The sequence below is a fragment of the Diplotaxodon limnothrissa genome, linkage group LG23 (genome assembly GCF_057381915.1).
Source record: "Diplotaxodon limnothrissa isolate DT_005_m linkage group LG23, D_limnothrissa_male_GT1.1, whole genome shotgun sequence".
Taxonomy (NCBI): domain Eukaryota; kingdom Metazoa; phylum Chordata; class Actinopteri; order Cichliformes; family Cichlidae; genus Diplotaxodon; species Diplotaxodon limnothrissa.
Genome location: NC_140617.1, coordinates 6,229,416 through 6,368,951, shown reverse-complemented (window position 1 = coordinate 6,368,951; position 139,536 = coordinate 6,229,416). Strand labels below are relative to the sequence as shown.

The 139,536-nt window shown below is 39.8% G+C and overlaps 10 protein-coding genes and 1 pseudogene across 22 annotated transcripts; 6 read left to right on the top strand and 5 right to left on the bottom strand.

The window, feature by feature from the left end:
• Nucleotides 1-3,770: 3,770 nt before the first annotated feature.
• Nucleotides 3,771-8,276, top strand: LOC146607393 (uncharacterized). The gene is made up of 5 exons (XM_085347865.1): nucleotides 3,771-4,165; nucleotides 4,248-4,403; nucleotides 5,426-5,518; nucleotides 6,527-6,747; nucleotides 8,267-8,276. Exons 1-5 carry the CDS (start codon nucleotides 3,824-3,826, stop codon nucleotides 8,274-8,276), a joined length of 822 nt encoding a protein of 273 aa, XP_085203991.1. The 5' UTR covers nucleotides 3,771-3,823.
• Nucleotides 8,277-9,877: 1,601 nt separating this feature from the next.
• On the top strand, nucleotides 9,878-15,393 carry LOC146607392 (cytochrome P450 2J2-like; annotated as a pseudogene). The gene is made up of 9 exons (XR_014905139.1): nucleotides 9,878-10,112; nucleotides 11,450-11,627; nucleotides 11,772-11,921; nucleotides 12,313-12,473; nucleotides 13,363-13,539; nucleotides 13,634-13,772; nucleotides 14,031-14,218; nucleotides 14,664-14,805; nucleotides 15,083-15,393. The product of XR_014905139.1 is annotated as a cytochrome P450 2J2-like (transcript).
• Nucleotides 15,394-18,908: 3,515 nt separating this feature from the next.
• LOC146607391 (cytochrome P450 2J4-like) lies at nucleotides 18,909-26,676 on the top strand. 2 transcript variants are annotated; one of them, XM_085348607.1, is made up of 9 exons: nucleotides 18,909-19,170; nucleotides 19,665-19,801; nucleotides 19,918-20,048; nucleotides 20,303-20,463; nucleotides 22,404-22,580; nucleotides 22,677-22,815; nucleotides 23,004-23,191; nucleotides 25,463-25,604; nucleotides 26,079-26,676. In XM_085348607.1, exons 1-9 carry the CDS (start codon nucleotides 18,970-18,972, stop codon nucleotides 26,252-26,254), a joined length of 1,452 nt encoding a protein of 483 aa, XP_085204733.1. In that variant the 5' UTR covers nucleotides 18,909-18,969; the 3' UTR covers nucleotides 26,255-26,676. The 2 variants fall into 2 exon arrangements, with proteins under 2 accessions (XP_085204733.1, XP_085204732.1); XM_085348606.1 differs by having other exon boundaries at nucleotides 19,665-19,824; nucleotides 19,918-20,067; nucleotides 26,079-26,672.
• A 1,165-nt stretch (nucleotides 26,677-27,841) lies between these two features.
• Nucleotides 27,842-38,698, top strand: il23r (interleukin 23 receptor). Of its 3 annotated transcripts, none has more exons than XM_085348605.1 (17): nucleotides 27,842-27,919; nucleotides 28,040-28,380; nucleotides 28,785-28,923; nucleotides 29,100-29,266; nucleotides 29,830-29,953; nucleotides 30,034-30,200; nucleotides 30,597-30,733; nucleotides 30,837-31,038; nucleotides 31,151-31,233; nucleotides 31,918-32,116; nucleotides 32,203-32,406; nucleotides 32,699-32,797; nucleotides 32,952-33,107; nucleotides 35,631-35,771; nucleotides 35,910-35,997; nucleotides 36,447-36,537; nucleotides 37,494-38,698. In XM_085348605.1, the coding sequence occupies exons 2-17, from the start codon at nucleotides 28,320-28,322 to the stop codon at nucleotides 38,142-38,144; spliced, it is 2,709 nt and encodes a 902-aa protein (XP_085204731.1). In that variant the 5' UTR covers nucleotides 27,842-27,919; nucleotides 28,040-28,319; the 3' UTR covers nucleotides 38,145-38,698. The 3 variants fall into 3 exon arrangements, with proteins under 3 accessions (XP_085204731.1, XP_085204730.1, XP_085204729.1); XM_085348604.1 differs by having other exon boundaries at nucleotides 27,842-28,141; nucleotides 28,279-28,380; XM_085348603.1 differs by having other exon boundaries at nucleotides 27,842-28,380.
• A 2,658-nt stretch (nucleotides 38,699-41,356) lies between these two features.
• On the top strand, nucleotides 41,357-51,461 carry il12rb2 (interleukin 12 receptor, beta 2a). Of its 3 annotated transcripts, none has more exons than XM_085348262.1 (15): nucleotides 41,357-41,420; nucleotides 42,081-42,341; nucleotides 42,848-42,971; nucleotides 43,073-43,263; nucleotides 43,774-43,916; nucleotides 44,262-44,403; nucleotides 46,134-46,198; nucleotides 46,824-47,022; nucleotides 48,180-48,389; nucleotides 48,515-48,613; nucleotides 48,715-48,861; nucleotides 49,648-49,779; nucleotides 50,669-50,765; nucleotides 50,847-50,934; nucleotides 51,021-51,461. In XM_085348262.1, the coding sequence occupies exons 1-15, from the start codon at nucleotides 41,360-41,362 to the stop codon at nucleotides 51,459-51,461; spliced, it is 2,400 nt and encodes a 799-aa protein (XP_085204388.1). In that variant the 5' UTR covers nucleotides 41,357-41,359. The 3 variants fall into 3 exon arrangements, with proteins under 3 accessions (XP_085204388.1, XP_085204386.1, XP_085204387.1); XM_085348260.1 differs by having other exon boundaries at nucleotides 41,360-41,420; nucleotides 48,207-48,389; nucleotides 48,715-48,857; nucleotides 49,638-49,779; XM_085348261.1 differs by having other exon boundaries at nucleotides 41,360-41,420; nucleotides 48,207-48,389.
• A 5,435-nt stretch (nucleotides 51,462-56,896) lies between these two features.
• serbp1a (SERPINE1 mRNA binding protein 1a) lies at nucleotides 56,897-63,001 on the bottom strand. Of its 4 annotated transcripts, none has more exons than XM_085347284.1 (9): nucleotides 62,634-63,001; nucleotides 61,138-61,321; nucleotides 60,379-60,519; nucleotides 60,160-60,231; nucleotides 59,867-59,941; nucleotides 59,525-59,696; nucleotides 58,854-58,898; nucleotides 58,537-58,725; nucleotides 56,897-58,227 (listed from the first exon to the last, which is right to left on the bottom strand). In XM_085347284.1, exons 1-9 carry the CDS (start codon nucleotides 62,887-62,889, stop codon nucleotides 58,171-58,173), a joined length of 1,191 nt encoding a protein of 396 aa, XP_085203410.1. In that variant the 5' UTR covers nucleotides 62,890-63,001; the 3' UTR covers nucleotides 56,897-58,170. The 4 variants fall into 4 exon arrangements, with proteins under 4 accessions (XP_085203410.1, XP_085203411.1, XP_085203412.1 ...); XM_085347285.1 differs by having other exon boundaries at nucleotides 59,525-59,693; XM_085347286.1 differs by having other exon boundaries at nucleotides 60,160-60,228.
• Nucleotides 63,002-66,271: 3,270 nt separating this feature from the next.
• On the bottom strand, nucleotides 66,272-69,330 carry hsd17b7 (hydroxysteroid (17-beta) dehydrogenase 7). Its single transcript, XM_085348002.1, has 9 exons — nucleotides 69,230-69,330; nucleotides 68,796-69,002; nucleotides 68,584-68,676; nucleotides 68,331-68,445; nucleotides 67,169-67,363; nucleotides 66,943-67,056; nucleotides 66,808-66,864; nucleotides 66,631-66,729; nucleotides 66,272-66,538 (listed from the first exon to the last, which is right to left on the bottom strand). The coding sequence occupies exons 1-9, from the start codon at nucleotides 69,262-69,264 to the stop codon at nucleotides 66,431-66,433; spliced, it is 1,023 nt and encodes a 340-aa protein (XP_085204128.1). The 5' UTR covers nucleotides 69,265-69,330; the 3' UTR covers nucleotides 66,272-66,430.
• A 1,187-nt stretch (nucleotides 69,331-70,517) lies between these two features.
• On the bottom strand, nucleotides 70,518-101,936 carry ddr2a (discoidin domain receptor tyrosine kinase 2a). 2 transcript variants are annotated; one of them, XM_085348948.1, is made up of 17 exons: nucleotides 101,819-101,936; nucleotides 87,093-87,206; nucleotides 79,094-79,196; nucleotides 78,317-78,548; nucleotides 77,917-78,064; nucleotides 76,618-76,720; nucleotides 75,540-75,723; nucleotides 75,215-75,455; nucleotides 74,730-74,789; nucleotides 74,168-74,304; nucleotides 73,848-74,079; nucleotides 73,549-73,736; nucleotides 73,328-73,455; nucleotides 73,024-73,221; nucleotides 72,704-72,938; nucleotides 72,058-72,207; nucleotides 70,518-71,232 (listed from the first exon to the last, which is right to left on the bottom strand). In XM_085348948.1, the coding sequence occupies exons 2-17, from the start codon at nucleotides 87,172-87,174 to the stop codon at nucleotides 71,101-71,103; spliced, it is 2,553 nt and encodes an 850-aa protein (XP_085205074.1). In that variant the 5' UTR covers nucleotides 87,175-87,206; nucleotides 101,819-101,936; the 3' UTR covers nucleotides 70,518-71,100. The 2 variants fall into 2 exon arrangements, with proteins under 2 accessions (XP_085205074.1, XP_085205073.1); XM_085348947.1 differs by having other exon boundaries at nucleotides 73,549-73,781; nucleotides 73,866-74,079.
• Nucleotides 101,937-104,733: 2,797 nt separating this feature from the next.
• Nucleotides 104,734-115,237, bottom strand: uap1 (UDP-N-acetylglucosamine pyrophosphorylase 1). Of its 2 annotated transcripts, XM_085347506.1 has the most exons (10): nucleotides 115,166-115,237; nucleotides 113,640-113,944; nucleotides 112,325-112,529; nucleotides 111,623-111,798; nucleotides 111,362-111,534; nucleotides 107,985-108,178; nucleotides 107,748-107,888; nucleotides 106,680-106,868; nucleotides 105,415-105,481; nucleotides 104,734-105,315 (listed from the first exon to the last, which is right to left on the bottom strand). In XM_085347506.1, the coding sequence occupies exons 2-10, from the start codon at nucleotides 113,920-113,922 to the stop codon at nucleotides 105,223-105,225; spliced, it is 1,521 nt and encodes a 506-aa protein (XP_085203632.1). In that variant the 5' UTR covers nucleotides 113,923-113,944; nucleotides 115,166-115,237; the 3' UTR covers nucleotides 104,734-105,222. The 2 variants fall into 2 exon arrangements, with proteins under 2 accessions (XP_085203632.1, XP_085203633.1); XM_085347507.1 differs by lacking the exon at nucleotides 115,166-115,237 and having other exon boundaries at nucleotides 113,640-114,134.
• A 1,531-nt stretch (nucleotides 115,238-116,768) lies between these two features.
• Nucleotides 116,769-122,291, top strand: ubxn6 (UBX domain protein 6). Its single transcript, XM_085347839.1, has 11 exons — nucleotides 116,769-116,932; nucleotides 117,405-117,562; nucleotides 118,237-118,301; nucleotides 118,912-119,040; nucleotides 119,140-119,237; nucleotides 119,359-119,434; nucleotides 119,546-119,630; nucleotides 119,750-119,969; nucleotides 120,862-120,992; nucleotides 121,130-121,278; nucleotides 121,630-122,291. Exons 1-11 carry the CDS (start codon nucleotides 116,850-116,852, stop codon nucleotides 121,753-121,755), a joined length of 1,320 nt encoding a protein of 439 aa, XP_085203965.1. The 5' UTR covers nucleotides 116,769-116,849; the 3' UTR covers nucleotides 121,756-122,291.
• A 3,505-nt stretch (nucleotides 122,292-125,796) lies between these two features.
• Nucleotides 125,797-137,169, bottom strand: chaf1a (chromatin assembly factor 1, subunit A (p150)). 2 transcript variants are annotated; one of them, XM_085348283.1, is made up of 17 exons: nucleotides 137,068-137,169; nucleotides 135,269-135,316; nucleotides 134,611-135,005; nucleotides 134,338-134,565; nucleotides 133,838-133,900; nucleotides 133,455-133,699; nucleotides 133,026-133,107; nucleotides 132,855-132,923; nucleotides 132,147-132,364; nucleotides 131,198-131,366; nucleotides 130,990-131,070; nucleotides 130,288-130,389; nucleotides 129,902-130,151; nucleotides 127,312-127,465; nucleotides 126,879-127,200; nucleotides 126,616-126,700; nucleotides 125,797-125,906 (listed from the first exon to the last, which is right to left on the bottom strand). In XM_085348283.1, the coding sequence occupies exons 1-17, from the start codon at nucleotides 137,129-137,131 to the stop codon at nucleotides 125,797-125,799; spliced, it is 2,685 nt and encodes an 894-aa protein (XP_085204409.1). In that variant the 5' UTR covers nucleotides 137,132-137,169. The 2 variants fall into 2 exon arrangements, with proteins under 2 accessions (XP_085204409.1, XP_085204408.1); XM_085348282.1 differs by having other exon boundaries at nucleotides 134,338-135,005.
• Nucleotides 137,170-139,536: the final 2,367 nt, after the last annotated feature.

Sequence of the window (139,536 nt, the reverse complement as noted above, 5' to 3'; positions counted from 1 at the left end):
TGTTGTAGTTAATGCGTCATTTTCATAACATAATTGGTGATATAGGTTACAAGCAAGTCTGGCGCTGAACAGAAATTGTCGCGCTACACTCAAAAAAATGAACTCAGCCTATCTCTGCTTTTACTAAAGTAGATTTTGTTGTTTGTTCTTAATAAACTCGATTTTGCAAAAATCCTTAAAGTGTTTGTGCAAATTTAATGAAATGTTGTTACTTTTTGTTGTTACACAAAGTCATTGAACTGTGTCAACGTAACATTGTTGAGTAAATTCACAGGTTTGTCCCTCTGCACATACTGCTGCGTGCAGAGCCCGCCTAAATAAGGGCCAATGCGCATGCGCACCACCCTCTTTCTCAAGCTTGCTATTTCTTCGCCATGTGGACTGGTTCAGCCGCATTTTTGTCCAAAAATCAGGTAAGAAGTCATTTTTCTTGTAAAGCCCGTCTACATATATATGTTCACACGTCAGTTAATGTCGCAAGTGCTACTAAGAAAAGAGTACAGGCAGGGTTTTGCCCGGTAAAGGTTTGCTAACGTGGACTTGCTGCACGTGAGTTTCCAAATGATTTTGGAGGGGACTCCATTGCAATAGCAAAGCTCTGTTTTCAGCCCAAATGTAGTGTAGCGCTAGCGTCGGTATGCGTCGGTACGCGTCGGTACAGGCAGCGCATTCGGTCCGGCACGCACTTTCGCGCCAAGTTTATACTCGGACGCCTGACTGCGTTGCACTTTAGCCAACAACAGTGGAGAAGCGCTCCTCGCTAGCAGACAGGTTAGGGTGTATTTTCTGTCTAATATTTCAGCTTACGTTTTGATGTAGCTTGCAGAAAGCATTTAGTAAGCTGGTGTAAGATGAACTGCATTAATGTTGTACAATGTCCATGGGATTTCTCACTCGACTTTTAATGTCAGATTACACACACATTTACACAATATGCAGTGGTGATGATGTAGATCAATAAATTCATTGTTGTAGCATACAATATTAAAAATAAAACTTGCCACTGCCTTCAAACGCAGACAGTATTACAGAAAACATTTTGAAGTAATTGATCCAATTGAATACATTCTCGACTCCCAAAGCAAGAGGACCTTTCAGTATATTCCTATTCTAAAATCATTACAGCAGATATTTAAACAAGAAAACATACTGAACAAATTTGTCACTAGCCACAATCAGAATCCTTTTGTAAATAAGGAAAAGTATACATCATATAAAGATGGTCTACATTTTCAAAATAATGAGTTTTTCTCAGGCGGTGAACTAAGAATCTCTATTTGTCTTTATGTTGATGATTTCGAAATTTGCAATCCATTGGGGACATCACGGAAAAAGCATAAACTTTGCTCAGTTTACTGGATTTTAGGTAACTTGCCACCAGGTAGTCATTCATCCCTCTCTTCTATTTATTTGGCTCTCTTGTGCAAAAGTGAGGACCTTAGGACCTTTGGCTATTCAAAAATATTTGAGCCACTTTTGCAAGACCTTGTCATTTTAGAGCAGCAGGGAGTGTTCATTGACAATTTAGGGGTCAACTTTAAAGGCACTGTCCAATATGTAGTGGCAGACAGCCTCGGAGCTCATGGATTGGCCGGTTTTGTGGAAAGTTTTTCTGGAGATTACTTTTGCAGGTTTTGTACTGCTACACGCTCAGAAATTGAATCAAAAGCTACAAATAGTGACTTTTCTCTGAGAACTGAGGAGCTCCATCGTGTACACATAGCAACTGCACGTGAGACAGGGGTAGCTTGTTGTGGTGTGAAAAGCTCGTGTGTCTTAGCAGACAGTCTGTCTTTCTTCAAGGTCACTACAGGATTCCCCCCTGATCTTGCACATGACCTTTTTGAAGGTATTGTGCCTTTTGAGATAGCTGAGTGCCTTCGAATACTAATAGGCAAGAAGTACATCACTTTTGAAAATCTAAATAGACTTGTTCAGTCATTTCCCTACAAAGGAGGGGATCAGACTAATCGCCCTCAGAAATTGCCTCACAATTTTCTTAGTAAAAAAACTGTTGGTGGCAATGCACATGAAAATTGGTGTTTACTAAGACTTCTGCCACTTATTATTGGACAACACATACCTGAAAACGAACCAGCTTGGGAACTTCTACTAGATTTGAAGGATATTGTTGAGCTTGTTGTGTGTCCTGTTCATAACAGTGACTCAGTTGCATACCTGGAGAGTAAGATTTTAGACCACCATCAAAGGTACAAAGAAGTATGCCCAGATAGAAGACCATTGCCAAAACATCACTTTCTGGCTCATTATCCCTCAATAATTCGCCATTTTGGTCCACTTGCCTTATTATGGACAATCAGATTCGAGGCAAAGCACACATTTTTTAAAAAAGTTGCTAGACACACAAACTGCTTCAAAAACATAACCCTGTCTTTGTCAACCAAACACCAGCTCATGATTGGCCATTACATTCATTCATCAGGCTGTAGCAAAGCCACTTTTGAGGTTTCACGAGTCTCGGCAGTCCCAGTAGAACTTCTCAAACGTGAAATTGCACATTGTCTTGCTGAAAAGTACCCTGACACAGCTGTAGTTAGCCTTGCCCAGAGTGTGTCTGTTGCAGGCATCTACTACAGGAAGGGCATGTTAATAGTACATGGATCACTGGGGGGGTCTGCCAGAGTTTGCTGAAATCCTGCAGATGTGTATTTTGGCAGATTCGTTGGTGTTTATAGTAAAAAAACTGAGCTCGTGGTACACTGAACACTATGGATCCTTCAAAATTGACCCATCTCCAAAGGAAATTTCTCTTGTTGCACATGAGGATCTGGTGGATTGTTATCCACTTTGTGACTACCAAGTCGGAGCTTCTCGCATGGTTACATTAAAGAGATACATACACTGTTCAGGTAATTTTAATGTCCATGTTGCCGATTTAATTTTTGTGCTGTATAGCAGTTCTTCTCAAAGTTTGGTTCTTAAAAATAGTTGGACCAGAACTTAAATCTACTCGGATATGTTTCAAGCCTTGTAAAAATACTAGAAAAAAAATTGTGCTGCAAAATTCTGAATACCACTAAAAAAATGTAACATGTACTGAAGTTTGGGAACCACCTGCTCATGTTCTTGCACTTATTTTTTAGAGTAACAGTTGGAGATTGGGACATCAGAAATGACAGCCCCAACAAAGCTTCTGATAATCCTGGGGGAGAACAACGCACTCAAGTTAACCCTTCCTTTGGGGATACCAAAGAATGTTAACGAGCTCAAAGCGGAGATTGAAAATCAGTGCGGAGTTTCTGAACAGTTCAGATTGCAGTACATGGACACAGATTTTAATCAGTTCCTTAACATGACATCCACATTTGATCTAAAAGACATGGACAAAATAAAAGTGATTAAAACAGGTGTTCCAGAAACATCCACTGGTAGTAATGAAAGCAGTGTGTCCTCATTTAACTTGGGTAGCCCCTGCTCTGGCCACAACCCTGATTATGACACAGATATACTGTCATCGCCAGAATCCAGGTCATCAAGCTCCTCGAGCTCAGCAAACTCCACGCTGCGATCAGAAGCCTGGCCACTGGACTTTCGCATACCTGAGTTTAGCTTCGATGTAGAGCTGCAATTGACAAAAGGCAACCAGGAATTCCAAGCCAATGGAACACTTTTAACCCTAAAACCAAAGCTCAAGTCTGACATTTTAGAGAGCTTGTCTTCAGAAATTATGAAGTACAAAGCTTACCCTTCAGACAGCAATCTTAGTGATGTTTGCCAAGCTTTGGTTGTAAAGCGTCCATGCTTGAAAGAGAAGGGTTCAGAAACTGGATTTTCTGCATGGAAGATCAGTTTGAAGTATAAAATGTCAAACTATCGTGGAAAACTGAAGAACTTAGGGTGTAGTGAGTTGGTCATCAATTCTCTCAAAAGAAGAGGGAACAGTAATGTGCATCCCAACCAAGTCAAGAAACCCAGGAGAGCAGAGGTGAATTTCTGCCCTGATTATCCAGCTGGAGAAACCCGAGAGAGTCAGGAAGAAGAAAGGTTGGTGCTGCTTTCAGAGTTCAAGAAGAAGAACAACAATGAAACCATCAAAGCAAAAATGGCCCAAACCTTTCCTCACCGGAGGCAAGAAATTCTTCAGGACATGCCCTTCGTAGCTGACTTTAAAAGCCGATGGCCAGCTCTTTTTTCTCCACGTGAGGTAACTGAATCAGTTGATCTGCAAATGCACTCCACATGCAATATTTTAAACCCATCACGCTAAACATTTGTTTATTTTACAGATAAATGCTGAATTCCAGCGCATCACTACGATCCCGCTAACATCCACATTTATGGCACAGCTGGACAACAACACAACCAAACTGACCAAAGTCTTCAGAAACAAGGGAGGAACATCTGGACGCAAGATCACAGAAATCATGGCTGCAATTGATGAGGTTTGGAATTAATTTTTTTCAATGCTTCATTCCCTCTTTTAATACATATGATTTTGTTGTCTCCTTCTATTGTAAGGTAAAGTTTAATGTTGGTATTATGGGATTGTTTATTCTTTGTCCTTTTCATGATAGTGTTGTCACAGTAATAAAGTTTTAAGTTGATTTGGATACTTTATAAAAAAAATTGCCAGAATTAAAAGCTGTTTTTACAGGACAGTAGCGTTTCCAAAACGGGATTTGCCGCGGCTCCCTGGGGAGAATTTTGGCATTTACAGTAGAAAAGCTGAAGCTAGAATAAACTGCCATCAGGCACCTTTCAAACCAAGACGGGATAAAGGGAGGTCTCTGAGCTTAGTACTACAACTGTTTTTTCATTTGTCCTTGCAAAACCTCCTGTTCAAGTCCTCCAAACACACCCACGTCACCCCGCTTCTCTTCCAGCGTCACTGGCTGCTGGTCAACTTCAAGGTTCATTTCAAGATCCTGGTTCTGGTCCTTAGGGCCTTACATGGACAAGCACCATCATACAATGGAGATCTTCTCAGTCCCAACACCCCCAGCAGGTCCCTGAGGTCCAGTGATCAAAGCCTGGTAGTGCACAACAGTCTAAAGACCAAAAGTGACAGATCATTGCTGCTGTGGCCCCCAAACTCTGGAACTCTCCTCCTAAGCCTTAGATCAGTGGACTCAGTGGTTTACTTTAAAAAAAAAAATCCTCTGTTCAGGCTGGCTTTGGTGTGACCTCTTGTTCATCCTCTTCCTCACTGGATTCTTCATGCTGCTGTTTTTGGTCGGGTTTCTGTTTTTTTTGGGATCCTGTGGTTACCTTTTTTTGCTCGTCACATTTTTTCAAATGATAATGTTCCTTCTTTCCTTAATTTTTTTTATTTTAAATTTTGTTGTTCTTCTGTAGTGTGTCATGGACTTTTTTTCTCAAAGCATTATATACATTTATTTTGCTGAAGTTAACTGAAAATGTCTTTAAAGTTTAGCTAAGTAAAATTTGCTTTTATGTTTTACAGAACGACACAGTTGCAATGAGAAGAGTGTGCACGCTGAAAGGACTTGCAGTCTACCTCAATGAAGATCCGAACAGCTTGATCAAAGAATATCAGGCAAGTAATCAAATAGAAACAATTTCCAGTAATAAAAATTTAACTGACGGTAATTTTTCCTCACACACATTCATTAGATTATAACAAAAAGTTAAAATTAGAACATTATTGGAGATATAAAAGCACAAGCTTATGCGGGAGTGACCCTTGCCATTACAGTTGGGGTGTAATGTGGGCTGAGTGTACTGTCTTTCTGCTTTGTTGTTCTGCCGTGTAATCTAGATGATGGACCAACACCTCTCATCTCGCTCTGAGCTGTCTACTGTTTTGCAGCTTAAAGGGATATTCCACCCCAAAGTGAAAATTGGTCTATTACCATATTACCCAGAGTAAGATAAGTGAGAAAAAATAATTTTGTAACCAGTGCAATAATTCTCCTGATCCGGCAGCAGTCTATTTGCTTTTGCCTAGCATTTAAAAAATGGAGTGAATGGGAACTATAAGCATTTTGGTTGCAAATGACTCTTTAATGGTACGAATTATTCCTGGTGAGCTCAATAATCATGTCGACTTTAAATGAAAAGTAATAAGTAACTTGAAGGATTTGGAGGAGTAGATTTAGACTTGGGAATACATTATGGTTACCACATACAACACTGCAAGCCGCCGCTGCATGGTGCATGGATATTCGAATATGTGTTTATTTATGGAAACCAGAGGCTTTTTCAACCACTGTTGTTGTATCCAAGTGCTATGCCATGGCAGGTTACAGGGTGCTTTGGCGTAACCGTAATGTAGGCCCAAGTCTAAATCGCCTCCTCCTGCAAATCCGTCGTGTTACTTTTTACTTTTCATTTGCAGTCGACATGATTATTGAGCTCACCAGGAACAATGGGTATAAGATCAGAAATGTACTGTGCTGGTTACAAAATGCTTTTTTCTCACTTATCTAACTCTTGGCAATTTATGGTAATAGACAAATTTCCACTTTGGGTGGAATATCCCTTTAATTGATATGAAACCCTGCAACTTGTATTATTATGTTTATTTACTTATTAATTTTTTTAGGATGTGGACTTCCATGAGGCCGAAAGTGAAATGGAGAAGACGCTCATTGGCATCTACGTCATCAAACCAGAAGGAGAGCGTGACCTTGACCCGGCAGAAGACATTGGTATCATAGTTGAGGGTGTCGCTGTGCTCAGAGATCTTCCTGGTGTTGCCACTGCTGTTGTGTTGTTGTTCGGCCTGATCTACACTTTAAACATGAGCTACCCATCCAACCTCAGGTACACTTTTGAGTTTTTTCAGAAAGTACTGATGGGACTTGATGCTAAGTCCCATCAGGGACTGCACACACCCAGGACACCGGGTGTTTAAGCTGCTGCCGTCTGGCAGGAGGTTCAGGCTGCTGAGGTCCCGAACAAATAGACTCAAGGACAGCTTTTACAACAGGGCAATAGCCCTGATCAATGTAAATAGCTGACCTGACTGGATACCTCCCTGGACTTTTTAGGGGGAGGTAACAATGTTTAAAACGATAACAATAATATTTATATTTATAACAAGGTGCAATAATAATTAATGTGCAATAATAACAGTGTGCAATACACATACACTTATTCTTCTTTTTTATACTAAGTTAATATACTGTGTTGTGTTGTTTGTTACGTTGTGATGTGTCACATCGTGTCGTGTTGTGTTATATGTAGTGCCGACGTAGGACAGTTTTTCCAATTTCATTGTACTACTGTACTATGTATGACTGTGCAATGACAATAAAGATCTATCTATCGATCTATCGATCTATCGATCTATCGATCTATCGATCTATCGATCTATCGATCGATCGCTCAGAAACAAACTCCTTGAATAAAGAGGAGGAAGCGGGAGGCCCTTATTGCTTAACTTAGTTTGAATGCTTTACGTTCAGGTATAGTTAAGTTGTTCATAAACACTTTTTTTCATTGTCAGTACTGTTTCTTGGGAACATTCACCAGTTTTAGAGAACAATAATGTTCATTTGCATTTTAGCAAAATACTGTTACTTAAAAAATTGGTGTTGCACTTCTTCTACTGCTACTTGACAACATACAGAAAATGACAGACATTTTAAAAAGTTCTAGCGGTTAGGCCGCTGTGATTTGATATTTCAAAGAATGTGACATTTGGCAGCTGTCTGCAACTTGGGATGTAACCATAACTTGAAAAACTGAGTAGCACTGTTTTACAGTACAGTTTTTGAACAAAACAGCCAATTTTCACTGTTTTAAATGAGTTTAGTTTGCTCTTTCATGCTTATCAGTGTTTGAAAATAATTCCTGAAACGTCCTGTAAAATGTAGGATTTTTTTTGATAATTTGGATGCTTTCTGGACCAGTTGAAAGACAAGTTGGTTAGCACTTCACTGATCTTTGAAGTAAAATATTGTTTTATGCACAAAGTATTTAGTTAAAGTTGTAACAAGTTGTCTGCATTGATTGCACTTTGTGTTAAGCTACGGCTCTACAGTCTTTTCGGTCTGTCAACAAGTATTTAATATGCACTGAATGTGCTTAGTAAAGACAGGACTTTTGTTGGATCATTTTTTTTAATCATTTTAGTTTGACGACAAGTTGGTTAGCACTTTATACTGATCTACATTTTCTGCACAAAATATTCACTTGGAATTTGTAACAAGTTGCATTGATTGCACTTTGTGTTAAGCTGTTGTGCTTGGAAAAAAGTATTTTATATGCACTGAATGTGCTTATTAAAGGCAGGATTGTGTTTGATAATTTGGGTGCTGTCTTCATTTCTTCCTAAAAGATCTCCCTAAGATTTACTTAAAAATGTTATGTCAAGTGGTTCCACATAACTGCTTTAAGTAACTTTTAAGAAACTTTGCTATTTTGTATGGAAGTAACCAGTGTAAATGATTTATTTGTAATTGTATTGAATAGAAATTACTTAACAATTTTATATAATTCAAAAGTAACAAAGTTATGTAGCAGCTACATAACAGTTTTACAAAGATACTACCTAACCAGGTTATGTCCTTCTAAAGCAGAAAAGTTATGTACCAGCTAAGTAACAGTATTACAAAGATATTGCCTAAACAAGTTATGTAGGCTTAAAGCAACAAAGATAAGTATCAGCTAAGCATTGCAATTAAGTTACATTTAGCCAATACACTTACGTAAATCTAACTTAACAGTATTGAGTTCAAACTAAGTAACAACATTTCTTAAAAGTTACTTAAAGCAGTTGTGTGGAACCACTTGACATAACTTTTTTAAGTAAATCTAATGTTTTATTTTTTTGAGTGTATGCTCCTTTATTTATTGTGCATAAATAGTGAATTGTCCTGACACAATATTGCGTTTCGCTTCTGTTATTATGGTACACTGACAAAAACATATACTTTTATTCACAGGGTAAAACAGTTGTTTTGTATCACTAATTGCCCAGTGCGATTACAACATACAATATTATTGTCACTGCTACATTTCTGTGATGCTACCAGAAATTATTTCCACTACTAATTAATTACCGTTGAGCTCAAAGGTCCTATTAATAAACGGTTAACGAATGTGTATTTATGATGACAATTTGTGAGACTGGTAAACTTATGATACGTACGATGGTCTTTACTTTCTACACGGTGCATTTCAAGGTCCTGTACCCATCCGTCGGTAAACTGTACCTGGGCTTGTTGCAGTGACCTGAAGTTACTAAACTTCATGAGTGTGTGCACTCACTCCAAGAAGCGTATAATTATAAATATGCATATAAATATGCTACGATGAGATAGCTGACTTCATCTAACTAGCAAATGTTTTCCAGGCTACGTTGGTGATGCAGTTTTTTTTAATATGTATGATATTTTTGTCATGCGATTTTAAAGCCGGTCCTACAACCGCATCCAAGAATAACATGCAGCTTATCTCAGAACTGTCGGTGAAAATTATTCTTGGAGCTAGGTTTAATTGAGCTGCATTTTAAAGAGGTGCAATTTCACAATTTGTGTATATTTTCTAAGTTCACTATTTTGTCATGTGTTGAGAAAAACACCGATTTAAAAATTACATGGTCTAATATTTACATTTAGCATATAACTGCAACATGCTTTTTTTCGTTTTTTTTTTAAAGACTCGAAAGGACTTGAAATTCAAAATTTCAGACTTGTGACTTGACTCGGACTTTTACACCAGTGACTTGAGACTCGACTCTGACTTGCCTGACATTACTTGAGACTTGACTTGAGACTTGAGGATAAAGACTTGAGACTTACTTGAGACTTGCAAAACAATGACTTGGTCCCACCTCTGCTTGTTATTGATTTCATGTTTTTATTAAATGCTTTTATTTTGACGGCCAGCTATCGAACCCACTTGGTTATATAATCACCCACCATTTTATCTAGTGGTGAAATCAAAGTTAAAACAGTAAAGTGACACGAATGAGCGGAACTATGGAGACATTATACAGCGCTCTCGGCTTGGAGTGGGTTGACGGCAGGAGCATTTTATCTTTTTCCTGTCTTTTTCTTCTGCTGGCTCATGTTCTGAAGAACCGAGTGCCGAAAAACTTTCCTCCCGGACCGTGGGCTCTCCCTTTTATTGGTGATCTTCATCGCCTGCAACCTAACAGATTCCATCTGCAGTTCGAAGAGGTGTGATACAAAGTAACGATTATTATTATCATTGTTGCTGTTAAGAAGAAGAATATATTCATATAGAAAATGGGGCGACTCGTTTACTGCAAATAGGTAGCTAAATGGTGCTATAGGTTCCCTTTATTCCTCCGTTATTGGTAATCATTTAGACTTAGATTGGGCTACATGGGGCAGAGCAGTTTTTTTTATTAGACTTTAAAACATTCGGTAACATAACCAGTGTTGCCAATTTAGCAACTTTGTCGCTATATTTAGCGAGTTTTCAGACCCCTTAGCGACTTTTTTTTTCTAAAAAGCGACTAGCGACAAATCTGGCGACTTTTTCTGGAATTATTGGAGACTTATTTATGACGACTTTTTGACGTGAAAGGGCGTGTTGCTCTTACTCTCAACAAGCAGCGGTGCTGCCGTGGGCACCTCACCCGTGCTAAAGCGCTCACGGGCGGAGGATAGTCCTCCCCCAGCTGCAGGAGATGTTCACACCTGTGCGTCCAAACTGCAAATGAATCGCGCATGAGCGAAGCCGCTGCTCCCGCACTGTCTGTAACACAGTCAGTTCTTCTTTTACTGTTATGCTGTTTTGTGGATCACAAGGTTTAAAACTACTTATAAACACACACTCTCACACACAAAGTAACTCCACCAGAGTGCCTATTTCGGGTCACTTTTGCCGGTCGAAGCCCGAATAAAGGAGCAGGGTTGGAATTGTGACATTAAAAAACAATAATTGCTAAAAGAAATTAAGTTTGTAGTTCTAAATAAACTCTAAATGCATTTAGGACGTTTTTTGCTAACTTTATGTCTCTTCCACGATGTTATTTCTCTCTCCAACAGCGTAGGTTATCATTATATTAGCATGACCAATTATGCAAATTAGGTGATGACGTCATCTAGCGACTTCTAGCGACTTTTAGGACAGCCAATAGCGATTTTCCTTACTGAGGAGTTGGCAACACTGAACATAACTAACAGCCTAGAAGCTTAGTGTGAGCTGCATTTCAAGTCGCTGCTATTGTCCTTTCAGCTTCTACTTTTTGCTGCCGAGTGTCCCGTAAAGAGACGTTAAATATTTGTAAGCAAGCATTTCTGTTTTATTTTATTAGCTGCTTTCAGTTCTTGTTTTTTGTTTTTATTTGCTTGTTTTGTGGTTGTTATATTTTTTGGGACATGGTATCACATGTCACACTTATCACAGCTGCTACAGTCTTAGTTTTCTTTTGGTAGAATAAAAATGTAAAAGTCAGCTGTATCAGAAAAGTTATTTCTTTTTAAATTATCCTAAAATATGCAAGTGTTGAATAACAAGCTAAATCTACTGTCGATTCAGTTTTCAGAGAAATATGGAAACGTTTTCAGAGAAATATGGAAACATTTTCAGCCTTCGAATCTTTGGTCATAGAGTTGTGATCATTAATGGCTACAAGTCTGTAAAGGAAGCCCTGGTCCAACGAGGAGAAGACTTTGCAGATCGTCCCATAATTCCTCTGGTTGACGATGTATTTGGAAATAAAGGTGATTTCATTTCTTTTAATTACACACTTAATATTGGAGTATCAGATGGGCACCAAGTTAGATTTATTAGCGTGACGATGGTGATCAACATGCCTAGTTTCTCTTCCAGTCAAAATATTTATATTTGTATATGTTTTTTCAAAGGTATTGTAGCTTCCAGTGGTTATCCATGGAAGCAGCGGAGGAGGTTTTCTCTTCAGACACTCAGAAACTTTGGTCTGGGCAAGATGACGTTGGCAGAATTCATCCAGCAGGAGTGCCAGTATCTCACAGAGGCTTTTGCAGACCAGCAAGGCATTTAAAAATCACACTGTTTGATAGTCTAAGGAACTTGGAAAGAAAAGTGTCTGGACTTCTTTAAGTTCCTTGAAGATGTTTCACCTCTAATCCGAGAAGCTTCTTCAGAATTGAAGAAGCTTCTCGGATTTCCAAGCTCCTTAGACTATGATGACCTGGATGACTGAGAACCTTCACAGACACACACTATTTGATGATAATTTTTACATTTTAAATGTTTGATAATTGCTTATGACCTTATCTAATTTTCTGCTAAACATATAAAATATACAATTGCTAATTTTTCTTATATAATACATGCTTTTTTGGTAAATATCAAGCAAGTTTGTCTTCTCTTTGGACATGGAGTCCATTTTCTGTCTCACCCACACTTTATTTTTATTTACAGGAAAGCCTTTTAATGCACAGCCATTGCTAAACAATGCCGTGTCAAACATCATCTGCTGTTTGGTGTTTTCAAATCGATTTGAGTACAGTGATGAGAAGCATCAGTCTATTCTTCAGGACTTCAATGAGCTTTTGTACTTGGAGGTAACCATGTGGGCACAGGTGAGCCTCCTTTAAACCAGGATTCAGTAATCTAATTAAAAGGATTTATGCAAATGCATGTGTCATATTTATTTGAATCACATTATTATAAAAGGCTCTCCTTGAATTGTTCCCTTCCTGAATTGTTCTGTGTCCCAGTGATTTGTATATTTGTAATTCATACATAGAGACCACTGATTTAAAGCATCTAAATCTTACTTGAGTCCAGCTTTGATTAGGTTGTTTTTTTGTTTTTGTTTTTTAATCAAGTTTGACTATTAGTATAATGTTCTTTTAGGAAATACTGTGTTAGCTTTATGCCATATGTTGTCTCATCTATATATTTTTCTAAAGGTCTTGAGGATCATCAAGATGTTGACAAATGTGAAACAAGCCTTTTGTGTTCTTTTTGGGCAGCAGTGGTTTTGACAGTGAAATTCCCCCATGCAGTTATTTAGGTGTTCTTCTGGGTTCTTTTGTGACCTCCTGGGTGATCAGTGGTGCACTCTTTAAGTCATTTTGGTAGGCCGACCACTCCTATGAAGGTTCACTACTGTTCCAAGTTTTCTTCATTTGTGGATAAGGGCTCTGATCTTTTTTGTGGAGTCCCAGCGACTTAGAAATGTTTTTATAAGCCGTTCTCAGGTGCTTTAAGATCTTTTAGCCTCCTTTACTTTGTCAGACAGGTTCTATTTAAGTGATTTAAAAGGTCTTTACAAAAAATGGGATTAATCATAGTCAATTCATGATTTTACAAGAGAGTTCTTTACTTTTTCGCATAGGGACATACAGTAATATGGATCTCTCTTTGAAAGCTAATTAATTTAGTACATTTTTATTAAATAAATAGAAATGTCATAGATATATCCATGCTGTCTGACAAGTTAGTGACTGTCCTCCTGCGCTGTAGATGTACAACGCAATGCCCTGGCTGATGAAGTGGGTGCCCGGACCTCATCAGAAGACATTTACTCTGGTCAAGAATATAAATAATTACATAGAAAACAGGATCAGTGAACACAAAGAAGACTTTAACCCATCATCTCCGAGAGACTACATCGACTCCTTTCTCATAGAAATGGAAAAGGTGAGTGTTGTCCTGCATCTCTGCTGTTTTTGTTCTTTTTACATTTTTAATGAAATGTCATCAGATTTTTTTTTTTCATCTTTGCCTCTAACAGAATGAAGGCAATGATTCAAGTTTTGATCTCAGTAGTTTGAATGCTTGCACCCTTGACCTCTTTGGTGCTGGAACTGAAACTACTACCACTACTTTATACTGGGGCCTTCTGTATACGATCCACTATCCTGTCATACAAGGTTTGTGACTGAGTAATAGTCACTATGACTACATATTCTGCAAGTATCTCAACTTTATAATGACAGCGGCCTCTTATAGGTCAGCCATTTATATAAAAATTGATTGTTTCTGATGTGACATTGTAATGTGTGTCTCTGTTTAATTTTGTCTCTGGATTGGGTTTTCTCTCAAGTCTATTTTATATATTTACTTAGATTTGAATTGTTTTCTCAACTTTAAAAATCTTGACGTAGACTCACATTATTAACTGTGTACAGAAAAAGTCCAGGCTGAGATCGATGCTGTGATTGGTTCATCCAGACAGCCCTCTATGAGTGACAGAGAAAACATGCCTTATACCAATGCGGTTATTCATGAGATCCAGAGAATGGGCAACATCCTCCCACTGAGTTTGTCACACATGACAAACAAGGATACAATATTGGATAAGTACACAATCCCAAAGGTACTCATGCTAAGAATTATTTTACCAAAGCCTTTTGCTTGTTTTTCTGGTTTCTGGTCATATAGCTACTGAATAACTCATTAAATTCAGCAATGTTTTTTTTTTCAGTCACTTTAAAGCATAGATAAACTCAGAAAGACAGTTTTTGCGCAATATTTATGATGGAAATATCTTAATTAATTGCAGTGGGCTAATGGTTAAACATAAAAAACAACCACTGCATTTTGGTGCATCTGTTGTTAAATAACAAGTGTTTTACAACTCATAATACGATACAACACATTTAGTAGCTCTTTTGGAATATCCAAATATTAATTGCTCAACATATGTAATGATAATTCGTTTCTCTATCAGCTGATTTTCCATCTAACCTGTTTAATTATTTTGTTCTTAAAAGTTGAGATAATTTTTAAACAAACACAAATTAACTTACCTGTTTCTTCAGGGCACCATGATCCTGCCTTTATTGCACTCTGTACTCAATGATGAGTCAATGTGGGAAACTCCACATTCCTTCAACCCTCAACACTTTTTGGACCAGGATGGTAACTTTAGGAAGAGAGAAGCCTTTATGCCTTTTTCTGCAGGTATGTCAAGAGGGCAGTTTATCTCAGTGAACGTATTCTGTTAATGAATATGTAGGCAAACAACAAGAGAGGTGTTTGAGCAAGATATGGTAAAAGAAGTGTTACATGTTTCTGCTTGCTGTTAACTGTTCGTGAGCACCGACTTATATCTACAAACAATTTCTTACATCACTGAGTTTGCAGGGGATCGGTGTCTCTTTTGTGTGTTTCAGAGCTGTAGTAATAACCTCTGTAAGATGAAAGCATAGTGACTGAAACTCTTATTGTGTATTATCAGGCAAGCGTGTGTGTCTCGGGGAGCAGCTTGCCCGAATGGAATTATTCCTGTTCTTTACCTCCCTCCTTCAGAGGTTTTCTCGGCACCTGCTGGAGAGCAGCCCAGTCTGGAGTTCACACTGGGAACCACCCGTTGTCCCAAACCTTACTGCCTTTGTGCCGCGGCACGTTAAATCATCAAGTATAAGCTAAACACGTCTATTTCTTACAGTGTACATTTGTCTTTCATTACATTTTATAATGTCAAGCAGTTTCTGTTTCATCATTATCTATTTCTATTATGTTATGAGCCAGAATGCTGTTTAATAAAACCTTTAGAAATTACATACATATATACTGAAATTACATATCTGCTGTATACAAACTGTATAAAATTCTGACATTATACTAAACACTTTTTAATGATTCATTGTTGAGTGATAATCTATGTGCCACTGTGAAGCAGTGGTTTTAAATGTGCTGAACAAATAAACATGACCTGACTTGAAAATGTGTGCGTGAGTAATATATATTCATCTTTCACTTAATCCAGTTTTGATTGACCTAATCCTTCTTATTCAGTCTGTTTTTTTATTGAAGTTCACACTGCTATCAGTTTGAGATGTCCATAGCATTTCTCAGTGTTTGTATTGTCCAATACAGTTTTGTATTCCTCAGCCATTACCTGGCAACAACACAGTTACAACACTATAAAATGCCCATGTGAATCTGATGTAGTAGTTCTACTCTTCGAGGATCAAGTTGCAGCATGATAATAGAGAATATCTGACTTCATAGTATGACTCGATTCATGCAGCTCAGCGTCATTTAGGGTTCATCGTTTTTTTGTGGTCTCTAACCTTTTCCAGTATCGACTGTATGATGTGTGTCATATGACAGTTTCCATTATCTAAAGGTCTCTGCATGGCTGAAAGGTGCCTTGAAAGTGTGTCAGCAAATTCAAGCAGTTTTCAAAGACATACTTTGCCTGTGCATTGAAGTTTGCTATTCTCATTAACAAAAAGCCATTGCAACAGTATCCTTTCAAGTGTGGAAACAATGGCTTGTGGTCTATTTGGGTAATGAAATGTACAGGCTAAAGTTATTTTGGGAGCGCTCTATATGCCTAAACCACAGCCAAGCACTCCTTTTTGATCTGTGCATGTCTGATTTTGGTACCTTTTAAGGTGGCAGCCTCCCTCGTTGTCCATCGTGGTCCTATAGGAGAATCCCTTCCCAGCTTATTGCACAGAAGACTTAATTATTATCACAAAGGCTAGTACGGGTGCATCAGTTAAGAAAAAGGACCTTTTAAATCAAAGGCTAGTACGGGTGCATCAGTTAAGAAAAAGGACCTTTTAAATCCTAGACCTTTGCCAGACATGCGTCACTGCCTGGTTGTGTGTTTTCTGCTAAGTCATTCAACTAGTGACCCAGATCATGTAGCACACCCTGAACAGCTCTGTGGTTTGTGGTAGCTAAATGTTTCTCATGCCACTATCTTTTGTGGCATCAGACCTGACACAGAAAAAGATGCGCATGCACATTCACACCAGTATTGTACTTTCACATCACGAGCATCCACGTGTCTCCTTGGGTCTGGGCATTGTAAATTTTGTCGTCAGAGGGTTAACGCAAGCCGTCGCTGTGCTTTCATGGGTATTGTGACCACAAAGTTGTCCACAGAAAAACTGCACTACATAGGTTAACAGAAGTCACCCAGGAATTCATGGTGTAAAAATCTGGAAGAATGGAAAGTCTTGTGAATTTGTGTGCTGATGACTTGCTTGTCTGAACCAACAGTGTTTGTCCCCTATCTCCTGGAATGTATCAAATCATTTAGCGTGCTGTCGGGAAATTCAGCTGTAGTAAAAGTGAATTTATGCCACTCATAGATGATTTGGGGGTACATTTCTGATTTTTCTGCTGTTCACATTCCTTGTTCTTAAAACTCCCTGTAAACCCAAACTCTTGAGGACTCTCTTATCTTATCTATTTTTCCACCAGTGTCATTTATTTAAAAAACAAAACAAAAAAACAACTGGTTTAATAGTTTGCATTTTCATCAGTCATATTTTTATCACTACCTTCAAATCAGACATTTTGGATGGAGCTCTGTTCCCAAATTCATGCTTTTTTTAAATAAGTCATGTTTTTTATGACCTCTTCTCAATGCCACAAACTCCCAAACATTTAGCTTCCAGTTTTCGTTATGGCAGTTAGCACAACCATGTTAGTGAAGCCTTCACCAATTAACTGAAGTGTGATTTCAGATGAACTTTCAAAAGAGAGCCTGTCCAGTATTCAAAGGTTTTTTGTCAATTCCAGGTTGATTGAATTTAAAGTCTTGCATAAGCTCCACTACGCCAAGACTTAACAAAACATTTGGCACTGTCTCCCCCATGTGTGACAAATGTGGTATTGCAAAAGTGTCAGTGTCACACATGTTGTGGTCCTGTCCAGATATATTTGGCTTACCCAAACAGTATGGTGTGTTCATTAACCTGGAGTGTAATCTGGAGATATTTGGCTCCTATGATGGGACAAGAGCACTCCCATTTAATCAAAGACAACTTCTGAGGGAAGGCATCATTGCTGCTAAAAATATTCATTTTGCTGACTCCATTATTTATCTCCTTGGTTGGGTTTTTGTATTTAAAAAAAAAAAAAGGATAATGAGCATAGACATCCGGTCACTGTATGACAAACCACAGTTCTGCTAATTTGAGTAGCAGAACTAGACGTTTCATTGCTGTTTATGGTGCCTTTTGGAAAGAGATTTTTGACATCTCTTTGTTTTTTTTGCTGCACATTTTGGCAGAACAACCCCAGGACACAACTTTGGGGTGTTTTCACCTCCCTCCTTCAGAGGTTTTCATTCTTGGCACCTGCTGGAGAGCAGCCCAGTCTGGGAACCACTTGTTGTCCCAAACCTTACATCCTCTGTGCCGTGGCACGTTAAACCATCAAGTATAAGCTAAACACATCTATTTCTTACAGTGTACATTTGTCTTTTATTACATTTTTCATGTCAAGCAGTTTCTGTTTCACCATTGTCTATTTGTATTATGTTGTGAGCCAGCATGCTGTTTGATTAAACCTTTAGACATTACATACACTATTATACTGTATACAAATATAAGATTCTGACATTAAACTACACACTTTTTAATGATTCATTGTTGAGCCCTGACTGTGAAGCAGTTTGAAAGACCTTCTGTGGTTTTAAATGTGCTGAACAAATAAACGTAGCCTGATATGAAAATGTGTGTGTGAGTAACATATATTCATCTTTCACTGAATCCAGTTTGGATTGATCTAATTCTTCTTAGCCTGATTTCTTTTAAGTTCACACTGCTATCAGTCGGAGGTGCCTGCCCTGGGCATTTCTCAATGTTTGTATTGTGCAATACGGTTTTGTGTTCCTCAGCCATTACCTGGCAACAACACAGTTACAGCACAATACAATGCCCATGTATGGTGTGTTCATTAACTTGGAGTGTAATCTGGCCATATGTGGCTATTATAATGGTGCAAGAGCACTCACATTTAATCAAAGACAACCTCCAAGGGAAGGCATCATCACTGCAAGAAATATTCATTTTACTGACTTCATTATTTATCTCCTTGATTGGGTTTTTGTATTTTAAAAAAAAAAAAAAGATATGGGCATAGACATCCGGTCACTGTATGACAAACCACAGTTCTGCTAATTTGAGTCACAGAACTAAATGTTTCACTGAACTTAGGGGAGAAAAACAAACCAAAACCTTGTTTCTAACAACTAGGAGTGTAATCAAGGCTTTATCTGGACTTTGGGCTGGGTTATGTACTCTCGGGCATTGGGTTATATAATATTCTGTCCCTGTAGCTGAACACTGAGTTACTTTTGCATAACAGAGTAAAGCTATGGAGAGAATATACAGCGTGCTCGGCCTGGAGTGGATTGACGGCGGGAGCATTTTACTATTTGTGTGTGTTTTCCTGCTTCTGACTGATTTTTTGAAGAACAGAGTGCCAAAAAACTTTCCTCCTGGACCGTGGGCTCTTGCTTTCATTGGTGATCTTTGGCGTATCCAACCTGCCAGGCTTCACTTGCAGTTCGCAGAGGTATAGAAATAGCTTTATTGCTGTGTAGTCGAAAATAAAGGGTCAGAAGCGTAAACAACACTCAGCTATATCACACTGCACTTTTTGCGTATTGATTTAAGTAAATCAGTAAATGTGAGGTTTTGTTTTTTAAAAAAAGTCCTAAACATGTCAGGTAAATAGTAAATTATTAACTTAAATGCAAGATAGCCAAACTGAACTCTATTCCAGATTCCCCTTTGTTCTCTTTACTGGGGGTCGGGGTGGGGGGCACAATATTGATACATGCTATTAATTTTATATTGTTGATTAAGTAATTTGTCCTCCAGATTTTAAAAAAGGGTAACTGAAAAATCCAACCAGCATTAGAAATTATACTTTTAAATAGATTTCAGCAGCTGATAAGAAACAGTTAAACTTGGGGGTTAAAACTGAAATGGGCAATCACATGACAGTGACTTCTTAAAAAATATGTCCACTCAGTGGTCAACCACAATGTCAATGCCTGTGTTCAGTTTGCAGAGAAGTATGGAAACGTTTTCAGCCTGCGACTATTTGGTGGAAGAATTGTGGTCGTGAATGGCTACAAGTCTGTGAAAGAGGCCTTGGTACAAAAAGGAGAAGACTTAATAGATCGTCCTGTCATACCCATATTTGAACTAGCAGGAAACAGAGGTGGAGTTGGTTGTATTTTCATATTTGAAGTTGAGCAAGATCAGGCTCAGTTTACACTATTTTGGAGTTAATGTTTCTGTATGTTCCTAAAAGGTCTTGTGATGTCAAATGGTTATCCATGGAAGCAACAGAGGAGATTTGCGCTTCACACTCTCAGAAACTTTGGTCTGGGCAAGAAGACCCTGGACTTATCCATCCAGCAGGAGTGCCAGTACCTCATAGAGGCTTTTGCAGATAAGCAAGGCACAAAAAAAATTAACTCACACTACCTTCAACTTTGAAGACAAACGCATGCACCAACAGCTACATACATTGTGTACTTAGGTATCATGACACCTGTTGCATGCGATTCATTTAACATGCGTTGTCCAGTGACTCATCATATTTGATGTTTTGTTTGTGATGTTTTGGGTCCCAATTTTCTTTATTATTTTGACATGATGCAAGGGTTCCTCAGTCTTTTTTATGTATTTTACAGGAAAGCCCTTTAATACCCAGTCACTGATAAACAACGCTGTGTCCAACATCATCTGCTGTTTGGTGTTTGGGAATCGATTCGACTACACTGACAAGGAGTTTCAGTCTATTCTCCAGAAATTCAACAAGATTATGCATTTACAGGGAAGTTTGTCAGTACAGGTGAGAATACATCCAATAATTGATAGGTTTGTAGCTTGAACCCATCCGCTGGAACGTTGAAGACAATATAATTACACTGCTAAGCAAGACACAAATAGGCAAAGTTCTTCATGTTACTCGTGCACGGGAGAGACCGGACAGAGCGCCGTCCCTTCGCTTGACCCCAGTTGCTCTCGTCCGTCCTCCCGTAACACTGTCCTTTTATTGAGGTTACATGAATATGCATAGGTTCATTAACATACGACGTCTACATACAAACAAAGAGTACCTTGCCTGTGTGTGTGTGTGTGTGTGTGTGTGTGTGTGTGTGTGTGTGTGTGTGTGTGTGTGTGTGTGTGTTGCTGATCAAAGGGTCAAACATCCTTGGTCAGGAAGAGGGTAGACTAGACCCCCCCCGGTGAGGAAGTCCAGCAGTTCATCTAAACAGAAAAGCACTTAGACTAGAACAGACGTAGCTACGTTAATCCTACCATAAAACAATTAAAACAAGATGCGACCTCTTCCCGTGCTCCCAGGATGTAGGTGTGCATTCTAGTGTGGAATGCACACCAAGCCTCTGTAGCCTGTTAAAGATCACACAACTTATCACTACACAATTGATTATACACCTCTAAGCATCTATGGTTAAATATTTCTAAGCATAAATAACAATCAACAATACAAACTCTAACAATAATTTTATTCATTATTTTATTCTGTAACTAAAATGTGTTTAATTTGAAACATTGCCGAAGAAATTTTATTGAAAACGAATACAGTAATGTCAGTCTACTAAAACTAAAAGGTGCGTATTCAAACTATGAGTCATGTAAATGTACACAAATATTATTGTGTGAAATCTATTTTATGAATCAAAGGTAAAAGTACTGATCTGGCACTAAAATTGTCCGTGTTGCTGATATTGTTAAAATTAACCAGTCGTATTTTTGCTGCAATTGTAGGATCCATAGTGTAAAAGTTTACACAGTCACCAAACAAGCAAAAGATTATTTTATGTTTGAAACATAAATCCCATTGAAGTTGCATAAATAAGGACATCCGACTTAAAAATCAGCTAAATCAGTCAACAAGCAGCCAACAGTAGCTTTATTTCCAATCCAAAAATTTCTGTATGACATGAAACTGTTGTTTCTAGTTAAGGGGAAGTTCTAACTACTTTATGTTTAGTTAGATTAGGCAATTGAATTCAGCTCTATTTACAACACTATATCAACAGTCGTCTCCAGGTGCTTTATGTTGTGAGGTAAAGACCCCTACAATAATACAGAGAAAACACCTAAAGGCAGATGATCCTCTATGAGCAAGCACTTGGTAACAGTGGGAAGGAAAAACTCCCTCTTTACAGAAACAAATCTCAGAAAGAACCAGGCCCAGAGAGGGGCCACCACCTGTTTACATTGCCTTACTCTAAACCTACTCACCCACCCCTGTTGCTTGTCACGTGTTTTCATGGTCTTACGATGTGAAGATTCATGTGCTTCTGTGATGAGGAGTTTTTGTTTTCTGTTCTCATACTGATCCCCTATCAGGAGCTCAGTCTGAGTACAGTCCTCTTTTTTCTCCTCCATTGCCCTTTTGTCTCGTACATTTCATTGTTTTTCTTTACGCTACCTGTTCTGACCTGTCTCCCCAATGTGATTTTTGTTTAATGTATGTATGGTTGAAAATCTCCCGTGACCGGTTGGGGGTGACTGGAGGGAGGACAAAATATACATTAAAGGACTAGTGTGGGGAATCTGAAAGGAGGTCAAGAAATTTATATCTTCACTTCTTAAGAGAAAAGAAAAACAACCTCAGTTCTTGTTTACATCTCCTTGTGTTTTGGGATCTAATATTTCATGACATTTGAAGGGGTTTCCAAATATCTGTAGTTCTTGAGTTATCTGGTGTAAAAGCCAGTAGTCAACAGGTGTACCTGAAACTGTCTTCGAACTCTGTAGATGTACAACACAATGCCCTGGCTGATGAAGTGGATTCCTGGATCTCACAAGGAAATATTATTTCTGGTACAACAGTTAATTGAGTTTGTAAAGGTAAAGGTCAATGAACACAAAGAAAATATTGACCCTTCATCACCAAGAGATTACATTGATGCTTTTCTCATAGAAATGGGAGAGGTGAGTAAAGTGCTCCTTGTCTGTTGTCTACATTTCTAATAAAATGTGTGATTTGTTGGCATGTAACACATTTTTGATCCTCTCTCACACTTATAGAAGGAGAACAAAGAATCTGGTTTTGATTTACAAAATCTGTGTTTTTGTGCTCTGGATCTTTTTGGTGCTGGAACTGAAACTACAACCACTACTTTACACTGGGGACTGCTTTACATGATCTACTACCCTGACATACAAGGTGTGTTTATGAATCACATCCACCTTTACTACATATTTTCTAATCAATTTGCCATCTCTTTATATTCTCAGGGGGTCCCTAAGAGATCATATGTATTGTGAGAGGATGCGTGTAAGATGTGTAAACTTTCCCTGTAAGTCATCTATGCTGCACACAGACTCACATTGTTTCCTGTTTTCACTGTGCAGAGAGAGTCCAGGCTGAGATAGATGCTGTGGTTGGTTCATCCAGACAGCCCTCTATGAGTGACAGAGAAAAAATGCCCTATACTGATGCTGTCGTTCATGAGATTCAGAGAATGGCCAACATCATCCCCCTCAATTTGGCTCACATGACAAGCAAAGACACCACACTGGATAACTATGCAATCCCAAAGGTATACAGTTCATATGTTATTTCCCAAGTGAGGTTTTTGTCATTTTTTGAAATGACCTATCCTTTTATCAGATAATTAAGAATGTTTTTAGACAGATTAAATGTAATAATAATAATCAAAACCAAAAACATGCTGGGAATTTGGGTATTTCACTTAAAGTACTAAAAATCCTCCTTTATACGCCAACTCTAGAGGCGTATAAATATATAAATACATTATCTCAGGAACTTCTTTAAGTTTCTTGAAGATTTTTCACCTCTCATCTGAGAAGCTTCTGGTGGAGAGTCCCGGATTTAAGCCATATTAGGAATGTCCCTTAAGAGGGTCACTGGCCCACTATTGATCATCTGCCTAATCACATGAGCCAAAGGTCTGAAGTACACTAGGATGAGGTGTTTGGAGAAGTCTCTCCTGAGTTTCTCTGATAAAGGGATGATAGGAGATGACAGTGCTGACAATGCTATTCTGTTTTCCTTCTGTTTCTCCCTAGTTGATGTCTGACCTTTTTTACAGTATCTTTGCTGATTCGATAACCACATGCTTTAAGAGCGTTCGTTACATCTGTGTGCTCCTTCTCTCTCTCTTGTGGCTTGGAGGGAACATTTTCTGCCCCGTGTTGCAGGATCCTTCAAGAAACTTAGAGAAGTCCAGTCGCTTTTCCTTCCAAGTGCACTAGATTACCATAACCTGGATGACTGACAACCTTCACAGACATAAATACATTATATTGTCAAAAGTAATTACTTACTCATCCAAATCACTAAATCAAGGTCTTCCTGGCACTTTAATGGCCACAGGTGTATAAAATCAAGCACCTTAGCATGCAGACTGCTACTACAAACATTTGTGAAAGACTGGGAGCTCTCAGGACCTCAGTGAATTCCAGCGTGGTACCGTGATAGGATGTCACCTGTGTAACAGGTCCAGTCATGAAATTTCCTCATTACTAAATATTCCACAGTCAACTGTTAGTGGTGTTATAACAAAGTGGAACCAATTGGGAACGACGGCAACACAGCCATGATCACATAGTGGGGGCCAGCAGATGCTGAGGCGCACAGAGCACAGAGGTCATCAAATTTCTGCAGAGTCAAACAATCAATCACTACAGACCTCCAAACTTCACGTGGTTTTCAGATTAGACCAAGAGCAGTGCACAGAGAACTTGATGGAATAGAGCTGCAGCTGCAATCTTGACATCACCAAGAGCAAAGGAAACCCAACAGATGCACGCTGCGAAAAGCACGCTGCCACTGGACTCCAAAGCAATGGATACGTGTTCTCTGGGTTTGTCAGGTGCCAGCATTGTGCCAAGTGTAAAGTTTGGTGGAGGGGGGATTATGGTGTGGAGCTGTTTTTCAGGAGTTGAGCTCTCCCCCTTAGTTCCATTCAAAGGAACTCTTAATGCTTTAGCATACAAAGAAATTTTAGACAATTTCATGCTTCCAACATTGTGAGAACAGTTTGAGGTTGGATCCTTCCTGTTCCAACATGACTGTGCACCAGTGCACAAAGCAAAGCCCATAAAGACACAGATGAGCAAGTTTGATGTGGAAGAACTTGATTGGCCTGCACACAGTCTGACCTATAGATAGAAAGCCTTTGGGATGAATTAGAGCAGAGATGGCAGGCCAGGCCTTCTCATCCAACATCAGTGTCTGACCTCACAAATGTGCTTGTAGAAGAATGGTCAATAATTCCCATGAACACACCTTTAAACCTTCTGGAAAGTCTTCTGAGAAGTGTCCAAGCTGTTATAGCTGCAAAGGTTGGGCCAACATCATATTAAACTTTATGGATTAAAGATGAGATGTCACTCTACTGTAGCACAGGACGGCAAGTTCCAACATTCGAGGAGGGCTCAGAGTAGATTGCTACTCCTACCTGTCAAAAGAAGCCAGTTTAGGTGGTTCGGGCATCTGTAGGATCTGTAGTACTGAGTGATGTGTCTTAGGCATGCCCTGTCAGGAGAAGGCCTCGGGGTAGACCCAGGACAGACTGTAGAGATTATGGATGGATGGATAATTGTGTAATGTAACACAATAATCCATTTAATAGCCCTGCTCTTTAGTTATAGGAATTAGCTTCTTCCATGAGCTGATTTTCCACCAACTAGCAAATTAACACAATTAACAATTGCACATTTTATTATTTTTGACATTTTTAAGTTTCTAAATTCTTGAGAATTCTTGATTCTGTCCAAAACTTTGTTTCAAAACTTGCATTGGAAACAAACTAGTAAAATCATTTACTTCAATTGTATTTTTTCAGGGTACCATAATCATAACTTTACTGCACTCGGTCCTGTGTGATGAATCGATGTGGGAAACTCCACACACCTTCAACCCTCAACATTTTCTGGACCAGGATGGTAAATTCAGGAAGAGAGAAGCCTTTATGCCTTTCGCTGCAGGTTAGTCAGTAGTTACTCCACATATCCTGTAACACAGTTGCATGTTTTTTATGGGTATGTGTTTACAGGGGCACTATAAAATGTTATAGCTTCGTGGAACACCAGAAAGGGTTCAGATAGGAAGCAAAACACCAGTTTTCCCACAAAGACTCTGATCTGTTGAAGACCTTCCCTGATTGAAGTGCATATGCATATGCAAATTTCATAGCATTAAACTTTAACCTGCCGGGTTCCTAGTACAAAAAGTGTGCATTTTTTTTTTTGTGCTGGCACCCTTCTTTTAAATAAAGAAGAGTATTTCCAGTAATGTGTCCCGTTGTGTGCTACACATGAGATATGGAAAGTTTAGCCAGTGTCCTGAAATGCTTTTCCCAACATTTTACAGACTTCATGTGTGAAGAACTACAAAAATATCTGTGAATTAAGGTGAATGTCCTTGTGAATGAAATCACTCAACTTCTGGTGTATTCGTAGGTAAGCGTGTGTGTCTTGGGGAACAGCTGGCCAGGATGGAGTTATTCCTGTTCTTTACCTCCCTCCTCCAGAGATTTTCATTCACTGCACCTGCTGGAGAGCAGCCCAGTCTGGAGTTCAAGTTGGGAGTAGCTCGGGCCCCCAAACCTTATCGCCTCTGTGCTGTACCACGATAAAGCAATAAATGGCACATAAAATGCCATGTTTCTTTGCATGTATCTTTATCTATCTCAAATTTGAGGGTATAGTTTATTCAGGAAGGAGGGCTTTCTGCAATCTAAAATATTCAAGTGTGCAAAAGTAAATAAAACAAACTCCTTAAAAGAAATCACTGGTATGCAATTTCCTGCAGTCGCTTCCTCTGCACATTGTCTTTGTAGTTAAAACGCGACGTCCTTGAATAAACTGTATGTTTCTCATTCAGACCGCTATTTGTTAAATTTCACACTGTGGTTTTATTCTGAGGTTTGAAAGTTGAAAAAAAACACAACGTGCCGCTCTTTACTGTCGCTCTCTTAAAATCACTGTAGTTTAAAGATTGATTATTTAAAAAAAAAAGTTCTGTGGAGCATAAAGTTTATGTGAAAGAAAATGAAATGTCAATAAAAGGTTGAATCATTTAAAAATTTGTGTATTTTTTATTTATAGTATTTGTGTTAAGAATACCAAATTTTGTCATGTCACTTGTGAAAAGTAACACTTTCAGAGAGTTTCTGAATTTGAACCATGAACATGAAGGAGTATTAATTCTGAAAACTGCCTTAAACCTCAAGCCACCTTTATCTCACGAACATGCACCCCGTCAAACTTCTGGGTTTTCCCTGTAAACCGTTTGAAGTTACAGATGGAAAATATCTTGTGAAAGAAAATCACAAAAGCCAAGATAGCTAGAGACTTTTAAACAGTTGAGGCTGAAGTACTTTGCGGGACTACAAACGCTAGCAAACGGGCTCAGTGAGAAAAGATGTTCGAGTGCAAATCGATTTCTCTAAAGAGTTCTCTGTAAGTTTCTTTTAAAATTTTTCTAAAACACATTTAAGATCCAGGATGTGTTTAATTTCCATGTCACTGAGCAGTTTTCTGTTATGTCATTTAAAAAAAAAATCTTTATAACCTTTATTATGTAAGTCTGTCCTTCAGCACATTTTGACTTATTGTGTCAAATAACCAAGTTGTCAGCGTGCTTTTCAAAGTAAAATGATTGATGTCACCGTGTCGCTTGCTCGGTTGACCACTGGATTATGTGCCAGCAGCAGCATGTTTAATGAGAGCAGATGCTGAGAACACTGATGTTTCAAGTCAACAGAATCGTTGTGGTGATGAAAAACAGGCAACAGAAGTAGGGCAACAAACTACTCAAAAAAAAAAATGATCAAAGTTTCTGCATTTGCCAGAATACCACAAAACTAGGTCACTGGCCTCTTTAAGACATTTCACTCCCATGAAAGAGATCACTTTAGTCAGGTGCTCCTCACACAGCAAGTCGTCTGACGATCGATTCACAGCAAAAGCCTTTTTGGATGGTATCTTGATAAGAAAACCCAGACATGATGGAGTTCTGGTGAGCGTTATCTCAATCTTTCGCCTATATGTCGAAAGTGATGGTATGTGCAGTCTTTGAGAGACAAAAACATACAGAGAAACACGTTACAGTCGTTGATCGCTAGGAGACTCTCCTTGTGGGATAATGCAGTTTTTTTTTCTCTCCCTATTCCTGTCCTGTCTTTCAGGTTCTGCGTGCCGCAGGTGAGTAGCGATAAGGCTCGTTAGCCACCGGACCAAAACCAACGTGTCCCAACAGGCTGCTGGCAGCGAAAGAATTGAAAGTTAACATGCTTGACGTGAGGAAATACTTAATCTCAGTTCATCTCAGTTGTGTCAGCAGGATAGAACATTGACAGGAACGTGTTTTCTCTTATCTGCCACGGTGTTGTGACGCTTGTACTTGTTAATGTTATCAGCTTCAAGCTTGCACTGGAAAGAATGAGACATTCAGTTAAAAGCTCTTCCTCCGCCTCATGTTAGGCAGCTCACTCCAGTGCTCCCGCACGCAGATGACTGAGGTAGGCTTTGAAGATAATTTTGTGAAAGGAAATTTCTTTTAAGTGATTCGTAAGAAGTAAGAAATTTGTCATTTTTCATTTTGTTTCCTAAAAAAACAACCTGTTTTTCTTCTCTTCTCATTTCTTTGTTCTTACAGCTGCTGAAGGGGTTCTTCGGGATTCAGAAAAATGAGCTGAGATGACCGTCTCCTCAGTCATTTCGAGATGTATTATTGTACTTCTTACTTTTTCTATCAATTGTGAGTGTTACAGGTTCCAGCTATTTAAAAAAACACACCGCCATTACTCTGTTTCTGCTTACTGAGATCCCTTATCACACTTTGGTAGCTCTTGTGGTTTTGAATTGTAACCCTTGCTTCGGCTTTTACCACAACTTCAACCCAAGTGTTTCAGTAATTAAATTAGCAGATACATAGTCATGGAAAACACTTTTACTTTGTCTGTTCTTGGCATTCCTTCTTGCACAAAGAGGATTTTTTGGGATCTCCCACTCACACATTACAGCCAATGAATGTAATGATCCACTTGGTTTTTATAGTAAATGGGTTTTGCTATACATAAGGTATTTATTGGAATGGTCTAAAATTCACTTTCTCGACTAATGCTGTGGGGAAAACTTCATGCATTTGTCTTTTCCGGACAGACTTCCCTCTTCTGCCTGTTGGCTGCCAACGAGCGATCACTACCCGGTATACTGGGTACCTGGTTGTAGAGCCAGCTCCACTCTTTCTCATGGGCTCAAATCTGACGGTGTACTGCCACACCCATAAATGTGATTGGAGGTGGGAATCAGAACAATGCTACACAGTATTCTGCCATGCATGAAAATCTCCCTGCTGTGTTTGTAGCTATCAGCTTTATTGGCTCATATTTGATAACAGAAAATTTGTTTTTAGACTTCTTGTCCCTCTCCACCAGTTAGGAAATGATAATTAAAAGTTTTCTTTTTTACATGCAGAGCCAAGATATACATGGTGCTAAATGGCAAGCCTGTGGATAAATGGGAGAGAATCAACTGCACTACAGTGAAATTCTATCTGCCCAGCATATGGATCCCACTGTCTGCAGCGATCTGCAGTAATTATATGCATAGCGTTGTGAATGGAGTGGATCTACGAGCTGGCCGTATGTACAGTTTACAGCAGCTGCAAAAGAAAATTTGTGTGCAAGTGCAAAAAATAGAAAGAGAGAGTAAGACACAAATTTACAACACTGCCTATAAAAGTGGCATAATAGTAAGAAAATGCAGTGGGGTTGTAGGTAAACTTGGTTTGCAGCAGGCTAAATAAATCACAATTGTTGTTTTTTTGTTTTTCACTGCTGTCTGTTACGGCTGATGTTGAGCAGAACTTGGAGGCTGGGTTATTGGAACATAGTTTCTTTTTTATTTATTAATTTTTCTTGTAGAAGCTAACCAAACAGTACAAAATAAAAAATAAAAAAAGCAAAGTGAAAGGTAAACCCATGGGTACCTTGTAGTAATGGGAGCAGATGTGCTCAAACTTTAATTACTAAAATATATATTTTTAGGAGAAAGTATAAAATTATTGAAAATATGCATTTGCTAATATTTTACACTTTGAAATTTGTTTATAGAAGTGACACAGAAAGCAAATGACTAGTTTTCATTTTCCAGCAAATGTAAAAACTAAGGTCTGTTTTTTTTTGTTTCAATCATGTGCTTTTAGTGCCTCCAGATAAACCTGACACTATAACATGTGAAACAGCAAAGAGCTCATCCTTAATAAACTGCTCGTGGACGAGGGGGCAGGAAACGTACCTCCCTACTCTCTACAACATTTCTGTAAACAGGTATGGTGTTATGTTTTTGTTTTGTATTTTCTTGTTTATCCAAATCTCATGGTTTGATTTTTTTAATGTTTTATTTTTAGGGAAAATGGGAGTCAGATACGTCTATTTCAAATCCAGGATGCTGACAAAATCACCATACCACGAAGCATGTTTGATGAAAACACTACATACCTGATCATTATCACTGCTTCCAACCACTTTGGAACATCACAATCCGATCCAGTTGTCCTACGTGTGAAGGACATAGGTAAACCTGTGCTTCTGCAATACTTACACAGATCTTGAATTTGAATACTTGAATACTATTGAATGTTTTTTTTTTCACTTGTTAATTTCAGTCTTTCTTTTTTTTTTATTAGAGTCATATGGTTTCTCGAGAAATGTGTCATCACCTGATGTATCATTTTTAGAAAGTTTTTTTTTTTATGGTCACAGTTTGACTAATTTGACCTTCTTATCAGCAAACTGTTTTTCTGTTTGTGTAATATTTATTTGAAGAGAAATTTACCTACGCCCTCGGATGAGCTCTGTCACTATTTCAGTAAACTTTAATTGCCCAGAATTTCTGTGCCATTACAGAATATGTAGCTGTTTCTGTCTCTATCATTTGTGAGCACTATATTTGGTTTCCTTTGTCTTGCAGTGATTCCCGATGCACCTATTATTATGCAGATACAGTTTCCGAGCAATTCCGTAGCAGCCACATTGCAATGGAAAAGCAATGAATCCTCAGTTTATCTCAGACCTCATGTCATGCTGCGCACAAACAACACTTCCTGGGTAAAGTTTTATTAACACTCCTCCAACGACACTGTGGGGGGTTTTTACAGCAAAAGCCTTTATCTGGCACCATGAAGTTGATCTAATCTCTCAATGTTTTTAGGAAATGAGAGCGGGCGTGGAACTCGGTAAGAATCTGATACGGGTAGATAATCTAACACATCTGACTGAGTATGAGTTCCAGATGAAAATATGCAACACAGCGCCTGTGCCGACACATACCAACGCAAGTAGTATTAGCGCCAGAAAAGCATTGCTTTGCAGCAAATGGAGCCCGTCTGTGAGGAAGAAAAGCCCTGGAAAAGGCAAGCTCACTGTTCTTGCTTATCATAAGACAGATGCAATGTAAATGTGATGATATAAGAATTTGTTGTTTCTAATTCATAGCCCACAACTTATTGTCTACCCTCCCCTCAGGTCCATCCCAGCAGTTGCAAGTTTGGAGGAAGGTGGAGAGGCAGGGGACAGACGGCCAGAGGAACGTGACTGTTTTGTGGAAGGTAATAAGTTATGGCCACTCATGAGCCCTGGCTTTTGTTGTTATGCTGACAATTATGAATCCCAAACATCCATCAAATACAAGAAATGCTTTTTATAATGCATCAGTTTGGTTATAACACAGAAAGCCTTCACTGCTGATTGGTTAAAAGGAATCATTTATCATTTTGTAAATTGCAACCACTTGATTTGCTGCGGAGACCTTTTTGTTGTGCATTTTACATGAAAGAAAAAACTTTCTCTTGACAGCGACTTCCTGCACAATACCTGACCACAGAATAATCTAACACAAAGCCTGTCTTCTGGCAGCAGTAATTTCAATTTATACAGTAAAATGAAAGTGGTGTCAGACCTCTAATCTAACTTTTGGATAATAAGCAAGTAACTGTATTTCAGACTGGCAAACTATATTACTATATTACTAAAAATGAGTAATATAGGAGTGCAGGTAGAATTTCAATTTCATTTCAGTTCTAATTTTTTATCCATCACAGCAAAGTGCAAAGAAATATAACAGCCTCTTGGCTGACGCTAAACAAGGGACAATTGCAAACAGGAAATGCCATCCTCTGATCAGAGGTTTTACAGACACCAGCTAAATTATTTTACATAACACGCAACCCTAAAGAACTTAATCTGCAAATGACAAATGTAAATATTAAGTGATGACTGGATTTCTTTCCCAGCCTCTACCACGAGAGGATTTCAGTGGCAAGGTGATTGAGTATGACATCTTTCTGGATAATGGTCAGAAGCTTAAAACCTGTGCTGCCGAGTGCATCCAGTGTTCAGTTCAGCTACCAGCAGAGGTTAGCAGCCTGAGCATCAGTGCGGTCACCACATATGGAAAGTCGCCACCAGCTGATGTAATTCTCAGACAATCAGGTATAGCAATACTGCACACAGAAGATTAAAACAAAAGTACGGTTAAATTATGGAGAAAATGAAAACTAAATGTCTTCACTGTTCAGGTGTCCCTGGATCTCTTCTGATCAAATTTAGCCCTGCTGCTGATGGCAGTGCTGTGTTTGTTTCCTGGTCGTGGACAACAGGAAACTACCCATTGACACAGGAGGAAGAACTGCGGTATTACGTGATAGAAAGGACAATTGTATCTGGAGAAGGGCTGTGGTGGCAAAAGTTGGCCAAAGATCTAAACAGCACATCAATCACAGGTAGACTCACCACTGAGCCACTAGGGAATCTGGCTGTCCACATACGAACAGCAAAAATATTGCATCACATAAATGCAAATTTAAATTTATGAAATGATATAAAGACACCAGGGCTTTAAATGAGAGAAAACAGTGGCCTCTTGTGGCCATTTGTTGTATTACACCAGCACAAGCACAGAATGCAGATATGGTCTTTATATACCTTAGCTCTGTAATTGTGAACTAATCTTCATATTTGCAAAATAAATAATATATTTTAATATAATGTAGTTTTTTTCTGGCTTTGCTTCAGGTTTGGCTCCAGGTGTGAGGTATAACATCTCTCTGTATGCTGTGACCACCAGAGGTGTCAGTGCTCCATCATCCATACTGCTCTACTCCAAAGAACAGAGTAACACTTCTTCAGATTCTTTTTTAAGAGAAGTTTATTTCTACATTTTTGAAGATTTTTTTAAGCATGTGCTAGATTTTGTGAATCTATACCTGGGCTTCAGGAAACACTTACCGTACCCAACACATAGTCTTTGCATCACTGTGTGTTTCAGAGCCACTTTCTGGTCCAAACCTCTCTGTGCTGGCCCACGAGGCCCGACGCATCCAGATCCAGTGGGAGGAGCTGCCCGTATACCAGCAGAGGGGTTTCATCACAAAGTACAACATCTATTGCAAAACACCGGAATCCAAAGACAAAGAATTAAATAGTGAGTATCAAACTGTATATGCCAATTGATGGGATGGGCATTTTTTCACAATCAGCTGTTCGACGAAAAAACATCATATTAACTGATAAATTGAGAAACCGAAACAGACATTTATTGTAGCGGTAAGTGAAAATTGGTAGGTTGTCTATAAACATTATCGGGTCACCTTATTTATCCTTTTAAGGCGGGTCCAAAATAAGTACCTGGCATGCTTTGGTGTGACAGAAAAGGTTTAGTTATATGAGCAGGCTGTTGCTTTAAAGAAAAAGTCTAACTTTTTTTTTTTTTAACACATGTTTTTCAGCTGCTTTTTCAGATCAGTATAAACACATGTTGATTTGCACTGAAGGTTTAGAGGAACCACAACTTTGCGCTGTTTCCTGTTCTTCTACATCACGAGCCCTGCCTTTTATGGGGCACATGTAGGCATACGTTTTGTGTCTGTATTCCACCTAGGTCAGACAAAGTCCTCCTGTGGGCGCACACATGTGGGAAATTTATGTATGCAATAGTAAATTTATGTAAGCACAAATTGTGTCTGAGCAGAAGACTTGTGTTACAAAATGGAAAGTGTGCAACCAGGATTCCATCGATACTCCCCTCCCACAAAGATGCAGTGCATCAGCAGGGTTTTTCACCTCTCGCTTCCAGTAATGTCATGAATTTGAAATGTTAAACTGCTGCATGTGGATTATGTAGCTATTATGTTAAAAATACTTTTTCAAAAAAAGCTAAAAGGAGGGGACAGCATCACTGTCTAACATGACAAGAGACCTTTTTGGTAGTTTTCTCTGAAGTCCTACGCATTTTGTATCTATCTTAGATCACCTTGGTGATTGATTGTGTATGCCGAGATCTCACCTAAGAAAAAACAGTTGTTTGTCGTCATTTTCACAGAGTCTTCAGAGTTTTCTAGAACTGGCTTTGACCACAAACAGGAAGCCATGTGGCTATGTGCACAAATGCATCCGTAAACACAGTTACAAACCAGCCTGCTTTGTGCACTATTTTTGGAATGTCAGCTTTAAAGCACCTGAGAGCGCACATTCTGCTCTCTCAAATGTGCTACGTGCAGATACTAACTATCAGTGTTCTTTGAGGTATTTCAGATAATTACTTCAGTGATCTACTTTTGTCTTATGCCATTTTGCTCCATTACTCATATACTGTGCCAAAATATAACCTGCAGCCAGATCATGCTAAAATCTTTTATTGGCAGTTAATCCTCTTACACTGCACTGAAAGTTGCAGCTTACAAGAGAAAGTCATGTGGAAACTGGTGAGATCTTTGCACTCAGAGACAGTCATGATCTGACTCAATGTTCACTATCTCTGTTTGGTAGAAACGTTTAACTGCAAATGATCTGCACAAACACACCAATACATGAGTGGAAAAATACTGGTTAGAAAACGTTTGATGGGATTGTGGCTTTAACAGAGGAAAAAGGATCAGACTGACGTTTGGCCAATGAAGTCCTTGACAAGTGAAAGAGTCTCTTTGTTACAGATTTATCTTGTTTTTCCTTCATTTTCTGTTTTGCAATAATGTGCAAAAGTCTTGAGCCAACCCTCATTTCTCTCTATTTTTCATGGAAAAATGAGAAATGGGTGCTGTGGCTTATTAATTCTTTATTCTTCAGCACAGCCTGAACTCTGTTAGAGAGCTTTATGGCAAGTAGTTTTCAGGTGCAGTTCTCGAAGCGTTTTGAAGGGCATTCAAAGCTCTTCTTTGAGTGTTTTCTGCCTTTTGTTCCGCTCTCTATCAAGATGATCCCGCACTGCTTCAGTAACGTTAAGGTTGGGGTTATTGGATGGCCAAATCATGACTGATAGTGTTGTTGTTTGTAAAAAAACTAAAACAAAAGCTCAAGCTGGGCAAATTAAGCTAGCCACAGGCCTACCAGTCAACTATGGACAAATGATGTAGTTATTGCTATTTATTTTTATGTGCAATCAACACTTATGGGGACGTCATCAGTGTAATACACAAGGTCTGGCTAGACCACTAATCAAAACTGGTGTTTCAACAGAACTGAAAGTACTAGGGTGGCAAATTCCCCATCAGTAATTGAACCTGAAAATAAACGTTTACTCATAAGAAGTGTATTTTTTCCCAAAAACCAGGAAATTATTTTCACCAGTATCCATTGTTACAAGTGTACAGTCAGCAATCCACAGACACCCACTTCCCAGAAAGCGTTGGTGCATCAGAACCATTTTTAACCTCAGTAGTTCAGCAGAGCCAAGCAGGTTTCAAGCAGCACATAGGCCACACATCCTATGATCATGCTTGTTGACAGTAGGCTGGAGGACGCTGACTAAAACCCCCAACTGATATGTTATCTTTACAAGAGGACGAGGCCAGGGAAGTAGTGAAGAAACAGAGGGATCGTCCATCTCATGCAAAAGAAGACATGTTGATGTTCAAATAGCAGCATTATGCCGGTCTTCTTCTTAAGGCTACCTTAAAAATATTGTGCTTGCTTAAAAAAAGAAATATCTCTCATTTGCTTCTCTACACAGAGACTGTGTCTGCACCTGGTCCAAGGCAGGAGTGGTTGAACTGTCCTGAAGGAAATGTGGTTCTGCAAATGACTGCATCCAACTCAGCAGGAGAAGGACCGCGAGGGCGCCGGATCTACTCTCAGCCTGCAGCTCCTCCAGGTCAATATTCTATTGCCACAAATACTAAAACATATTTAAGCTTTTAACTCTCCTTTTGTATTTTGAGGACAACTAACATCAAAATAATATTATTTTCATAACTCATAAGTGTTGTCTTTCTTTTCTTGTCTCCTGTAGTTGGCCTGGTGGTTGTGTGTGTTTTCATCGTTGCTATCTTCATTGCGATCATAGCCAACCTGATGTGCTGGAGATGCGTGAGGGAAAGGTATTAATCGTTTATGCTCGAAATGAACAATTAAGCTCGAAACAACTGTTGTCCGACAGACACAAAACAAAACCTAACAGCCAAAGTATTTCTAAGGATACCACATCAGGACCTTAAGTTTTGTTTTACTAGTAACAGCGATGGATGCCATTGTGGTCGGCTTTATTAAAATGCCACACCGCAACATGAACAGATGAACAAGAAGCCACAGATTTAACACGAAGAGAAACTTAAACCAACACGTGTAGCCTACTAAATGTGGTCAAAGCACTCTTTCCCAATCTGGTGGTTTTACCTGCGGAGAGACTGATTTTGATTTGCAGTAGTAGACAGCTGTAGTAATACACGCATGCATCAGTTATATTGTCTAGTACCTCAGAGGCACAATAAGGAGGTTTTGTTGTAGCGTTTTAATCAAAAACTGAAAATCTAACTGTTTTCTGTCTTAGGATCAAACAGAAATGTATATCCTGGGGACCTGCCTGGCTAGTTGAAAACTTGCCAAAACCTGGACACAGTAATGCCATCAGACTATTGGAGGTAAACAAAGCAAGCATGTCCACTGAGATGACATTCATGCTCATCAGCCATACACTGTACATAAAAGATGAATATAGCTACTATAACATGACATTTTGGTTTGTGAACTCTGCATTTTAAAGCATCGTGATACGCTTTAAAATATAACATTTCCAAAGTAGAATTACTGTGGCGATCACTTTAGTCTCTTTGTGCCGTTTTTCGTCTCTGCTTTGTGCTTTTGGCTTAGCTAAATGCTAAGAGAAAGATCATAGAAAGTTCATATCTTCATTAGGATAGGGATTTATAATAGTGTGTTGGACTATAGTAGGCAACCATCCCAACACTGATCACAACAAAAAGGGGAAATGCCTCCCACACACACAAACATTTCACACAGCGTGCAGTCAATTTGCATGAATGCATTTGATAGGCTGTTAGCATTTGTGGAGCCAATGAGAATCAACAAGTGATCAAATCGATAACTGATATCGATAATGGAATTAGAATCTCCACATTTTTCATTGTTCCCATTCCTAGTCCCAAGTAACGTAGCACTGGAGTCTAATAGTGTTAACTCACTTCTGATGCCAGCCTTAGCGGATGCTCCCAAGTCCAGGAACTGCAGTTGTTGACCCTTGGCACGTATTGGCTTCATTTTTCAGCCAAGGAGACTACATCTTACTGTCAGCATAATGACCAAAAGAGAAACAACTAGCAAATGAAACAACTCCACCAGTGCCAGCAAAACAAAGAAATCAATTTGCCAGTTTTGAGCTACACTAAAAATAGCCTACTATTAGTTTCTAGACATTGCTAGCCTGAACTATCGTAGGAAGTCAATGCTACTTCCTGCTTTCGTTCTGAGAGATTTAGATACTTTGTCTTGATGACACACATAACTCTGAAACAATTGCATTGTATTTATCTCTCTAGATCTAAGTATGGATTTGATTTGTTTGTTTTGTGGTCCACAGCACGATGGAGTCGAACCATTATTCTCGTGCACCCACAATGACCCTCCACTGTCCCCCATCACTGTCATCTCCCAGGAGGAGAGGGATGAAATCTACCCCAACATCCATGTTGAAGAGTCCCAGATTGGATCAGGACCACTCACAGTGAAAACACCTTTCCTGATGTCAGATACTGAGAAAATGCTTGTTGACAGAAGGCTCGAGCATGTTTGCTACAAACCCCAGATTGGCATGATGACTTCAGAAGAAGAGGAGGTGAATGAAGTGGAGGAGAAGCAGATGGACGCTCCATTAAATGGGGAGGACGGCAGTTGTTCAAGTGTGTTTGAAGGATTACTGAGTGGCTTGTTGTTGAGTGTGGATGTGAATTCCTCTTATTCATCTCGGGAACGTACTCACGGCTTTTTGAATGATCGTCTGAGGCCTAAACCTCCTGAACCAAGCACAATATCTAGAGGCTTTCAGTTCTTACAACAACATAGAGGGACTGTGGATGAAGTAGAAACAGACTCTCCATCTCTGGACTTGCCACAGGATGAGATTATGACTCCTGACACAGCAGACCCCAGCTTGTCTCAATGTACTGGTGAGATAATACTGTTTGGCGGTTACTTCCCTCAGATTGCTGCCGTCAGCAGTGATCAACTGTAGCATGGACGATGGGGACAACACAAAGAAAAAAAGATAAACCTGCACTACAAAGAAAGCATTATCAAACCACCTTATCGCTTGAAATGATGATTTCAGTAACTTTGTGCGATCAGAATGAAAATCTGCCTGAAATTGTTGTCAAAAACAAATTCATGAAATAAATTTAAAGCAAAAAAAAACTTTATCAAGTTTGCTGAATGTCAAACATCAGAGTGACCTGATGGCAGAATGGTTATGACCACATGAGGCCAAAACGTCTCCTGAATATATGAATAGATATAACACTAACCCTCCAAAAATGCTAACAGTGGAGCACACTCATACATAAACAACTTTCTTCCATGCAATTTGGACTCATGGGATCATCGGTCTGTTGCAGGACTCATGCATGGAGACGTGTTAGCCCAGGAGTCGATTTAAAATCACTACTGTGAAAGGAAGCCAGAGTACCTGGAGAGAAAACGCACATTCAGAAAGGCCCCAGCCTGGATTTGAAACTAAACTCTTCTTGCTATTTAAACAATGGTGCTAGCCACTGTACCGCTGTGCTTGTAAATAGCATCATAGAAAAATATTTTTAGTATTTAGTGATTCACATCTATCTAATTTGTTAAGAAAATGATTTATGTTTCCAAGAGAATTAAACCAGGTAACAAAAAAATAGCATCTCCTCTGTTTCCACCATCCATCTTTTAGTGATGTTGTCATCTCTTTTAATCTTTACATTTATCTGGTAGATTGTTGTCAACTTTGGTAAAACAGATTGAAGGTGTAGACAAGATGTTTCCCACTTACTTAAAGAATGAGTTAAAAACTCATCCACTCACTGGAAGATCTGTCACTATAGAGACATTCATGGTTTCTCTGGATTGAACTGTAATATTTTGTTGATCCTCCGATAAGCATCATGAATTTCATGTTCTTGTGCCTGCCATAACATCTATGAGGTGGAGATGGTGGAGGATTTGCAGGCTGACATTAGAATTTAGCATTAGCATTCAAAACACTGTAAGTAAAGTGTCACAGAGATGCTAGCGTAGCTTGTTTTTATTATTAAGCTTGTTAAAGAATACCCAAAGAAACTGTAATCTGGGTCCAGATTTTAGACTAGACTGAGAGACTAGTGTCTCAAAAGCATACGTGAAGCTTAGCGTACTGCAGTCTGTCGCCTGATCTTTTAGCTAACAGTGCCTGTAGTTATATTAACCTCATGATTTATTGATGTACAGAATTCAGTTTGAGGTATTTAGCAGTTAGACTCGACAGTCCATCACAGCAGGAAAGAATCCCAGCCGTGATAGGGATTCGGGTAGGACAACCCAGGAGTCTAGACAATGGTGGTGGAGATGAAGATGGAGGCTCGAGTGATGAGAGGCGGTATTGGGAAGAAGGTGGGTTGCACAAAGGTGGCTGCAAGGAAGAATGAGAGATGCGCATTTAAAGTATGCAGAGTGAAGGAATAAGATTCATTCGCAATATCAGTTCTCTATTGCATCACAAAGAGTCAAGAGGAAGAAAAACACTTCCTATGAGCAAGCTTTTAGTAATTTCTTGCTCATAGGCTCATACATTGACCTGATTAATTACATGGTCATCCACTATCAACAGTATGTGACAATCACAAAAAAAGAGCCTGGAAACCAAACTGTGCTTGCTAATAAGCTAAAGATGAAACCACATCCAATTAATCAAGCAAAAAACAAAGTAATGTTATCAACTTTGATAGTGCCTTTATCCAGAAAAATCCAAATGCTTGCATCAGGTCAAACTCACACATTAGGGCGCGACCCCTGCATGTTTCTAAGTGCTGGCACCACACTTGGTGAGTAGAAAAGCAATGAGTGTGAAATTATTCCAAAACACACCCAGGCTAAAGCCTTCTGGGGCTTTCCCTCTGCAGTCGGTGGCTCACTGTCGGGTTTTGTGAACCTTCATTTCTACTCATACATGCACCACCTGCAGTTCAATGCCATTTTTATCACTTCCTGAGAGCCGGCTCACTTCCTTAAAAGAAAATCAACATTTCACGACAGTCTCTCCTTTACTGACATACTACATTTTAGGAAGTCTCCAGGTTAGAGATATCTCGTTATTCTTGCTAATTTAACCACTACAGGCATATCCATTCATCTTGAGTCTTGTGTTGTATTTCCGAAGAATGCGATGCCACATTGGAAAGTCCCCCATTGCACCACATGGAGATGTAACAGAGGGACTGAAAGACTTTGGGCTGCATGGAAAATCTGATAATGTAACTCGTTCTGAGAGCTTGTTGTGCTTTTGCAGGTCCTTCTTTTCAGGAGGTTCCCAAGCATCATCTAAACAGCAGCTCGAAGAGACGCCCCCCATAAGATACTAATCAATATTTGCACCTTTTATCGCACAATAAAGTTTTGCTGATCATTTATGCAATCATTGTCACGTGTTGTTTGTCCGTCTGAATATGCTAAACACCACAAAATGCCCCACCCAAATCATTTATATATATATTTTTTACTTTACAGTTAGTACTTTTGGTAATAACTGCAATAAAATAAAAATCGTGATTGAATGATTCGCTAAATCTTGGATGCACGTATTAGTAAAACAGACAAGTAGGCAGTGCTGATGTGCAGCCTGGGTGCGCACAGAAGCCTCTGTGGTTATCTGGCTTCAGTGATAATTTCTAAAGTAAAGGTAGACCAGTTTCAGGAGTTAGTTACCTCACATCAGGGGCGGCAGCCAGCCAACACGGAGTCTCCGCTCTCACGTTACCACCGCAGTGTGGACGCGCTCTCTCTCTAAATGAAGATGTTTAGGATCCGATACGAAGACGGCTAGAGCTACGAACAGCTTAGACGGTAACTAAAAGTTAAATTTGATGTTGAGATGTGATATTTGGGTGACTTTCAGGATCGTTTCTCCTGTTTTTAAACTACTATTGACTATATACTGTCCTCTGCTGCACTTGAACCATGCGTGTGATTACACTGACACTGGTACATGCCTCACAATGTATACATTTTATAAGTTACGACCTTATTGGCTGTATGAAGTGAACATTTCTAATCAATAATGTTATTTTGATTCCTCCCACCTCTACAGTCGCTGCATCGAAAGCATAAGAGATCGCAGGCATTTTTTTTTTTACTTCTCCTTTTTAAGGCGAAGCAGCTCCCGTGGCAATGGAAGAGACACTTAGGCTGCTGTAAAGTTGCTGATGACTCGTGGCAACAATGTTGCAGTTACGGTCGGTCTTCGTCGCCGTTGCCGTGCTGGCCGTGCAGCTTTGCATTGGTAAGCTTAGATAAATGTGTGGATTCAGTTTTCTAACATATCTCTTATTTTCTCTTTATATATGTTGGTGATAAAAGTTCGATATCAGCAACACGATCAGTGGGTTTGTTTGGTGTGTTTTTTAAAGAAGTCTTAAAGGTAGTGATCTAGAATCTTTCCCATTGTCCGTCGTTTGTGAACCTTGTGGTTATGTGATAGTTTATATATGATAACTAATGTGATAACTGATATCCCGAAGAATATGCCTAGAAGAAGAACGTGTGGACAGTGTTTTTGTGTGCAAATGTGAAGATTGACATTTGAAATTATAGTTAAATCAGATTTTCACATAATCCAGATTAGCAGTTAATGTTTGGCTGTTTCTGCAGGTTCCTATGAGCCAAATTTGGCCTTGACTAAAGACATTGACTCAGACTGGCTCATCTTACATGAGCCAAGTGTCAGGCATAGCCCTGATTAACCCCAAATGTATCTGCCATCTGGGATATAACTTTTTTCACACACACACACACATGTATGTATGTATGTATGTATGTATATATATATATATATATATATATATATATATATATATATATATATATATATATATATATATATATATATATATATATATATGATCATGTTATTACAGTCTGTAAGCTGTTCTTTCTGTTTTAGGTGACAAATCCTGCGTCATCAGGTCGAGTACTGACTCTGTAGTGCAGCTAGGCTCCAGTTTTGAGGTGTTCTGCATCTTTAACCTGATGTGTACGGGTTCCATGTACAGTGGCCAAGGTCCCACAAAGCAGAAACACAAAGCACTGAATTCTACAACCATACATTTTAAGGTGGTGAACATAACAGAGAACAGAACATACAGCTGTCACTGTGAGAACCGTAAAGATCTGGACCCCTGTGGACTTGACATCTCAGCTGGATGTGAGTATTCAGTGAGCATGAAAGTCCCCTCTACTGAGACTTTTAGCCCAGGTTCATGGATTTTAGGCTCTCTATTTCTAATTAGAAAAAGCCAACAGATTGATGTTGAATAGACTGAAAAGTCCTGAGCGATGCTCTGCAGGGCAGGACTTGTCTTTCAGCTTGAGAACTTTTTATTTTAGGGTATGTTTAGCACTTCTAAGTTACAAAAGCTGTCAAAGGGTCATTTGGTTCTGCTTTTTTGTCTTTACATAATGTACACTCTGGTTGCATGTTAAGGAGTGAGCACAGCTAAGTGTCAAAGTTAGCTATGATAAGTTTCTTATTTAGTCTATATAGGATTTGCTAACTCAAGTGTGAAAATAAACTATTTTTGGTTGTTGTTGCTGTTTCTGATACATGCAGCTTGACATAAAAAGACAAATTACTACTTTTAGTATTGTTTATGCTTTAGCTCTCCGCTCAGTACTCAGTTGAGTATTTTCTCTGTCTTCTTTGATCTCCAGACCTACCAGATCACCCTAAAAACATTTCATGCATCTACAAAATCGTAAAGAATGAAAGTGGAGTTGTGGTCTGCATTTGGAACAGAGGACGGGACACTAATCTTCGAAACAGTTCAGCGCTTTGGTGAGTCACCACCATACTGCTATAAAAACAAATATTCTGCTTGTCAGTTTTGCCTTCAAAACACATCGATAACAGTTTTTTCTGTCAACTGAAACTTTCAGGGTGAAGGGGGTCTCTGGAAGTCACTCGGATGGATCAACGTCATACAAAGTCTCCGATAAGGGAACCGAGTTGCTGTCGGTGAATTTCACTGTCTCCAGATCAGTCGAGCTCATCTCAGTGTGGGTTCAAACTGAAAACCCACTGGGTTCTGCAAACTCGTCCATCATTAACTACACACTCAGTAAAATTGGTAAGACTCATATAAGTTACCATCAACTGGAGACCAATGACTCCAGAGATGAAACTTGTGGGAAAAAAAAAGAAAAAAAAGCAAGAAAAGATTTTCAGGTTGACTGAAGGGTATGACAACGTAATGATGCTGTGGGTAGAATTTCACGCCAACTCTGCAGTGGAAACTGTTCTATACTTCAATCTTGAAGTTTATGGTTACTGATGATCACCCATGCTCTTTTCCAAATCCTGCCAATAATAATCCAGAGGAATCCCAGAAAGATGATTCTGCTCACACCGATGTTACGTTTTTAGCTCGGGAAACGTTTCGTCACTCATTCAACGGATGAGGGATGAAACACCTTTCCCACTGAAAACGCAACATCCAGATGGATTTCCTTACACGCTGGATGGAGCATGCATCAAGACAATACATATATGGCAAATATTAGGAACCTGTTTTGTTTTAGTGCTGTACAAAATGTTTGTTTTTGTCATTTATGTGACCACTTTGCGTTGATCCGAACAGTGATGCCGTCGACTCCCGTTCTGGGCAAGCCAGAGTGCTACTCCCGGAAGTGCATCATGAAAGTGGAGCAGCCTGTGAGGACTCAGCACTTGGAGATCCAGTACAGGGCAGAAAAGCAGACATGGACAACTTATCAGGACTCAGTAAGACATTTTAACTCTTCAGAGTTTGAGAATTTAGGGACTTTCAGTGAGAAAAGTAGAAGTCAGAGATATCACATGAACCTTTGAAGATATACAGTTAGACCAAATAGGTCTGTTACTGATTCAGATCGAGAGGCATATATGAGTAGCAGGACTGATATGAGTATAAGTGAATTGACAATGATGCTCAAGTCGTAAAAACAAGCTGGAATTTGTCCTTTTATCTTCTCTCAGGTGTTCTTACAATGGGTTAATTCGCGGATCACTTCCACATGCAAAACTCGTATCTATATGGCAATCTGAGGTTATATAACTGAAAAATATGTATTTATTATTAACTTACAGGTTGTGCAGATGAATTCCTCCCACTGGTCCATCTCTTCTCTGGAGCCCTACAGGTTGTACCATTTCAGAGCCAGATCTAAATTCAGCACCGGCCTGTGGAGTGAGTGGAGCACAAACATTTACGCATGGACTCAAGAGGAATGTAAGTACTCATGTGTTAACCTGCAGCTCCGGAAGGCTGTTTTAAGGTCTGCCTTTGCGTATTATGAAGCACTTCCTGACACTACACATTCTGTCTAGAGACGGATAATAAGGTACAGATACAGTATATCTGTGGCACTTTATCTGTGCAGACCATCAGATAATACAATTGTGCTTCCTCTCGGTTTCTGAGGCACTTATCTGCTCACCACTGGCTGAGCCACTGAAATGGGTCTTACTGTGCTGAGAACAAAAGCAGCTACTTCCAATACGATGTATGCATGTTTTCTTAAATTGCTAATTTAATAAATATCTTCAGGAAATATTTATTGAGTGTAATTATAAACAAGTTCAATAGTGAGGCACAGGGAAGAAAGGTGAGGCTGTGAAGAAGACCATGATGCTTTATGGGAAGTATCGCTGCATTTTTTAATACTGATGGTGTGAAGATATGCAGGCCTCTGTACATATATGTAAAACTATGAATGTACAGCAGTGACAGATCATCATTTTCCATGAACGTCAGTTTGACAGAAAGGTGAAGCAACGTTTGTGAAGAGTGTCTTGCGCGCCTTCTTCGAGCGTGTGTGCATCAAACACATTAATTGCAGTTTGTCTTTCTTCCTCATTTTTCTGGACAGCAACGTGCTCTCTGGACCTCTGAAGAAGGCTATTTTGACTCCACACATTAAATGACCACAGATGATTATTATCATGACATCAAAGGCACAATGAAAATCAGCTTAGAGAGAAACATGACCCAATATGTTGCCTTTTCTTGTGAAAGTGGATCATTTCATAGGTGTTTTCATTTTTGCACTAGGCAGTGCTGTGATATCCTTTTTTGTGGTTGGTATCTGTATTTGAAAATATAAACACTCTGAATAGAAACAACTGAAACTGGCATTTAAAAAGTTGCAAGCGGCCAACCCTGAAATCTCATTTTACAACAGCACTTGAACTCATCAACAGGGAACCATTGTGACCATGTGACTGCTGTGTGTTCTCATTAATACTTAAATTTTCCTTCTTTTGAGAAATTACTGGAAGTGAAAGAAAGTAATAACTGGCAGTGCACTTTGGAATAGGGTTGACGCTAGCATACATGCGTCTTCTAGGAGGCAATGTACAAAGCACTCCCTCTAACCTCATTTACATTTATTTTACCACATCTTCCTACATTTGTACACAAATGACAGGGTGAAGTGACCTTTTCTTCCTCACTGGGTTACAACATCTCATGTACGGTCACACACTGCTGCCAGAGTTACTGTAGAGGAAACCACCCTCCCCTGTGTAAAACTTTAGCAAGTTTGGTTTAGACAGAACTTTCCAAAAGCATCACAGAGTTTGTGAATAAAGCCTCATAGAATTAATTTTAATAATGAATAACCACAGTTTGCACCAACAGACCTTTTAACCACACTGTTTGTGCATTATTTTCTTTTTTTAATTAGATAAGGACTTTGATTCAAATAACACGGGGTTTCTTGGAATTGCTACTCATTACTGTCAGAGTTAAGATGGAAAGTTTAACAGAGCTGAACAATGGATGTCTGTCACTTTTTAAAATATTTCAAAGCATTTCATCACTGATAAGGAACCATCACACCGTTGATGCAGATGCGCTCATTTACTGAAATGAAAACCCACCCAGTTCACTAGCTTCTCTTGCATGAATTGAGTTAATATGTCCTGGTGACTTACTGCAGTTTGTTTTGTTTTTTTTAGCCCCTGCCAAAGAGCTGGATGTGTGGCTTGCATCTGATTTTAAACACATGAAAGTTTACTGGAAGGTAAGTCTTATTAGAAAACTTATACAGTTTTCACTGTTTATTATCCTTAACATGTTTGCTGTAGAGCTGAATTACATGAAATTGCACTGCACTTGACACATAGCACATAGCGCTGCTGTGTGTGCTTGAGTCTGAGGGTTTGAGGTCTACATGTATTCCCCTCTCCCCGTTCTGTGTGTCTGTGTGGGCATGTGACATTGTAACCATAGTAACACTTTCTGATCTTTGTGCTTTACTACTACTACTTTATTCTGCAGACTAAATGTCAACAACTGACCACCTCTGAGGTGTGACATTCACACTCACACAATCACCACTCTGGACCACACACACACACACACACACACACACACACACACACACACACACACACACCTCGAAACTTTCAATGTCACATAAAGACACTGAGAGACAAGTGAAACCTGTCAGCAGATACCACAGTTTCAGTTTACAAGAAAGAGAGGAGCTGAACAGAAATGATGTGTCTTACATACTCATCTTGCTGTGATGTTGATTTTGAGCGGCATCTAAATCCCAGGCTTGTGTAATCATTTCCTTTGTCTGGTCTGCATCCTCCAGTCATCAAAAAAACTGATATGATGCTTTTTTATTTCTTTGATTTCAGGAGATGAACGTTTCCGTCTCTAGAGGGAAGATCCTAGGATATGAACTCAGCATTTCTAGCTTTAGTGTCATCACCAACGTCAGTGCCAATGAAAGGAGTTGTCTAGTTGAACTTTGTGCCAGCTGTGATGTGACAGTGAGGGCTCGCAACTCCAAAGGGCTGTCCCCTCCTGCCAGAGTAACAACCCGTCGTACTGAAGGTAAAAAAACAAAGACATTTGACATATGATTCAGTATCTCTTTTTCCATCGTCTGTTCTGCAACCAGAGCTTCTGTGCTGAAACACTGATATGTCTTTGTTTGTAGTTATCTGGTTCACCAAAAACATATTTGGAATATGCTCTTCAAGGACAGATCTGGTCTAAAATTAGACCAAATTCGACTACAGCAAAATCCCCCCTGCAGTTTGAGTGAATGGCACTGATGGTCTCGTTACAGTGCATTCAGGCCACAGTGTCCTCACCTCGCCACTGAAAAAGCTGCTCACGAACAGCTGGAGGAATGCAATAAAGAGTCTGTCATGTTGACCTAGCATTCAAACTCTCCAGATCCCAATCTTACTGAGCACCCATGCAACAAGTCCGGCCCAAGCAGTAACCCTAGAGTGTCCAGGTGCCTGTGGCTGTAAAGCATTTTTATTCCTCATCCCTTGTCTCACACAATAAAACAAAGTCCCAAATTTTCATTGCCTTTAGTTTTCAAAACTCAGCATGGACACAGAGACTTCTCTAAAGTCTGGCTTTAACTTAGCGGCTCTTTAAGATAGTAAAGAAAAGGTGTGATTTGGTGGGTGGGACCACAAGGAAATTAAATCCAGCTACACCAAAGACAACTTTTGACTTGGGGGAAGGGCGTAGAAGGTGACTCTCACTCCATTAGTTCCTTTTTCCCAGGAATTAATTTTCAGTTTCGCATAGGGAAGATATGACACAGTGTATGTTAATGTCACCCTATAGATTAGATATATGACAATTTTAGTGTTCCTGCGTGCATGTTTTCTGGGTCAGATCTGTGTTGATGGCATGCTCGATCTGCTCGTATCAGGCCAGGTGGTTGTAATGTTGTGCATTATCAGCGTACACCAACATGTTGAGGCCCTCCACAAAACAGGGGCAGTTATTTATGTAATAATTCAGGTTGCAGTTTACCTTACACGTCTATTTGTTGCAAAAAATAAAACAATTCCTAACTGCCCTCGTGAAAAACTTTTCCCAGATGGTAATTCTGCCTTGTTTCTTTGTCAGGAGAATTATAAAAATCCACAGTCTGGTTCCCTTTCTTTTAATTTTAAGTCTTCTCATTAAAATGTTACAAATGTATTAGTAACACTGGTCTATGCATTTGTGAATTACGTGACTACATGATTGCCTTGTTTTCGCTTCAGCCAAATCCCCTAACAACTTACAAGTAACAGCCAACAACTCCAATATCACCATCTCCTGGACAAAACCTGAAACTGCACCACCACCGACCACATATGTAGTGGAGTGGTACCCAGATGGCAACAAGTTGGAGGAGCTCAGATGGGTCAGGCTGGGCGAGAACAAAAACCACGCTGTCATTTCAGGTAGGAAGTGAAAAATGAAGCAGGAGAAAAGCAAAGCCTCTAATGAGTGATCTGTCACTTTTTTAAAACACACATTTTGCACATTTCTTTTTTCTCTTAAAGTGCTTCTGTCCTCCTTTCTGCAGATGTCCAGCCATATGAGTGCTATGACGGAGCGGTGTATGTGCTCTATAATGAGAGTTCCATTAGTTGGAAATTTAAAGGTGTTGCCACTTTGGAGTCAGGTAAGACATACAAAACAGTCAATATTCCTTATTAAATATTAAATATTTTGTTAATGGTCATCATATTAAGCAGTGTTTTGGGTTGTGCTTGTGGTTTGCAGCTCCAGAAGCCGCCCCACGTGTCCAAGAGAAGGTTGAGGGAAGAAACAACGTGAACATTACCTGGAGTGAGCTTGACAGGAGTCAGCGCAGGGGTTGCATTACCAAGTATACTATCTATTTGGAGACCATGGGGAACACTAAAATCTGTAAGGAAGAGTTAAACTGCAGTTGTTTTATTTTACTGACATTTTCAGAAAAGGCCAAGGTGAAGAAAATGAGAATGCTAAATCGAAGGGACCACATTAATATTTTATTCAAAAGCTTGTTATTTCAATATGGTTCCAGGCATTAAAGCATTTTTCTTGTGAAGCGATGTAACCAAATGAAACATAAGAGAACAGATGATTAAAAAAGCATACAGATCATACAGAGGATTCATCAGCCATTAGTTTGTGAAGTTCAGCATTTCTTCTGTTGCCAGCATGCCGTTTGGAAACCGGACACAATGAGTGAAGGGTGGGCCTCACAAAGAAACCACAGATTGCATGTGCATCTATAGAGTTGTGACTTATGAATCACAAGACAGCCACACCTTAAAGTGTAACATTTACCCAGTTTGTGCTACTTAAACGGGTCAGTGTAAGCATAGACAACCAGACCAACCTCACCCCGGCCGCCTCCTCCAGCTCTTCTGAAGAGGGATGCCAAGCTGTTCTCAAGCCAACTAAAATATATAATCTCTCCTGGGTCTACATCAGGGCCTCCTACAAGCTGGGAAGCCCCAAAACCTCACACCTGTGAGGCACCTTAGCCAGACTTCCAAACCACCCCAGCTGGATCGTTTCAGTGTGGAGGAAAAGCAACTTTATGCTGAGTCCCTCTCAAATGACCGAGCTCTTCTATATACAGTCAGTGACTGAAACATATTTAACAGAAACTATGCACACTGACAAAATGTTCTGCCTCTGCTGTATGTGTTTATACATTTTCAGACTCTACGCCAGCATCAGAGAGGACGTATATAATTAAAGACCTGCCTCCAGCAGAGTACAGACTGTGGATGAGTGCTTCAACAGCTGCAGGAGATGGTCCTGCAGGTCAAAAGATCAAGTTCTTCATTGCACGTAAGCAGCCTCTTTTTTACACTTAGTTTCTTTCAGGGAGGAGTTCAATCCCACTCTTGGGTTTGTAGAGTAAATCTGAAACTGCACTAGTGACACGGTAAAATAGGAGGTCTGCATGCCATGCAAGCTATTTCCAATGCAATCATTTTGCTAAGCTAAGCTAAGCTACCTGGTTGTTGAGTGTTGCCTTGAATTTAACAGGTCTGTAAGAAGTTCATGTCAATTATCACATCTGTAGTACTGTGTTAATATTAAATAAATAAAAAATAAAATATTAAATAACTTATTATCACTAAATTTATTATATACAAGTAATTGTAAAGTTTCACATTAAAGCTTTGTTTTAAGTGAAACTGTTTAAAAACACACTATTATACTAGTATATACTATACTATACTATACTCAGACTGTTTGCTTTTTGGTTTTCAATCCAAGTGATCTTCGTTAAAATAGTCCCTGATACTGATGTATAATTTTTTTTTAAATGTACATATACAGTAATGAGGAAAATAAATTAGTCACAGCCTTCTATGCAGTCCTGTGAGAAAATAAGTCCAAACAATGACTTAGTGTCTCATAACTATTATAAGCAGCAGTAAACCTATTTTCTGTATGACTCTTCTTTTTAAAGTTGCTTCAGTTCATTGAAACTTGGCATTTATTTATACTTAGCTTTCTTGAAGTACTTCCACCGCATCAGTTGGGTGGAGAACTGGACTGTGGGCCTTTGAAATACCTAATGCTTTTACTTTTCAGCCATTCTGTTGTAGATTTGCTGTCCTGTTGCAAGAACCTGCAAAGAGTTAAGCGTCCTAGACGCGCTGTAACAGAGGAAATAAAGGTGTATTCCGTGATCTTACATCTTTTTATTTTGTTGCCACTGTTGCAGATGACACCCAAGCGTTCCTCCTACCGGTGTGTATTATCAGCTCCGTGGCTGTGGTGATTCTTGTGTGTTTGTACCAGAACTCAACCGTAAAGCAAAGGTACATGTGCAACATAAACTCTATAACGCAGTTACACCTTATTATTTTGTTGCTATAAAAAGTTTTCTCCTTCTCCCTCAGGTCTTGGGAGCTTTTTCAGTGTTTCATGCTAGATGTTGTGCCAGATCCTGCAAACAGCAAGTGGGCCAAAGAGTATACCCAAGACAAGGTAAACGTATAAAAGTTAAGAAGAATTCAGGTTGGACTGCATCTCTTATTGTTCGTCATTTGAGCTCGTGTCTCTGTTCCAAACAGGGCAACATGAACCTGCCGCTCCCACCATGCAGCTCCAGTGAACCCAGGGAGGAAGAAAAGCTCATCCTGGTGAATGTGGAGGAGCTACCCAAGCAGAACAGTGAATCTAGAAAACCAATCTTGCGTATGTCTCCTTCAACCAGGCTGAGCTCTGAGACTGAGCCGGAGTCGGTCATTCCAACCACGTACATTAAGAGTTTGTCCCACGACTCAGACAGCTCCGATCACACGCACACGTCTCTGGACACAACTGTTGATTATATTTCATCACACGAGCCTGGAAATTTGGACGAGGAAGATGATGAGGAGAAATGTGGAGAGTTTCTGGACATGCCTTTCATCTCCAATCACAACATCTTCATAGAGCCGCTGGTGTTTGGAGGGAAGCTGACTCTGGATGCAGTGAAAATTGACTGCAGTGACTTCTTTCAAAACGCTTAGTAAAACTGAAAGCAAATGAAACCTGCTTTTAGAGGACGAATGCTGATAAGCCAACAGCCCAGAAACAAAGAACTGCATGAACTACCTCCATGCTCACTGAAATCAGAGAACTTTTGCTTAAGTCTGAGCTTCAGTTATGCAGTAACAATTTTAAACCTAAAGGGTATTCTTTTCATGTCATGCATTACAATTGTTTTCTCTTCAAAACGGCAATGGACACACTAATCGCTTGACTACAATTAACAGGACAGGCTTGCAAGAGATGTTGTCATTTCTGATCTGGCTGAAGAAATTTCCAAAGGCCCAATCAGACGTTTCATAGAAGGAGAAGCAGAGAGATAACTTGGTTCCTGATGCAAAAATAGATTTCAGACATAATCTGCTTTTCTGTTTGTGCTTTTCCTGCTATGACATGTAGACATGTCCTCTCCTTTGTAAAAGATCATCCCAAATGCATACTCTGTTATAGCCTTGACTATCCCGTGCATATGCATTTATCCTACCTCAGTCTTAGCTCATCTACAAAAGGAGGAGGTTAAACTGGACCATTTGGAACTAACTGCAACTTTTTAACTTGAGACAAATTCAACAGCCCAGCAGTGTTGAGAGACAATAGCTAATATTAGCCTGACAACACAAAGCCAGTAAAAACATGCTGATGTTTATAGAATATGATTACTACACTCAACAAACACTTCATTAGAATATCTGTATATCTACTTGTTTGTGCAGTTATGGAAACAGCCAGTCAACTTGGTACAGCATACACTCCTGCAGATAAACATTCAGGAGTTTCAGAATGAGGGAAAGTATGATCTTTGAGACCAAACACAATTCTCTGTTTCAGGTTTTCAGTTTACTCTAATACCAAAAAATCGTGGGAAAAGCTTTATCTTATCTCTGCACTGAGCAGAAAACCATCTTAGACATGTCGGATTTCTGCATCAGGAATCAATTCTGTTAGCTGAAAACAGAAATCTGAAACTGCAGCCAGCACAGGCTCACCAACACTGGTAAACACCGTGTGCCCTGACGATTATTCACATCTGCTGAGGCAACAGTTGTAGGATTCATGTTCCCAGCTTGCTTTGAGTCAAACACCTGACAACAGTTGCGCAGTGACTTTGGACCCTGCAATCATCTCAGGACTTTATGGTGTGCATCTCTTTCTGGTCACAATTTTCTACTTTTAATGCTAAATTCAGCATGTCACAAAGCAGAAGTTACCTTTAATTGTTTAATTAACGTGATAAATTTAGTGGCCTCCCCAGTCCCCAGATCAACATCCAGTAGAACACTACTAGCTCATTAAGAAAAGGCAAGTAATAGCAAGAATATGTATCTGATTAATATAAAAATTATGTGATGCATTTCTATCAAACATGGCAGAAACAAAAAAGGGATACTTGTAACATCCACATTTATCAGTTCTATCTTAATTTAAATGACAATTACCACTGAACACAAAGTAAAGCTGAATCAGATACATTTTGCAAAGATGTAAAAGTGACAGATGCCATCAGAAATAAAGTCTTTAAAGCCGCAAACATGAACTTCATGAGAGGGTGAAAGAAAATCAAAACGAATATATTTGGATGTGGATATATTTCATATATTCATTTATATTTTCTGTTGTTCCAGGGCTGGCATAGCAAAGAAAAAAAAAAAGAGTAAAATTTGATGAATGTACAGTGCTATTCTTTTATGTTTTTCAAAACAATCTTGTGTTTTGAGTGACCTCTTTGATGATTTTGCACCCTTTGACTATGACTGTCTTTATATGGGAATCGGCGTAGCTCATAAATATATACTTAATTTACTTCGATGTCAATACCAATAAATGAGTTCATCATTCAGACTTTGTATGGTTTTTTTTTTCCTGGATGTCATATGGTCCACTGACTCCAAAGATTATAATTGTGGTGCCAGAGTCGTACAAAGCAAACCTAGTTTAGTAACAAGAACACCCAGAGAGCACTTCTCTGATGTTTAATCATATATTTATCACAGTATGATGACATCATCTGTTCTCTCATCATTTGTGCTGACGTCAGCATTGTTAATATCAAAATCTAGTTTAGTATATTAATCTTTTTATGTCATTAGGAAGTCATACAATGTTAGATTGAAAAAAATGTTTCAAAGAATTCAAATAAAGACTAATTTAGTATATTCCTGGAAACTAAAAGCTTTTTCCTAATTCATGTGACCCTAAACGTTGATCTAGGACCTTGAAGCATTACATACAGAAATGGTGTATTTTACTATCTTTACCCATATGATGGGAGCAATATTTGGCTTCTAAAAGCTATAAAGGTTGAATAATGAAGGTCAAGGTCAAATGAAGCGTACAAGGTTGAAATCTCTGCTCAGATTCAGTCAAATCAATCTGTCAAAATAAAAAGAAGCCACGAGTTTCTCATGGTAAATAAAGTAATCAGTAATCATTGAGTCAGTAATCTAGTCTCATGATGCACTGAGGGGTTTTTTCTTCCGTCAGGTGATGTTCTTTATACACTTCTCTGCATTTAATCACTGCTTATTATTCATCTCTGACTCTTTTCCATAGTGTGTCTTGGTCCTGTTTTCGTCCAGACCCCAAGCCGTCACAGCAGTTGGCTGCCCTTTCCTGAGCCTAGTTCTGTTTGGTTCCTTTTAAAACAGTTTTTCTTTCTCACTGTCACCAACGTGCTTGCTTATAAGGTGAGTTATATGAGTGTTGGGGTTTTCCGTGTTCTTTGCTGCTATATGAAGGAAACTGAATTGAATCTCATCTTAAACCAAGCACTTTGCAACCTGGGGCCCGTTCTTCGTACGTCGCTTACTACATCCAAGATCAAATGACACATCCAAGATCAAATCATCGCGCTAACCGTGAGCTCGCTAATCCGGTTCCCCGAACACACCTGCTGTTGACGATTACTACAGCTGGACGCAGGAATGTGACATCACTGGGTGTCGTAAAAGGGGCTACGCATCGATAGTAGAAACATTGATCGGCAACCCGCTGATTGGTCGGCGAAAATGTCCAAGGGGCGTGCTCGGTATTTTCCGGCAGCAGAGCAAGAACTCATGAGTGAGGGATTTCAGGAGTTTCAGAGTTTAATTAAAACGCAAGAGAACACTGCAAAGGCTGCAAAAGCAAGGAGAGAGGGCTGGCAGAAAGTTGCTGACAAATCAAACTCGTAGGTAATTTAATAATAATAATAATAATGGATTGGGTTTATATAGCGCTTTCCAAGGCACCCAAAGCGCTTTACGATACCACTATTCATTCACTCCCACATTCACACACTGGTGGAGGCAGCTACGGTTGTAGCCAGGCTGCCATATCGCGCCATCGGCCCCTCTGGCCAACACCAGTAGGCGGTAGGGTAGATCTATCATATGACACTATATTGTCCAATATCATATGGCATTATATTATATTATAATATGTTATATTATATCCCCTTTCACATTAGAGCCACAACAGGACCCACAAGAACATGGGAACAAGTAAAAGTGGAATACAGGAGTATTCTACAGAATGGTAATATTTATCTCTTAGATTGCTTTGCGTCTCTTGGCAAGGTAATACTGGCCTGTAATACTCTGTTAGTTTGTTCATAACAGCAACCAAGAAAAGGGCAGAGGAAAAAAAGACAGGTGGTGGTCCTGCACCCCCTCGTCAACAAGTTGGTTAAGTGAATAATACCCTCACGGGAATATCGATATCTCTCTATGAGCACACTGTCGCGCTGAGCTAAAGGATCCTGTCTGTCCCGCAATATACGCTGAATTCTGAGGACTCTCCTTATCAATCTTGCACCTTCCGCAATGGGTTGGTCGCGTATACGGACAGGACATGGCTGCGACAGGCTTCCCAAATCCACCTTCGCTTTTATAGCCGTGGTCTCTCATCTTGATTACACGAAGTAATTTACAATTACTACTCTGAAATATGAATTACATCTGTAATAATCACATACATGTAATAGAATGTTAATAGTTCATTTCCCTTTTTTAGGAAATGACCTGTATGTATCTGTGTGACATCAATAAAAGGATCAAGTGCTGCATTATCTTTAGTTACATTGATAATATTTATTTATGGTGAAACAGTGGAAAAATATCGCTGTTGCTTTCGTATAAATGAAGCGGACATACCTGCGTGGCCGCGATCTAATCCTGTTTACATAAAGTAAACCTGCTCCCGAGCAGGTTTACGCTTACGGCTCTGTTGCTATGACAGCAAGTCCCGGATGAGCTTCGGGGAACCGACTGATCCAGGATCACGCGAAATCGTCAACAATCTAATCCGGCTAACCTACTTAGCGAGGTACGAAGAACGGGCCCCTGTTCTAATGGAGCCTACCTCTTATTTTGTATACATTTTTCCTGTTGTTTATTCTTGCTGTCTTACTATTTATATTTTAAACCTGCACAGCTGGTGTTGAGCACTCACAATTTTGTTGTACATGGACAATGACAGTAAAGGGCCTTTCTATTCTATTGTAGAGTATGCCTTCCACTTACTAAATGCAAAAGAACCCACATAAGCAGTAACTGAAGCTGCTGGCAGAATCTCTAAAGGGAGGAGTGTGTTTTTTTTATATATATATATATATATATATATATATGTTGTTTTTTTTTTTTTATTTATTTAGATTTAAAGCAGTCTAATTTTGAGCCTCTGAAAAAAGGGCCTATTATTTATTAAAACAGTTAATGAAATACTTTTGTTAAATTCCTCAAATTAAAGCTGAAAGTCTGCTCATCATTAACAAATATCATTAACAAATATCTGAGTATTGCACTTGCAGCAAAAACACAAAAGCTGTCTTTCCCCAACAAACTGCATTCTTTAAAAGCAGTAGCAACAATTTCCCTTCAGGGACAAGTAAAGTATCTCTCTACAAACTCATTTCAAACATGGTCAGGGTTTTAAAAATGTTTCTGTATGTAATAGTAACTCCAGAGCCAAAAATACAGGATGCAATCTGATCTACATGTTTGGTTTCAGACTATAAGGACTTCTGGCTTCATCTCAGCAAATTAGCATCAAATGATTATCCCAGACACCACGCTGGGTCTGTGCACAGGCAGCCAATTTGTTCACATCTTTTGTTTGCAAAAGCCAACCTTCAGGACAAAACTGGCCTAAAGGAGTGAAGAAATCAGGTTGTTTCAGAAAACTGAGGGGCTACACTAAGGTCCAGCGCAAGTCAAATGACTAGAGTAATAATGCAACACTAGCCTAGTAGGGCAAGGTGAAAAAACAGCTAGATATCATAACAGGCCCCCCTAATTGAACACAGTGGTAGCATACATTTAAAAAGTGATGCAGTCAAAAGGGAATTTAAAAGAAATGTACAGCAAAAGCGTAAAATAATAGTGCCTTTGTGCAGGCAGGACAAAAAAAAAGAAAAGACAATGCAAAAAAATTTATCGACCACCTTTATTTACCGACAGAGGTCTCCAATAGCAGGGCTAGAATTCACACATTTGTAGAGAACTTCTGTTGTTCCACACAATGGACAACTGTATTTCTTTCAGAGCAATTATGCAGTGGTGCCACTGTGGAAGCTACAGGGCAAGTCAACAGTGGAGGAAAATATCAGCACAGAACAGACTGCAGAAACAAACTGAAGCTGGGCTGAGTTTACATCTGTAAAAGGATACCAGAGTGGAGTGTGTAAACAGTTGGAGAGGGTCAAATCTCAACTGTGTAAAAACACTTCCTCCCCTTATCGCTCTAAAGTAAAAAGAAAGGCATTAATTGACTCGCACATGGCCAGTGATCAAAGATGAAATGGGCAAGGAGGAAGATGCATTAGACCAAGGATTGCACTTCAAATAACAAGTAACGAGAAAATGTGAAATATCTTTGAGCTAATAAATTCACCTGACCAAAGTTTCATGATCAGCGCAAATTTAAGAGTCATCACCAGCGTGCTCCTCCAAAATGACCTAATGTTACTCCTTCAAAACATCTTCAGTACAAAAAGAACCTTAAATTCAGATTTAGGCGCCATTTCATCAATGCATTCAAAGATAGGTAGCACCTTTTGACCAAAGATCAAGGTGCATCCTATTTGCACCATGTGAAATACAGTCTCTGAAAGAATCTATGAAAATAGTTACGATTTACAGGCTGAAGATCATACAAGAATAGACCTCCTGTACAAAATATAAAACAATATCCCAGTGGTAAAGAAAAAAAAATCCATAAATCTCAATGACTGAAGCTGTAACGTCATCTGAAATACCTGGTGTGTCAGAGCTTACGAGCTTGGGTTGGAGCTCCACAGTGCCTAGTTTAAAGCGAGAAAGCAATGGCACACACCACACTAAAGATACTCTTTCAAAATGCATATTTTCAAGCAGCAATTACAAAAATTTATCAATGGACAATGCATAACCTCTGAAAAAAATACTGTATGAAAACATCCCTGCTACTTTGTTTCCAAGTACAAAACCTCTACCAATAAGTTGCTCCAGAGTAGCAAGAAGTCCTTTTATTTTTTTGTTTTTTTTGTTAATTTCTGTTTTTTTTTTCCATCTTCGTTTTGTTTTTATTGGGTAAAACTCAGTCCTCACATTGAGTGTCATAGTAAATGACAGTCTTCTCCATTGGTTCACTCTGCTGAAGGATCCAGGAACATGCAAGCCTCGTAGTGGAGGTGCTCAGGAGGCTCCTGTAGGCCTGAGGATTAGCAACCATGGCTTAAGCCAGGGCTGGGAAGGCCTCTGGGTCGTCCACGTTTGGCACAGACGTAGATGACTGTTAGAAAAGGTGGACAACAAGTACAAGTTAGAAAAGATGACTGATTAATGGAAATGGTCCACTGCAATAATACAGAAATAAATTGACTGCCATCAGTCGTAAAATGATTTAACAGCAGAGGGCAATCTGTTCTTTAAATGAAGGGCTGTACCACTTCTATAAAAAAGGACGTTCTATATGACAAAAAGAGCAAATATCAGAATCACTGGTAATTTAAACATTTCGTGTTGTGCATCCCAACTTCCTGCGCATAAACCTGGTTGTTGCTGATATAACAGCAACTAAGCTGTGCTTAATGCCCCATACCTTGTCAGACCTTCCACCACGCATTGGCCTGGTGGCTTCGCCGCGGCCACGACCACCTCCACCTCCACCTCCACGGCCACCACGTGGTCCACCACGTCCACGGCCCGGACGGCCCAGGTCTCCAAAGTTGATCTCCAGCTGTGACGTAATGTCATTGGCTGGCTTCCTGCAATGGTGCTCATCATCTCCCTAAATTACAAAAACAAGGGTTAAAAATTAAGTTTTATTGTTTTGGTATATCTGCAACATAAATGTTCTGCTAGCATGCATGTCTGGATTTCATATACTCAGAGTACATGCAACTGTAGAAATTTTACCTTCGGCTCATCAACCTCAGGTTCAATCAGATCACCCTTCTTATCCTGCAGTGGACAGGTACAAAGACACAAGCCAACATTAACACACTGATCAAAATAATGTGCTTCCACCAACAAATTCAAATCTCTTAATAAGATAATACAGTTAATATAAAAACATCCTGTCGATTCCCGTTAAAAATTTATGACTCACACCTATAATGTGAAACCCAGTTTTAGTGACATGTTCTGCACATTGACTGAAAATCCTATGATGGAGTACTGCCTTAGAAAGTGAATACTGGCTAATACAATTTTGCACAACACTCCGATTCACTTTTTTTTTTAAAGGCATATTGCAAAAATAAAACTTGCATCATTGTCTGATAAGTACAACTACTTCCTGTTCTATGTTGAAGTTCTGACTTTGAAGTGCAGCCATGAAAACCTTTTGCACCGGTGCAACACTATTAAAGTCAGTTTCATCTCACGGAGAAAGAATATTTAACATAACCTCCAACACATGGGAGTTTCCATAATCTTCCCTAATTCCTGGCTAAGCTGTTGTCTCACCTATTTTGGAAGTGTCAATATACTACATTGGAAGAATAATTCTTGAATACTGGATACCTGTTAAAATGTAGCAACAAATAATTTCTCCAACCGAGAGCAGACCTTTTGTTTTTACTCACTTCTGCCTTGGACTTGTGGAGCACAAATCCTTTGTTCCAATCAGCTCCCTCGTTGGGCTTGCGGATGTTGAATTCTACCTTGGCGCGGTCCTTGTCCTGCATGGCCTTCCATTCATCCAGAGTCATCTCCTTGGGGCCTTCTTCTTTCACTTCTTCAACCTCATTCTCCCTTCAACATGAACACACCCAGATAAGCGTTAGAATTAATAACACTGTCTTTCAGTGTAACTGATTTAGTATGGATGTGCATGTGTGGCTACAAAATGCACATCAAAAGTTGTGAATCTTTTCACAGTGAAAGTGAAGTCTCATTGAGGAACACAGCAAGGTGAAAAAAATTACTTGTTCTCAGAGTCGGCAGCTGGATGCTCCTCTCCTTCAGGGTTTTCTTCAGTGACGTTTGATTGGTCAAGCTCACTGCAAGGAGGGGCAGGGAAGCCATGAAAATGAGGATTGCTCTGCATGCATCAATTTTAGTAAGCTTTACCCAGAACAGCACATGTGTCACCTAAGAATGGCATACTAATAGATCATTTAATGTATCTCTTGCAGACGAGAGAGTTATCGCTATCAAAGCGTAAAGGTGTTATTTAACTATCACAGAAGTTTCTTCTGTTCCTAAAGTAAGAACTTACTTCAGTTCATCCTTAACGGTGCCCCAGTTGTGAGATCCACTTCCACCACGCTTCTCTTCTCCTTTCAAACTACTGAAACAACATCTGGATTAGCCAGGATCATAACATGATCACTGCATCACAACACACACAAAGGTCTTAAAACCAGATGCATTAAGGGTATTTCAATGAAGCGATATATAAGAACAGTGAGCGGAAAAAAAAAAAAATATTACTTACGATTTGTCACTGCCGCTGTGCCGATCAAATTCACGTTTTCCTCGGGAATCAAAGCCATCGCTGCGACCCATGCCGCGACCCCTGCCTCCGCGGCCTCCCCTACCGCCACCACGTCCCCTCATTGGCCTGTCGCTGACGGGCCTAAAGAAATTAATGCAGAACAACTGTTACAATCACAGTCTGGCCAAGGTCCTTAGCCAATGGGGAAAACATTTTTATTGTCCAGTTGGGGGCAGTAAAAACAAGTTTTCACCATTACAACATAACACTCTTATCTCCGGTTTTGGTTTCTACAAACTCCTGAGGGAGTCCTGAACAGCTAACTGTCTACTGCTTGGTGCTAAGCTTTCTGTTTGCTTGGTTTTTTTGTTGTTTTTCCTTTTCCTGCTGCCTGCTGTAAACAAAAACTGAGAATATGAAAGTGAATCAATCAGCTGAGCAATGACCTAAAGCTCCCTGTAAGACTCCATACAACTGAGTGGGACTGCACATACAACTGATTTTTTTTAAAAGGTTCATAAAAATCCTGATAGTAGCTACTTAAAAGTTGATTTGCAGATGACTTTATTTTTTTCAGTTTCCTACACAGATTTTTGTGACAATAAAATATATGTGCCTGCCGCAGTTTGGGCAAGACTACAGTCTCTTATCATGGTAAAAAACGCCTAAACAGTTGTAGTCCCACCCAATAATGACAACTATTTTGTGAAAGCAGAAGACACCCTGTTGGAAATTAGTCTGCTCAGAAAATAAACTCACTTCTCCACTGAAAATTCACCACCCTCAGGCTTCTCGCCAGAGTCGCCAGCAGGCCTCTCGAAGCGGCGAGGTGGCCGCCTGTCCGCTGGCCGTCTGTCTGTTGCGGGGCGTCCTTCTCCCTGGCCGCCCTGGGGTCTGGACCCCTCACCCTCCGGCTTCCGGCCCATCCTCCTCATTCCAGCACCTAGGATTGACCACAACAGGAGGATCAGATGACCATTAGCAGTGAAAGTGACAGATTGGGACCAAATGTCGAGTGTGATAAAAGACAAAGAAGATGTGTTTGTTGTGTTTAAGTGGAGCAAATAATTCCAATTAACATGCAAAGGAAGTTGACCTACTTTTGTTTTCTAACCTGGAAAGCCATCTGATAACTTAATCACTCGTTACTCCTTCCTTTCACAGGCCAGCCATGTGAATTAACACCTACACAGTGTTTAACCCTGTATGGCCCATCTAACTGCCACTGACCCAGTGTGACACAACACCACCCACCCATTGCTTAACTCACCAGCTACCAAAATAGACATCCACCACTACACAGGAGCAGCTGGTTGCACCATAGTCAGCGCACCTGTCTCATCTTCTCTCTTGCAAACAGATATGAGCCTACTTGGCAGCCTGAAGTGAAGATAATGGCAAACTAACCTCCTGGAACTAGGTCAAATCCTGACGCTGGAAAATTTAAGACAAACAAGTTGTAAAACAAAAATATATTGAATGACTTGTTAACTATACATGATGTTATATATGACAATTAAATATCTGGGGGAAAATGGAAACCGGAGATACAAGCGCTGTGAATGTACGTCGACCGCGTGCATCGCGGCTGCATTATGTGCCAATGGGAAGTGGCGGGTTAAGAGCCTGTGCTTTAACACGCCCCACACTACAACCACGAGGTTCATCCGCGCGAGAGCAGTGCAGGCTCCGAGGTCCAATCCACCTGCCGATCCGCCACGAGCGTACACATGTACTCATATTACGTTACTTCAATCATTGCACGTGCTAAACTTCCTTCTCCTTAAAGCGCCTGCCATTAATATACAGAAAGATATTTTTCTTTTATTTTTAAAATAATTAACTGCTTCCTAAAAACTGCTTTCTGGGTCAGCTCAGCCACAAGTGGGGGTCTCTGGAACCCCATCGTGGCAAGCATAAACGTATAAACCCGGAGATACACCCCCGGCCAGTCAGGCTTTCAGGTTCTACCCGCTCAACAAGGCCCACTGGAGGGGGGAGGGCAAGCCAAAACACGTCGGGCAGCAAATTTTTTAAGCCCAACGGATCCCACTGCAGAACACGTTTGTTTAAATGTCATTGTTCGGGTAAATGACAGCCAGCAGGGGCACACAACAGCCATGTGGACCGCATGTCACGGGGAGGGTGGCTTGTGAACCATTGCTAGCTAGTAATCAAGCAGCTTAGCCTGTTAGCTCAATGTTAAGCATCTGCTTTAACTGTGCGAGACATGAAACGTGAAAATTATATTTTACCATCTTTCTTGAGCGGGACGGCCTGGGTCTCCTCCTTCTTATCGGTCAAGGGGGTCTTTCTCTCTTTCTGAGACTCCTTTTTAGGCTGCTTGGCAGCCTGGGCTGCAGTCTTGGCGGCACCAGGGGCAGAAGCCTCCTTCTTCTTCTTTACTTCGGCTTGCTTCAGCAGCTCAAACGGATCCGACTCGTCGTCAAATAACTGGTCGAACCGATTGGTTATGGCACAGCCAAAACCTTCTTGCATTTGTCCGGGCATGATGGCGCCCCTTCAGCAGGATTTTCCTCCGATTCTACGAGGCTTGGTGCGAGCACTTCGCTAGGTGAAGCCACAAGATGGCTGGGAAAGGACCGTCTTCTCTTCCGGCGCGATAGACATCCGGGACCTCTGGGTTGGCGCGGGTGGGGTGTGTAGTTTCTTTGGACGATCAAATCACTAGACTGGGTTACTGATAGGCAATTGAAGAAACTCGTTTACCCACAATGCAAGAGGGGCTAGTGTTGCTATCCGGTGTAGTCTGTAAAATAAAGCATGAGTGCCCTCATTTACACTGCGTGCTCTTGTTTTGACTTTTCAGAAATGTCCCCAGTCCTCGAAACTGTCTTGAAAAGCACTGCAGACTGGTTTCCACACTAATGAGGGCCCAAATATTTGGTCAGGCTTATTATATATTGCCTCACATATCTCGAAGGGAAACAGCAGGTGCTCCTCTTAATAGAGGCACTATAGTTTTGTTGGAAAACAAAAGGAAGTGGTCAAAGATTTCACTTAAATTGTTAAAGTTTAAGTTTACGGTAGAGTTAATATACAGAGTATAGGTATGTTAGTACAGCTCAGAACAAGCATTCGCACAATATCGGGGCCTAGCCCCCATTTAAAGCTGGCAAGTAGCCTACTGCAAGTATAAACAGCACTTCACATTTGTATTTAGAGATAGCTTTATCAGCACTGCCTGATGTAGGTGAGGAAACCTGCAAACAGTGCTATACAAAAATGCATTGTGGTGGTTTAAGACTGTAACACAGGGCTACAATTAAAAATTATTTTTCTGCTTCCTGATCACTTATTTTTTTGCGTATCTGTCACACTTGCATGTTTCAGATCATCAAAAAAAAAATTTACACAAACATAACACAAGTGGATATAAAAATCAGTTTAAAATGATGTTTTATTGTATTAGTCTAAGAAAGCTATGCAAATAAACCTGGTCCTGTGTGAAAAGGTAATTACCCCCTGGACCTAATAGCTGGTTGTGCCACCCTTTGCAGCAAGAACCAAAATCAAGCGCTTGTGATAACTGGCAATAAGTGTTTCAGAACGCTGTGAAGGACATGTGGCCCAACCCTCTTTGCAAAATTGTTTCGATTCAGTCACATCGGAGGGTTTTCAGGCATAAATGGCCTGACCTTATGTGTATGTTCTTTAAGGTCATGGCAAAACAAAATGCAATCAGATTTAAGTCCAGATTTTGACAAAACCTTCATTTTGTTCTTGTTTAGTTGAGCTATTCAAGTAGTATATTTGCTAATGGTTTTCAGATTGTTCTGCTGCATAACCCAAATGTTCTTGAGCTTCAGAACATAAACTGATGGTCAGACATTCTCCCTTAAGACTGTTTGGTAGAGAGCAGCATTTATGATTCCATCAGTTAGGACAAGTGATCCAGGTCCAGAAGCAGGAAAGTTGCTCCAGACCATCACACTACCACCACCATATTTGACTCTTGAAATCTTGGAGATCACTGAAATGTTTTTGACATTGAGAAGGAAAAGTGGGAAGGAAAAGCTCAATTTTAAAAGTAATCACTGTTCCAAGTTGTATCCATTTATGGAAAATGGGTCCCTTTGTGGTTTGTTGGAGTCTCAAAGACATAGAGATGGTTTTCCAAGACTTTCAAGACTGATAGATGTCAGTGACTTTGTTTCTCAGCTGCTCCTGAGTTTCTTTAATTTGTGGTATGTTGTGCTGTTTTTTGAAATCTTTTAGCCTACTTCGCTTTGTCAGACAGGTTCTGTTTAAGTGATTCAACAGGCCTGATAATCCCGCTTGGGTGTGGTTGGTGAAAATGAACTCAGCTTTACAAAAAATGTGGTTAAAGAAAGTTAGTTCATGATTTAACAAGGAGACTAATTAATTTTTCACATGGGCGCAGGAATGTTTGGATAACCCTTAATAAATGAAATGATCATTTAAAAACAGCATTTTGTATTCACTGAGATTATCTTTGTCTAATATTAAAATGCATTTGATGATCTGCAACATTTTTGTGACATTTTCTTTTAATCAGCAGCTGTTCCACAGCACAGAATGAGTTATTTTCACCACCATGTTTCTGGTTCTGATATATTGTATTTGTTTACTTGGAAATTGAGAAACGGACACATTAATAAGGAGACAGTGAGTAGTTGAGCATCATGCATCATCAAGAAAATGAAAACATTTAGAGTTTTAGTATGACGTAAGACTAAACACATGCACCAGTCTCAGTCTTATTTAATGTGTGGCTGGGATTAAATTAAAAATAACAACCTATACCTTAAAAAATATTCTCCAGTTTCAACATTTAATATGTTGTCTTGTCTGTAATATTTTCATTAAACAAACACGTTATAAATGATCTCTAAATTCCTGCACTTTTATGTGCATTTATATTTTGCAGTGCCACGTGGTAGTTGGAAACTTGGTTGTGCTTCATGTATGATTATATATATATATATACCCTGTAGCCAATAAGCAAATATTAAATAGGCATATGTAATACTGTGAGTGGCTGAAAAGACAACCGAACACAAAGCAAGACCACACATTAAACAGAAGCTTGATGTTTTGTTGCTGGTTCTCCTCGGTAGTCTTAAAAAAACAAAAAAACAGTAACTGTTTATATCGAAATTTTGAGAATCTTAAAAACTCCCATAATAGTCGACTTTAAATCGTCCGGGAATTTTTTTTCTTCCTATATCTGTCTCGCGTTTCTGAGTGGTCCAGCTCGAACGGTGATGCCACTTTTGCTGACTTCCCCCTCGCGACCAGACTTTCGGTAGTCCGTTCAGTAACTCCTGCATATGCGCAAAATGACGTCCGCAGTCACCAAAGCTATGATAGAGTCCTACGCGCTCATGATTATGGTCATGGGCACGTTTTTCATCTATTTCTGCGGGATGGTTTGGGCTTTTTGCAATCCGAAACTGAGCGGAGCAGAGGAGGAGTGCGAGACTGGAGACCAAACAATGGAACACGGAGATGGCTGCTGGGTTTCTGCCCCAGATCCTCCGGAGAGGTATTTCGAGAGCGCTTGTGCGCACCTGCCGGCACCTCCGTACACCGCCGAGAGGCTCACACGAAGTACCTATATCAACTTTTGGGAAGACACAGATAGTCTGCTGTCAGACTGCACTGCGTTTTGCCGTGAGGACCATGGGATTAACAACCAGATTGGAGAAAGTGGAGAAAATGCATAGTGGTGATCACATTTATTTCTGTGTATTTAGACTCCAAAACTGTGTTAGTAGCTGTGTTAGTAGGTTCTGATAATTTGTTAAGTCTCTGAATAAGAATTAGTGCAACAGGCAGTGCTTATTTGTATTGTTAGATGAAAATGTGTGCTGTCACAACATGCACCACACTCATCAGTTCCCACTTAAAATTCAGCCTTGCAGGTTGCTGTGACAGGTAGAGGTGTGTTATTTTTCTGACAGCCAGAGCACATAATCCTCCTAGGAGACCTGTGAGACGGGAATAAAATGTTTTCCATCCAGAACTGGGTGATCTGCATCAAGATGATCCTGCAGGATTTGGGGGATCACGGTGGGCTTTCCTTTTGTTCGTCCTTCAGTTTCTTCCTTACTTCTCTTTCTAGCTGCAGTAATTTCTCATACAAAGACTCCGATGTCTCCAAGTCAATGTCCATCTGTGAAGAGACACAGAAGACATATGTGGAACTACATTACAGACTGTTTTGACTCAACATTAGTTTTTAATGTAAATTTTTACCCGCCGTACCTTACGGGGCTGTGTGTAGTTGTTCCCTAGCCCAGATGTTAAGCTGTGATACTTTGCATATGGGTCCAGCGATTCAGGCTTTTGTTTAAATAACCAAAACTGAAAATAAGAACAGAATTGAGAACATGAATTTCACCTGAACTGTGTGTTGGAAGTGTGAATTTCTGTTTTACTTACCAGAACTTCAGCTCCATTATAAGGTGTCAATGTGAAAGTGTTTGTGAACATTCTTATCTGTGAGTTTGAAAGAAATACACATCTCAGATAGAGCCAAACACCCAACTATGCATTTGTAACAACTGTGTCACTCACAAGCCAGAAGATAGGCGTAAACAGTGTCCAGAGGAATGCTGGGAAGGAGGGCAGGATGTTGTAGGTCAGATTGGTCATCACAAAACCAGGACAAATCACAGATGAGTACAAACCCTAAAAAAATAATGAGCACCAGGGTCACTTTCATCAAAATATTAGGAGCTTAAAAAAAGAAATGCAATTTCTGGTGTGAGTCAGTCATGGCATGTGAGGTGCATGAGCTGACCTGTTTATTGTAGTGTGTGTTGAGTGTGAGGCTGAGCAGGTCAGAGGCATATTTGGAAGAGCTGTAAGGCTGAGTGCCTTTTTTATGTTGAATGTCTTCGAGACTAAAGGCCGAACGATGAGCATTACTAGAGGAGGTCCAGACCAGCTGGGAGGTCCGGCCTGCACGGCACAGCATTGGCTCCAGCTCCCTGACCTTTATCATTAAAAGCAGGACACAAAATCACAGAAAGATAAAATTAAAACTTGCACTGCAGTTTGTCCAAAAAAGAAGCTAAACCCAAGGTAACTGGGTGAACTGTGTGAGAACAGATGAGATTACTGCATGTACTTAAACACATCTGTATATTAAACTGGATGCTTATGCAGCAATCTGACATAACACTAAAACCAGCTGATATTATATAAGTAACCAAAATAACTTTAACAAAATAGTATGGGCAGTGGAACCTAGGGTCCAGTGGGCTGTAGGGTTGACTGGGCTTGTTCTAGTTATTGATCTTGAAGGCCTTGGACTCTGTTCTTTTAAGCATTCGAAAGCAGTTTTGGGGGTTTGACAATGTGCACAGTCCTACAGTTGAAGGCCAGTTCTGTTTTGGGTGTCATTACTGTCTCTGTTTGGTCTACAAAAACATTTCTATGGGAGGAATGTGCCAAACTAATCTCCACATAAATGCCAGTGCCGAATCAGCCTTATTCTCTTTGCCTGGCAGTGGTTTTAATGTTGTGGCTAATCTATGTAGATTTTAAAGAAACTGAATGAGCATTTTAAGAAGATTCCACCAAAACTGTTCACTCTCACTAAAAGTGAGAGTGAACAGCGCACTGAAGACTGTTTTATAATTGCTGAAAGTTTAAACAAGAACTTTGAAAAGGTTACTTTGATGGCAGCCCCAATTTAGCCGAAAATGCAAAGTGAGCAGAATATTACCTGCTGTGACCTTATGGCTAGAGCAGTACGTGCTGTTAATTTTTAATGAGCATAGTTGCTAAGTGACAGACAGATCCAGTATCACCTATATTTGTTTCATCAAGGACAACCGACCAGCAATTAGTCTTCCTTCAGAAAACTATGACAAAGCACATCTCAGTACAATATTTTATGAGCAGATCTGTCTAAAATATGAAGATTATTCAGACACCAAATTACAAAAGTGACTCACAAAAAGAAAGTGACCAAAGAGATTTGTCATAAAAACTTCCTGGAGGCCATCAGGGGTAACACCATCCTGCTGTGTCAGAATGCCCTCACCGGTGGCAAACATTGTGATGACATTTCTGCAATACAGGTTTATAGAAATTTGAGGCAAAAGAAATGCAGCATGGGACACAGTTGAAGATGATGAAATATAAAGAAACTGTGATGCACTGTAGATAAAATTGAGGATTCAGGCACATCTAGAGTTACTAGTTTACCTGGAAAAGAGGCCTTTGAAAAAGGCATTTACATCAAACCGTGGATATGGCATGATTCCTGCATTCAGGTAAAGGTAGTCCAGCCGGTCGTACCTGCAGATAACAAACAATGGTTGTCTATAGCACATAAAGAACTATCAGCATAACTGGTGATCAGTGATGATTTATCAAGTACAGATTTGATTTCTGTGTTTCTGAGTTCATCTTCCCACCTCTTTTTGACCTCCTGTGCAGCACTAATGACGGAGGAGATGCTGCTGGTGTCCACCTGCAGCAGGGCCACCTGGGCTTTGGGGTGAGAGGTGAGGAGAGCTGAGTGAGCAGCTTCAGCCCTGCGCATGTTCCTGCAGGCCAGACAAAGCTGGAGACCCTCTGTGTCCACTGAAAGGAGACGCTCACACAGTGCCAGGCCAATGCCACTGCAGGGAAATCCATATTACTATTACTACTAGTATTTACTACTACTACTACTACTACTTACAACAATACTTTACTACAGTATTACTGTTTAATACTGTGGATTAAATTCACTGCAAAAATGACATTTAGTCAAACATTTTTGTAATATAACTAGTAGTAAGTTCACTGAACATATAAAGTTTCCTGATTTGAAGGTTATCATTTAAAAAACAAAAACAGTGATTACCTATTGGCTCCTGTTACCAAAATCACCTTATTCATCCTGTTAACTTCAAACTGCCAATATAGAAAACTACATTTGCTGCCAAATGTTCTTTTAAGTCAGTTGATCCGTGCAAAGTCCTAAGAATGATTTCCTGATCTGTGAAGTAACAGTTTTCGCCCCACCTCTGAGTTCTGATTGGATGCTGTAGCAGCACTCCGCCAATAAGATCCACATGGTTGTCAGCTGATCATCTTTAGGGACAGCCCACTCAGACACAGCATGAAATATTCAGCTCTGTTCATGAATAAGACAAAAGCTCTCAAACAGATTCAATTTCCAGTTTAATTTTTATTTAATGAACAACTTTTGCTTACAGAAATATATAAAATATTCTCACTTAAACATTTGAGTACAAAGATGAAATGAATCTCAACATATTAGGACTTCATCTGCCTGCACTGAGCTGATGGAGAATGCCATGAAATGCTTTCTTTGTCTTGTGAGAACATCTGCAAGCTTCACAAATGTATCTTTAAACCAAATATCAGATTTAATTTGTAGAATGTCTTTGCCCAGATAGGGATAAGTTGAAAGGGCAATGATCTGAGCTTTCTCTTGATTTACAAAGAGGGACAAAGACCTGCAAAAGCAAAGCCTGTAAACACAGTTAAACTATCTGAAAGTCAGCACAGACGTGGACAAACAAACAAATTGAAGAGGAAATAATACAGAAGAAAAAGCCAACTGCAGAAAGCTAAATCTGTAGATGACTCATCAGATATTTATTTTTCATTTGCTTGTATAAACTACAGTGAAAGCGTTCACTCATAGGCATCTTATGGTTCTTGTCAAACACACCATTTAGGATGAATACCTACATTTAATCTGCTTTCAAAAAAAGACTTATTTTCTCTGTCATTTGTTCAACATCCACAGCACTCTCAGTAACATCTTTCCAATGACACTGACTGTAAACACATACTGTTGAACCAACGCGGCCTGGATTGCTGATAAGCATCTTCCAATATCTCATCGATTATCAATCACAATGGTTTAGAGCTTAGTGTATGATCAACTCAACAGTTTGCAGCAGGATAAAAGATAACGTAGAAATCCAAAATGTAACCTAGAGAATTATTGCATTGCATCAAATACAATACTCCAAATAAAGAGCATATTAATGCACAAACAAAACCAACGGAACAAACACATATTAACATATAAATACTAATACAAAATATTGATATTTGAGATTTAGAATTATCTGTTTAAAATACAGAGTCATATACATTTAATGTTGAAACCACGTCAAGGAGATGTAAAAGATGGTATTTCCTTGTTATTCTCGTCAATCTAAATGTGTGGTGATTAGATACTTGAGATAAGATGAACTGTAACAGTGATGGTTTTTCTGGACTTTCCTCCTCTACATTCAAGCAGTCTTCCAAGAGAAAACACTAGAGAGTTCAGTTGCATTAGTTTTGTTGTCAATATGAAAATTGCTGTAACATAGGAAATTTAAACCAACATTAACAAATGCAATTAAAATATATTTTCAAAAGTGCCAAATGTCACTTGCTACATTAAATTAGGCTTCATCGACATGAGTCAGAGCCTTAGGTCATGTTCTTAAGCATGTTTGAAGAATAGCGTAGTATAAAACAGCACTGTTTTTTTGAGGAATATTTGTATGCATATAAAACATCTTAGCCAACTTGTTTTTGCTAATAACTGACACACACTCACTCTTTTGGGTAGTACATAGTGCCCCCAACCCTGTTACTCTACAGAGACAAGCTTAAACCTGGATAATGTCTGCTGTTATTGCCATATTTTCATTTACTTCCAGAGATGAGCAGACTGGAAATCACTGTCTTTAACACTGCACTGGCTTAAGATTGTATTTCCAAGATGGCCCTGTGTATCTCCTGGAAGGACGGCCGTTCTTTTGCATTCCTCCTCCAGCAGCTCAGCATAATCTTGTAGAGCGAGTCCGGGCACAACACAGGTTGAGGCAGGTAGATCTGCACAATATGGATGAGATATTAACTCAGGGAATCAAAAGAGTTTACTGTTTTAGCACTTTAGACTGTTTAGCTGTTTCCTTTAATTGAAAAATACAATTTATTAAATAACTTACACTTTGGGTTCAGAGCAAACACATTCACTTCAATGGCTGTAATAATGGAACTAATAGAAGTTTATGGCTAACAAGAAATACACTGTGGAGGTGTTGATTGACACTGGCAAATAAAAAAATGAAGTCAAATTTATGAAATTAGAAAGAATTGTATCAAACTAGATTTTCAGCTGTGATTTTTAGACTAGTGGCTCCATTAGCTCACGAGGAGACACAAATCCATAGAAGGATTGTGTCAGGAGGCATCTGGTGTAAAAAAATATGCTAAATCGAATATATAGATCGATTTGCTGTAGCTACCTTTTGTGAATAAGAGAGAACAACATTTTGTTAGAAGGCTCATTAAAACAATATGGAAATAAATATCTGAAACCAAACTAAATATATCTCATATCAAAACTAGTACATTTACATCATCATTCCCTAATATCTCCATAAATGACCTACTGTGTGAAGGTATGGGTATGTAGTACTTGGTGTTTGTTTGGTGAAATCCAGTGAGAAATTTATTTTCCTTTAGAATAGGATAAAGCTTCTGCTAACTCCTTTTCATTCATTCATTTGTGTTTTTCCCATTTTAATTGAATTCTTTGTCGTAAAACAGTTTATTTAATTTCTTATTTTTTTGTTTTGTTCAAAAATGCTGATAATAACTACATTTTTCTTATTTAAAAAGAAACAATGACAAAATGCTTCTGGCAGCCCTCACCTGTCGTTTCTGGTCCCTGAAAAACTCTCCCGTGTTTTCTATCACCTGCTCATCAGTGAGCTGAGAGTAGGGCTGTTCCTTGCAGAAGTTTAGTATCTCCCACAGGGTCACCCCGAAGGCCCAAACATCGCTGGCTGTGGTGAACTTCCCCTGCAAAGCAGAAGATTGCAAACATGTTTTTTTTCTACTTTTTAATAATCACTGTACAAATAACAGCATTTAAACTGATAATGTTTACTAATCAGTAATTGACTTGAAAGCTATCTGCTATCTGTTTTACAAGTAGACAAATAAATAGAGCATTAGACAGATAAGTAGACAGATGAGGTGTTGGTGACGTAAATCACACGATTGTTGTTTCAGCTGAAATTGGCAACACTGATGAGTAACAATCACAATAACATGTATCAACAAATACTAAATTTTTGTTTCACTGTCAGTAGAAAAAAATAATACAGTATATCATGTCTATAAAACATTTTATACATAATGTCATAAAAATAACCGACAATCTATGGTATATGAATTATCATATAATTGTTTTCTTTTATACTAAATTAAGTATTTACTAAAGTTTAATTAGATATCAATTTACAATTTATCAGTAACGGTTGAATAAAGTGATGTTTTTGCAGGAAGTCCTCACCAGCAGGATGCTTTCCCATGACATCCAGCGTATAGGCAGCACTGCCCGGCCCTGGATGCGATAGTAGTCCCCACTGTACAGGTTTCTGCTCATGCCAAAGTCAGCTATCTTTATTGTGTACTTTTTGCCCACCAGACAGTTTCGTGTGGCCAAGTCTCGATGAACAAAGTTAAGTGAGGATAGGTACTTCATCCCCGAGGCTATCTGAGTGGCCATGTAGCAGAGATTACTGAAGCTGGGGAGGAGAGAGAATAAATATTCATATAATTTGCTTGAAAATCATGTTTACATGTGTTTGCATATATTAGCCCCCTTCCTACCTCACAGTAGGTGCATTGCTAAGCAGAGCAAGATGTCCCTCTGGTTCGTGGCGGGACAAGAACTGGTTGAGATCTCCGTTCTCCATGTACTCTGTGATCATGCAGAAAGGGTCGCTGTGGATGCACACAGCTAGGAGGCGAATGATGTTGGGGTCCTTCAAACGTGACATGATCTTTATTTCTTTAAGGAAGTCATTCCTTCCAATGGAAAACAATTTGCAAGTTAAAGGTGAGAAAAATAAAAACTTCACATGTACGCTTGCAATTTCATTTCATTTAAAGGGTACAAGAAGCACCGGCACACCTGGCATTTTTATTGGCATCTGAACGGAGCATCTTCACAGCCACCAAGACGGGCTCATCTTCTGTGATGTCAAACAAAAACTCTTTATTCATAAACTCCTGCATTCCTTCTGCCTCACACAGGTGGACCTAGAAGAGAAACAGGGAGCGGGGAGAGTGCGATTCAAAACGTGACTTGTGTTTTATCTTATGCAAAGCTGTAACCAAAGCTGTAACCTGCACCTCTCCAAACTGGCCTTCTCCAAGCTTCTCTTTAAATGTGAGCAGTTTTCGTGGGAACTCCTCCACAGCAACATCCTTCCCTGACAACAGGTCCATAGTTACTGCAGGGATGGCATAGGTGTTGCTTCCAGTTACACCTTGTAGGTTTACAACATCTGCCTCTGCGTAGTGAGGGACGCCATCTTGGACTGCAAAAGAGGCAGTGGATTTAGAAGCAGAAGTGCTGGTCGAACCTGAAATGCAACATGGTAACTATAAATCAGTGCAAATGGATATAAATACTTTGAATTTGTAAGTACCCGTGTTTGCCTGCTTACTGGGCTCTTCTGTTCTCTGTGAAAACTCCGGCAGCTTACTTATGAGGCGCGAAGGTTCCTGGTAGTCTGGACCGAGAGGAAAGATGTGCTCATAGGTGGAATTAGACTCCTGTGCATTGGTTGTATTCGACTGGTTGTGGGTGTGGTAGCCCAGTGTTTCACTCTGTATTGACAAACTAGTAGTTAGTTCGTCATCCAGCATCTGACGAGAGGCCTGAAATAAAAGATATAGAGGTGAAGAAACAGAACTGACCGCTTCTCAGAAGAAAGCTTCAGCTGAAATGCACAAACCGTATGCTCACCTTCTCCAGCATCTTCTGCCACACCTGCCTCCACAGCATAATCACAATTATGGCTACAAGGATAAAGATAATGGCCACTAAACAGCCAATCAGAATGCGGGTGTTGCTGTCATCTACTTTGTGTGTGGGGTCATCTTCTGCAGTGAAACAGAGAGAGAGGCAAGAGTTGAAGATTTTGAAGTGGAGTGTGCTCTTGCAGACCAGCCCAGGCCTTTCACCCTATGACAGCTGGACGGACCTGCTTTTGAGGGTTAGTTAACATTAATTTTGTGAAAATATCCATTTACGGCACTGCATATCTAAAACCTGCTTAAATCAGTTTGTAAAATGCAAATGAAACATGGAAGTAAACAAATAATAATAAATCTCAATTGCTTTTCATTGATTGGAATAAGAAAACAGCAAAGAGACATCAGTAAGTTAAACCCTTGATAGTTTGCATGCTGTGTTGGTGCATTCATTATCACTGCCAAATGCTCAGACCAATGTCGTTGGGTGTTGCCACAGATTTTGTAACTGATAGGTGTATTATTAGTGTAAGTGAGGTGAGTATTGCACTAACCTGGTGGTGTGTTAGGTGTTTGCTCGGGTGGAGCCAGCGTTGTGTTGTACATGGCTGTGTCTGAAAGGGCAGATGGCACAGAGTTGATCGGAAATTAGCCGAGCTTGTCAACTTTTTATTAAAGCATAGTGAGAAAATAGTAGTATTTAGTATTTTTTCAGTAATTCCAGACTTGCAAAGAGAGGAAGTGGTGCCCTCAAGCACTTGGTGCTATTTGCAGAAGTCAAACGAGGGGCAGCCAATCAGAAGAAGGCAGGCTTATATGAGGCAGGAGTGAAAGCTACTTGTTTCAGACAGTGGATTGAAGAAAGGGCTGCACAAAGCCCACTATAAAATCCCAGTATGGCATAAGTATTTTTTTTAACCATATGAAAGTACTTTAATCAATAAAAACACAGAGCTTGAAATGAGCATGACAGCATACAAACCTATTCTAAATACATAACAGACTAGCAGAGAGCATCACACAGCTCTCAAATGTGTACCTGACTGGAAGGTGATCTCGCTGAACAGCATCCAGGCATCAGCAAAATAGAACTGGCACTTGATGGCACTGGCCATGTGATTAGCCAGGTTGACGATGACGAAGCGGGCAGTCGGATTCTTCTCATCCGCCGCTGGGCTGAAGGAGAGTGGCGTGGCCTCCCAGTCCGAGTCAGAGCGGAAGTAACAAACCACCTGACGGAAGGCTTTGACGTGTCTCGAGAACATGTTGTTGCAGTGGACCTGAGCGGGGAAAAAGCCACCCGGTGAGATGTGTGGAGCTGAACAGTCATGGAGAATTTCAGCTTTTCTGATCACGAACCTCACCTTCATCGTGGTAAAGTTTCGTATGCGGTCAAACTCAAACATTATTTCTACAAATCCACTCGGGAAGCTCTCATTGTTCCAGCCCACGTAGTCATATCCTGGCCATCCATTGCGTTCATGACTTACTGTAAAATCGTCCAGGCCACACACTCCATCAGTCAGCTGGCCCAAGCCCTCTGTCATACTGAGAAACAGAGAGGTAGAGCATGCTTAATGCTCCGATCTTAAATTCTATGGAGCCTCATACTGAAGAATAACTGTTACTACAACTGGTTACTAAAACAGAAGTTGAAGAAACGTCTTTTCAATGCATTTAGCCGAGAGATTAAAACATTTGGGGAAGAGGTCAGTGTGACATGTGGTGTGATTAACTCAGAAGAAATTCCACTTGATCCAAAGGTATGTGTGTTTGGCTTGTAACTAAGGACGTCACTATATTTAAATTAAATAAATAAAAAACAATACAACAATGAATCTTGAGAGTAAAATATCATGTTTCAAATGCCAAAAAGCTACAGGCATTGTTTTGAAGAGAGAACTATTATGCACTGGATAATACAAATTATATCACAATATAAATCTGAAGGGCAAAAATAAATAATTTTTGGAAAGGTTAACTAGCCCTAGTAGGAACACTTTTCATATGTTGATCCAGCACTAGGTGGCAGCATTGCATAAATCATTTTTTAATCTTTGGCTTTTGGCTTTGATATTGTAATATGGTCCATTTTCTTTTCCCTCTGCCCTTTTTCCTTGACAGAGAAAAGAAGCTTTGTGTCATGGAGGAGATTATTCACCCTACCATAACCCAAACATGAATGTCAACAAAATACTCAGATTGGTTCAATCTGGTTTTGTAACTGTGTGAGCAGGCTTGACTCAATTATTCCCATGAGGTATTGCCTAACAGTAAACCACCATGGCCCACTCACCACTGTCTGTCTCTGCTGTCACCATAGAAACTGGACAACAACATGGCAAAGGGGAGGATTGTAAGAAGGTGGATGTAAAGTGAGAGGGTTGTGTGTGATGGAGGAAAATGACAAAAAAAACCCCAATACATTAAACAGTCACACACCTGTAGATGATCGCTCCATCATACACAGAGTCATTGAGATAAACAGGATAAGCGGGCAAATTCATCTGTTCTCCCACTGGAACGTTGTATGAAACAAGGCCGTCTGCAAAGCAAAGAAAAATTATTCTTTTCTCTTTTTTAAGTGAGAATCCCATGGACTTTTATGAGATCCATCATTCACGTCATGCAGAAAGCCTTTGTTGAAAACCACAAAGTTTGTTTTACATTGTAGTTCAGATTTTTACCAAAATGTCAAGCGTCACAAGAGACGGGTGGAATTTTCCACTTTGGTAGCAGTAATAGTCCTCGATGAAGAGGCAGAACGAGGAAACGAAGAATATAAATGTAATGTTTAGGAGCAGTATGGGAGAAACGGGACTGTTTTGCCAGCGCTGAGAAAAGAAGGACTTAAAGGAAGCACAAGGAATGAACAAAACCGACTGAATAGCACTTTTACTTTAAGACACCCCCTTAAAGCTTCTAACAAGCTGGAGGTAAAGTGACTTTTAAAAAGCAGTTGCTTTCTTTTTTTCTTTGTCATCCTCATGCGAGCAAAACAATCTGCTAACATGACCAATAAAGTCTGCTTCACAAACATTTCACTACTTCATATTCAAAACCTATTCAGCCATGCAGTATTATTTCATGCACTAAAATCTGGAAATGTTTCAACAAAGGCACCTTTTTCATGGGACTGTGTAAAAAAAATATGGCAAAATACGTCAAAGGTTTATTCAATGTTGTAGTTCAATGCATTTAATCAAAACTGAAAGTGCATTTGCAGGAGTAATGTCATTAATTAACCAGCTTTTTATTGATTCATTAGCTATACACGTGAATTTTAAACAAGGATGTGTTCACATGAGCATAAGAAGCATGCAGGGTTTCAAAATAATACATCATGGCATTTGTGCCAGTTTTAAAGCTGGTTTTGGGCATTGATTTTTGCATAATATTTAAGGGAGCAGAGACAGAGAAAAAGTGCTTTAAAAAGTACACGTTGGCTCTTTTTTCACTGATTAATAAAAAAAAGTTACCATGTAAAGGGACTAAAGTGCCTATAAAGTAGATGTTTAATATTTTTCTTGCCATATACTCATTAAGGGCACCAGTGTTTTTCAGACACTGCCCTGCCTGTCATTAAAAAGCAACAGATCCTCAGCTGATCCTCTCTATCTTTATGGGCTCAAAGATGAGGAGGATTTGTTGAATTGCCTTTACAGTTCTTTGCACATTATTCATTATACTTCCCACTTTTCCCTCTGCACGGTTTTCCCTTCCACCTGATCCACCACTTACCCAGCCATTCACAGCCATAGAGCTCCACTCTCATGCAGACATTCATGGAGTGGTCTGTGACTGGCATGAAGCGGACATAGCGAGCAATTATGGGCGGTTCGAGGTCCTTGAGGACAATGTCGTAGGCGTTTCTGTTTCCCTCGATCACCTGGAGGTCAAACAAATGCACTGTTATGGCAGACACTAATGACTGAGAGTCACAGAGTTTATAGATAGCAAAGCCATTGCATCACTTTAAACGCAGTCATAATAGGTCCAAGTAATGAGAGGCACTAAAAGGGTAAAATCAGTACAGCGTTATCATTTGCTGTAAAGGTCCAAATAGATATGACTGCCAAACCAGAAAAAGATGTAATTTCACCTGATTTACTGCAGAGGACAAACTCTATGGTGCATTTACCTGCTTGCCCTGTCTGTTTCTCCACGAGATCCAGCGACTGCCATCACGACTGTACTTGATCTTGTACATCTGGGCAAACTCATTACCCATGCCTCCTGCGTGACGACCTTGGGTGCCCACGAGCGTGATAAAGTGGAGGGAGCGCAGGTCAATCTGGAGGAATTCCTTCAGGTTGTCTGGCTCCACTGTTATCTCCGGACACCACGCGCCATCGCCCTCCTCAAAGTCCAACCTGGAGAAATAAATGGAGGGAGAGAGAAAGACAAATAATAGTAGATGTGCACATTAGAATTACAGCCGGAAAGGGAGCAATAGAGCAGAAACGTTAGGACTTGACAGAGAAGAAAAAGGTGAGAGGAAAGTAAAAGTGAGTTCAGTGTTGGATTTCAGTTCCTGCAGCCTGCTATGAAAACACTTTTGGTGAAAGGCTGCATCGTAAATTCATCTTAAAGTGTTAATTTCAGGCAGGGGCCTGGCACAGGAAAGACGGCGCTGGGCAAGACTGAAACTCCAGCCAGGATGGATGGGGAAAGTATATTACATCATTATCCTGATACTTACTGAGGGCCACCCAAGTTCTAGAGCAGACACACACAGAGACACACAATCATGCGGCTGTAGGTTAGAACTGATACCCCAGTCTGTGGTTAACTGCAAATAAACAGGCACAGGCACCTTGCAGGATAAACCACCCACACATATACACACACACTCACTCATTATCAGGGTACACATGCCATGAAACACGTATGTAAGAGTTTGTAGAGAGATACCTACCTGCCGTATCTTGCAGCTGTGGATTCAGACCACTGACTAGAAGCAGAAATGTCCTCATCCTGTATCTGTCCTCCTGACATCCCCAGAGGATACCGGCACACACCTGAAACACCACAACATCCATCAATTGAAATCACAAATATGCAAGCAGACAGACAAAGCAGCCTGATGTTTTCTCAGCCATAAACACCACCGAGCCAGTGGGGTGCATGTGGCGGGGGGATGGGGGTTGCTGATTACAAGTACTGCTGTCAATGAGAAGCTTTTTCTCTTTACTAGCACTTGTGAAAGCAGTAATTCTCTTTTAACTTGCTGTGAGTCCACTTTTGATTATGCAATTATGAAAAGGCCAGAGTTACACAGTAGCATTTTGGTAATGACGCAAGCAGGAAAATATGATTTTTCCACTGGTTTCCTTTTTTTCAGCCTATTAAAAATTCTGATGAGGGAAAAATGGAAACCAGATTGGTTAGTATTACACAGCTTGCAGAAAGTAACTTAGTACATATACTCAGCTACTTTAGTCAGGAAATGTTTGCAGTCTAACGTTTTTTGTAATTGTGTTTATCTACTCTGAAATTGTGTATTTTTAACAGCACTCAAGTTGCTCTGTGTCTTTAGCTACAGTTTCTTTTGTCATCGGTTTTGAGTTTTTGTGAGCTCATGTTTTCTTTTGTTTTGAGCATGATTCATATTTTGTTTGGGTTTTGTTCTTCATTTTTGTTTAAATTTAGCTTTCTGTTTTATTTATTATACCTTCCTGGTGGTCCTACTTTATATTTAGCCTGTCATTTGAGTCTTGCTTTTTAGTTTGTCTTTTTGATTGGGTTTGTGTGTGTGTGTCTAGTTTGCACTTAGCTTTCTATTCATTAAGGTATTTTTTTTAAATTATCTTGTGCTTAGAAGCCTTGTTTATTTTCTGATGCTTTGTATGGGCTCTTTATGGTCTATTTCCTACTTTTGCTGTTTAAGACTGAAGTCTGTTTGCGTTCCTTTATTTGTTGAGTCTTTGTTACTTTTGGTGGCATTTATTTTTAAATTAATTTCACCTCTATGCTCCTTCTCTGTCCCTCCATAACTCTGTGTTTGCCCTTTTACTTTCAGTGTTCCTGTTTTCCTTCTCATCTCCTGTGTCAAGTTAGTTTTTTTCTCGTTTAGTCTTTATTTCCCATTTTATTTTGGTCAATGTTTAGCTTTCTGTATTTTGTCTAGTTTTACTACACCTGCCCATTGTCTTGATTGTTTTCAGCTTTGTTTAGTTCCCCAACTGTGTTCTCTTCCCTCATTACCTCTTCTGTATATATGTATGTATTGTCTCAGCCTTCCTTTGTCACATTGTATATTTAGCTGTATATTCTCTGAGCTTGGTTTTCTGTATATTTGAAGTCCCTGGATTTACTTTCTGAATAACTGGGTATGGACTATCAGCATTAAATGTCCTCTTTGTGTTTGCCTTCTGTGTTCCTGTGTCTTGCTGCCTATGTTGGAAATGAATCCATATTCCACATGTGTGTCTTGGCAGAATGACATTTTAAAGAATGACAACATCAGATATAAAGCATAATGATACATATATAAAGAAGCTGCCTACATATTGATGCATTAATGAAAGAAAATACTAAAACACTGACACAGACAATTATGTTTTCATAGTGGAGTAATATTTAACTATATTACTTGGCTAATCCTAACTCAGATGTGAGTGGTTTTCTCAGTGTGACGATGTCCCCATCCAGTGGATGCGAGGGTGTCACTGAACAGTTTGATATGTGCACAATGTAAATCACACTCTCTGGCCTTTCCAGTAATCAGACCCTAACCAAACTGAACACCCACAGGAGACTGTGGACCAGTGACAGTGCTTTCCACCACCAAAAGCACTGTCATGACAGAAAAATGGAAAAATGTTTTTCCAAGCTTCCAGTAGAGCCACCCACCACCTTGGTAAGACACTCTTTATTGGGTTGTTTTCTCTTTGTTTGTCACCCATTTTTATCAGCCCTTTGAAAAAAACAGTTAGCTTTATAAACACTAATACATTTAGCTCAACCTCAATATATCCTCTTGTTTAAAAAATGAAAGGTTTTTCAGCCCAGCTATTTTTGAATTCTTGGAATTTAGTAGAGGTTCCTTGTAGTTAGAATAATCCTCATGATGGTCTTTGCTATAGCCGGTCAGTTCACCCACTGATTGGCCGCCCCTCACAAGCAGAAGGCTAGAAAAAAGCAGGTTTATGGCACTTCTGTGCTCACAGCCAGAGCTGTGTGTCTGAAATAATCATTTTTAGGACATCCACTCTCAATGAGCAGAAATCTGTTTAAAACCACTGATTAGGAGCTAAATTTTCTCAGTCTAGAGTATGTGCTTTTGTACACAAGCTTACTAACAATATATATGATCAAAATAAGAGAAACTATAATAGGTCCACTTTAAGAAGACTCAAAGCTAAATATCTCTTGGCCATGTCTTTACAAACAGCAGTAAATATTGTATCAATCTTCTAGTCTAACTCGTTCCACCTCTGTTAAACCTGCAGTCGCACCAACATATCATCACGGTATTTTTTAACTTGATAAGAGGACCACTTCTACTTAAGTGTTTCTTTTTAAGCAGGAATTTCCTGGGAGACTGTCCACCTCCTGTACTTAAATCAGTTATCACACTGTTAAGCAAACGTCTCCCCTAACTCTCCCCAGACCCTCCGCAGTGCTCGACGGTGATGAAAATTCAAACTCGTACTCAAACATTCACCAGACAGAAATATTTCATTCCCAGCTTCTGTCAAGAAACCTGAAAAACTTGATGGATAGTGCTGGACGAAGGGGTGGGGTAGTGCTGTGGGAGGACTGCACACATATGCATGCGCATACACACACGACTACACACTCTGTGCCCTCAAATTGTGGTTCCTTATTGAAATAATAAGCTGTATCCATTCGGTGTTTCTGCCAGTGAAAACAGCACTGGTATCAAGCACATGAGGATTGAGTTATTCTATGCATGCATGCGTGTGTGTGTGTGTGTGTGTGTGTGTGTGTGTGTGTGTGTGTGTGTGTCTGTCTATGGTCAGAGTGACTGGTGCCCCCACTGTGCGGTCAATAAAACCATTATGCCCATCGTTTCCTACATGGCCCTCCACCCCCTCAAGCTCCTTTCTTCCTCTCTCCCCTGTGTCCCATCCTGTGTGGTCCCTCCTTGCTCTCCTCTGACCATCTGAGTGGTTAAAAGAGATTAAAGTTAACAGCATGCTTTACAAAATCTTCATCTCATTAAGACTCAGTGAGCTAGAGGCTAACTGAGCGTGATCCAGCCAACATGGCATCTATTAACTTTTATACGCCTCTGAATGAATTAAGCGATTTATGGGTGTTTTCAGAGGCCAAAAAAGGGGCACTCTTGACAGGTTGGGAGAGATACTATGTTTGGCTCCTAGACTAATTCCACCTAATAGGATATGACCACCATGCAACCTGTTTTGAACCATGTATGAAAGAGTCTTTGAAAAATTTGATTTCTGCATGTGTGATAGCATCAGGTCGCAGCCTTTAGCTAGGTTGGAGGTGGAAGTTAAAGGGAGTCTGATCAAGTTCGCCTGGCCCCTTGTTTCACAAAAAAACCCTTTGAGAAGATGCCAGCAAGAGCTTGAGGTCCAAGGCCTCCTGTGTCCTCCTCTTGCTCTTTATGTCTCCCTGTTATTCTTTCTTCCTCTGATCCTAATCTCCTCCAAATATTTGCTTAATAGTCGAGATGGGGAGACGCCTTACGTTTTGGAAGTTGGAGCGCGCACAGATACACAAAAGAGCAAGAGTAGATGAAACCACAAACACGCATGAAAGCTTCGTTTTGGCAGTGACACGGTGAAGGAAGCACAAACAAAAACTCTTCCAGATGTCTACATTTACCTCCTCTGACCTCCTCTCATCTTGTCCTCACTAACCTTTGCTGCCCTCCTCACTCCATCCCGCATCATTTATCCCCTACTGTTTATATCCCTCCCCTCCTACAATTTCTCTCCATGCACCAGATCGCTGTGGCAATAAACAGACCACATCAACCAAAACCATCCTACTCGTCTCATGTTCCAAGTAAATTAGTGGTATCCTTAGATGCGTAATTACAAAACAATTTCAGGTGCTCGAACTGCACGAATGACAGCTGGAGTAAAGGGGAAAAAATAATCAAACCTCCTTCAAGATGAACTGCAGAGATGTGTAATACACGAATCCCAATCCAGTCAAAGAACTACACTGTTTGAAAACAAACGATGAATAGTAATCACTGGTTTCAGACTGACATGTAGCTGAAATCTGTCCTTTTGTGGCAGCTCAGTCCAGCTAGATTAGGGGGTTTGAGGTGGTTGGCGCTCCCGCACTTTTGAATGCCAGTAGAGTCTCGTTCGCACAGAGGTGAAGAGTGTAAACAGACACTGAGGTGGAGAGTGAGTGAGCAAAGCACAGCAGCTCTTGTTATTTACTTTAACTGTCTCTGCTATGAAACACAGTCAAAAGTTAAGAGAATACTTTCAGTGACCATTTTGAGGTGAAATTGCCCAAGACGCAACGAATGAAACAGGAGCCATTATCAGACCCTTTAACCACATCCCAGAGAGAGTCAAAGCGAGAAAGAGGCGGGTTTCAGTACGCCCTGCCGGATGTGTGACCGCTCTTCCAAATGTTGGTTTTTGCTGTGTTTATTTATCTACCCGACCCACTCAGAGGTGACCCCCGGGGTGAGTTGTGGGGGCAGTCCAGTGTGTGCATTTGGATGTATGGACACATACCCCACTCCCCTTATGTGCACACCCACCACCACCATCACCACAACCCATCAGGCTTCACATTGAGCTGCGCTATCTAAAAATATCCCCCGTGAAAAAAGGTGGAAAAATACTTGCCTTGTGTGGTGGAGGAATAAAGAGAGAGAGCGATGAAGAAGCAATGGACCAAACCTCTCGCTCACCTCTTGATTTTTACCGCACCCTGCACTGAAAGGCAGACTTGTTCTTTAGCTTTTGCAGTTCAACCACTGACTGCACAGACACACACACACACACCGCAGTCATGAAAGTTTATGTTCACATACCTGTCCCTTATGTGTCAGTCATGTTTTGGTTTCATTGCCTATAAATAAGCTGTCTGCTTTATTGTATCTCCGAGACCATGACCATGTAAACTTATAGCAGCCACTGTGGCCACAAATGGGAATTTACATGGTTATGGCTCAAGTCAGTCACCTAAGTCAGTTGCTTTAAAGCTGAATTAATCAATATTTCTATCAAAAAATTGCATGTGATATGAAAGGTTTGCTGTGCATACCATTTTAGCAGCTTCTGGGTCAATGGTGGGCAATTAATTTCCCCAAGGACACACATTAGAAACTGGGGCTTTAGTGGAAGTTTGCACCGGAAGGTTGCCGGTTCGAGCCCCGGCTTGGACAGTCTCGGTTGTTGTGTCCTTTGGCAAGACACTTCACCCGTTGCCTACTGGTGGTGGTCAGAGGGCCCGGTGGCGTCAGTGTCCGGCAGCCTCTGTCAGTGCGCCCCAGGGTGGCTGTGGCTACAATCTGGCTTGCCATCACCAATATGTGCGTGAATGGGTGGATGACTGGATGTGTAAAGCACTTAGGGGTACTTAGGGAATAGTAAAGCGCTATACAAATACAGGCCATTTACCATTAGCATCCAGGCTGTAAATATAAACCATTAACCAAGTTATTTGACTATAAGCTTCTTGATATTTAGGTTGCAGCAGCAAATTTGCAAAGACTGGCATTTAATTAATTCCTCACCTCACATAATTTATATTCTTATTGTAGTGAAATTCACTTTTATAAGCTCTCAAATTCGACTGCATTCATTCATTCAAGACTTAAACATCCTCAAAAGAAGAAGCCCACACAATAATAGTACTGCCCAATATTTGGATGCTCTGCCCTGGCCTGTGCTCGTGTCCACACTTCCTCCCCGCCCTCCTCCTCTCTCCACAGTGAAATAAAGTTCGCCTACTCACGATTAAAATGGGAAAAACAGGGATGGTATAACTCCATTGCTTGGGAATTTTAAACAGGGGAAAGTTGGCATCACTCAGCATCTTAGCTCCACTAAATTCAGCAGTGAATATTTCCACACAGTGAAAAAACGACTCACTTCTCAATGCAGCACAAGTAAAGCATTAGACAGAATTATAGGTGGATATGTCCTGCTTCCGTTTATTACAGCAGGTTGAGATTTGAGTTTTTAGCGGAGGACAGTGACAGCGGATGTGAATGCTTTAAACAATGGTTTGGATCAGATTTTAAACGGGATCAAATGTCTTAAATGGTGAACTTGTTGAACGCTGACAACGATCAGATACACAAACAGTCTTTTCCTTGACTTATAAGTGGTCAGATACTGGGAATTGCACACCCCACAGACACACACACACAAACACAGAAATGGTGGGGAGAAAGACAGAGCCTATTTCAATGGACTTTCCTGCTGTCAGAATGTCTGGTATGCATTAGCCACAGACTCCAGTGGGATAGCTGGATCACAGCATGCGTGTGCATGCGGGTATATGCATGCAAGCAGGCGCACAAACACGCACACATGCATTCACTCACTCACAAAAACAAGGAAAGAAGACAGACAAGAGGGAGAAGCTTTAACAGAGTCAAACACTCAACGTGTAATTGAGAAGATGTCTCATAAGACATGTTTGAAAGTTTTGGTACTGAATCCTGAAAAGGCTTTCACATATGGCTATATAGGTCAGAAATGCAGCTATTAATAACTACGTATGAGGAAATGCTTGAAAGTAACCACAGCATGCAGGCACTATTTTACTTATACTCCTTGACACCCTTTGATCTCAATTGCAACCAGGCTGAATTTATTCTGTTGTCTTTGGATTGATGAATAAATGAGTGCCAGAGTGAGTCAGGTTCAAATGTGCGTTTACCTGTGATGTGGTTGTGTAAGTATTTGTGTTTGCCTGTGCAGTTCAGTGGTGAGAATGAGAAAGAAACATGTAGCAAACAGCTGTTGATTAAAAAAAGGAAAAAGAAAAGTTGTGTTTCTTAAAAAAATACTTTGGTTTGGTGGGTTTGAAAAATGTAATGTTTGTAGTTTTGTTTCAGCAGTGTCCATTTGAGAGAGCAGAAAACCCCCAGGCCTGTCATCATGACCTCATGTTTGCTTTTACTTTCATACTTTCTCAAAATAAAATTGGGTTTACGGTCTTAAAATGCTGCAGAACATCATGTAAGAAAGTTTTATTTTGAAAGTGGAAGTGGGGTGTAGAAAGGCTGGAGGATGTGGAAGTGATGGGGCACTTTTTTTTTTCCACTGTTGTTTTTTTTTTTTTAACATTTCTTGGCAGAGCTGTCGGGATATAACCTGTAAACCCTGTTTTGAACTTTTCTGACAAAACCATTATTAATTACTGTTATTAGATCTGAAATACTGTGGCATATATGTCATTCATTATTCTTTCAACAATAAAGAAAACTGAACCTGATGACAGAAGCTTTGAAACTGAAATCATAAACAGTAGCCAGCTCGAGGTTTTTACTGGCAAATATCTGCTGCATTTCTACAATTTCAACAATAACTAGAAAGCTCTCTTTGGTTGCTTTTTGACTCAATCTTTGCCCATTAAATGTTGCTACCCCATTTCCTTGTAAAAAAAAATTATTGGTCCCTTTTCATTGACATCACAAAAACCACACATACATTGAAGAGAGAGCTGGAGAAAGGCGTGCATGCTGGGATCAAAGAGGCCAAACCAGAAAGAGAGGACCACATGGCTCCCACAATGCAGCACTTATCCAGAATCTGAATCAGTTGCAGTCTGGACTGTTGGGCTGCAGCACTGAGTCCAAAAATCCCTACTCAAAACTCACAAAAGTGGTTTTATAGTATTCACAAACTCTTGAATATGACCTTATTACACCCTCAGACACCCAAGGACAGAAAAATGGGAGCTCAACACAGTACGTCATCTCATTTTGCACACACCTGGGTTGACCTGTGACGTGACGCCTCCTAACAAATAGACAAGGATGAGCAGGAGGAAGTGAATGTCCCACAGGTGCTTCATCCCAAACACGTGCAAAGAGACAGACTTCCAACCTGAAAGACAAGATGGAAACAGCGGGTTATGCAAACACCTGAAAGACAGTTTCATAAACTCGGGGATAAAACTGTGAACTCTTTGGTGCCTGCAGGATGACCAGATTACATTTTGTACTAACTCCTCCTGTATTCATGGGAACAAAAACATTTGTTTAGATATATAAGAGGAAAATGGCAGTTTAATTGGAAACATGTTTTTATTTCACTCAATAAAAAACACAATAACTGCCACCGAAAACTGGAATTTCCCTTTATTTAGAGCTTTATCGCTCTGTGAAAGAGCTATTAAAATCTAACTGTAGGGATGTTTAAATTTCAGCCAAAGAAGACAAAATAGTCTCAGTTAAAGTTGGGTTTTTTTATGATTTTACATAATGCACACTAATTATAGGAAGAAATGAGGAACGAATAAACGAAGGGACAAATTATGAAGCGAGGGGGAAAGAGACGTTGAGGCACTGAGTCACAGACATGACCTCAGCTGGAAGGCCGCACAGCCAACCAGCCGCCTCCAACTGACCAGTCCATCCAACAACAGAGAGAAACACCTAGTTTCAGCTAGTTTCTCACCAAATCCAATTCATAATCAGCCTTTATTTGTAGCACTTTTTAGATTACATTTACAAATGCTGTGACTGTGCAAATGTAAAAGTGCAAAAAGTGATGAAAGAGATCAGTGAAATGCCAGCGTGCTTGATCTTTTTAAAGGAGACTATTAAAACTCTGAACAGCTTCGCCAGCATTAGCAAAAGCTTCCACTTATGTTTCCGCACTAAATTTGCACATTCCTGATCACCGTGTGTCTGCTTGAAGAAATCAGAACTTAACACCTGAAGTCTAGTTTTGCTTTAACATTTTACAGCGTAGAATACTCTACACGCTGTTCAGCTGTTTGGTAGTAGAGGAAATCAATAAAGCAAGGTTATCTAAACTAAAACACACGTGATGCAAAGCAAAACTAAGAGAACATTGTGGGAATTTTCATAAAGAAACATCACAGTGTGTGTGTGTGTGTGTGTGTGTGTCTGTATCGAACATTTCCTGGTCTTCGTCTCGGGCCAAAAGCAACATATTCCTGACATTCTCCCACTGAAATAACAAAAGGAGCAGCAGTCTGGTCAATGAAACAGAGTTTCACCACAGTGCAGGCCTCTGTTCATTTTATTTCATGTTCAATCTGCTGTCATCTGTTTCAAGATTTGCTGAAACTTCAGTTTGTCCAAATCAAACATATATGCGGTACAGGATCTGTCCGCCTATAGATACGCCTGCACTGCAGCATGTGTTTCTAAACATTACCTGACTAAGACGCACACAGGAACAAGAAGTGCACTCAGATTGGACATTAAATGTGCAGGTAACGATAACAGGTAACGATAAGATAAATTCAAAGATAGTGAGCACTCCTCCTGTGTTTTTCATCCTTCATTCAGCTCTGTCACCTAAATCAAACAGTGTATTTTCAGTTTTGAGGATAAATGAGGAGTGTAAGGCAAGGCAAGTTTATTTATATAGCACAATTCAACAACAAGGTCATTCAAAGTGCTTTACAGAGACATTAAAAAACAAAAACAAATAAAAAGCATGATTTAAAATTGATTAAAAAACAGTAGATAAAATCAGAACAGTTGATAAAATCAGTAGCTAAAATGTAAGTTTTGAAATTTAAGCTTAAAGTGTGGATTTGGTGTTTTATTCAAATGCTGCTGAGAACAGGTGAGTCTTCAACCTGGATTTAAATAAACTGAGTGTTTCAGCTGATGTGAGGCTTTCTGGGAGTTTGTTCCAGATATATGGAGCATAAAAGCTGAATGCAGCTTCTCCGTGTCTGGTTCTGACTCTGGGAACTGATAAAAAACCGGATCCAGATGACCTGAGGGATCTGGAAGGTTCATACTGGGTCAGGAGGTGTAATATAGCTTTGTAGCCCTGAGCTTACACTGTTTTTACAAGAAGTTTAGAATCGCGCCTTATGTTTAAGAACAAAATTAGTGCTGTCAATAGATTAAAAAAAAATTAACTAACTAATCTCACAATTTTCTGTTATTAATTGCGATTAATCTCAATTACTTTATTAATAGCCTGGCTCCAATTACATTTTTTTATTCTTTATATTTTAAGTAATTATCGTTGTTCACCGAAGTCCAGTGGTCTCCGGTGAGAGCGACATTCCTTACTTGCACAAGCTTGCTGGACTGCTGAGCCCTCTGGTCCCCATACAAAGTGTGCAGTCTCGACACAATGGTTCCTCTCGAGGGCAGATTGTAACACTCATCTCCTGATGCAGCACGAATGACTTCTCTCAGTCCATCATCTTCTACTATGCTAACTGGTCGGCAGTTTTTAGCTATCCAAACAACCAAGGAATTGGTTACCTTTTCTCTCACATTTTTTGTTATTCGTCCACAAGCACCATACTCCTGAAGCGTAGACTGGCGAGGTCCCGTAGAGGTGGATTCAGTTGGGTGTTTTGCTCTCAGGTGATACGCCAGTGATGAACTGCTTCTGTGGTACTTGAATTCAGCGTTGCAAATTGTGCATCTTACTCTCGTTTTGTCCAACAAGCCATCAGGCAACTTCTTAAAGAGAAACTTTCCACCCAAAAGTCCGCCCTCGTCCATGCTTGCGTGTGTTAGCTAGTGTTAGCTAGATAGTAGCATAGTGTCACTTCTTCTTCTTCTTCTAATCATTTCTGTCAGGCCAAACGCCAGCATAGCACACTGTTGCCCCCTCCTCCAGAGGTGCTCATGAATTTAAAGGTCTTAGATTACAGGAAATTACTAAAAAAACAAAATCAGCGTTAAATTTTTTTAATGCATTAAACATTTCGCGTTGATCTTAACAATTAACGCGATAATTTTGACAGCACTAAACAAAATCCTATCAAAATGCTTGATTTAGCATTAGTTGTACATTAGTTATGAATTCTCTGATTGCTTGAGCACAGAGAACAGAGAGTCCACCCAGTGCATGTTGTGAAACTTATTACACCCTGACTTGCCTCTTTCATTGTACCTTCACACATAATCTCATTGCTTTTTCTTACTGCTATTTCCTGCAGCTTCATGTTACGGCCATTTCCCACTGAGACGCTTTTGCTAAGCTTAATTCCTCTTGGCATTTCGTAGCTAATGAAACACAAACACCTGATGGCTTGCGTGTATGTGGCAGTCAAAAATGTGTTTACCATGTGCTGGAGAACATTTATGTAAAGACTGCCTGTATTGTATGTCGGGGAGGAGAACTGACTTTTGGTTATACATTTGGAGACTCTCAAAGGAGCATACCAGTGTGTTTGCGTGCAAACATACATTTCACATTACTGCTCACCAACTATCAGACAGTCTGGAGCGCTTTAGATCTAAACTTAAATATGTGGACTGACAAAACTGAGCACAGAGAGGCTGAATCCCCAGACCATGTCTCCTGTTGATAATTGGTGGTCCCCTGAGTTGTAATCAACAGATCAAAAGGCCAGCCTCTGAAACACCTCCAAAGCACTATCTCTAAAACTAATGATCAGATATACTTTCAGTAAGCGAGCAAAGCACGCTGTAATCACAGATGACTCCTGTGGATAAAGACAAACTTGAAAAACCTGCAGGTTTTACACAAATAAAGGCGGGGTACATTTGACAAACACAAAAAGTGAGTCTGAAATGTCTTTAAATGGCAACAACACCAAGAAAAACATGTTTTAGATAATAATGGCTTTTTATTCTCTTGCCAAAAGTAAAATGTCTAACTTTCATTTGTTTGTTGTATGGGGATGAGAGGCCCTTTAAGATGCTGGAATTTTGCATGTTCGCTCCATGTCTGCATGGGTTTTCTTCAAAAACATCCATGTTAGGTAAACTGATGATTCTAAATTGGCCCTGTGTGTGAATGTGAGCATGCATGGTTGTCTAGATCTCTGTGTTAACCTTTCAGAAGACTAATGACTGACACAGGGTGTACCTGTGCAAGTCATTTGTGTACCTAGGAGTACCTGATGTACCAAGGATAGACTCCAGTCCCACCACAACCCTGAATGGATAAGCAGAGGAAAATGTATGGCCTATTATTTATTAAAGTTTTTAACTTTTTCTCAGCTTTAAACATCATTTTTTTAAGGTTTCCTCATATAAATATTCCAAAGTTTAATCAGTAACAGCTTCAAAACTGCAATTTGAAAATGAATACATTTGGACTCTGCTGCTCTGGAGAATTTGGGCAATAAATTTCCTTATCACTCACTTGATACAACTGAACTTCCCCTAAAACTCATTACATCTTTACTCTGCGAATGTGATACAACAAAAATGAAACACAAATAATCATATAACTGTTTAGTCAGTTATAAAAACCCCAGCTCTGTTTTTACAGCAGACGGATCCTAATTCCCGATTCACGGACCTTCAGAAAGTTAGAAAGTGTTGAACAACCACAGATCTCGACATAATTTACTTTAAGATTTAATTGCAGAGGTTTGGAAAGTGCTTAATATGGTAATAAAGACTACTGTGAAAGCTCAAATTGTAGTAAGAACACCGGGAATCTGAGTGAAAAGACTCGGCTCAGCAGCAGCCTGGATAAACTACGTATGTTGTGACAAAATCAAATCTAGAAGGCAAAAAAATGTAACTATAAAGTCTAATCTATAAAAATTAAACCCGTTTTTTAAGAGTTGTTTGCTTCCCCGGAATACAGCTACACAACTTCCAGGTGTGTTTTCCATACCTGTATTAATAAAACAGCTTTTATTCCCTGTTATAGTAACATCAGATCAGTCCACAGTGCTAAGAACCCAGCACAGGTCCACATTTCTGGAAAGTTCTCTCCGCTCTCCTCTTACAGGAACACGGCAGGAAAAACTTATTCATATCCTATCTCCGTTTCAAAAGGTATCCTTTCCAGGGATTTTTCCTTTGCACTTCCAAAGAAAAATTTCAGACTTTCATGTGAAAAAAATAAAGAAAAACAGAAAGTATCTCATTAAACTATTACTAAACCATGTAATATGATTAAAATATAATTGGTGAGTAATTTTAAAGTGTACTATTATTCATCATATTATGTATATTTAACATTTTCCATAAAGAGAAAATTAGCTGTCTCATTTCATGATGAAATACACAAGTAGCAATGGTGAAGTAAAAGACGGGGAAACTGGAGACCAGCTGCACAAACCCTTCAGAGGTGAATTTATTCTGATAGCTCCTGAGAGACACCACAGGAAAAAGTTAGGAGAGCTGGGTATACACAGACACCCCCACCTGTACATATGCAGAACAACCTCCAGGCCCTTTGTTATTCAGCCTGCTGGAGCACACACGGGATTCAAATTCTCTGAGGTGAAAATGGAAATAGTGTCCCCTTCCAGGTACGATATGTCTGCCATTTTCCTGCTAATTAAACAATCCTTCAACACTAGCAGGCAGAGTTTGGTTTGGATATCACTGGTCTGAGGTAAAGTCTGCTCTCTACTGTGACGATGGCGCCCAGGTAAACCGGGTCCAAATTTGGCCTGCATTTTTCACAACATGCAATCCAGTGTAAACAGCGAGACTGAGAACCACGGGAGGGGAGAAACGAGGTGAGGATGGAAGCACAAAAGAGGTGTTGGATGAAAAAGGGCTCCATAGAGGACATGTCAACTCATAAACGGAGCTCTGAGGAAGAAGGAAAGCAAGATGAATTATAACGAGCGTGTTTTACGGTTGTTGTCATGGTGTAGTTCTTAAAGTGATGTCCAGAGGCCTCGCTTTGGGATCGGTTATATGTAAAAGATGGATGTAGCCACCGTTACATCACCCATTAGTTAATGAAATCCTGTTATGAACTGTTAGGGTGATCATTTTTGCCAATTTGCTGCAATTTTGGTGTTGTAACCACACTGACGACTGAGAGGCGGGTCTGACTGGGAAACTGAGGGATAATGCACCTTGCCAAACACAAGGTGGACTCCACAAACAAAGGTGTGCTTTTGGATATACCCTTTTACCCTATTAGGGGCTGTTTTCTTAGGAAATTATTATTATGAAGTGTTAAACTTGTTAAAATGTTTTTAAGAAGGTCTAGGGCCATTTTTCTTAGATCTATAATCCAGTGTATTTTCTCAACATGGCCACAAAAAGGTAAGTTTAATTTATCTTTCACACTTTTGGAAGGAACATACATCTTTGATATACAGTTTGTAGTCTGGTACTGTATTTCTGATCCTTCTTGCCTTATAACTTTCTCACTTTGAACATGACTTAGGCATATCCAAGTATCTGTGTGCCGCCTCACGTTTTAAATTCATAGACATGAGAGAGTCTACACCTCTGATCACCTATCTTTTAAGACAGCTAACCTTCAGGAAAGTCTATACCGGTGCAAGGCCCGCTCAAGGTTCACATTTCTGAAAATAAACTGCGGACACTTCCAAAAGCTTTCAGAAAAAGAACAAAAAATAAACCTGAGCAGAAAGTGTATAAAGCAATCAAAACAAAAGGCTTTAGAGTAGCAGGCATGACACATTTCAATGTGTCCGGGGAAACTTTCCTGTTACAAGTTATTCTGTAAAAGCATACAAATCTATAGTAAAAATATAGTCCAAAGAGGCCACAAAATTTAGGAAAAAAAGTCAAATATATGACTTCACCAGTTTATAATTGTCAAGAGTGACAAGATACATAACAGAGTGGTGAGTTTCACATCAGTTCCACCTTACCGAGCTGTATCTCCAGACTATAAGTTATAAATGCCGAGGCAATAGCTCAAAAGGAAAATTGGCCTCATTTACTGTATTCCAACTCCAAAAGTTTCCTTTTTCCCTGAGTGAAAATGTTTAGCCATCGGTGGGATGAAGAGTCCCTGAGGATGGCCTTTTTTCTGGTTTCATATGCTGCCATAGACATAACTATTTAGCATATAAAAAACAGAAAGCATGGAAATTTCTTCTTTTAAATACATCTGTGTGCCTCCCCTAGGACTGCAAACATCCATCCATCCATCCATTCGCTTCCGCTTATCCTTTTCAGGGGACTGTAAACATAATATGCTAAATGTCATAATGGAGTGCTCTATCTTCAGTCACAATATTAGGCAAGAACCCGATTTTCAGCTGAGGTTAAACTCATCTGTCATTATTAGTGTCATTTTGAAACTCTGATTGTTTATGAAGAAACTTGTTATAATTCCACATCATCAAGAGTTACATTTACATACATATTCCCCATGCAGGAAATCATGACCGCGAGGGGCCTCACCCTCAGGTCGGCTGAGACACAGGCTTACATGTTCAGCCCCTCATGGGTCGATAAGTTAGCCCTCCTGGTGAAAAGAATACTTTGACATGTTGGGAGACATGTTATTTTCCCTTCCTGCAAAGACTTAGATTAGACGATAAATACTTTTCTCCTATGTGTCTCTTTACAAAAAGCTGCTGTCAGCCACTGGTTATATTAGCTTAATCTAATCTAACTTGTTCTGTTTTTCTATTTGCATAGATGTCTTTATAAGTGTGAAAATTGGGTGCTAGCAGGCCAGAAAAAGGCTATTTGACTCCCCAGTCTTGAGTGTTTATCCTATGCTAAGCTAAGTAGATACTTGCAGTAAATTCCTACTGAGCTGTGCGTTCACATGTTCTCCAGGAGGATGAATTTCCAGAGTCAGAAGGTCATTCTTCTGACGTTGTGTTCAAGTGCTTTAAGTCAGAAAATGGAAATAACATGGATGCTACAATGAGAAACTGTTTCTTGCATATAATAAATAAAATAGTTTTACTTGAATTGTTTATGTATTCACTGATAATAAGCTTTCTAGCTAGTCTCAGACAGTGTAGATGGATGGCAAGTAATGTTACAATCTAATACAGTACTACAGATTAAATGATACTATAAAAGTGGTCTGCAATATGTGAATTTCCACGATTGACCAAAAGCTGCTATAGCCAACAAAACATTTCCTTTCATACGCCGCGTGTGCTTTTATGACGTCAAGAACTCGGCAAATCATGTGCAGAACTTGGAAAAGTTGTTGTTCCAACTTGAGGGGGTGTTTTGGTGAACTTTTTCCAGCCGGGAACCTTTTTTTTCCCAATTATTCCAACACCAAATGAATCCACAAAAGAGCTGGATGTCCTCAAAACAGATTCAAATGCAATACTTTAGCACCAATAATGAATTGTTATTTTCCTCTTGACTTACAATATAGTCCAGCATAACAGCTATTTATACATACTGTCTTACCAAGACTCAAATATGATAGAAAACGTGCTTTAAATGTTCCTGCTCGCACTGGGAGTTTTTGGGTTACTTTACATTTTACACAAAATCTTACATGCTAGAGGCTAGACCCCACTCAGGACAACATCTATGGCCAAAGCTATTCAGAGTTATTGCATGTTAGAACAGACATTATGTTTTTTAGAAATAATGACTTTCAGCCTCTGTGATAGGGCTCTAGCCTTTGATTGAAAACAGGTTGTTATAAACCAAGCGGTGATCAGCAGCAAGCAAAGTTTATTATCTAGCTGGAGCAGAACGTTCCTGAATGGAATAACTGTTTGCTCAAATTTCTGTTTCTGGGGTCGATATCAGGTCTCTCTTGGCTAGTTCAGGAAGTGGTGAAGGACAGATATTCCACTCAGAAACCCACAAGGCCGCAGAAAGAAACACACGCACAGCACACACATTTTTTAACCTGAAGGACGTCTTAAATACCTTTGAGGTAAACTGATGAGTCTGGACAATTCAGAAGAATAACTATTCAACCTAAATATTAAGGCAGTCTCACAGGCGCTCATGCACTGATTGCAAAGTCCTCCTGCAGAGCACTCACATTGCCAAAGAAAAAAAAATGCACAGGGATTTTATTTTGTTTTCCCAGGCTTTATATGTTTGTGTAAATAATTTAATTTGCTCGGGAGTAACGGGCAAAGCACACAGAGTAACACTGGTGCACCAGGGCCTGCAGCCTGGGAAAAACTGTAAAGTCAACACACAGGTTTATCTGGCTCTACTCCCTGCCTCTCTCACATACAAACACACAGCAGCATCAACATCTGAGGTTTTACAGGATCCCTCGCATGACAGGAAGCAGCCAGGCGAGGCTGGCACGGTTGAGAAAGACTGAGAATTTCACCATCCAGGCACCAAAAACTGTCCTGCCAATATCAGTGGCCAGACAGAAGAGGAGGGGGTGAAGGAAAGCACAAAGGCCTGAGGCTAGGGAGGCACTTAGAAAATTATATCTTCTGTTTTATAATCACAACGCTAAAACACAGGCCATAATTTCTGTCAAACTGTATGACTTCACGTTGATTAAAATATGAAATTTAACTACAGTGCTTTTAGAAAATAAAAATAACTGCATGACAGGTTAATTTCCAGGGTAAACACATTATAATGTCACTGCTCAATTCTCGCTTTTCCATTTGCTCATATTTTACTCTGCTTCCTAGATATCGCCCCTTGTCCCGACTGACTGCACAAAGGCTCTTGATTTAAGAAGCACAGGAAGGATGGAGCGTAATCTTATGCTAATACTAAGCCCACTAACATACGGCAAAGTGGCATGTCTTGATTTATGAGATGAATCGTTATCAGTTTGCCAAATCTGAACACATTTTAATGGCCACTAAATCATTTTGATCTTATGAATAAAACAATAAAACACATCTATTAGCTACCTTGTATTTTTAAACTGGGTTTTGTTGGAGACCTGGAATGTAATGGAGCCTGTCTTTAAAGCACTTCTATTGTTCAAATGGTATCAATAGTAGACTGAAGTCTGAAGCCCAAGATTTGGGCTCATAAGGATTACTTACACACATGCTGATCTCATTATCTATTATTAACTTTGGTCAGATTTAATATGAGTAAATACATAAGGCAGAAAATAAGAAAATGCTTAAAAGTCAACCATTATTTTTCTTATCTATTATTTTCCCCTCATTTTTGTTTTCTGTGTTAATGCCAGGAAACGTGGTAGAAAAATTATGAGCATGAGTACCAAATTGGTAATAAGATAATAAGAAGCACTTTTGCACCGAGAGCCACGCCCTGCATAGAGCACATGTACTAGTGTGAGTGTGTTTATGTGCACAGGTCTGATTGCTATTCAGTGCACCCGTATGCTATGCACCATAACCATCCACATGTGCTTTCTATTATATCCTCTTGTTTCTCCCTTAAGGCTGTAACATAGAATCACAGATATTTTATTTTTATGGAAAAGTATGGAATCCGAATTGTATTTCACAACCAGACCCAGGTGGAGCCATGTAAACACACAGCCGTAAAATCTTAGAATGAGGAGCAGGGACATGCATGGAAGAAGGCCCACACACACACACACACACACACACACACACACAATTAAATTATTGTGACTGGAAAGGAAAAACGCCACGGAAAACAATCCTCTATTGTCCACATAAAATGTTGTGACATGTGGGGAGAAGTCCTTAGTTACATGCTTAAATGTGGGATATCTTACACCACATATGCAAATGTGACACGGCAGACTTTAAATGCTGCTCTGCGACACTGTGGATGAATACAAGATTCCGCTTCCTAAGCAATAGTTTTACAGTAACGTGAAACCCAAAGCTGAAAAGCAAAGGTCCTTCACTGCTTCACTGGTTGGAGACAACCTCTGCCGGATCTCTTCACATAAACAGTCTGTTTTTTGTTGCCTTCGTGTTGTTTATTTCCTTTAAAAAGCTGTGCAGGGGAAATATTATGTGTCACATCTTGTGTCGAGGCGTCTTTTTTGTTTTTTCTTTATTACTGAGTCACAAAGCTGCTTTATTTATTTATTTATTGTTATCCTGGAACAGCAGTCACAAAGCGCTGTAGAAGAAACACCATATCACACGCAGCTTTGTGACATACTGTCATATTTCACTTTGTTTTAAGCTTCGCAGAAATTTCTCTATTTAAAAAAAGCCAGTAGTCAAACTCCACAGAGCTGGAGTAAGTGGTTCAAAGCATAAGGCAACCAGATCTCTTTTCGGTCCATTACCGTTATTCAGATGATTGAAAATCTACACAGAAAAACTGTCTGGATTCTGTCTTCGTACTGCTTGCTGACATGATGGCTTAAAGGCTGCGTAAGGCGGTTGTCCCACCAATACACTATGTAATAAAGCAAAGGGGTTTTTCTTTTACAGCATAACTGTGTACAACGCATTCAGCCAGGAGCACACCTGTTGGAGTACGCCAGCGATGGTGCCACTGGGGACTGAAACTTGCCTGAGGACACGAACTGTTCAAGCCAGTGTACAAGTGCTTGTAAAAAAAAGGCTGTAAAAATGGAGAAAGAATGTGAGAACCTGCAGGAGAGACTGAAGCGTCATTTTTAGCACCCTCAGGCTGACCGGGCACAGAGTTTTACCTGCAAACTCCACCAAAATATTTCGACAAAGGCACAAACTGTTCATTGTGAATATTGTGCAGCTACAGGCTGTGTTTGTTATGTAAGGAGAGTAGCCCAAAATCTATGAGTGGAGATCCAGTTTGATTGAATATGCAGGCCCTGAACTTTACAGCTACACTGTCAGATTGGAAAAACAGCATCTCACGCCAATTTCCATCTCCCCCGTTAAAGCAGAGCTCTATCCGCCACACGGCGCCCAGCTCAAGAGCACTTGTGCATTGAAGCCATTTGACTGTGGCAGTTGGGGCTGTCTTAAATTTAAACAGCACACTGACTCACAAATATCAGTGACTGCCACTGAAGTGAATAATATATATAAAAAAATACATTCACTGCCACCCACTTTCAAACTGAAAGCGCATTCTTGTCCAAAAGGTCACTAATTAAAACAGAATGATTTCAATAAATTCTTTTGTATTTTTTGTAACAGGATCAAATAAAAACAAGTCGACACAGCAGAGCAGATAGCAGTGGTTCCAGAAAAAAAGGCCGGCGTTGTCCATGCAGTGACAACTCAGCAGTGACAACTCATTCAAAGCCAAGACTGTCATTTGTACCCAGCAGCAGCAGGCTGCAGCGAGTCATGAGGTTTTTCTCATGTTGAGATATTGCCTCAGAGTGTCCCTGACACTCTGTAATTAGGGAAGGCATGAGAGAACTGAGGTGAAGAGATGGATGATGAGCATCAGACAAACAAACAAACAAGAAAAGACTTCCACATGTAAACAGGAGAAGGAGGACAGCTGAGGACACGTGCAAACAGAAAGAGGAGGATTTCTGACTGCTTTGTGTTAATGAGCACCTCTAGCTTGGCTCCTTTATAATTACCTAGCTTTCATGATACACATCGAGAATAAGCTCTCTCTGGACAAAAGCAGCGAGCTTAATAATTATTCTACAGCGGAAATTAAATATATGTTTTCCATGACTGAAGACAAATCAACATATAGTTTTCAGAGAAACACCAATTAGACATACTCAGAAATAAGAAGGACAAAGGTAGACTTCTCTGGGTTACACGTTGCGTAATGCCCCTCAAAAGAAAGGTGATGATATGGGTGGTGGTTTGGGCAGGGTCGAAGTTCAAGCACATGTGGGATTACAAAGTCAACAGCGCAGTATTTTAGCCATGACGTTCCCTGAAATGGATCTATTTATGCCAAATTACAGCATGCACCTCAGCTAACGAGCGCACAGCTGGTTTTCTCCTGCCAGAGGCATTGATTTGAAAACACTTCCAATCAAACAAGGTCAGTGTCGGGTTACTGCTAAGCTAAGTAAGCACCGGGTGCCTCTAGTGCAGTGTTTTGAAAGTAGGGTTGAAATTACAACCTTTGCTGTGGTGGGTGATTTGGGTCTGTATGTGAGGATGTCAGTCAGCGTCAAAGCTCGAGACAGAAGGGTTGCTAATTAAAAGGCGTGCAGGAGAAATGCATAATTCCTCCTGTTGCTTCTTTTATTCTCTCTATCTGGGTGTGCGCCTATATGCATCTGCACACAGCTGCTCATCAGATACTGACATATATGGAGAACAGAGTGATGGCATGTGCTTAAACCAACAGTCTGAGCAAGTAAAATATATGGGTCCACTCCCCTCTTGCATCAACCACAAGTGTTTCATATATTTCAACGTAATAGGAAATAACTTCTTTTAATTCTGCTTTGGCAAAGAACTCAATTATTATGATAAAGATGGTTTCCTATTAACACAATAACACGCCAAGCAGGGACACAACAAAGAGAGCTTAAAGGAAAAAGCCACACCCATATAGTCTTACACTGCAATAAATCCACAGTTTGTTGTAATCAGTACATTCCTGGACTTAATTTGCGGTGATGTTATGAAATCTGACTTATTGCTTTCTTTTGTCTGTTCCTACTCTATTACTTATTTGGTCCTCACAGAGAAAGTGTCTGATCTAATAGCAGAGATAGCATTTGCAATTACAGTCCTGCACAGAAGTCACAGCCTTGTGCCATCAACAGTGTCTCAGCAATCAGCTCTAATAAAATAGTGCATTTTTTTGTCAAATCACTTCAGATATTATGAAGCCACTGGGGTCAGCATCAGGTTTTTGCATTACTGGAATGAAAGTGCTTGTCCAGAAAAGAAATCCATCCCCATATTAGACCCAGACTACATACGCATACCTGAGTGTCAGCGTGACCTTCCTCTAACAATTATTCCATTGATCAGAGCCACCTCTCATGACTGTTCACCTCAGCTGGGCACCGTGGTTCAAATGTCAAAGCTCTGAGCTCATAGTCCATATCCTGCGCTCTTCAGCAAAGCACAAAAGCGACCTCTGTGTGAACATCTATTACCCACATACCGCAGGATGATACCTACATACCACCGATGTAACACCTACACTGAAGTACACATATCACCTCAGTGACACAAAGGCGTGTTTTTTTTTAGAAAGCTGCAACTTCAAATTTCAACATTTCACCAGGTGACCACAGAGAGGATCTAAGCAGCATGAAATGAGTCAGTTGTTTTAGTTTTCCAAAACTTCCAGGCCACAAAAACACACACAAAATATGTGTGAGTTTGATGCACGGCAGTAGAAAAGAAGTCACATCATTTTTTCATTAGCTATGCCCGTAAAAATAATACGCACAGTCATTCCGCACAGAAGAGAGGGGTTTGTATGATGAAGTCAATACCGCAACAAACTCCAGAATTATATTTAAGCCAGTCAACAGTAGACATGTGTGTTGTCTTAAAGTTACAGTAAGCACATAGAGAATAAAAAATACTCCACATCGGAAGATCTTAGCCTGCAAAGAGAAGTTTGCATTATATTCTTTCCTTCAATTTTAATTTCCATTAGAAATAAAAAGATTTTTAGGAGTGAAAAGAAGGAATTGGCCTCAATCACATTTGAAGTCAACCGCAGCAAAGCCAAACGGTAAGTAATAGCTTCTGTTGAAAACAGCTGCATCCACTGCAGAGCAGACAGGAGTCTGAATGCGGCACCGCATCGCTCTGTTCTGCTGTCCACTCTTCTCGTCTGCCATGCAAACAGAAGCTGCTTCAGTCACAAAAGTACACAGAAGTCTGGATCGCGTGTGCAAACGGGCCTCCCAAGAGGAAATAATTCAAGGAGAGAGCCAAGAAAGCTGATCAGTCTTAACAGTCCTAACATAGAGAATAAAAAGTTGTTGTTTTTTTAAAGTAAAAGAAATGAGTGACTTACTTCTAAGAAGGTTTTATTTTCATTTCAAACCATTTGTTCACTGATGGTTTTAGATTATTCCAGTGAGACGCAGGCGGCTGGATGTAACCCTCCAAACCTTGCTCTCTGTTGCTCGCTCACTCTCTGTCCGTCAGTTGCCTTCACCAGGACTCACTGGGCTGATGTAAGACACCCCTGCAAATAGGGGGGGGGGGGGGGGGGGGGGAAGAGGGAGAGAAGAGAAACAGAGTAAGAGAGAGAGAGAGCGAGAGAGGGAGGGAGGGAGGAAAAAAATCACATTCTGTGGATTCCTGGGAGTTTGCCAACGTCCCAGAATTCCACATGCCACACATAAGGTTTCAATTAAAGACACACACAAAAAATCCAAAGCTCAATCAAAAAGCTTTCTTCCTCCTGAAAGGAACCTTTCTTTTGACAGCTACAGGACGAAGCATAGAAGCAGCCATAACTGAAGGTAGTATTTGCGGTGGTGTTGCTGTCACTTGCTTTATGTCAAATTCATATAACTTATTGTTTCATCACTAACCTTAAAAACAAGCTTATTTAGGTTTAAAAACTGCAAAAGAAGCTACTCTTTTATTGAACTCAGTGGCACTAACGCAGCAGTTTGTCACAACCTCAATAGTCGAACCAGATCCATGAAAAGTGTGAGTCAGGTGTCAGAGAGAGGTCTACTTCTTATTACGTTGTACTCTGTGTGTTTTGCTGCTGATGTGGTCTGAACTCTATGACCTGATCTCTATAAAAACAATGAAGTTTTCATCTGTTAGACATGGTGACTAAGAGCTTTTCTTACTTAGTTACATGCAAAGCTGCTTGCTTTGCTGATGAGGAAGCCATATTGACCTGCAGGGAAGTGACACCAATGGCCAGTGGAAATTTATTGGAACCCTAGGATTTTACTTTTTACTTGCTTGGAGATGTTTTTTCTGCTGCTTTTGCAAGTGTTTTACCACAGCTCCCACTGTCCTACTCTGTATTCCCCAGTTTAATATTCTGTTTAGGCATTTGTCAAGTCTCTTAAAGCTTTCCAGTTCTTTCCGATGGCCTGTTGGGGCAACGACTGTAGTTACAAAGAGATTTCCAGTTGTGTAAAGGTGTATCTGATATCCCTGTGTTAGTGTTGTTTCTGAATCATCATAATTCATTTTGACCTTGGTTCAGTATCACAAGTGACCAATCACAGTGTTATGGTGTCATAGTTTTGCGATGTGGAAAAAAAACGTTGCCCATGTCCACTCAGGAAAACATCCAAGAAAAGGAGGGGTTTGGGTTGAGGGCTAACATGTGATCTTGGTTAGGGTTACGGGGCTATAGTTAGGATATCGTTGCAGTGTTAAACCTGGACAAACATTAGCTTTGATGATCCAGGAACAACACCAACATGGGGATATCAGATGGTGCGTTGGAAAACAGCCCTCATTAAACACCTCACTCATGAGTTTATGTACTCAGTCTCTTATTTTAAGTCATTAGGAAGAGAACATTAAATTCTTTTGTAAATTATTGTAAGTATTGGAGTCAGTTATTAGAGGATAAAGGAGGCTTTGGTCTTTGGCTCATGACTTTTACAGTCTGATATGCCAGCAAATAGGCCTTCGACAAGTTAACCCTAAAACGTTCTGTTTAAGTCACTTCTTTTTCTTCTTTCAGCTACTTCCTTTAGGGGTCCCCACAGAAGATCATCTGCCCCCATTTCACACTATCACTAACACTCTCCTGCCACACCAACACTCTGCATCTCCTCCTTCATTACATCATGAACACACTCTGTCTTCCATTTGCCAGGCAGCTCCAACTTCAACATCCTTTGTTCAGTATATCCACTATCCGTCCTCTGCACATGTCCAAACCATCTCAGTCTTGCCTCCAAACCGCTCAACCTGAGCTGTCCCTCTACTTCTAATCTTGTCCATCCTGGTCACTCCTAATGAAAGCTTTACATCAGGGGTGTCCACTCCAGTCCTCGAGAGCTACTATCCAGCAGCTTTTAGATGCATCCCTACTCCAACACAGCTGAATCAGATGGTTGGGTTACCTCTTCAGCATGCCATGAAGTTTGGCAAAGGCTTTGTAACAAGCCATTCATTTAATTCAGATGTGTCGGAACAAGGAACAAATCTTCGGCTCCTCACCTCCAGCTCTGCCTTGCATCTTTTTATCCGTTTTAAATATAAATATTAAATAAATAATTTTTTAAGTATTATTTATTTTTGTTTCATTTTAATAGCCATTAATGGTTCATTCATGATTTTTTAAAACTACTAAGTTTGACTGTGAATACTAATATTCATAGTTAAAATGTGATTTTTTTGAGCAAACTTTGAAGACTTGTAAATACTAGCATCATGAGCATGTTGTGCCCAGTAACAACGTCACATATCTGTTATCTGCTGAATATGGACTCTCAGTAGAACAGGTAAAGTGTATGAAATATGTTAAAGAATTAATGTACTGATTAAAATGCCATTAAAGAGTTTTTCAGCTTAGCTACAGGTCAGGCTGTCTTTCCATAGACGTTATAAGAGACCTTCTTTAGTCTTAACAGCGCCGTTATGGAGCGGGAGAGAAAGAAAGTGAGTCAGAAAGGAGCCACAAAGAAAAATGCCCTGAATAGCTGCAGCAGCGTTGCGTCCTCGGAGCCATCTTGAACATAAACCATCTGCTGGAAATGGTGATTCACAACACCAAAGAGCTATAATGCAAAAAACACACCTCGCAGACACCGGCGAGCAAAGATATGACAAAAAAACATGTTAACACCATTTGAATAATTAAACAGACACAAAGACATTGCTTTCCAAGTAGGAAAATGTATTTAATAAAGATGAGCCATAGCGTCTCTTAAAGCTGAATAACATCCAGTCTTCACTGATTACAAGCAGAGAAGAAGCAATTATTATAAATACCCCCCACATCCTGACCATGTACCGTATCTGATTGTAGGAAACATCTGTGTGATCATTTCGTCTGAATCAGCTGTTGCATAAAAAATCACCAGGTAAAACAAGTAGATGGCCATTTCCACCAATAGATAATCTATCAGTACATATAAAAATAAGTCTCATAAGCAAAATAAATAGATGCACCTGCAGACAGCTTCAACCTGTCAGTATGACAGGATTTTCATACTTCAATTCTTGCTGTGTTCAAGTCTTCAAGGAAAAAAAAGAAGAAGAAGAAGAAGAAAAGCAAAACGAGTTACAAAGCAAAGGAAAGCCTGGTGCTAAAAAGTAAACTTCATGTTGTTCATTCATTCATTTTGGACAGGACAGCTTCTTTCTTGAACACATGTGTGTGATATTTGTTATTGCACAGCGATGACATCACAGTTTCTCTTCCCATACAATGAGAGATAAAGGGAAGTTGGGCCGTTTCCTTCCCCGCATTCTCCCGTTCAGTCATTACACCCCATTCTTCACCAGCTGGTGGACTCCCTCCTTATCGATCGTCAGAGTTGGTTGAAACTCTTTTCCCTTCACCAGCTCCTCAAGACCCTTGAAGTACAGACACCATCAGGACAATGTTAGTATTTTACTGAGTATTCATGGATAAGAATAACATCTGGAGTTTTATTTAGTACAACGTGTTCTTACCTCTCCCCCGTACGACACCAGTGGGGAGATCTCGCATTTGATCGGCAGGTCCGTTCCATCCTTCAGGCTGCGGTGGAAAGACAAATTCAGAGAGGATCACAGGAGAAAAACAGAAAGCGAATGAGTGACGGTCTCGTGGAAGAAGAGAAGCAATTGTAGCTGAAAAGACAGCTGCTAGGACTCCTTGACACAGCTGTTCTTCTACTGCGGCTTGTGATTAGAGGACAAAGAGAATCAGCGCTTCATCGCAACAAGTGATTAGTCCTTTGACTTGTGATAGAAGTCCGCTAGAAGAAAACAGACGAATGAAAGGAACGTTGTGCGAGACTGCCGTCACTCAACGTGTTAATTTCTAGATGATGATTACAGAGAGAAAAAATCACTAATCAGACATCAGGTGTTTCAGGTGTTTTGCTGAGCAGCTGCCTGATGGAAAAGCTGAATGACTGAGAAAGAAGCACGCCCTTTAAGAGTGTTGGAAACATTCGTGGTGCCGAAAGAGTTTGTGAAGCACATGCTCGTTTAATTCTGTCTGGAAAAACAAGCGGGTGGATTTAAACTTAAAGGCAAAATAGCAAGCGATGAAGCTGACCACATAACTATTTGGTACAGAAACCAACAGGTGTGTGCTCATCTGCAGTCTAGTAACTGTCTCCCTTTACCCAGCATGCAATATATCACAGGTTGACATGATAGTAGATCATTTAACCAAGGTGCGGAAGAAGACCATGTTTTCAGGTGACTTCACTGATCCTCGATGTCATTTCCTGCATCCCGACTGACCGTAAAAAGACTGAAAGAAGGCCGCCGACTGGCAGGGCCTCTACAGACTCTTTTCCTCTCAGTGGAAATGAAGGAAAGGGATGTCAAGGATCAGAAGTAATATTACACGGTGTTAACACGTCTGAGCGAGAGGGTAAGAAAGCCAAAACCCCATCACCATGCACTCAGTACTGCAGAGGGATAATTACTTTCTCTTGCCATCATCTGTGACACTGCCTGCTGCTCCGTCTCTGGAAACATTGCACGGGACACACAGGAGCAAGACCAAGCATGAGAGAAGGGGGAGTGAGAGTGTGAAGCTAAAAGAATACGATGTCTACAAAACAAACAAAAAGTCCAGCGCATACAGTCTGTACACAAACAAAAAGGTCAGTGCATACAGTTTGTCCACCGTGTGGAAAGTGTCGAAGAGATGGGAATAACCACAAAGATCTCATTATTATGTATGTTTTTTGTAAAGTGACATGACATGCTGTAGTCACCTGGGTATGGCGGGTACACGTCTGCCGTTCTCGTCAATGAAATGTCCCCCAGCGTTGAGCACCCAGCGGTGGTGGAGGGACATCAGAGCGTGTCGGGCTGTGGTGGGTGTGTCCTTTCCGTCCTGAGTGTCTGCGTTCTTCAGCGGGGAGAACTCGTCCTCTCGGAGCACCTCATACACAACAAACGTCCTGTTACAAACACAGAGCATCCCATCAGCACACAGGCAAACCGAAGACTTGCATCACAACCGAGCAGCTCCCAGGGATTGAAAAATTAGCAGGTTAATTAGTTACTCAACAGGAAATTAAACCGCAACAAATAAAAACAAAAATGTCATTTTTCTTTCTATGCTTGGAGTGGTTTCACTGTGCTTTCAGATTGTGCGTGACTTCCATGGAGCGATATAAAAATAGCAGCCACACTAAAGATAGACCAGAGGAACACATAAAAATGCTTCTGCAGAGGACTGAAATCAGTTAAGTTTTGTTTATTTTTATGGATCAAATGGCTCTAAGACAGGTCATAAGACAACAGAGCAGGCCACATTAAAAACTGAAGACTTGGGTCAAATCCATGTCTTCAGCAGCATCAAAAATAGATTTTTCTTTACTTTAAAAATACATCTTCAAAAACTTTGAAGTAAGCTTGATATGGTGTCCTTGATTTTCCATCAGTTAACTGTTACAGGAATACTTTCATTAAATATAAAGTTCTATTAGTAGTGACGTGACTCAGAGCTGATGTCATGTAACACTAAAGGATGTGGAACCGCTCATAAACTTCCATCCCCCTGTGGAGAATTTGGCAAGCTTAGTCTGCTGGACCAGACCTTGCAGAAATGGCACGACTGGAGGGCAGAAATTAGGGCTGGAAAAAAAAAGACAGTCCTTGCACGGAAGAAAAAAATCAAGGACCAGTAGAACCAGTGCCCCAAATATATGCAAACTGGTCACCTCTCAAAAGGAGGTGGGGTTAGTATGAGGCAAGATTTAGCTAACTGGTACTGGCATGCACACGCACATTCATATTTTCTATGCCATATATGAAAAAAATGCACCGTCACTCACTTGGCAAACTGGAAAATGTCAAAGACAAACTTTTCCATTTTGATGCCGTTTGGTTTCTCTGGTTTGATTAGTTGACCCTGAGCATCCACATATGGGATCTTCTTCTGGGCCACGTGGTGCTGCAGCTGGGGCTCGTATTTCCTAATGTGAAAACGGGGAAAAAATGTCTCATTACGATGATGTAAAGCTGAAAGAATCTGAAACGTAATGATAACTGTGTTTATAGCTTTGCCTTACTGCACTATGTCTCTGAGGAAGGAGAAGTTGAAGAAATGATTGGCCACGTTTGCTGCGTTGAACATCAGACGACCATCGGCGCTCCGCTTCTCAGCAGTTGCTAGGGTGATCTCGCTGTACTCCACCACCTGGTAACGACCATCCACCTTGCAGACAACGCCTACTGCTTCTGTGGGGTTTGTTTTCTCCACCACCTGGGAAACAATGTCACAAAATGACCTTACTAAAAACCTCAGATTACTACAAAGTCAACTTAAAGTGGACTGTGCTTTTCCTTTTACTGTCACATATGTAACTGTTACTGCTGGATGCTCACATCAAAAATAAGCAAAGATTCAAATCAAAAGTTCAGCACATGTCCAAGTAATTGCTGTAACTCCAAAGCTCAGGCTTCAGACTGCTCTGAATGCTCAGCTTCAGTCAATTTTTTCTACTCTTGGTTCTGTATCATATTGATAAAAGCAGATATCCCAAACATAATATGGTCAGACACACACAATTGTTCTGTTCAAATATTTTGTCCACAAGAGACAGCCAATCATACATTTTTGGTTTAAAGCGAGGAGGAAGGGAACTAAAAAAGCTTGTTTCAGACAGAGGATGAACCGATCAACTGTATCAAAAAAAGTTATGATATTAAAAAAGGATTATTTTAACATGAATCATGCAAAGCTACTCTAGTTAAGTCAAAGAATAAAAATAAGCAACTGTAAAATGCTAATAACTCTCTACTTTAACTATTTATACAATAAAATCCCCAGATCGGTACACTTTAATTGTGCTAAATTTAGTTTTCCATATAAAAACTACAAAATATTTTCACTGTTGTCTCTTTATGAGTCAAATTATCTGTAAATTATTTAAAGTCAGAAATAGTCTAAAACTGAAATAAAATAGTAAATAAAAGTGCTATGAAGCAATCGGTGCACTCCATTTTACAACCAGTAAGTTACGAGTCTGCACTGAATGAAAAATCCTTCCCCCCTTCCTATCTGTCGGTTACTAATGACAGGGTCCTGAGGGGGGGATGGTAAACTGGTAGGGGTTTGGCAGGGGGGGTTGGTGAAGCCACATGAGCTGTTAGCGGAGCTTAGTAATTTACGATGAGAGGGTGGTACCCCGCTCTGATCTGATTCTTCCATCGCTGCTCCACCCCACATCTCATAATTTCAAACAGAAGCAGGGTCTGGGTGATCTTATTACAATAATTAGTTCACTCTGCTCTATGTTAGCTGGAAAATATACATAGTGCTTCTACTTCTTAGAGGAAATCAAAAAGTAGCAGGATCCTTCAGGCACTTTTCAGCTATCCAACACACACTGAAGCACGTAATTTGTGCAAAAACAGTTAAAAAAGTGAAATCTTGACTTCATACTTTGATGTATTTGAAGTAGTATGTGGTTTGTTTAGAAATTAATTAGTAAGATCTGCCAGCAAAGCTTAGTCACACATATATCAGTCATATTTTACTGTTAAAGCTAAAAACAGAGGTCTCCTGATGGTTACACTCTTTCTGGTGTACTGGACTCTTATCGCTTAGCTCGTCAGTAGGTGTTATTTTAGAAAAATGTCCCTCTAACTATCTCTGCACCAAGGTCAGCAGGATCTTCACAGAATGAATAATGGTGAAGAATAAATGTAAAACTTTTTATCTCGAACATAGCCTCCTCAGCAGCAGATCTTGGCCAGTGAGTACTGAATTTTCACATCACCACAAACTAGATTCTGCTCAAATTCTTTTGCGAGTCTATACGTGAAAATATTATTTTATAAATCAGAACTCCTTTATGTCTTTAGTTCTGCAACATTAAGCTTCTTTGGGATTATCCTTTTATAGTAAATCACATTACTAATTAATTACTTAAACTTGTGGCACAGTGGAACAGTGGAACAGTGGTTATCACTAACACTTCACAGGACAAGAAGGCTCCAAAATATGTGGGAAAAGTGGCATCTTCACATCACACTATCAACTAAGACCATAATAGTAGGCAAAAGAAGATTCTGGGCTCATTCCTAAATTTCCTAGAAAGCTAAGTGTAGTGCAAAAGAAGATTGCAGAAGTGGATTACAACTCCACCCAGTGGTAAGTTGTGGAAGGTGCAGCTATCTGGAACCTGCCAAGTTAAACTGACCCCACCTTTCGATATATGACATCCCACACTTGTCACCCTTCGGACCTTCTAGAACAGGGTTTTCAAACATAAGGTCCAAGGGCCAGAATCGGCCTGGCTAAGACTCCAATTAGACCCCTGGGCAGCTGTGAAGAAGGGCATAAAGTTTGGACTTGGGATCATATTTTCACGAGCCCTCAGTTTTTCCTGCTGATGAAGACCTCCTCAGTGCCTGCTCACAGGGTAACACATGATTAAGTGACAGCAAATTTCCTCTGTTTCACTTTGTACTATATAGGTTTCTGTCTTTTACAGCAGGTCCACTGTATAAAAAAAGAGGTTTCTGTGAATTAACAGAAACTTTTGTTTCATAAAAAAGAAGAGTCTACACAATGAGCTACCAAAACCTTTTCGGTAATTTTACACATTTGTTTCTTACAATTTAAGCCCACAGGGTCATGTGGGCAGATTTCTTTCATTTATTTTTTTTATCATGTATGAAACTGTCATACATGATAAATGGTTGCTCAAGAAGAACGAGACTAACTGCTCAGACTGGATAAAACACTACAAACATGACTCGACTATTGGCATACATATTACCTAACTCAAATACATGCTTTAGTATTTGCATGACTCATCTGTATGTGCCATTCCTATTTAATGACTTTTAATCTTTGTGTGTGCAATCACTGATACTAAAAGGTCTGATAAAGGTCAACTTTAGATTTATGAATTCAATTCAGTGTTACTTTTATAGTGCTTCGAGGTGACTTATCAGTGTTCAGGCAACTTTAGGAGGGGAATAAAATATCTTTACTGCTTCCTCGGTTCTTTATCTTTTGTTTTGTCGTGCCTTTTTATGTGGCCTGATTTGGGTACTGATTAACATAAATGCAAAAAGAAGTCAGTTGTTTTGGTTTTGGGGGGGTAAAGTCTCAAAAACTAAAAAAAACTCGTGTATCAAATATGACTTACTCGGCTTCAAGGGGATAAGTACTACTCATGTCCAGTCTAGACCCAGTTCCACACATTCCCACAGAAAAAATATTAGTGTCACTCCCCAAATGATGGCATCAGCACCACACCACACCTTTGTTGAACCCAAAGTTTGGAATTACCGCCCTTGTCAGTAACTTTGGAAGGTGCTACCACAAGAAATTCACCAAAGATGGAGGCAGATGAGCTGCTGTGGCGACCCCTAGAGCGGGCAGCTGAAAGAAGAAGAAGAAAAAAGGAAAAAAATAGGTGGTATGACCAACCTTAGCGCCACAGTCCGCTCCCTTCTGCACACAGAAACCAACAAAGGCAGGGTCAGCCACTTTGACCAAAATGTTATCAACACAATAAACATGGATGGACTCAATCCCCCTCCTCTCCATGTCATCCAGGATACCCTGGTTCCCGAGAGCTCTGTAAAGACCCCCATTACCGTCTAGAACACAAACACAGACACATTTCTCACACACTGAGCAACACTGTGAATGAAGCATACATACACTTCTGTATATGTGTGGACATACCCGGAGCCATGGAGGGCTTTCCTTTGCTCTCCAGGATGATCTTGCAGTTGTAGTCCATGGCCGGCAGCATGCCCTGCTGAAAGAAGACCACGCTGTTCTTGTCCAAACCAAAGTAGTTATGTTTGGAGAAAAAATCCTTTGTGGATTTCATTGTCCTGCCGCTCGTCATGATGTACCTGAAGGCAACACGGAAAGAACGCAGCACTTATGCATTTTAAACAATTTAACAATTGTGCAGTGCTGCAGAAAACATCTCCATCATCTCTTACAAAAACTTAACAGCAAAGGTGATGTTAGCTTGAACCAACAGTATAATACTTAAGTTTATAGCAGACAATAAAAAGTAACAACTTGATGAAGATGTTTCTAACATATCCTTCAACTACGTTAAATCTGACACGCACAACTCTATTTCCTGCTTTTTTATCTCGATCATTCATATTTTAAAACTATAAACTGCTGGATCTCCCCTGCAGGGACTTAAAGCTTTTCCGGCAACACAGCTTCCTTGACTGAGTTTCCTTTGATTCACACAGTGACTTGACCCAGTTAATCATCATGCTAACATAATTGGGACAGCTGAAGTTCACTTTACAAATAGGATAGCCCTATTTGGTTGCTCGAGCTTGTTTATTTTTCCTCAAATCAAGCCGTAGATTTAGTCGACTAAAACGCCTTAGTCATGGAAACCTCGTGTCTCACCAGGGGATACAGCACTTGGTTTTGTGCGACTGCTCAACCAGCTGTTGCAGCTTCAAGATGCGCTCAGCCTGGATCTGAAAGAGGGTTTTGTGGGACGGCAGCCCAATGTCGTACATGCCTTTGGGGTACGAGACCCCCAGCCTGGTTCCTTGGCCTCCTGCCAGCAGTAAGACTGCCACTTTATTCTTAGAGATGCACTGAAGACCTAAAGGGCAACACAGCACAACGGTCATAAATAGTAGCAGAAATGTGTCCTGTAGTTTATTTAAAACAGGGCCATGCATTTAGTGTTGTACACTGATATGATGGCACACAATGCACAGTATCTAATCTCTGCAGACCTCTTATTGCCTGGTTAGTAGATGAATAATAATAAACTTAACAAAACAGTTCTGATAACATTAATCCAAACAGATTAGCAACATTTTATGACTGGTTCTGGAGTACTTGTGGACGTGACACATTATATGAGCTAAAATCTTACAACCCCACTCAAGATTTTACTATGGTTCAATGTACCAATAGTTTATAATGGTTCCAGTTTGTCTTACATAAACTGCAGCAACGTGACACGATATGAAACTCTCTTCCTACTGGTTGGTGCCAGGAAGCAAGTTTTATGTAGTGGGTTAATCCATAAACTTTGACACATGCCCCACACCCAGCAACACAGATTTTGTCCCAACAGATCACAATGAGCTCATGATTGAGGGTCAAGAGGGAACTCCAGTTACGTCAAGTACAAATCAACACCAGATGTTTCTGCTGCCCACCGAGATAGTCATACAGCCCCGGGAAGAATGAAGCATGAGGGATTGCGCAAAACATAATGAATAATTCCAGCAACTTACTCAAATGTCAACCCTTGCCCAGAAACGCACAATGGATAAACATGGAGCTTCTGACGCAGCATGACTGGAACTTTGTAATAAGCTTTTGCAAAAGTTTTGATCTAATGGGCTGTTTTTCTGTGAGCTAACATCTGGATGTGGATACTTAAAAATATTGCCATGAGAACAACTATTCATCCAGCTGGGTTACCCATGTGATGTTTTAATCCACTTAAGCTTCCCAGTCTGATACCAGTTAAGCTTTCCTCTCTTACCTGCAGGTCATCACTCTCAAGATTTCATTGTGTTAAACGTGCTTGCGGTAACTAGGCGAATCTTGTTTAACAAGTGATAATAGCTTACATATTCTCATTAAAATAAAATACTCCCAATTCTAATGCTTTATGTTTCCTTAAAACACTCAGTATACCGAGTAAGTACAGTTTAAAGGTCAAAAGCAGTAAATAGGTGAGAATATACTTCACCTGTCAGCTCCCAGTCTTTGACGCTCTCCCTGTCTCTCGTCACACTTCCCAGCACCTCCCTGGGCACGGGCTCCATGCGGCAGTCCATCTTCCCTTGTTTGCTGCTGTTAGATGTCTGCATGGCATTCTTGAAGAATCCGTTGATCTCCTGAAAGTCCATACCCTCCAATTCTTGGGTCAACTCGGCCTGCTCTTCAGGGCTCAGCTCGTTCCAGAACTGCAGGAGGTGAGACTGGCCGGCGTCAGCCAGTTTCTGCCTGAGTGTGCTGATGTTTGGGTCCATGATCACCTGTGCTTTTAATTAACTGTGGGAAAAAAGATTATTTTATTTAAAAAGAACTGAAAAACATGCCCCAGGTCTTGTGTTGTTTTTGTATAAGCCGGTGGCCTTTATGTAAATATAAAAAAATAGATGATAAGAGAAAGGTCGCACTACAATATCCAAACATTTGCAGGGTTTTTCCCACATATAGATATGGCCTTCTGCAAGGACCTTTTAAAAAATACTTGTAGCTTTTTTTAACAGTGTGGTTTAATTTACTCACCTTTAAATAATTTTTTTAAGTAAAATGGGTAAAAAAAAATTACAGAAAAAATCTGTTATATAAGGTAACATAGACTCTTTCCTATAGTTTCATGTGGACCAATCATATTTCTTAGTACAGTCACTACTAAAAGCTCATTTTGAGCACCCAAGAAACTGTATGTGTATATAAAAACAAATTTTAGGAGTAAAAAAATAATTGATGACATAGCCAATGTCCTTAAAGTGACTGAAGATCTTCTGATGGAAGGTGGAAACATGATAAGAGTATTTAATAGCCCTGTGCTAGTTGTAGTGTAGGTAAAACAAGCACTGCTGGAATGTTTATCCTATTTGTTTAAATCCACACCCACTTTTACCAGGAAGTCGTCACAACACTATAGGATAAGGTCGAGGATAGTTTCATTTATACCACAGTGTGAATACTGACTCTTTCATACCCATTATGTTTGCTTATTATGATTGATAATTACAACAGTACAATAATAGCTGTGTAACAACGCGATATTATGATGTTTTCTAAGAGGGTTTACACCAAAGAAATCTCCTCTGTAAGTGAGCTTTTCAATGGGATGCTGACGACTAACACCACAGCCACACAACCTGAATTATCTACAGCTGTAATACACAATACTCATATATCGCTTTTAGTTAAAGTGTTTATAAAACTTTTAAACTTCACATCTCCAACATGACTGTGACGGTGAGCCTGTAAAGAGGTAGCAGGGACTGCTGTGTTGACTCGGAGCACAGATAAATCCAGTGTTAGCACAATGTAATAACACGGACTGTTGCTAAGAAGCGCATAGAGTTAGTGAACCTCATTTTCAGTCACTGTATAAGATAGTTAGCCGCGGTCTGCGCATCAGTCAAGCTACAGCCGGGCACATGTTAGCAAATATCCGCCCGACTGAGGAGCGGGAAACCGCTCAGGTTGCTGCACACACAGCAGATAGAAGTAAATCAAATATTTAACTCTTACCTCTCACAAAGACTCCTCTCCGGTGTAAGATCATTAATGCCAATCGATGACTATTCGCTCGCACTGGTCACTATTCGCCTCCCTCCCGGAATACACCTCCTGCTACGTCACATTTGACGTGGCAGGAGGTGTGCATGTGTAGTCAAGTCAGTGATGCGTTCAAGTGCCACCTGTAAATTTAATCACTCTATGCTAGGAGTGTGTGTGTCTGATTTTGTGCCAAAAACTGTTTTCTATCTGTGTAATATATTTGCTTATATGGTTAAATAGACTGCAGTCAATAGGATTTCTGAAAAGGTTATATATAAAGTAAAGACATGGTCTGTTTTGCAAGAACCTTTCTTGATTCTACCTATTTGATAATCACAGCAGTCTGTTCTGGCCACTTAAAATATCTTGAGATAACCATTTTCTGCCATTTGTGCTGCCCCCTTGGGCACATCTTTCTTAAAAATACATTTTTGACGTCAATTTCCCTTTTTACCGGGATAAATGAAGGATATATATACAAGTCCCCTTGCCAAAAACTGATCACAGCTTTTATTTTGTCTTGAAATCATGTTTGAGAAACATGTCTGAAATTTTCTTGTCAGATTGTATTGCAACAAGTCATGAACAGCTAATAGTTGTTGTTTTTTTGCACCACACCATCAAAAACTCTTAACACCTCTGGACAGCTTTGGAAAATGTGAAGGAAAAATGAACGACTAACTGTATTTTTGGAAATTCTATTTATATAAATTTTATGGCTTCGCCTACTGAGCCCAAAGAGATATTTTGACAGTTTCTTTGATTACTTTAATAAAGAGATGAAAATGCACTTCTTTTTCTGATATATCTGTATTTGCCGACATGCAAGCTTTATGTTATACTATTTGTCATCACTTTTTCGTATTTGTACTTGTTCTTAACAGTCTTTGATAGTCTAAAGCAGCTTTATGAATGTAATCAAAGGTAAATCATCAGACAGGTAGAGACAGAGCAGTCAGCTTCAATGAACCAGCTAATGTACATATCTCCACTTAAACTAAAAAGAATAAAAACACAAATTATTGTTTTTCATTTGTGTGTTGTAAACTCGTTTACTAATCTCTTTTAATTTGTTTTTCCTTTTGTTCTTTCATTACTGTTCACACTGATATTAGTCTAACATTGATACAGCTCATTATGTTTGCCATAGTAGTAACTGGTTTACAGTTTTACCTAATAAGTAAAAGATCACTGGTTCGAGCTCAGGAAGAGACACAAAACATTTTTTGCATTGCATTGGGCCAACCACTTTGTGAATTAGGGAACAGCTAAAATTAGCTTTTAGTAACTTAATGTGATGTGTTTCCAGAATGTGATAGCATAATATGTTTGTGTGTGTGTGTGTGTGAGCCAGTCAATACTCGGGTAATTTCAGCAAACATGTAAGTACATGTAATCAAACAAACAAACAAACAAACAAAAAGGTCAAATAATAAAAAATAAAGTTGTCTTATAAAACACGAACAACTGATCTGGTTGGACTTTCAGTTCTGAGTTCAACCACGAGGGGGCGACCGTCTCTCGTGATGAGGCGGAAGCAGTTTGTTCTCATTTGATTTGTTGTGGTCCTCCTCTTCCTCGCTAAAACCAGGCTGGGTGCTGCCCATCTGTTTGTTTTTTTCCTGGTAGTCAGATTTTTGTGCAGCTACAGAAAATGAAGAAGTTTTTCGATGACTTTAAGAAAGACATCAAATTTAAATCCGCGGGACCCGGGAAGAAACTAACGGAAGACACCAGGCAAATAACAAACTTTTCTTTTCTCAGCTGCTACAGCGCTAAGCAGAGCTAGCCGCACAGATAGCTATTTAACATTGGCTAAACGGGCTTATCTCATAGCTGACAGCTGATCAGTAATGACTACCGCTTTTCCGTCTCCCCATGTATTGAAGCTAACCACAACAGTGCTAATTTGTGTGTGTTTTTCTCACGGGTGTTTGTCAAACGGCTAACTGTTATATATTCTTGAGCACGGCGGGGGGCGACTGTATAATTTCATGGTGACCTGACTAACAGTTAATCCCTGCACAAGCTTGTTTAGTTAAAGAACTAAGCAAACCTGCTTCTCAACAGGAAGCAGAGCTGTTGTGATTCTGACGTGTTTGTACTGTTGTCGTTGCTACTTAGCTTAGCACTGTCTTTTCTTCTTCCTACTGTGAAGCCACAACACGTCTCCTCTTATAGTCCTGTTTCTCTCCTAATAACCCTACAGTGCCAAGCCTGAGGTGGTGCAGGGCAGATCCAGTGTCAAGCACGATCGCCATGCCCCCAGTGAAGGAGCCCAGAGGGCTGGAGCTGCAGCCTTGGCCAGGATTGAACAGCATCAGAAGCCGAAGGTTCACACCTCCCAGGACGCCATTAGGACCCAGGGTGAGACATGCAGCCCTGTTATTACACCAGGTGGTGTCTATCAAACACAGATGAACGTCAGCCTCCTCGTTTCAGTTGTGGGTATTAGGATAATTCAGTTGTGGGTATTAAAACATGTTTTGGACTGTGAAGCACTCTACGGATTATTATAGTTGATCTGTTTAAAAAAAAACATATCTTCTAAATTTGTTGTCTGCTACTGTACACTATATCCAGTGTATGAAAGATCAGCCACCAAAAACGTTTATTACCTCTGAAAAACCACATAATCATAGAAGTCACCCACCCATTCATTTTCTGCTGTTTAACTGAGGCCAGTTAGTGAGGGCTGCAGCCTAAGCAGAGAAGCCCAGACCTTTCTCCCCCCTCAGATATTTCAATTCCTCCACTTGAGGTAGCAACTCGTCCCTGAACCAAAAAAGTATTTATTTTAAAAAAAAAAATCATTGTTTTTGTATTCATGGGAAGATTTGCATCAAGTATATAATCTTTATGTTTATATTAAGATGCTGATCCTGTCAATGGGAAGTAGATATGATTAGATACTGTTTTAAACTGATAAAGCAAACGGCAAAGATTTTTATTTTGAGGTAATATTTTTGGTTAAAAAAATTATTTATTAACTGTTAAAAAATATTCTGGTTATAACAGTTGTTTTCTACACGTGCTTGCAGTAAAAAGAGAACTTGAGGCCGAGGCAGCTGCACTTGCTGAAAAAGAAAAGGCAGCTGCAGCAGAGGTAAGTGTTGCATAAACCAGAATTGTGACACAATTTTCATGCTAATTTTGGTTCACATCGACTGTGGTTAACTTCTTAAAATATTTCAATTTTTTCTTTCACTTTGAAGAAGACAGTACTCCTGATAAGCTGTTTTCATGACTGATTAAAGTAAATATTCCTGTTTATACACAGCCTATCATACAGTGTCCAGTGTTGAAAAGGGCAGCATAGGTGCAGACAGCTGTTCATCTCAATGTCAGTTTCATAAAAGTAGGTGTCCTTCTCCAGCCAGACAGTGGGCTTTTGTTTTAATCTTCCCTTATTTACCTTAAATCTGTTCAGTACTAAAATTATTTTATCACAATCCTAGTGGTTTTCTTTAGTTGAAAAGCCAGAACTTTCTTTTTTTATATGAAAAAAAAAACCCTATATGCTTGTTGAAACCTGAATTATACATGTCCTTACTGGAAAATACGTCAGTGGTTGTGAGGCCTAATTCAGAATATCAGAAAAGGAGCCGCCTAGTTATGTGAGCTGTATTAAATTCAGAGTAATAGCGGTGGCCTGTTAGTGTGGATGAAAATTTCATCACTGAATCTAACAACACTGATTGACATTTTCCTCCCAGGGCTCCAAAGTGCCAGTGAAAGATCCCACCCTTCTCTCAGTATCAGGCGTCTATTTCATCTGTCCACTAACTGGAGCCACATTAACCAAGAGTGAGAGGGAAATACACATTAAAGAGGCCATTTTAATGGTATGTCTGAGGATGTTGGTTCAGTTATAACGTGTGTGCAGTCAGACTGAATGCTTATCTAATCGGTGCTTTTGATAAACATGCAATTTTTCCCTGCAGCGGTTTGAGGAAGATGCAGTCGAGGCGTCTGTTATGATGATGCACACATTTAACAAAGACAGAGAGAAAGTGAAGGCTGCTGTGGACATCATAAGCAAGTAAGACGCTGATGGTGATGTTAATTACATATGTAAATGTTTTATGCTGTTGTCACAGATTTTGAATATCTGTTCTAGACATCAAAGGTTTTTTTTTTTGTTGTCATTGTTTTGTTTCCAGATATGTTGAAAATATATGCAAGAACCCCACAGAAGAGAAATACAGGAAAATTAAACTCAGCAACAAAGTGTTCCAGGTGTGTAACGTTCCTGGATCAAGACTAACTATTTGTAGCAGACTTTATGGGATTTCTATAAGAAAACAAGATAATTTTGCATGTCTTATAAGATTCCTTGTGTTATTTCAGGAGAAAGTAAAGTCTGTGGAGGGCAGCAGGGAGTTCCTGCAGGCTCTGGGCTTTACAAGTGTGATGCTTCCCATAGAGGGCCAAGGTAAATGAATAGTGATATTTATGAGCAGTATGTGTCTGCTCACCTGCCAGTGATTTTCATTTATGCATCATTCAGTCTTTACATCGTTTTAACGCGTGCCCACCTTTCACGGAGATCAGAGGAGGAAGAGGAGTTCCTGGTTTTGCCAGAGCAGAGCCCCGATGCGCTGGAGCTGATGAAGGAGAGGAGGGATCGTCTTCAGAGAGGCGAGCCGGTCAGAGCGCAGCTGGACAGGCAGCCTCAAGCTTTCAGGCAGTCTCCTAACGCTCAACGCTTTGAGCTGCCGCCAGAGTTCTACAACCTGACAGCGGAGGAGCTCAAAAGGGAGCAACAGCAGAGGTATAGACTCACTTTCAATCCAAAAAATGGATCTAATTCAAGTCAGCTATAAATTCTAGTTAGGTGGTAGTGAAATGTTGTCTCTCTTTTCTTTAATGAATTGTCTGTGCAGTCAGATCAGTTACTTGATTTCACTCGCTGTGGTAGCAGTTCCAGTGAAATGGAGTAAAGATCAATATTTGGCTCATAGGATTTGCAATTTGTCTGTGACAGTGTGGTTAGAGAAACTTCATCCCTGTTTGAATTTATCCTACAAGACTGCTGTAAAAGAACCACAAGTAACAGTTTGCCCCTAAATATGCTGGTGATCAAACTAGGTTTTGGTTATATTTGTTCCACATGGTTTCCAAGTTTGAGTAACCAAGTAAAGAAGATTCAGAGGAGACAGTGACAGTCTCCTGGATGTGTGCAGTAGACAGTGACCCCTCGATGGATCATTAGTTCTCATAACTTTGCAACATGATGTAAAGCAACAGATCCTTTAGGTCTTGTAAATTCTGAGGTGGGTCCTCTTTGGATCGGACTTATTTGTTCAGCACATTCCACAGATGCTTGATTAGACTGAGACATGGGGGCAAGAGGGCGCAGCCATCAGGGAATACTGTTTCCATGAAAGGGTGTACAACTAACACCTCTTTTTTTTTTTTTTTTTAAACGACTGCAGCATTGAAATTATGATTTATTTATTTTTTAACTCTTAGTTGTCCTGGGTTGTATGGCAGTATTTGACTCTAGGTTTCCACTATTAACAGCACACCCAAGAATAATGGATTATTTAATGCTGATGTTCTTTTTATAGCCTCTGGGTGTGTCATGTGCCTCTAGCCAGAAAAGTTTCCCTGGTTTACTAGTGTTTGTCTATCAGCGAATGAGTCCCTTGTGTGTTTCACAGGAGTGAGTTAGTAGAGAAGAGTGCCATGCTGCGCACTAAAGCCATGAGGGAGAAAGAGGAACAGAGGGAGAGGAGGAAATACAACTACACCCTGCTCAGGGTGAGACTACCTGATGGGAACCTGCTACAAGGTGAAGCCACAATTTAAAATGTACTTCAAGATTAAATCAATTGAGTAAACCAAAAGCATTTTACTCTGAAAAATCCTACACATTGTAGTTTTGTGGGCATTGTTGACACAACTGCTCATGATTTGTGACCCTCTCAGGAACATTTTATGCCTGGGACCGGATGCCTGTGCTGTTTTCCTTCATGCGGGAGTCTCTGGTGGACGGTTGGCAGCCCTTTGAACTGATTGCTCCTGGAGGTCAAAAACTACAAGAATCTGAAGACATTGCTCTCGCAGAGTGCAACTTGGTGGGTTGAAATCAGAATCTACTTGGCAAACTGGCCTGTGGATTAATTTTTTTGTCAGTCCCATTGTTGCCCTAACATGTAACACTGTATTTAGTATTTCTTTCTGATGAATGTGGGCACTGGGAGAATGAAAACAAACTTCAATGTTAAAACCCACAGCACAGAGCAGGGGTTTTAATTCAGGTTTTAGTTTGTGGCAAATTTTTAGAACAGAGAGTGAATGTTTGAGGTCGTTTTTAGTCAGGTAATATTGATGTTGAGGTAAAGTGTCACATTTACATTTGAACTACTAATTTTCTCCCTTTTAAACGAAAAATAATCTGTATTGTACTGACTTCCCTTATATTTTAGGTCCCTGCTGCGCTGCTCACGTTTGCCTGGGATGCAGCTGTGCAGGCTGATATTGCAGCTGCAGGTGGAAAGAGCCCCACTCTCCTCAAACCGGAACTGCTGGAAAACATTCGGAGCCTGAGCTGAGCAAGAGTACTCTCTCCCGAACCCTCCCCTCTACCTTCCTCTTTCCTCTCACACTACTGGGGTGAATTCGGCCCTTTACTAGTGACACATTTATTTTTGCAAACTCTAACCTAAGTCGGTAGCAGTGATAGATTAGGGGCAATGTTACCCTAATATATTTGTTGGGCTGAGCATAATCTCCCCATGGGGATGAGGTCACAACACAGCCTGCTTCAGCAGGACATGTTGAAGGAAGCACTGCTGACAGATGGAAGGAGAAAGCAAGAGCACATGCTTGTTTTGGGGGGTTTTGCATCCTGATTGTACATGCTGTGTAGTAAACAGACTCTGCAGCTGCAGTCTTTCCTGTTCTACCCAAGTCAGTCAGGTAGAGTTTTCAAAGCATGTTGAGACCCTGTTTTAACTGTGTCACCACTCCCTCCCCTTTAGAAAAAAATAAATGGCAAAGACCGTTCAAGATACAGTTGTTGAATCACGTTAAGTATCTCAGCTCCTTCAGCGGCTCCTGTGATTTTTTTTTTTTTTTTTTTTTGTAAGGCTGCTGGGTGTCAATGCACTGGCTTTACTTCAGACTTGAAATGCTCTGTGCTTTGTTTGGCGGTGTTCGAGATTAGCTCAGTGTAGTCTGTTAACTGATTTGATGTGATACGAGTCTGGCTTTATTGCTGAAAACATACATAAGCTTCTGTTGCCCTTTTGTCCTCTGCTCCGGAGCGGCCTTGGGCTCCTTGTTGTTGCTTCAGTATGAGCATGAGCCTAAATCAGAATTCATAAATCAAAATTTTTATTTTGGATAATTTTGAAATTTATGTTGAGACAAAACAGAGGGGTAACTTAAAAATAATTAAAAGATGAGGCCCATATATATATATAGTTTTATAATTGTGTCAGCCATGTGGTGACAATGTGAAGGCAATTCTAGTACTGGAATCAACTATTTTGTAAGTTTGTAACAATGAAGGATATTTTGGGGAGTAGGGAGGGGCCTAAACACCTCTACTATTACATTGTTCACACTTAAATGATTAATGTTTGAATTTTATGTTGAAGCTTTGTGTAACCAACTCCACCCTGGCATGGAGATAGCCAAATTTCTGGCAGCATGGATTTCTGTTGTATTGAAAATGGTGGTTAATTCTTTTTTGTATTTGTTTGCATCAAACACTTATTTTTCTCCACATAAAAAGGGTCCGAGTACATGAAAACGCCTCAAAACACCAACTGTCCGAACTGAATCCAGTGACAACTCAAGTTGCAAAAGAGACTGAAGTTTCAAAGTTTATTCAAGCTGCATACGTTTATTTTGTTTGTGGTTTTGCTGTACATGAGCATTTACCAAGTAGAACTTTAAAACCTAATTACTTTCTCCTTGTAGTGGTTGGTTAAATGACAACAGCCTACCTCTTACCATTTCCATGCATCACAAGGGAAATGTACACAATTATGTAACATCAGTCTAAGGTTAGGGGTTACTGTCTTTTCCCCTCTTATGTTGCTAATAATGGTCAGTTGCACACTGAACACACAAATTAGAACTGGGTGATGGGGAAACAAACTGATGTCCACTATTTCATTCACAGCCGAGGTTGAATCAGCCAAAAGAAACCTTTCTGCAGTCTAACGCTTGTCCACAGGTATTGCATAAAAGGGATGTAGATCTTTCATTAGCACCATAACAGTATGAAATAATTAAGTGAGCAGTTGTGATCTGTCCAGATGTTTCCTTCCGAGTGGTGTTCTGTTGCTTTTTAAGCTGCCTGTAATAACGATCGCTTGCAAAGCCTCTTAACTTTTAACAAACAGAAGTCTGTTTAAAAAAAATAAATAAAAGTTGTCTTTGGAATAAGAAATGTTTTCTATTCCTGTGTTGGACATGTATTTATTTGCAAAGCCTTCATAATATGTGCAACATCTTGATGTGCTGATACCTTAAATGTGAAATTAGTTTAGCAGCCAGCCATTTACTGCTCTCAGATTTGGACCCTTTAAAGTCAAGTGTATGATATTTAATGCATTATTGCAGATTATTTTCCCTATGAAAAAAATAAATTGCAAAAAGAAAAGAACCGGTTATAACAAATATGATACAACTTAAAATTCATATATGCAGACAGTTCAATAATCACTCCATTTTCATAAAATTATAATTTTCTGGCAATTATTTTATGGTTCTGGCTTTAAAGGGTTAATTGGATGAAATACAAAGTGTCTTTAACCAGACTACATCATCTTTTAATGGATGTGTTGGTGGGAGTTTCCCTCCTCTCAACTGGTAAACCATGTTAGTGCCCCAGTTTTGTTTTTTTAACTAAATAACAGCAAAATAAGTCAAAAACAGGTTACCATCTTTAAACCAAATTAGAGCTGCTAATACTCCTCAGCCCCCCTAGCCAGCTGTAACCAGGTAGATGGTTTCCTCTCCCTGAGCCTGCTTTTGGGGTCTCTTCCAGTTAAAACTGAGTTTTTCCCTCCCACTGTCACCAAGTGCTGTCTGTGTGGCTTAGTCTGATTGGTGTTCTATCCCTTATCATATACATTCAAATTGGCTAAGGTGAACTGCAGTATCAGTATTCAGATGTTGCTCTAAGTAGTTTAGAAACAGCTGCTTTACGTGATTTTTCAGCACAAACATCTGTACCGTGTACCAAGAATGATCTGAAAAAGAAAATACCCAGTGCGCAGCAAATGTGTTGATGTGATGTCAGAGAATGGCCTGATTGTTCAAATAGCGACTCGTTACAACCAAGATATGCGCAAGAGCATTTCTGAATACACGTCTAACCTTGAAGCAGATGGCTCTCTGGGTATAACTCAAGTCAGCTAACAACAGAACTGATGCTACAGTTCGCACACCAAAATGATCAGAAGATTGGAAAAAACTGTTGCCTGGTCTGATGAGTGAATTTCTGGTGCAACATTCAGAGGGTAGAGTCAGAATTTGGCGTAAACATCAATATTACTCCTGACTATGTTTATTCCTTTGTGACAACAGTGTATAACAGTGATGACTGTTTCCAGCAGGATAAAGCCACGTGAGCCTAAATCACCTGGCATTGGTTTCTTAAACATGACAGTTTACTGATGTTGTGTAACAAAAGATTTAGGTAACACATGTGCATCATTAATATATTACTTATCAACTGTCAAACTTAATTGCCCATTGTGGGACAAATATTTTCTGAATTTAGTTCCATGTAACAACTCAGCTGCCAGTTTTTTTTTTACAGAACTCTACTAATAGAATAACAAAACATCCCAAAGAGACAAGAAATAAACTGTATATAAAAGTGCAGTACTTTTATTCATGTTTAATGGATTTATCCTGTTCAAGTATTCTTGAAAAATAAAGAAAATACATATTTATAAAACACTGTGGCACTGAACCTAACTGTACAAGTACAGATCTAGCAACTACTCCAGTGAGTTTGTCAGGTTTAGAAGTTGCAGAATAAATGAACCCATGGAAATCAGAAGAAAATGTACAGATGGACTTTAAGCTTCTCATTTTGGTAACCTATATACATTAGAAAATATCACATCCACAACTTGATGAATTGAACATTTCAAAAACCGTAAATAATGTTCTCGATGTCTTGGATGCTTCTCGTGGAGGGGAAGAGAAAAAAAAAAAAAAAGGCCATTTGTGTTCTGCTTTTCTCCCTGTTTAACCCAAATCTGCAGCAGCAGCTAAAGCAGTGCCGGAGAAATTCACCTTCCCCTCTATAGGCCCACGTTAAACACAAATATCAGATATAATCAATGAATACTGGAATACTGGTCAAGCCTGTCCTTATTCAAACCAGTCACCAATATTAGGGATAGCTGCTATCGGCCCGATGGCTGCTGACTGAACTGAATTAGTTGAGAGGGAACTCAATCCTGAGCAGAGTTTACCTGCTACGAGTTACCCGTATCTTAGGTGCTTCATCTTACTTGAAGACTTGATTCTGTCTGGCACACCGTGGAGTTCAGATCCAGCAAGCAGGAATTTCTAGGCAGAAAAGGGGTAGTCTGACTGGGTGAAGACTGCCTGTCCTGCACTCAGACAGTGTCGAGGGCAGACGCAGAGCTTGCAGTGGGGAGAGCAGCAGTGTCAGAGGGGGTTGTTTCCATTGTACCATCTCCCTCACTGGATGTCTGTTTTGTAGGGCCTGAAGAAAAGAAAAAAAAAAAAAGTACAAATGTAATAAGATTTAATTTAGGTGTCTAAAATGTATACATACACTTTAAAACTGAATAATATATATAGGAAACTGTAATAAACAGCTTAGGTTAAATGCTTGGCTCAAAGTGGCTCTATTGTGCTATTATTTTCTAGCTCCATAATTTTATTCTTTGACTCCACAGTAAGTTTCCATACTTGATAATTGAAAACAATCCCCATTTATGTTATACTGGGTCTTGGTGGTACCCCTCAGTTCACTCACTTTCAAACCTTTTCTGACATGCCCTACTTCAGAAGCTGAAATAAAAGTTCACTACACAGTTTTTAAATTCAATCACTACCATCAAAATCCAACTACAGACTACTGGAAAACTTCTTCTGATTGACTGCTACTCCAAAAAAGGTATGAACAGTAGATGACTATGTTAGGAGCCATTCTCATTGGCATTATACAGAATTAAGAGTAAAATGAGCATTTGCAGCAGTCTGAACTCTGAGCTTTTGCATCACAGGAATTACTCATATATATGCTGGCCTCACTTGATTGTAGCCATGTTTAAAATGAACACTTTCACATCCATTTATTCACTATTATTTTCTTGTGATGTCGTTGAATCTTGGTTTAAACCTTAAAGTTGAAAATTACAGTTAAAAGGTAAAGTTTTACAAAAAAATAATCTTCCTATGCAGCTTACCACTTTGGGTAGAAATAATTACACAGTCATCTTCATCATCATCCTCAGTGTCAGCTTGAAAACCGTCAGCCTCCATTGCTTCCGTCTGGTAAACAGTAAAAAGCTGCAGTCAGTTTAAGAAAATCCTTTCACGTGTTTGGTAACATGATATTTAAAAGTGGTAATGTGAAGTGGATATTTCATTGTAGACCAGTCCTGCAAACAGGGCTTTAAAAAAAAAAAAAAAAAAAAAAAAAAACCTCTCATAATCCACCTTTACCTACCTGCTCAGGATCATTACATCTCTTCATAAACTTGGTGATTGACATGCTGCCTGTGCTCTTCCTTTTGTTAGAGGATGAAGGGGTGGTGGAGCAGCTCTGGGGAGTTGTGGGAGAGTTTCCCTGAGAGCCTGTGGCTGCCTGGGGTTCTTCACGGGGTTCTTCTCGAGCTCCCGTGGTGAGGTAGGTCCATTGGCAGGGCACTGGAAGAGCCTCCTGACCAAAACGGGACAGAACCTCTTGGTGCACATACCAGCAGCATCGCCTGTGGGCTGAACGCTTTTCATAAATAGCATTGTTCTTGATGAGGCGTCGCAGCTGCATCCTGATCAAAGCAGGAGGGAAAGGAAAAATCTCAAGACAATACAACTACACCATACAAACATAAACGTCCACACTGAATATTACATTTACTGTTCCCTAACCATTGCTTTACCTGCTGGGAATATTTTCTGCTGGGTTCTGAGGGCTGGACAGAACAGGAGGAGATGAGGAGGTGATCTCCTGGCGACAAAACTCCCGAAACTCATTGATGATCACTTTGCTACTGTTGAGATTGCCATGCAGAAGAGGCAGGAGCTTACCGAGTACTGTCCAAGACGAGAATATTAGGGAGTTATTCATTGTTATGTCATAAATACATACATTTATTAGAATTTAAATACATTTCACATAAAAATCAAAAGATTTATTTCCTTGAAGCCAACAGTGCTGTGCAATATTAGGCTAGCGTCGAACCATGACCCATTCCGCTGCCAAAATAAGTTGATCCAGAGTTTGCAAGACTTTATATAGACACTTTACACCTGTTTTACCATCCATCCATGAGAAGATAATTGATAACAGACGATTTTTCCTGCTTTTATTTTGAAGGCTTACTCTAGAAACTCTACTCTAAAAATTTTATTTCGTAAACATGCTGGTTACTGTATGGTCAGAATTTGAGATCTCAATTACAGAGGTGGGTAGTAATAAGTTACATTTACTCCGTTACATTAACTTGAATACGTTTTGGGGGAAAAAGTACTTTTAAAAGTACCTTTGTTACACCATACTTTTTACTTGAGTACATTTGTGAAGAAGAACTGCTACTTTTACTCCACTATATTTGGCAATACTTGACTTGTTACTTTTTTAAAAATAATTAATTTCTAGTCTAATAACATTATATCTAATAACATTAGATAATACTACTACTAATAATGGATCATGCCACCTGTAACTCTTTCACCAATCAGATGTAGCCATGCAGTCACATGACCAGATATAAAACACATTTTTAAAAAATGGCAGAGGTAGCTAGAACTGAAGAGGATGAACACCCTTGCCCTCATGTGCAAAGCATGTTTTGCGTAAAAGCAGTACAAAATAACAGCTGTATAACGCGGTGTCTTCAGTGTGAGCCAAAACAAACCGACATTTCAGCATAACAAGAACTCAACATCTAACCCGAGGAAGCATGCTAAATTTCGTTTTTTTTTTTTTAGCTGTGGTTAGGTGGATGTCATCCTTATGTTACAGCAGCTGTGTTGAGCTCAATTCCTCGGTGGTCAGTGTACTGCAACTTTTTGATGTGTCCATACTCCAACACACATGAATTAAACGGCTGAATTGCCACCTCAGCATGGAGTCAAGTACTATAGAGTCTTGCAAATGACATTTTATTCTGGTGTGTAGCGGCAAGGAGACGTTTAATAGTTTCAGGACACTGACCCTCGAGGACTGGAGCTTAACACCTGTGGGTTATAGGATCACAGTCTTGAGCCACATTAAAAATTAAATGATTTAAAAAATATATAAATAAATGATGCGCATTTCCAGAATCACTCCCTTTCTCTGCTAGAAACTACATTGGTAATTAAGCTGTTTTAATATTTTTCTTTTCTCATTAAGTGACTTTTTGTCCTGACTCCTTCAATGAACTTCAATTATGAGGTGTAGAAGTTTATAACTAAGAGGAAGGCTAAACATTTTTTTGAAGGAGACTATTTGCCAGCACTGCTTAGCCTTGCATAAGTTCTGATTTTGAATGTAATCTGGAATTCATCGCAAATTATTTGTTGGCTATGAATGACAAGATTTTGTTTTAGTAGTTGGTAAAAAACATCTCCAGTGTGATCAAATTTTCAAGGCAAACATCCTATACAGCACAATAATGCCCAGACCTAATTCTTTTGAAAACCATACATCTTTCCACAGGTCTCAACTTCATCAGACATCACCTAGACACAGAGTTGGATGAGGCCAGTACAAACAGTAGCCTATCCGATGAAGATGACTTCTTTGGATCCATGGGGTCAGGAACCCAGAAGCAGGGAAGCTGGAGATGTACCTTTCATGTATATTCATTAGAAATATGGATCTACTGCATAGCTTTCCTCACATCAAACTGTCATTCAAAGTCAATACAGCTCTTCCTGCATCTGGAGCCTGTGAGGGACTTTTTAGTCAGACAGGACTTCTGTTCACTGCTAAACAGTTACAGTTTCACAGCAAGAACCTTGAGAACTGCTGCTGAAGCTTAACGATCACTTCACTGAATGAAGAAATGGCACATTTCTTGCTAAATATGCAGATAGATACACACCCACACAATTTATGGTAAAGTGAGCCGCCTTTACTTGCTCCATAATTAATCACAAGAGGAGCAGGCAGCTCAGGCAGCTCTTCAATCGATCGTGGCTCAAGAGTTGGGCGTTCGCCTTGTAATCGGAAGGTTGCCGGTTTGAGCCCCGGCTTGGACAATGTGTAGGTCGTTGTGTCCTTGGGCAAGACACTTCACCCATTGCCTACTGGTGGTGGCCAGAGGGCCCGGTGGCGCCAGTGTCCGGCAGCCTCGCCCCTGGTAGTGCGCCCCAGGGTGGCTGTGGCTACAATGTAGCTTGCCATCACCAGTGTGTGAATGGGTGGATGACTGATTGTGTAAAGCCCTTTGGGGTCCATAGGGACTAGTAAAGCGCTATACAAATACAGGCCATTTACCATTCAAACTTTGCATGCAAGCAAAACATCTGACAGACACTTACATTTTTCTTCTCTCTGAGACTTCAGTGACATCTCCTCTGGGCTGGGACTGTTGTCTGCTTTGGGTAAAGGCTCCACCAAGCACACAACATATGACTGTAAAAGTTCAAAGCCAGGTGCTTCTCCCTCCCAGATGCAGCCCCTCACCATCGGCTCCAGGACCTTCATCTTCTTCTTGCTGGACATAAGCTCATCCCACTCCCTTGCTTTCAGTTTCTGACGGAGTTTCTGCTTTTCCAGGTCACCACCATCCTGGGAGGTTTATTGGGCATTATCAGTTGTGCGAACCGCCAAAAGAAACTTTGCCAAAGTATTTTGAAACTAGAAGAGTCAAACAATTCTTTCAGTAAGGTGACAGAGGGCACTAATACTGTAGTTCGACTCATACCTCTTCTTCCAGTGCCCCTTCATCTTCTGAAAGGTAGCCATGAGGAACAAAGAATCCATCATCGTCATCGTCATCATCTTCTCCTCCCTCTTCCTCATCTTCCTAAAAGTGATCAAGAGTTCACAGCTTTCTAACGAGTAAAATAATCACTGTCACAGTTATTACCAGCCACAAAGCATAACCGGTATTGTTTTCACCTTGTAAAAAGAAACGTGCATAGCTGTCATTTCATATAATCATGGCATGGCTGAAGATGCATACTGTAACGTCAACTATAATTTAAGATGGATTTGAATACTTTGCCATACTCATCAACCCCTACCAATGGATAAACAAACATTAAAAAGCATATGACTGAGTTTAAAATCATTAGGTGTGGTCCAAGTGCTCACAGTCAACATTTTATTGTGTCATGGTTGAACAATCACATCACAAGATGGTCTTTTTTTTTAGTTCACTTCACACACACACACACACACACACACACACACACACACACGTCGTTTTCACACCAGGACTTTGGGACAACAATCTGTGATTTCTATATAAATCATGAGTGATTGAAACGGGTTTCAATGATTTCAAAGAGAATAAAAAAAACAAATGTGGGTGTGTTGTTTGATGAACAGTAATACCTATATGTTTATATGTCTGCATGTGTCTAAATCAGTTATTAAATGGGGGGGCAAAAAAAAGACTTACCCCTTCACTATGAGACAGGGACTCTCCTGGCTCTTCTTCCTCCCATTCTTCATCACTGTCCACCTCATAGTCAAGTAAACCCTATGGTCGTAGAGAACAGTTGCTATCACTACAGCTACACATAAACTGGCAACCCACATAAGCACATTCACCGCTAGGGTGGTGCATGAACAGAAGACATTAATAAAATTACAAATAAAGGTTTCACCTTGTCTTGTCTAAAGGGGCGGCGAGGTGAGATGTGTGAACTGTTCTTGCTCCATGTGCCCCAGTAGGCTGGACGGTAATTCTCACGAAACTGCAGAAGCTTCATGGGCCCATAACGTTTACGGTCCGGCACACTATCTGGTTTTGGCCCTTCCACTGCTATACAATCCCTGAGAGAGGAAGAAAACAAACAAAAGCTTGAAGGACTATTTTAATTATCTTTTTTTTTTTCAGTTTATAAAAATGATACATGAGAACCAATTTAAAACAATTTTATTGTTCTACAGGCATTAATATATAATCCATTTGTACTTTAGACTTTGGTCATTCATTTGAATTATGTTTGTTTTTATACTTTATTGTCAGACCATTGGACATGACCAGTGATGCAGAATAGAAACTGTAACCGTCCTAGGGCCAGTTAGGAAAATACTAATTTAATAGTTGATTAAATTCATCTGTGTATTATAGAGAAGTGGCACTGACACTGTGTGAAAGAAGAAACTTGCATAGTTATCATTTCACCTTTCCCCTGACTTTTTACAGTCCAATTTAGCTGACTTTGATATAGTAGATCTTGTTCAGACTAACTGACCAAAATGCCTTCAAAATACTTTTCCTGACAACAAATACACTTGTACTGCTCAGAAGCAGCTGTGTTGCTTCCAGCCTGTGTTATGCATTTTACTTTTTTATATTTTTCTAATATTACAGTTTTAACTTCTTTTTAAAAATTAGATGTTCTGCCTGTTCATGTTTGCAACTGGGCCACCTCTTTCAAATAAACATGCTCGCAATTAAACTGACAAACCCTGGGTTAACTTAAGCAGTTAATAACCAAGATCATGTGACCGCCTCTGCCCAAGGAGTCTGAGCAAGGGATTACTGCTGCTGTATATAGATTTACAAAACAAAAGTTAAATTGGGATTACCACCAATTCCAGTCTCACCTGAGTGAGTTGGTCTGTCTGGGTTTTGTGGGTCCTGACTGTCTGGGTTTTTGCCCAATCCAATCTTTCAGTCCATTCAGGTTATCAGCAGGATTCAACAAACATCGGTCCAGTTCCTCCAGAGCAGACTCTTCACACTGAACCCGGCACAGTGGTGCCAGAGCCATGTTTTCTTTGATCTCAAATGGAGCAAATTTCCCGCACGCAGCTGCAAGTGTCTGAAATGACAAGGGAAGAAAACACATGGCAATTATTATACTGGAGGTTCATGAAGTCAATATAAACGAGAAGCACTAAGAATGCAAACCTCCGCCAAGGTAGCTCACTCTCTGAGCAGCATTCACCTTTAGTATTGTATTTTTAACAATACATACATTAAGTTTGCAGTGCAGTGAAAATCGGGTAGCAGCTGTATGAAAGAGGTTTGCTTTGATTACACAAACCTTATGTAGGAGTAGATAATGGGCACAGATTTTTAAATAACTGAACGTGAATACACTGAGCTTGTTATACAATGTAACAGTAGTTAGTTAAAAATACACTGTAGACTGCTCTCTTTTTGTCTTAACAATACTTGCTGTAAATATTTAATGTGGGTGTAGTTTTAAAGAAAAGACATTTTATGAAACTGTACGGATTTTGAAGGAGAGATCAGAGTTCAAATGTGACATCCATCAATTTTCATGTCAGGTTAGTAAATCTACTTACCTTTGGAGCCTGCTGGATCTTCGATTTTTGTAGAAACCGCGTAATTTCTGCTTTCTCAGCTTTGAGGCGCTGTAACAAAACAGAACAGTCAAATGGTTAATTTTGAATGTAGAACAAGATGCTGAGCACATAACTGTCAAAAAAAAGAAAGAAAAAAGAAAAATAACTTACATCCTTTTCTTCTTTCAACCGTTTCTCCTCCTCTTTCATTCGCTTCTCTTCCTCTTTCTTTCGTTTTTCTTCCAGCTTGGCCCTATGGCAGATGTTAACAAAAATATTTTACCAAATCTAAACTTAAAAACAAAACTTAATTCAGATTGAATGAATAGACTATATGGATTCCTCTATCAGCTGCCCTATATGTCGCTTAAATGACTGCAAGTGTGGAGGGAAATATAAATAATATATGGATAACCCAAACCACATTTCATTTCAGCTCCACTGCCACAACGGACACAAATCTTTACAACCATATGAAACAATGAAAGTGTTTTCACTGTTCAGATTCCTCCATCAGCTGACCTGCAAGTCTCTCAAATGACTGCAGGTGTGGCGAAAAGTATGGACAACTACAATGTAAAACAATAATCCATTACTTACTCCATTTTGGATTTCCGCAGCTCCTCTTTTGCTTTTAGCCTCTCTGCCTTTTCCCTCTCCTCCTTCTCTTTTTTCTCCCGTTTTTCTCGTTCATCCTTCTCCTTTTTCTCCCGTTTTTCCCTTTCTCGTTCCTCCTTTAGTTTCCGAGCTTCTTCCTTCTTTTTCTCTTTTGCAGCTTTGGCCTCTTCCTTCTGCCGTTCCTTCTCCTGTCGCAGCCGGAGTCTCTCGTCTTGTTCCTGTAAACTCTAAATGTCAAATATTTATCACTTTTTCTACAAACTGATAAAGTGGGTGAAGAAATATGACACACAAAAGGCTCACAAAATAAATAAATAAATGAAAGTGAACCGAATGCAACAATTTGGGTTTGTTTGTTTTTTTACCTTCAATGAGCGTCTTTTGACCTTTTTTTGATCTGCTGGTATCTTGGATGTGGTCTTTGACTCCTGTTAGTGAGAGAAAAGAAATATGGCTCAAGATCATTGCCTGTCTTTCACAAATGCTCCTATGTTTAAATTTTAACAATGTTAAATGTTAACAATGGTATAATTACTTCAATTAACAATGACATTTTTCTGAACAGCCAAGATTACCCCCCCCCCCAAAAAAAAACCAAAAAAAAAAACCACACTGTTAATTATTAATGATTTAGTACTTTAGTGTTATGCATTACATGAGTAAATATCAAATTAAAGCAATCTATTGATGATAGGAAGCAAACACTCAATAGAAATCTTGTTTTTTGTGTGATATGTGCAGATTTATATATATAATTTATATTTAAAAAACAAACTCTTTGAACACTGATTATGTCACGTTTGTAGTAATATACTGCCCAATGTGGGCTGCAACAAAAAGCAGGGTCACAGAGTGCTGTACATACTGTAGGTGTAGTAGCGGGTGTAGGGTCATCCGTCTTGGACTTTTCTGGCGAGCTTTCAGACGGAGAGGTGACTGATGAAACTGACTGCATGGACCGGTTTCCCAAACTAGAAACATTTCCTGACTCATTCAGCTCCTCTGCTTCAGTGTCAGAATCCTGTGTTGTGTCAAGCTGAGAGATGGATGCGGTGTTGTTCTTTTCCTCCTCCTCTTCTTCTTCTTCTTCTTCCTCCTCCTCCTCCTCCTCTTTATCATCATCATTGTTGATTACAACAGAGTCTAATGTTTGCATTTTAGGAGCGCCATTAGCACTGCAGGACTTCTGAGGCGAAGCCGTTGTGTCTTTGCAGTGATGCTTATCTTTTGCTGGGACGCAGGGAGAGGCTGAAACAGATGAGGCAAGGGGCTTTAAAGGAGATGATGTGTTGTCCTCAGTCAGATCTATAATCATGTTCTCATCTGAAGTTGTGGCGCGTCTACGGCTTATGAAGCCATCAAGTGGCCCACGACCATTAACCAAAGGTGGGCCACTGCGCACAGAAAGAGGAGAGGATGCATTCTCATTCTCCCTGTCTGAGACTTCAGGTTCAGGGCAGGAATGGGCACAGGGGCGCTTAGGTGGCTGGTTCTCTTTAGGTTCAGGGTTCAGGCGCTTGAAAGGAAGACGGGCTAGAGACAGAAGAAAATACGGATCATTTGGAGCTGCACCACTGTGTATGATGAAAGACACAATTTTGATTCAATATATTGATGAGGGAAAAAGTAATACAGAAAGTCTAGAAGTAAGTAACAGGCACTGTTAGTGCAAGGTATAATTTTACAGTAGACAGCACAGAAATTATGAAACATTTAATCTGCATTGTCTCATTTCTCATTGTCAAGAGTAATATGTTTCACAAAATGTAGAAGTAAAAATTAAACATTGCATTTACCTTGTACAAGTTTCTTGCTGGCATTGTTACTTGACTTACAATCCATGCCTGAAAAATGAAAACAGACACATTAAAAGATAATTAAAGTAAAATTTCACATCATGATATTCATTTGTTTTAAATTACCTGCCAGTAAAAGTGCTCAAGAAGAAGAAGAAAAAAAAAGACTATATAATATTATATAATATAATAAGATTTTATAAATATTTATCAATTCCTTATTTATTTCTGATAAATCTTTAAGTAGAGAAAGGGAATTTCTGTGGAAACATTAGTTTAGGAGCACTGTTTTGTGACGTAAAAACATTTCACCAATGGCAAAAGCTTCGAGACAAGTGATTGTAATTAGTTGGAATATTTGAAACATCTGTGCCTTTTAGAGCAAATAAACTGCTTTCTGAGCCCCAATTCAAATCAGTTGTACTGATACAGTGCCAATTCACAACAGTCACATCAAGGCACTTGAAATGGTTTTGATGGACTGAAGGAAAAAAAAAAAAAAAAAAGAAAAAAAAAACTGAACAGGTTTTAAACTTCCAAGTATCATTATCCATCTTGGAGCCTGTCCCAGCTGTCTTTGTAAAATGACTGCTATTGCAAGTAATACTTAAAACATAGCGTTTAACGTTTTTTCGTATGTACACACAATAAAACAGTTACACTCATGCTGGTAACCTGTTAAGGCCTACTTCCCCCTCCCCACTCCCAGCAGAGTGATCAGACTTTAGGAGAAGTGGAACCGTTATCAGAACAGATATTGGCATTCATCAATAAAATATTTATCAATAGCCATACCCCCACAAAAAATTATATTTATCCATTTAAAAAGCAAAACAAAACACTGGCAACACCACTTTTTAGTGTTAAGACTGCTTGTAGTAAAATAGCATTTACTGACTAGTGTCATAACAACAGTCCGAGAACCAATACTAATCGATTGGCATTAAATGCATTTATCTGACAGTAAAGGTAGCTCTTGAATGTGCTGTATTAACGGCACAATACGCTGCAACAACAACATTACACCGAGTATAGTAGCTATGTTTGGCTGGCTCTCCCGCCAACCGGCGTATGCATCGGTGCAACAAGGCCCGGTAGAGTCCACCGGGCAAGCGCCTCAGTTTGGGTCTGTCAGGATACGTTTTGCCTGCCAAGTGCTGAGCTGAAACCTCCCTCGAAACAACAACTGAGGATGGTCGTAACAACACGACACAGTTACAACAGCTTCAAAACGTCAATGTGTGTAAAGCTAAAGGGAAGGGAGCAGCTTTGACGCGTTAACTGTGACCCGGCTTTCATGTTTGCTGCTAAGCATCTAGCCTAGCAGCTTTAGCCAAGCACCTGAGGCAGAGCTTTGAGTTGCAAAGTAGAGCAAAAAAATACAACTGTCATTCGGTTAAAGGCCTTTAATTTACAGTTAGATTTGGATAGATATAAATACCGACCAACGGAAGCCTAACTTAACTAATTGAAACGTTATCCGACGCTAAGAATTTCCGGATTGGCGTTAAGTGACATTATAACAGCAAAGTAGTAGGTTAGCTGCACACTGCAGACTTTAATGACTCAAGACAATGGCGCATTTTTTTTTAAAAACAATCCGTGTGTGTCTCGTCCCATTGGCATTAAATAGCCTCGCGATATAAAACAGTTTTTAGCGTTGGATAACTTTATAGTACGCAAATGACAGTTTTGTCAGTTTGTCAACTCTGTACGTAGTTAAGACAAAACTGTACTTTGTCTATGATATACATGTAAACATATGTGTGCTTTAATGGCATTCAGGGCCGTAGCATTACCTCTTCTACGAGGAGTCGATGCTGCCAAATGTCCTTCCACCGATGGGTTTTCAGCCGCCAACATCCCAACCACTAACCCGGTGCTTCTGTCGTTAGCTGTGTTCTCCGACAAAGTGACTTCAAAATACCCTCAAGGTTCACGTTAACACCCGAAAATACACCGTGGTAGCAAACCAATATTGTGCTGCTATTCGAACGACATGTATAGCTAATTTATTTCACATAAAACATAACACATACTCCTTCCTACAGCTCCTACATGCTCCCCTGGTTTACCCTGCTGCCTGCCTCGCGCTCCCGAGTCGGAATTGGCGGGAGCCTGTCACTTCCATCAATGCTCCTCACTGATTGGCCCAAAAGAAGTTACCGGCTGCCAAGGGGCTGTTTGATTTGTACTGCTGCGCTGCACGTTTATGCTACTGTTCACGTTTTATAAAGCTACGTGACTTATTCTTGGTAGAAAGAGAGTTCTAGGCACTGTCTGATAGTATTTAAGATGTGAAATGTAACAATAAAAGCTTATTCTCTCATGTCATTCAGTGGTCTAAAACCAATTTAACTTTATTATGTCGACACTAGCCACTCCATAGGGGACACCCGAGGCTGTGAACCAAAGAACGCCCAGTGTAGCTGATGATTCGGGCTCTGTGATTGGCAGAAGAGTTTGACTTTCTGAAGTCATGGTTGCCATGTTGTGTGAAATAAAGGAATGGGCCGGTGTTGTGCCAAAAAGTGATTGTCTGCCAGAAACTGATTGCCGTCCGCGGGAGCGCGCGCAGCTGCTTAAAGCTGTAGCGCCCGGATTACTTGCGTTGCCAGCTACTTCCGTGCAACTGATATAACGGGCGGGGGGGCAAACAAACACATTTATGCCTTTGTTATTAGGCAAAGGTATGCATTTATGAAACTTCAACGTTTCTTGTAACTGAATTGTGACGCTTTTCAGAACGTTGCTTTCAGTGTGTAGCGCAGTCACGAATGACTACACGCATCACGATGGAATAATTAATGCCTACAGGTTTAGTATGTCTACTCTCGTTGTTCATATTTGTTATAAGACTGTCGAATAGTAGTTAAAACAATAAAGACCATTTGTGCCAGTATCACCATGACTCTTTCTTGTTTGTTCAGAATAACGACTGAGAACATGGCATTTTAGCGCTACCAAAAAGTGATTGTGGCCTATAACTCGTCACTGAAACAATATTTCTGCTTCAAACTTGGCGGATGTCATTCAGAAGGGTCATATGCCAAATATTACATCTCAAACAGTCCCTTAGAACTGCTAAATTACCATTAAGGGAACAATAAAACTGACAATATGCAATTTTCAGCCTGCCAAAAAGTGATTGTGGCCTATATCCTGTCACTGAAGCAATGTTTCTGCTTCAAACTTGTTGGGTATCATCCAAAAGGATGATATGTGGCACATCATATCCCAAACAGTCTCTAAGAAATGCTGAATAACCTTTAAAGGATCATTAATACGTGCTGGTGGATGGTTCAGAGGTGGAAGTGGTGTTGGATGGTTCAGAGGCTGAGGTGGTGTTGGATGGTTCAGAGGCTGACGTGGTGGTGGATGTTTCAGAGGTGGATGTGGTGGTGGATGGTTCAGAACTGGACGTGGTGGTGGATGTTTCAGAGGTGGATGTGGTGGTGGATGGTTCAGAACTGGACGTGGTGGTGGATGTTTCAGAGGTGGACGTGGTGGTGGATGTTTCAGAGGTGGATGTGGTGGTGGATGGTTCAGAATTGGACGTGCTGGTGGATGGTTCAGAGGTGGAAGTGGTGTTGGATGGTTCAGAGGCTGAGGTGGTGTTGGATGGTTCAGAGGCTGACGTGGTGACGGTGTTGTAACTAGTACTGACTAGCTTTGGAAGTTCGTAGTGTTTACAACTTAATTCTGTTTGAAAAATTTAAATGGGGATTTTGTTAATGACACCAACAACATATTATTGTTGTCTTGTAATTTTTCTAAAGTGAAAGACGTAATTTGAAAAAAAGGAATAATTTAGAAAAAAGGGAATTTATATCGTGAGGTCACGTGTTCTGTTCGTGTGTTGTTTTTTATTTTGCTGTGCTAATAAATACACGTGTCAGCAATACAACAGTCGCTCCCCCTTAATGAAGTTTTTAATTTCAAGTAAACAGAAAAATGCCCTGCTTTTGATTTTTAAATGCGTGCATTGGCTCATAACTGTAATTCATAATGAACTATGGTGTGTTATTCAGGAAATATTTATAATTAAACATTAACTCTTTGGTGTGGTACATTGATATTGTGGAAATAATTCTATTTACAAATACACATCATGTGTTTTTGAGCATGTTACAGTACTGTAATAATTCAACATTTATGACTATATTATAGCTGATTAAAACTACTCATGTATTTCTTTTATTTCTTACAGATGGCGAGTTGTACTACATAAGGTACAAAGGCACAAATCACTGCATTAAGGCAAAAGT

What these genes read in the sequence shown, in the direction of transcription:
- LOC146607393 (XM_085347865.1), top strand. Translation starts at nt 3,824, where the DNA reads ATGTCAAACTATCGTGGAAAACTGAAGAACTTAGGGTGTAGTGAGTTG. An exon ending in TCATGGCTGCAATTGATGAG is followed by an intron (nt 4,404 to 5,425) that starts GTTTGGAATTAA and finishes TATGTTTTACAG; the next exon opens with AACGACACAGTTGCAATGAG. An exon ending in GCTTGATCAAAGAATATCAG is followed by an intron (nt 5,519 to 6,526) that starts GCAAGTAATCAA and finishes TAATTTTTTTAG; the next exon opens with GATGTGGACTTCCATGAGGC.
- LOC146607391 (XM_085348606.1), top strand. Translation starts at nt 18,970, where the DNA reads ATGGAGAGAATATACAGCGTGCTCGGCCTGGAGTGGATTGACGGCGGG. An exon ending in GGCTTTTGCAGATAAGCAAG is followed by an intron (nt 20,068 to 20,302) that starts GCACAAAAAAAA and finishes TGTATTTTACAG; the next exon opens with GAAAGCCCTTTAATACCCAG. An exon ending in CTTTATGCCTTTCGCTGCAG is followed by an intron (nt 25,605 to 26,078) that starts GTTAGTCAGTAG and finishes GTGTATTCGTAG; the next exon opens with GTAAGCGTGTGTGTCTTGGG.
- il23r (XM_085348605.1), top strand. Translation starts at nt 28,320, where the DNA reads ATGACCGTCTCCTCAGTCATTTCGAGATGTATTATTGTACTTCTTACT. An exon ending in ACCCATAAATGTGATTGGAG is followed by an intron (nt 28,924 to 29,099) that starts GTGGGAATCAGA and finishes TTTTACATGCAG; the next exon opens with AGCCAAGATATACATGGTGC. An exon ending in TACAACATTTCTGTAAACAG is followed by an intron (nt 29,954 to 30,033) that starts GTATGGTGTTAT and finishes TTTTATTTTTAG; the next exon opens with GGAAAATGGGAGTCAGATAC.
- il12rb2 (XM_085348262.1), top strand. Translation starts at nt 41,360, where the DNA reads ATGTTGCAGTTACGGTCGGTCTTCGTCGCCGTTGCCGTGCTGGCCGTG. An exon ending in CGAAACAGTTCAGCGCTTTG is followed by an intron (nt 42,972 to 43,072) that starts GTGAGTCACCAC and finishes TGAAACTTTCAG; the next exon opens with GGTGAAGGGGGTCTCTGGAA. An exon ending in AACTCAACCGTAAAGCAAAG is followed by an intron (nt 50,766 to 50,846) that starts GTACATGTGCAA and finishes CTTCTCCCTCAG; the next exon opens with GTCTTGGGAGCTTTTTCAGT.
- serbp1a (XM_085347284.1), bottom strand. Translation starts at nt 62,889, where the DNA reads ATGCCCGGACAAATGCAAGAAGGTTTTGGCTGTGCCATAACCAATCGG. An exon ending in CGTCCCGCTCAAGAAAGATG is followed by an intron (nt 61,322 to 62,633) that starts GTAAAATATAAT and finishes GGTCAATCCTAG; the next exon opens with GTGCTGGAATGAGGAGGATG. An exon ending in GCTGCCGACTCTGAGAACAA is followed by an intron (nt 59,697 to 59,866) that starts GTAATTTTTTTC and finishes GTGTTCATGTTG; the next exon opens with AAGGGAGAATGAGGTTGAAG.
- hsd17b7 (XM_085348002.1), bottom strand. Translation starts at nt 69,264, where the DNA reads ATGAATAAGGTGATTTTGGTAACAGGAGCCAATAG. An exon ending in ACACACACTACAATAAACAG is followed by an intron (nt 67,057 to 67,168) that starts GTCAGCTCATGC and finishes TTATTTTTTTAG; the next exon opens with GGTTTGTACTCATCTGTGAT. An exon ending in TTACGCCTATCTTCTGGCTT is followed by an intron (nt 66,865 to 66,942) that starts GTGAGTGACACA and finishes TCAAACTCACAG; the next exon opens with ATAAGAATGTTCACAAACAC.
- ddr2a (XM_085348947.1), bottom strand. Translation starts at nt 87,174, where the DNA reads ATGAAGCACCTGTGGGACATTCACTTCCTCCTGCTCATCCTTGTCTAT. An exon ending in AGCAATGCACCTACTGTGAG is followed by an intron (nt 72,939 to 73,023) that starts GTAGGAAGGGGG and finishes TCTCCTCCCCAG; the next exon opens with CTTCAGTAATCTCTGCTACA. An exon ending in TCAGGGACCAGAAACGACAG is followed by an intron (nt 71,233 to 72,057) that starts GTGAGGGCTGCC and finishes CATATTGTGCAG; the next exon opens with ATCTACCTGCCTCAACCTGT.
- uap1 (XM_085347506.1), bottom strand. Translation starts at nt 113,922, where the DNA reads ATGGACCCAAACATCAGCACACTCAGGCAGAAACTGGCTGACGCCGGC. An exon ending in CAAAGACTGGGAGCTGACAG is followed by an intron (nt 112,530 to 113,639) that starts GTGAAGTATATT and finishes GTTGCCCTTTAG; the next exon opens with GTCTTCAGTGCATCTCTAAG. An exon ending in TTCCTCAGAGACATAGTGCA is followed by an intron (nt 107,889 to 107,984) that starts GTAAGGCAAAGC and finishes TTTTCACATTAG; the next exon opens with GAAATACGAGCCCCAGCTGC.
- ubxn6 (XM_085347839.1), top strand. Translation starts at nt 116,850, where the DNA reads ATGAAGAAGTTTTTCGATGACTTTAAGAAAGACATCAAATTTAAATCC. An exon ending in AAAAGGGAGCAACAGCAGAG is followed by an intron (nt 119,970 to 120,861) that starts GTATAGACTCAC and finishes TGTGTTTCACAG; the next exon opens with GAGTGAGTTAGTAGAGAAGA. An exon ending in CTCTCGCAGAGTGCAACTTG is followed by an intron (nt 121,279 to 121,629) that starts GTGGGTTGAAAT and finishes CTTATATTTTAG; the next exon opens with GTCCCTGCTGCGCTGCTCAC.
- chaf1a (XM_085348282.1), bottom strand. Translation starts at nt 137,131, where the DNA reads ATGTTGGCGGCTGAAAACCCATCGGTGGAAGGACATTTGGCAGCATCG. An exon ending in CAGCAAGAAACTTGTACAAG is followed by an intron (nt 135,006 to 135,268) that starts GTAAATGCAATG and finishes TTCTGTCTCTAG; the next exon opens with CCCGTCTTCCTTTCAAGCGC. An exon ending in TCAAAAGACGCTCATTGAAG is followed by an intron (nt 133,700 to 133,837) that starts GTAAAAAAACAA and finishes TTTGACATTTAG; the next exon opens with AGTTTACAGGAACAAGACGA.